Source organism: Macaca fascicularis, chromosome 2 (genome assembly GCF_037993035.2).
Source record: "Macaca fascicularis isolate 582-1 chromosome 2, T2T-MFA8v1.1".
NCBI classification, from domain to species: domain Eukaryota; kingdom Metazoa; phylum Chordata; class Mammalia; order Primates; family Cercopithecidae; genus Macaca; species Macaca fascicularis.
This window is the reverse complement of record NC_088376.1, coordinates 36,512,295-36,656,473: the sequence shown is the minus strand read 5'-3', so window position 1 is coordinate 36,656,473 and position 144,179 is coordinate 36,512,295. Positions and strand designations below refer to the sequence as shown.

Sequence of the window (144,179 nt, the reverse complement as noted above, 5' to 3'; positions counted from 1 at the left end):
ATTCCTACTGTCCCTGCAGCAGGCTCTAGGCAGGGGTCTGGATTCATTTGGAGACCTTGAGGTAGGGATGTGAGATGAGCAGGAAAAGTCAGGGGCAAGGCTAACTGGGAGGCACCTGACAGAGCAGCATGCACACGTACAGCTGATGCGTGGACAGGCCCTGTAGTAAGCTTGCAAGGTCTGCCAGAGAGCAGGAAGTGCAGTTACCAAAGGTTGAGCTCATGCCACAAACTCAGGGAAGCTCAACACAGGGCATGGAAAGAAGATGGTCAGTGATTCTCCTTCCCTGGAGCCCATCTACATTCATAGACTAAGCCCTGCTGAGGCCACTCTTCCAGCCACAGGTCCATAGCCTACCCAGAGCCCCTGAGCAGGGAGCAACTACCTACTGGCCAGGCTGAGTTCTCTCCAGACCAGCCAACTCTATGCCCTGTCCTCAGAGGGATCCTCTGAGTCCAAGCCAAGACAGGTGCTGGGAAGGAAGTACACAACCTCATGGGATATGAAGGAAGCTCAGACAAGACATAGAGAACTGGTGCTCCCACGTCATCTACACGCACCTAGATGGAGAGGCCCAGGGTCTTGGCTCTTGCTCAGGAGGACAACAGCAGAGCCTCGTGTTTGCCATTCCTTGGATGGGGTAGACAGGGGTGAGGCCAGCTTTGGGGTGTACATGTGTGCATGGCCCTAGCTGTATGGGGTGCCTATGCCTGTATATGTCTGTAGGAGCATGTGAAGGTAAGAGTAACATTACAGCGCTCCATGTCCATGACACTTGTACCTGTGCTCTCACTTATATTCTTTAATTCTACACCAGAGATGCTCTGGAGTTGAAATTCACTGTCCCTTTTTATAGCTTAATGATGGCTGAGACTTACTGGGAGCTTCAGTGAGTACTTACCATACCCCTCTGACTTTGGTGCTTTAGCGTCTGCATCTTACAGATGAGACAAGGAAACTGAGGACCAGAGAGGATGATACCTTGTTCAAGGTCAGCTGCAAAGTCAGAATACAAAAGAAGGCAGTCTGATTCCAGAGTGTACGCATCCACCAGGGACACTGCCTCTCCCAGGAAACCAGGACATGCAGGGGCCAAGGAGCTCACCTGGGGTCACACCGAGAGAGGGACAAACATGAGACACCCAGCCTTGCCATTTCTCCAAAGGCACACAGCCCCCAGGGCTTTGCCAGCACAGGGGCTGGTCAGTCTGGGAGAGGTCCGAGTACCAACTGCAGATCCTTAGACATGGACTGGCTTGATTATGCTCAGCTGGAAGAAAATATCATGTTTTTATCCCCTTGTATGTGTCAGGCACTGTCCTGGGGCAAGATCATTGGGGCAGCCCTGCAAGATAAGATCAGTACCTCCTTTTATCAGATGTGGACATTACAGTCAAATGATGGGTCCTCATTCATGGAGCTCTGAGACCTGAACTCACACTTCCTAAATCTTGGCCTTCTCCAGACCACAGCTGCCTTCTTGATATTGACCTTCTCTTTATTTATTTAGTGGGGGAGGAAAGAGAGGGAGGGAGGTGAGAGAGAAAGAGAAAGAGAAAGAGAATGAGAGAGGACATAAAGGAAGCTTACAGTTCTAAACCAACCCAAGCATGAGCCAAATCTTTCACCGCAAACAGGGCAAAACTCTTAAATTTCAATGGCCCTTAAGGAAATAGCTGCACTCGTGTGTACGTGCAGGAAAATTGGAAAAGCTGAACAGCAGGAGGTGGGTAAGAAAGCAGTGGGCCTCTGAACCAATATTTGTTGTTTCCAAATGTTGCCCAGTTGACACAGAAGCAAAGCAAACAAAGAGCCTCTGTTTTGAGCAGTTCCTCCTGTCCCCCACTCAGTGTCCTCCGCCTGACACCAGAGACTTCTCTGAGCCTGGGTCATCCTTGAGAAGCAGCAACCTGGCAGCCTGAGAACTGACATTCACGAAGCCAGTCACCCTGCAAGCCCGATGGGTCAGGCCGTATGACCAGGGGGCTGGGGACTGGGCAGGGTTCTTTTAGGAAAATGCCAGGCATTTTGAAATGCCACATGACACTACTGCTCGCTCACTCTCGCTCTCTCTCTGTCTCTTTCTCTCTCTTCCGCTCTCTCTCTTTATCTCTGTTCTACCTCTCAGAAGTCCTCGGACAATGAAGATTCTCAAGTTTTCCATTCTTTTCACTGGGGAGTCTATAAAAATACCTGTCTCATGAAGAATAGTCCAGGACCAGGTGGAATGAATTCCATCAAACATTTAAGAAGAATTACAGGGTGGGGGTGGTGGCTCATGCCTGTAATCCTAGGGCTTTGGAAGCTTGAGGCAGGAGGATCACTTGAGCTCAGGAGTTCAAGACCAGCCTGGGCAATATAGTGAGAACTCGTCTCTACAAAAAATTTAAATCAGCTGGACACGGTGGCATGCACCTGTATTGCCGGCTACCTGAGAGGCTAAGGTAAGAGGATTACATGAGCCCAGGAGTTCAAGGCTGCAGTGAGCCAAGATCACGACACTGCATTCCAGCCTGGGCAACAAAGTGAGACCCTGTCTCTAAATAAAGTAAAAGGATTATACCAATATATTCCTCCAGGAACAGAAAAGTAGGAACACTCCTTAACTAATGTTTTGAGGACAGTATGTATACTTAGAAAGGAAAAACTAACAAAGACATCATGACAAAGATAAAAAACATAACTTTTATGAACACAGATGCAAAATTTCTACACAAAAGATTAGCAAACAGAATCTAGCAAAATGTAAAAAAGATTAATAAATAATTATCAAATTGGGTTTATTCCAGGAATATAAGCTATCCTTTCAAGTATCAATCACTGTAATATATCATATTAGTGGAATAATAAAGGAAAGTGGTATGACCCTACCACTCAGTATGGGAACATCATTTAATAAAATTCAATATCCCTTCATAACAAAACCTCTTAGCAAACTTATTCTACAAAACTTTCTCAGTCTGATATCAAGTATCTGTGTGCCATAAAAATCTACAGAAATCATACTTAGTGTGGAATGTTGAATAAAGCTTTCTTGTTGAGATCAGTAAGACCAGATGTTTACTATTATCATTTCTAGTCAAACTTTTACTGGAAGAGGTAAGTAAAAGGATTGGAAAGGAAAAAAATAAACTCTCATCTTTATGCATAATAAATTGTATGTGTATAAAATTCTGAAGAAACTAGAGTATACTTTAGAATAAATGAGTTAAAGCTGGGCGTGGTGGCTCATGTCTATAATCACAGAATTTTGGGAGGCTGAAACAGGCAGATCACCTGAGGTCAGGAGTTTGAGACCAGCATGGCCAACATAGCGAAACCCCTTCTCTACTAAAAATACAGAAATTAGCTAGGTGTGGTGGTGCACACCTGAGTCCCAGCTACTCAGGAGGCTGAGGTGGGAGAATCGCTTGAATCCGGGAGGCAGAATTTGCAGTGATCTGAGATTGCGCCAATACACTCCAGCCTGGGTGATAGAGTGAGGCCCCGTCTCAAAAAAAAAAAAAAAAAAAAAAAAAAAAAGAGCTGGATCAAGGTAGGTAAATACACCAAAGTCAATTGTATTTCTATACTCAAATTGGAAAAAAGAAAAGAAAAGAAAAGAAAAAACACGAAAAATACTACCTAAAGTAACATAAGAAAAACAAATGCCTAGGATTAAATCTATCAAAAGACATCTAAAACTTTTATGCACCAGACTTTAAATTAAGAAACTCAAAGCAAATGGAAAACTATATCTTGAACAGGGAGTGGAAGACTTGAGAAATTACAATTCTCCTCAAATTGATGTAGAAATTCAGTGTACTCCCAATTAAATTCCAAATGTTTTTTCATGTAACTTAACAACATAATTCTAAAGTTCGTAAATGAAAATGCAAAAGAGGTGGGCACGGTGGCTCATGCCTGTAATCCCAGCATTTTGGGAGGCCAAGGCAGGAGGATCACTTAAGGTCAGGAGTTCGAGACCAGTTTGGCCAACGTGGTGAAACTCTGTCTCTACTAAAAATACAAAAATTAGCTGGGCATGGTGGCCTGTAGCTGTAGTCCTACCTACTTGGGAGGCTGAGGCACGAGAATTGAGAATCACTTGAACCCAGGAGGCAGAGGTTGCAGTGAGCTGAGATCATGCCACATTAGGTATTTCTCCTAATGCTATCCCTCCCCTAGTCCCCTATCCCCTGAGAGGCCCCAGTGTGTGATGTTCCCCTCCCTGTGTCCATGTGCTCTCATTGTTCAACTCCCACTTATGAGTGAGAACATGTGGTATTTGGTTTTCTGTTCCTGTGTTAGTTTGCTGAGAATGATGGTTTCCACCTTCATCCATGTCCCTGCAAAGGACATGAACTCATCCTTTTATATGGCTGCATAGTATTCCATGGTATATATGTGCTACATGTTCTTTATCCAGTCTATCATTGATGGGTTGATTCCAAGTCTTTGCTATTGTGAATAGGGCTGCAATAAACATATGTGTGCTTGTGTCTTTATAGTAGAATGATTTATAATCCTTTGGGTATATACCCAGTAATGGGATTGCTGGGTCAAATGGTATTTCCGGTTCTAGATCCTTGAGGAATCGCCACACTGTCTTCCACAATGGTTGAACTAATTTACACTCCCACCAACAGTGTAAAAGCATTCCTATTTCTCCACATCCTCTCCGACATCTGTTGTTTCCTGACTTTCTCTTTTTTTTTTTGAGACGGAGTCTCACTCTGTCACCCAGGCTGGAGTGCAGTGGTACGATCTCGGCTCAGTGCAAGCTCCACCTCCTGGGTTCATGCCATTCTCCTGCCTCAGCCTCCTGAGTAGCTGGGACTACAGGCACCTGCCAACACACCTGGCTAATTTTTTGTATTTTTAGTGGAGACGGGGTTTTACTGTGTTAGCCAGGATGGCTTCGATCTCCTGACCTCGTGATCCGCCCATCTCGGCTTCCCAAAGTGCTGGGATTACAGGCATGAGCCACTGTGCCTCGTCATTTCCTGACTTTTTAATGATAGCCATTCTAACTGGCATGAAATGGTATCTCATTGTGCTTTTGATTTGCATTTCTCTAATGACCAGTGATGATGAGCTTTTTTTCCTGATGTTTGTTGGCTGCCTAAATGTCTTCTTTTGTGACATATCCTTTGCCCACTTTTTGATGGTTGTTCAGATCCTTTGCCCACTTTTTCATGGGTTTTTTTTCTTGTAAATTTGTTTATGTTCCCTGTAGATTCTGAATATTAGCCCTTTGTCAGTTGGATGTATTGTAAAAATTTCTTCCCATTCTGTAGGTTGCCTGTTCACTCTGACGATAGCTTCTTTTGCTGTGCAGAAGCTCTTTAATTAGATCCTATTTGTCAATTTTGGCTTTTGTTGCCATTGCTTTTGGTGTTTTAGTCATGAAGTCTTTGTCCATGCCTATGTCCTGAATGGTATTGCCTAGGTTTTCTTCTAGGGTTTTTATGGTTTTAGGTCTTACGTTTAAGTCTTTAATCCATCTTGAGTTAATTTTTGTATACAGTGTAAGGAAGGGTCCAGTTTCATTTTCCTGCATGTGGCTAGCCAGTTTTCCCAGCACCATTTATTAAATAGGGAATCATTTTCCCATTGCTTGTTTTTCTCATGTTTGTCAAAGATCAGATGGTTGTAGATGTGTGGCGTTACTTTTTGAGGCCTCTGTTCTGTTCCATTCGTCTATATATCTGTTTTGATACCAGTACCATGCTGTTTTGGTTATTGTAGCCTTGTAGTATAGTTTGAAGTCAGGTAGCATGATGCCTCCAGCTTTGTTCTTTTGGCTTAAGATTGTCTTGGCTATGTGGGCTCTTTTTGGGTTCCATATGAAATTTAAAGTTGTTTTTTCTAATTCTGTGAAGAAAGTCAATAGTAGCTTGATGGGGATAGCATTGAATTTATAAATTACTTTGGGCAGTATGGCCATTTTAATAATATTGATTCTTCCTATCCATGAGCATGGAATGTTTTTCCATTTGTTTGTGTCCTCTCTTATTTTGTTGAGCAGTGGTTTGTAGTTCTCCTTGAAGAGGTATTCCCATCCCTTGTAAGTTGGATTCCTAGGTATTTTATTCTCTTGGTAGCAATTGTAAATGGGAGTCCACTCATGATTTGGCTCTCTGTTTGTCTATTATTGTTGTATAGGAATGCTTGTGATTTTTGCACATTCTTTTTGTATCCTGAGACTTTACTGAAGTTGCTTATCAGCTTAAGGAGATTTTGGACTGAGATGATGGGGTTTTCCGAATATACAATCATGTCATCTGCAAACAGAGAGAATTTGACTTTCTCCCTTCCTTTTTGAATATCTTTTATTTCTTTCTCTTGCCTGATTGACCTGGCCAGAACTTCCAATACTATGTTGAATAGGAGTGGTGAGAGAGGGCATCCTTGTCTTGTGCCAATTTTCAAAGGGGATGCTTCCAGCTTTTGCCTATTCAGTATGATATTGGCCGTAGGTTTGTCATAAATGGCTCTTATTATTTTGAGATACGTTCCATCAATACCTAGTTTATTGAGAGTTTTTAGCTTGAAGGGCTGTTGAATTTTGTTGAAGGCCTTTTTCTGCATCTATTGAGATAATCATGTGATTTTTGTCATTGGTTCTGTTTATGTGTGATGGATTATGTTTATTGATTTGTGTATGTTGAACCAGCCTTGCATCCCAGGAATGAAGCCAACTTGATTGTGGTAGATAAGCTTTTTGATGTGCTGCTGGATTCAGTTTGCCAGTATTTTATTAAGAATTTTCGCATTGATGTTCATTAGGGATATTGGCCTGAAATTTTATTTTTTTGTTGTGTCTCTGCCAGGTTTTGGTATCAGGATGATGCTGGCCTCATAAAATGAGTTAGAGGGGAGTCCCTCTTTTTCTATTGTTTGGAATAGTTTCAGAAGGAATGGTACCAGCTCCTCTTTGTACCTCTGGTAGAATTCAGGTGTGAATCCTTCTGGTCCTGGGCTATTTTTTATTGGTAGGCTATTAATTACTGCTTCAATTTCAGAGCTTGTTATTGGTCTATTCAAGGATTCAACTTCTTCCTGGCTTAGTCTTGGGAGGGTGTATGTGTCCAGGAATGTATCCATTTCTTCTAAATTTTCTAGTTTATTTGCATAGAGGTGTTTATAGTATTCTCTGACGGTCATTTGTATTTCTGTGGGACCAGTGGTGATATCCCATTTATCATTTTTTATTGCGTCTATTTGATTCTTCTCTATTTTCTTCTTTATTAGTCTGGCTAGCAGTCTATTTCGTTAATCTTTTCAAAAAACCAGCTCCTGGATTCATCGATTCTTTAAGGTTTTTTTTGTGTCTCTATCTTCCACAGCTCTGCTCTGATCTTAGTTATTTCTTGTCTTCTGCTAGCTTTTGAATTTGTTTGCTCTTGCTTCTCTAGTTCTTTTAATTGTGATATGTTAGAGTGTCGATTTTAGATCTTTCCTGCTTTCTCCTGTGGGCATTTAGTGCTATAAATTTCCCTCTAAACCCTCATTTAGCTGTGTCCCAGAGATTCTGGTACCTTGCATCTTTGTTCTCATTGGTTTCAAAGAACTTATTTATTTCTGCCTTAATTTTGTTATTTACCCGGTAGTCATTCAGGAACAGGTTGTTCAGTTTCCATGTAGTTGTGCAGTTTTGAGTGAGTTTTTAAATCCTGAGTTGTAATTTGATTGCACTGTGATCTGAGAGACTGTTATTTCTGTTCTTTTGCATTTGCTGAGGAGTGTTTTACTTTCAATTATGTGTTCAATTTTAGAATAAGGGCGATGTGGTACTGAGAAGAATGTATATTCTATTGATTTGGGGTGGAGAGTTCTGTAGATGTCTATTAGGTCCGCTTGGTCCAGAACTGAGTTCAAGTCCTGAATATCCTTATTAATTTTCTGTCTTGTTAATCGGCCTTATATTGACAGTGAGGTGTTAAAGTCTCCCACTATTATTGTGTGGGAATTTAAGTCTCTTTGTCGGTCTCTAAGAACTTGCTTTATGAATCTGGGTGCTCCTGCACTGGGTGCATATATATTTAGGATAATTAGCTCTTTTTGTTGCATTGATCTTTTTACCATTATGTAATACCCTTCTTTGTCTTTTTTTTTTTTTTTTTTTTGTCTTTGTTGGTTTAAAGTCTGTTTTATCAGAGACTAGGATTTCAACCCCTAATTTTTTTTTTTTTTTTGCTTTCCATTTGCTTGGTAAATCTTCTTCCACCCCTTTATTTTGAGCCTATGTGTGTCTTTGCATGTGAGATGAGTCTCCTGAATACAGCACACTGATGGTCTTGACTCTATCCAATTTGCCAGTCTGTGTCTTTTAACTGGGGGCACTTAGCCTGTTTACATTAAGGTTAATATTGTTATGTGTGAATTTGATCCTGTCATTATGATGCTAGCTGGTTATTTTGCCTGTTAGTTGATGCAGTTTCTTCATAGTGTTGATGGTCTTTACAATTTGTTATGTTTTTGCAGTGACTGGTACCAGTTTTTCCTTTCCATATTTAGTGCTTCCTCCACGAGCTCTTGTAAGGCAGGCCTGGTGGTGACAAAATCTCTCAGCATCTGCTTGTCTGTAAAGGATTTTATTTCTCCTTCACTTACGAAGCTTAGTTTGGCTGGATATGAAATTCTCGGTTGAAAATTCCTTTCTTTAAGAATGTTGAATACTGGCCCCCACTCTCTTCTGGCTTGCAGGATTTCTGCCAAGAGGTCCATTGTTAGTCTGATGGGCTTCCCTTTGTGGGTAACCCAACCTTTCTCTCTGACTGCGTTTAACACTTTTTCTTCATTTCAATCTTGGTGAAGCTGATGATTATGTGTCTTGGGATTTGTCTTCTTGAGGAGTATCTTTGTGGTGTTCTCTGTATTTCCTGAATTTGAATGTTGGCCTGTCTTGCTAGGTTAGGGAAGTTCTCCTGGATAATATCCTGGAGAATGTTTTCCAGCTTGGTTCCATTCTCCCCGTCACTTTCAGGTACACCAATCAAATGTAGGTTTGGTATTTTCACATAGTCCCATATTTCTTGGAGGCTTTGTTTGTTCCTTTTTATTCTTTTTTCTGTAATCTTGTCTTCGTGCTTTATTTCATTAAGTTGATCTTCAGTCTCTGGTATCCTTTCTACTGCCTGATCAATTCGGCTATTGATACTTGTGTATGCTTCACAAAGTTCTCGTGCTGTGTTTTTCAACTCCATCAGCTTATTTATGTTCTTCTCCAAACTGGTTATTCTAGTTAGCAGAACAAAAAGCTAATCTTTTCTCAAGGTTTTTTTAGCTTCCTTGCATTGGGTTAGAACATGCTTCTTTAGCTCGGAGGGGTTTGTTATTACCCACCTTCTGAAGCCTACTTCTGTCAATTTGTCAAACTCATTCTCTGTCCAGTTTTGTTCCCTGGCTGGTGAGGAGTTGTGCTCCTTTGGAGGAGAAGAAGTGTTCTGGTTTTTGGAGTTTTCCACAATTCATTCCTTCCTTCCTTCCTTTCTTTTCTTTTTTTTTTTTTTTTTTTTTTCTTTTTTTTTTGATGGAGTCTTGCTTAGTTGCCTAGGTTGGAGTGCAGTGGTGTGATCTTGGCTCACTGCAACCTCTGCCTGCCAGATTCAAGCAATTCTCTGTCTCAGCCTCTCGAGTCACTAGGATTACAGGCACCTGCCACCACACCTGGCTAATTTTTGTATTTTTAGTAGAGATGGGGTTTCACCATCTTGACTAGGCTGGTCTTGAACTCCTGACCTTGTGATCCACCTGCCTCAGCCTCCCAAAGTGCTGGGACTACAGCACAATTATTTCTTATTATCATCTAATACTCAGTCAATATAGCAATTACCCTTGTTGTCTAAAAAAGTGTTAGGTTGTTCAAACTGGATCCTAAACAAGATCCACATGTTACATTTAACTCTTAAATCTCTTTCACTCCAAACAATCTGCAGCATTTTATGTTGCATACTTGTCAAATAAACTGGATCATTTTATTGATCCTTGGGAATTTCCAACATTCTGGATTTGGTTGGTCTGTGTTCTCATGCCGGGATTTTGTATTTAACAGGTAATTTTTTAAGAGACTTTCTCCATTTGGGTTTTTGTGGCATCACCACATGATTTGACTCAGGTTCTGCGTTTTGGGCAGCAATATCACAGAGGCAATGCTGTTTTCTTAATGATTCATACAATGGATTAGTGCTATATTGATTGCAAAATGACGATTTTCAGATATCATTTCTTCTATGCTTATTAATTAGCATTCTAAGGTAAGGAAGAACTTCCCTTTCTTCATCTGTTTAATTTTTTCTATGACTTGTTTTTATCTGCATGGACTCGTGAGTTCCTGTTTTGTTTGGTGGGTTATGGCAAGTTACTGTCATTATCTAGTTTAGTGCTCAAACTGTTGCACATGTGGCCAATTGGAGGCGCTTCCAGCTGGCTCCTGTGGACCTGTTACAAGCCTCAACATTTTTTAAGCACTTCACTTTCTGCTAGAACAAGACATTCAGGCCTACCTTGTACCTTCTCTGTACCAGCTCTGGAATCTCTATTTCTGGAATCTCCTTCTCTAAGGTGACCTATCCGTTTAGTGGAGAACGGTATTTAGAAAGCAAATTCTGGGTGCCAGGTGTGGTAACTCGTGTTGCAGAATCATTGATACTAGGCTCTCCAGACAGAGCTGGGGTCACACACACACACACATCTATACCTGTCCCACACTCTTACACAACCATGAGTTCACACTGATCCCTCAATTCTGACTGAACAGCACTGCAGATATTCTAGCTGTCTTCCACCCCATATGTGCAGGTCCCTTCTCTCGCCATGAGAAACCGCAGTCCCAGAGTGCTCACTATTTTCAGTTCTTTGCTCATTTCTCTTGTACGTAAACAACCTCCTGATCCTCCCACTGCTTGCTCCACCCCAGTCTCTCAGGAGCCACTGCCCATAGCCACCTCAAGCAAAGGAACGAGAATAGAATAAATCCGTGGTTTTTTGGTTTGTTTGTTTTCTTTTTAAGGAAAGAAAGAAAATGGAAACAAGAGAAAGGTAGGGAAATGAAAGAAGAAAGGGAGCAGACAGCCTTTTAATCATTTCCTCTACAGGACCATGAAGGGCAGCTAGGATTGTGGGCAGAATGGAGGAATAATGGAGCAGAGATATTCAGTACTGTTCAATGTTACAAAGTCAGGGGCTCCTTTTCCTCAACTCACTCCTTCTACAACTGGAGAGACCGGGAGCTGTCTGTCCTCATTTTAAGACAGAGATATACCCTGCTAAGAAACCCCTTTTCTCATCACCGTATTTTCAACTTCACCCATCTCCACTTGAACCCCAGGCTGACGGCTAAAGGGCCACTGACCCTGGAGCCCAGCGCACTCTGGGAACGCTCATGTGTAACGTAACAAAGGTCCCTGATCAAAGGCAGCTGTGCAGGATCGCTGCTAATCTTCCCTGACACACTGTTTACAGGACACCTGGGCAGGCCCGGCAAAGATGGGAAGGAGGTTAGCAGTCAGGGATGGGGACACACGAGTTTTGTGCCCCACAAAGAGATGATGTCAGCCCAATCTGTGAAATAGGCAGCATGTGTCACAGCAGCTGCTTCAGTGCCTTCCTCCAGAGGCCCCTCTCCCAGGTGAGATAGTAGATGCTCGGGAGTGAAGAGGAAGGCTGTCAAATTTTGAGAGCATGGCATAAAGTGGGCTGGGACAACAGCTGTCAACGAATTTGGATTTAAAAACAAAAGAAGAAATTCTGATCGATGAACGTGCTCCCAGAAGTGGGGTTCATTCCCAGATCTGAATTTGGAAATAATCTTCACACTGCAAGGCAGGAACATAGCGTTGGTAGAAGTGGCATACAGGAGAGGATCATAACTGTGCGAATTACGACAAGAGAAGATCCTGGCCCTGGTTCTCCCTGACTGAAGACACGACTAAAGCTACAGTGGCTTGGTCATTCACTTCTATACGCTAAGACTTTCAGGTTGGACACTGAATTAGGCAAGTCACCTAAGCTCTCAGTGCCCCAGTTCCCCACCTAGAAAATGAGGATCATAATGTGTCCGGAATTGATGGGTTCTTGGTTTACGCTGACTTCAAGAATGAAGCCGCAAACCCTCGCGGCAAGTGTTGCAATTCTTAAACATGGTGTGTCCAGAGTTTGTTCCTTCTGATGTTCAGATGTGTCTGGAGTTTCTTTCTTCTGGTGGGTTTATGGTCTTGCTGACATCAACAGGAAAGCTGCAGACCTTTGCCATGAGTGTTTCAGCTCATAAAAGTAGTGCAGACCCAAAGTGTGAGCAGCAGCAAGATTTATGGAGGAGAGAGAAAGAACAAAGCTTCCACAACGTGGAAGAGGACCCAAGCACGTTGCCGCTGCTGGCTCAGTTGGTCAGCTTTTATTCCCTTATTTGGCCCCACCCACATCCTGCTGATTGGTCCATTTTACAGAGAGTTGATTTGTCCATTTTAAAGAGTGTTGATTGGTCCATTTTACAGAGTGCTGATTGGTTCGTTTTGACAGAGTGCTGATTGGTGTGTTTACAAACCTTTAGCTAGACACAGAGCACTGATTGGTGCATTTACAATCCTTTAGTTAGACAGAAAAGTTCTCCAAGTTCCCACCTGACCCAGAAGCCCAGCCAGCTTCACCTCTCAATAATGCCTACTTCATAGAGTTATTCTGAGATCTAAATTAGTAATTACTGTAAATCACCTAGTACGGTATCCAGCACCTTAGCATTTTTCCTCTAATTTTTATTTATATCCTGACCAATATCTTCCCCTTCTAAGTCCCATGTGCACAGCTTCTGAGCCCAGCCCCTCAGGTCCCACTACATCAAGGACCCTGCAAGGATGCTGACCACTAAGTCCTAGGCAATCCATCACAGAGAACAGAGCAGACAGATCCTAGCAGGTCTTTTTCTCTGTATACTAGTTCCCTGTGCCCACTTTCTATTAATAGTCACCTGTCCATTCATCCACTGAGTATTGTCACATGCAATCTGTGCAGTAATAAAATGGGCATGGAATTGGAGTTAAAGACTCTTGGATTTGGATGTTAGACCACTGAGTAGTTGTATCATACCAGACAAGTTACCTAACTACTCTGAGGCTCTGTTTTCTCATTAGTCATAGGAGTACAAATGTCTACCTTGTCATTCTGAAGATTGCTCACATTGCTATTAGATTGCTTGCTCTGTCTGACCAATAGATGGTAATGACACTAATAGATGGTGATGACAACTATCGTTATTACAGAACACTCAGCATAGACTACATACCAAATACACACTCAGTGAACTAATGAAGTTATTCTGTGTGACTGCTTTATGTCTCCCTCCATTGCTACTGGGCCCTTTGGCAAAACACACCCTGAGAGACCATTTAGTATAGAGATCTGATTTTACAGAGACAAAAACAACTCAGCTGGAGGACATAACTGGTAGGCTGTCCAGCAAGATGGAAGGCTAGAACCTAGGGCTATGAACTCAATAGCCTGAGCTGTCCCCACTGCCCTGTGACACACTTTCTTGAAAAGTGTTATTCATAATTTCTTCCAACATTATTTAAGGATGACACTTCCCATTGCTCCTTCACCAAGACAGGTCAAGTCCCAAGACCTTCACATAGGCCCGTGAGAGGTGGCTGTTTAAGCTGAACAGAGTCCAGTGCTCCTAGGGCCAAAGTAAACTGATCACTGATCCTTCTACTGCCCCCAGAGTAAACTCCCTTGTTTAATGTCCTCAGGGTCCATGGAAAAAGAAGATCAAAGTTCACCAGGTTTCTCAGCTGTCCAAAGTAAATCTCTGACCTATACAGATTTGTAAATAATTGGTGTCAACTGTTGGTTTCTACAATGGAATGATTTTACCCTTTTAGTTGTTTCAAATATTCCTCACAAATAGGCCTTTTAAATACATATATGTAACGTGTCTACATGTACAATTTAATAAGACTTACCAACCCCCTACGGTAGCATCTACTTAAAATCAGATCAATAAATCTCCATCCGTACACTTCTACCACTCAGGGAAAGGCAGTGTGAGGTCACAGAAGAATCACTGAACTGAAGCTATGAATGCACAAAAATTGTATGCAAAGGTGTGTGTGTGCATGCTTGTGTGTGTGTTACTAGAATGAGAGTTCCCGGCTTTTATTAATCTTCAAAGGGATTCATTAGTATCCCAAATATATTGAAATGTTAAACATTAATTAATTATTTACTCTGGCTTTCTTTCCAAGTTCTTAGTATTGGGACAAAGCAGAGGTGGGATTCTTGACAGCTCTCCTCCTGTGCCATTGAAAGACCCCTATTGGACCAGGGTCTTCAGGCTCCTGCCTCAGGTCTGTGCCACTTGGGACTGCAAGGTTGACTCTCCTGGTATAGAAAATTGGTGGTAGAACCACAAGCCCGTCATAGCCAGAAGTCTCTGGGCTTTGGATAACAGAGTCTGAAGATTTGTAGCAGGTGAAACTCCAGGGGAGAGTTTTCCAGAAGCCCAGCATAAAGGATAGGCATGCCCATGGCTTCCTGGGGGAAAACTGCATGGAGAGAACATAGGGCTCGATGTGAAAATGCCATTTCCAGAAGGAGTGAGGCCCTGTCCCCAGAAACTCCTGGGTAGGAAGCTTATGAGCCAGGGGTCCTTCCTGTCCTCTGTAGGACTGAGTTCTAGGCTAGAGAGAAGATCTGCTTTCTGCTGGATTCTTCAGCTCTGGCAACTAAATGAGCTGGAAGAGTCAATCTGGTAGCTCACCGGGTAGATGAGGAGCTTGAGATAGGAGCTCATTTCACTAGATATGCTGATATCAATGTAGGGACACAAGAAACATGAAAAAGCAAGAGAATATGACTCCACAATAAATGTCCAGTAAGAGGCCACAAAGAAAGGGGCATTTACAAAACACCTGAAAAGAAATTTAGAAATATTGATCTTAAGGAAGCTCAGTGGGATACAAGAGAACACAGACAAACAATTCAATGAAATCAGGAAAACAATTCATGATCTGAATGAAAAAAATCAACAAAGAGATATCATATAAAAGAACCAAACAGATATTGTGAAGCAAAAAAATTCGATGAATAAAGTAAAATAATACAATTAAGTGCTTCATCAACAGACTAAATCAAGCAGAATAAAGAAGTTCTGAACTTGAAGATAGCTATTTTAAAGTAACCCAGTCAGATAGGAAAAAAAGCGAGAATAAAAAGGAATGAAGAAACCCTATGATACTTATGGGACACCATTCAGTGAACAGATATTCACATGATAGAAATATCAGATGAGAAGAGATGAAGAAAGTCACAGAAAACCAATTTAATGAAATAATAGCTAAAAACTTCTCAAATATAGTAAGAGATATGAACATCCAGATTCAGGAGACCCTAAGGTCTCCAACTAGATTCAACCTGAAAAGATTCTCTCTGAGGAACATTATAATCAAACTGTCAGAAGTCAAAGACGGAGAAAATTCTAAAAGCAACAAGAGAAGAGTATCAAGTCACATATAAGGGAATTTCTATCAGACTATCAATATATTTCTCAGCAGAAACTTTGCAGACTGGAAGAGAATGGTACGACATATTCAAAGTGCTGAAAGGGAAAAAAAAAACTGTCAACCAGGAATATTATGTCCCACAAAGTTATCCCTCAGAAGTGAAGAAGAAATAAAGTCCTTCACAGACAAGCAAAACTTAAGAGAATTCATCACCGCTAAGACCAGCCTTACAAGAAATGTTTAAAGGAGTGCTACAGCAAGAAACAAAAGGATGATAATTACTGTCATTAAAAACACATTAAAATATAAAACCAGTAGAAGTAATTTCATAAATCAAACTAAGAATATTCAGTGATATAATGGTGCTATGTAAAACTGTCAGTCTTCTAGTATGAAGATTTAAAGTCAAATGGTTAAAAAACAACTACAATTAGTGGCTGAGGAACACATCATAGATAAAGAAGTAAATTAGGGCAACAAAAGTATTAACTGTGGGAGTGGAAATGAGTACTTTCATGCAGCCAAAGTTAAGTTGCTATTAGCTTAGAATTATCTGTTATACTTACAAGACTCACATTAGCCCCATGATAACCACAAATAAGTAAATTACAGCAATTACCAAATAAGAAAGAGAAACCACAGAAAACCACCAAACCACAGAAGTAAACAAAAAAAGAGGAATAAAGAAACAAAGAATCTACAAAACTACCAGAAAACAATTAACAAAAATGTCAGGAGTAAGTTGTTATCTATCAATAACAGCCTTTGAATGTAAATGGGTTACATTCTCAAATTAAAAGATATAGTGTGGCTAAGTAAATAAGATTCAACTATGTGCTCTCTACAAGAGACTCACCTCGCCATTAAAGACAAATATAGGCTGAAAATGAAAATATGAAAAAAGATATTCCATGCAAATAGAAACCAGAAGCAAGCAGAAGTAGCCATATTACATCAGATAAAATAGACATTAAGTCAAAAATTGTAAAAAGAGGCCAGGCATGGTGGCTCATGCCTGTAATCCCATTACTTTGGGAGGCCAAGGCAGGGAGATTGCTTGAGCTCAGGAGTTTGAGATCAGCCTGTGCAACATGGTGAAACCCAGTCTCCACAAAAAATACAAAAAAATTAGCTGAGCTTGGTGGCAAGCATCTGTAGTCTCAGCTACTCAGGAAGCTGAGGTGGAAGGATGGCTTGATCCCAGGAGGCAGAGGTTGCAGTGAGCCAAGATCATATCACTGCACTCCAGCATAGGTGACACAGCCAGACCCTGTCTCAAACAACAGCAACAACAACAAAAACAACCTATAAAAAGAGACAAAGAAGGTCATTAAATAATGATGATAATGATGAAGGGATCAGTTCAACAAGAAGATATAACAATTGTAAGTAGATATGCATCCAACAGTGGAACACTCAAATATATAAAGCAAATATTATTACACCTAAATGGAGAGATAGACTGTAATACAGTGATAATAGAGGACTTCAACATTCAACTTCCTGCAATGAACAGATTATTTAGACAAAAAATAAGCAAAAAAAAAAAAAAAAAAAAAAAAAGACTTTAATTGTATCATAGATCAAATGGGCCTAAAAGATATTTACAGAACATTCCATCCAACAGTGCAGAGTATGCATTCTTCTCAACTGCACATGGGACATTCTCCAGGATATATCACATTAGGCTACAAAACAAGTCTTAACAAATTTAAGAAGATAGACATCATACAAAGTATTTTTTCTAACCACAATGGTATACGACTAAAAATCAACAGTAAGAAAAACTTCAGAATCTTTACATATACATTAAACAACATGCTTCTAAACAACTGGTGAGTCAATGAAGAAATTAAAAAGGAAAATTTTAAAATTCCTTAAGACAAATGAAAATGGAAGCACATCATACTAAAACCTATGAGACACAGCAAAAGCAGTTCTAAGAGGGAAATTTTTAGCAATAAATTTCTACATCAAGAAAGAAGAAAGATTTCTAATAAACAACCTAACTGTGCACCTCGAGGAACTAGAAAAACAAGAACAAACTAAATCTGAAATTGGTAGAAGGAAGAAAATAATAAAACTCTGAGCAGAAATAAATGAAATAGAGATTAAAGAAACAATTCAAAAAAATTAACAAAACAAAGATTTGGTTTTTTGAAAAGGTAAACAAAATTGCACATTTCGTCACATTTATATGTCTTTTCGTTTTACAAAAACAATAAATCCTGCATTTATCCCACCCTATTCTCCAGCAATGGGCTTCTCTTCCCCACTCATACAAATGCCTAAAAGAAATCATCCTCACTCACCATCAGCACCCCTTCCCACCACTTTCCCTTCCCACCACTCTCCCTTCCCACCACTCTCCTGGACCCTTGCCTATCCAGCGTCCAGGACTCACTCACGATTAAATGTGCTCCCATCAGGGAGCACAGGGGCCAGTTCTTGGTACATATTTTATTGGACCTCTCAAGTTCATTCTTTCCCCAGTGATTCGAAATGTCACCTTTGTTACAGACCAAATGGCAATATATCCATGAATCTCTCTTGGACCTCAATTCTTTTCCACTTATTTGTCATTCTTGCACTTAAACCGTCCTTAAACCATTATTACATCATTATAATGTGATTTTTGTATCTAGGAAAAAAATTTCCCTTTGTGTACTCAGTTCTTGTTTGGTCCCTCAAGCACTGTTACTTTTTTGAGAACCAACTCCCCCCACCCCGGCCACTTCAATCCATGTGATCACAGTGGAGGCAGCTGTCACCTTACAATGTGACTTCACTGCATGAGTTGTGTGAACAGGAAGCTTTCGCCCAGACTGGGGTGACAATCCCCCTTCCTGAGCACTGGGACGAATACGCTGTGGTCTTTGTTTGACTGCTCCTTTATAACTGATGAGCTGTAACAACATTGGGACTGCTGGTTGCAAACATTTCCCTCCAGGTAGCCTGAGAAACCAAAACCCACCCTGCAGGGAAGAAGAAAATGAGGCAGATGTGCAGAGAAAGACAAACAGACGGGAGAAGCAGGGTGTATCCCCTTATACTAAAAAGTCATGTGTTGCCTATTTGAAATTCTAATTTAACTGGACATCCTGAATTGTAGGTGGCAACCCTACCCTTAAAGCATTTTCGTTGGCCTCCTAGGCTCAGGTATCAGCTCTTTCAAGGAGGAAGCACCCAGAGCACCTGTCAAGACAGTGCCCTTGGTGTAAGCTGCTTCACATGAGGTTTTCTCACTTACAGCCAACGGGGTCCTTGTTCACTTTACAGAATAAAAGAGACATAAAGTGAGGTAAGTAGATAAAATATGTAGTAAGCTAGAGAGTCATAAGTGCTAAAGAAAACATAAAGCAAGAAAGGGGGATATGAAGTATTGGCAATGGTATGTGCAAGCATGTGTTTTTATAGGTTTACAATTACAGAGTGGCCAGGAAAGGCTGCCCTGAGAAATCCTAAATAAAATGAGGAAACTAGCCATGACGATCTGAGGAAGACAAGCACTCCAGATGGGGGTAGAAGCAAGTGCAAAGACCCCGGGGCAGGAGTGTGCCTGAGGTCTTCGAGGGACAGCTGGGATGCCAAGCTGACTGGAACCGAGAGTTCATGGGGAAAGAAGTAGGAGATGAGGCTGCAAAGGCTTCTAGAAGAACCTTATAGATCAAAGAGGCACCTTGACTTTCACTCTGAGTGATACGGGAAATCACTGGTGGGCTTTGAGCAAAGAAGTATTAATATAATGCTTTAAGTGTAACAGAATCACTTTGGCTCATGTGTTGTGGAGGAGAGTGGGACAAGACAGATGCATGGAGACCTGTTAAGGAGCTATGATAAAAATCTGGGGAGAGAGGATGGTGGTTTAGATCAGAATGGTATCAGTGGAGATGGGCAGAGAGATTGATTCTAGATAGCTTGAGAAGGTACAGCTAATATAATTTGGTGATGGACGAGATATGGGGTGTGAGAGAACAAGGGCAGGCATAGAAAGTAGCAAGGTATTGACATTTTTTCCAAAATGAAAAATAGATTGCTCCTAACTGAGATGAGGTGGACTACAGGATGTAGCATTTGGGTGGGAATGTATGGAGTTTCAGGAGCTCAGTTTTGGACATTTAAGTTTGAGTTGGTGATTAGAAATTCAAGTGGAGATAGCCAGTAGGCAGCTGGATCTACAAGTCTGGGGTTTCAGGAAAAAGTCAGAACCAGAATGTAAATTTGGGAATCGTCAGCATACAGAGATAAAACCACCAAGAGGATGGGCAGACAGAGAGAAGAATTCCAAGTACGGAGCCCTGAGTCATGCCAGCATGTAGAGGCTGGGGAAGTGGGCAGAACCAGCAAAAGAGACTGAGGTGCAGTGTCAGGAGGGGGAGGGGAGAATCCAAGAGAGTGTAGCATTCCAGAAGCCAAGGATGAAATCCAAGAGGAGGAAGTGATGGGTGCTGCCAGTGACACTGGTAGATCAAGTAATGCTGGAACAGGAATTAAAAGAAATTAAGGAGTGTGTAAGCTGATTCCTTAAAAATCCTGCAACAACACAAGGACGAAGAACTGGCCTTTTGATTTAGAACAGAGGTCACTGGTGTAGTTTCATCTCCACGTGGTCAGTGGTGTACCAAGGGGGTTGGAGTGGTGGGAGTAGTCTGCCCATACTCTGACAATAAAGAGGTATATTTTCTGTAGATCACTGAAAAACAGTAATAAAACCAACTCCATGTTGGGGGTTTGGGGCCTGAACAGATTCTTAAACTGGGTCCCGGGGAGATTTAAGGGAGAGAAATTTGAGTTAGCAAAGAAATTTGACACTTTCAAGGAATTTTGTTGTAAAAAGAAGGGGAGAAATGGGAGAGGAAAGTGAGGTGGAGAGGTTTTACTTAGTTATTTGTGTGTAAGATGGAAAAAAAAAAACATAGCAGCATGTTTTGTATGCTGATGGAAATGATCTAGTAGAGAAGAAGATTTGATGCTGCTGCAGAAAAAGGGAGAACTGCTAGGGCAACAATCCTAAACAGGTGCAGGACAGGACATAGCAAGGAGAAAGCCAGGTCACCCCAGTAAGAGGAGGGAAGGCAGTATCTATGGCCACAGATGCTGGCATGTGGGTGGATATGGCAGCGGGGTGTTGTAGAATTTATCTTTCGATTTCTTTTCTTAGGAGAAATAGGAAACAAAGGTATGAAAGGTGGGGGAAGAAGTGTTGGAGACCTAAGGAGAGGAGAAAGTATGGAATTGTCTTCTAGGAGAAATGGGGTAGTGGGGGGACTAGAGATACATGGCTCATTTAACAGGGTCCTCATCACTTAAATGGAAGCCAGCCAGCCTGGAAGTGCAGGCACGGTTGATTGTGAAATGTATGCTGGGAAAGGATGGAATAAAAGGCCATGGGGAAAGGTGCAGGATCAATCGATCACAGGTCAGCAGGAGTGAATGGCTAGAGGAGTCAAGATACTTAAAGGGCCAGGTGTGGTGGCTCACACCTGTAATCCCAGCACTTTGGGAAGCCAAGGTGGGCAGATCACCTGAAGTCAGGAGTTTGAGACCAGCCTGGCCAACATGGTGAAAACTCGTCTCTACTAAAAATACAAAAAGTAGCTGGGCGTGGTGGTGGGCACCTGTAATCCCAGCTACTCGGGAGGCTGAGGCAGGGAAACTGCTTCAACCTGGGAGGTGGAGGTTTCAGTGAGTCAAGATCGCACCACCACACTCCTCCAGCCTAGGTGACAGAGCAAGACTCCATCTCAAAAAAAAAAAAAAAAAAAAAAAAAACTCAACGAAGTGAAAAGACAGGTAGGAGATGGGGAGAATTAGAGGTTTGAAGCTAAGACTGCTTTTTATGTGTATAAATAAATATATACATACATATTTCATCCAGGTTTAATATAATAATAGTATATGTTGTTGTGGATCTGTGAAAACATGTAATTTATGCATGGCTTATGAAAAGAAAGAGAGAAAACTTCAGAAAGGGCAGGACAAAGTAGTCTCGTAGTGGAATACCCTGGTGTCTATGAATAAAAGAGAACTTTCTAGAGTCTCATACATTGTTCACATAACTCATTCATATAGCACTGCCCTGCTTCCGCAAAGGTCCAGCACTTCCCACAATACCTAGAGTTAAATCTACGTCCTTAGCCAGGCCAACAGGGCTCTGAGACAGCCAGTGCCTCTCTCTCTGCACCCTCATCCACAGACCTTCTTCTCTGGCCTCCACACAGCATGACTTGCCCTGCCCCCATACCTTTGTGCTTGCTGTTCCTTCATCCTAGGTTGCTCTTCCTCCAGGTTTTCTCAGGCCTGATTCCCACATTATTCTCAGCTCACATGGCCCCTCTGCCTGCTAAGGCCTGCCCTGACCACCTTTTCTAAAATTTCTAAAACTGGTTGCTGCTGCATCACCTCCCTTGGTTCCTCCGTAGCACTTACAGTTGGAAGGTATATCCTGCCCTTTATTTGTGTGCTGTTGTCCTACTTTCCCCAGAAGACTGGGAGCAGGGGAGGGACAGGTATTATGTGTGGCTTTGAGGCAGAGGAGGGACAGGACTTGGTGCCCCCCATGCCCCACCAAGCACCTCACCACAAGCTGGTAGAGGGGAGGCCCCATGGGTGGCAGGGACCCCAAACAGACCCTCCAGACCTTGCAAGATAAACCTTGCTCAAGGAGCCGTACCTGCTGACTGTCGGACCCTGAGGAAGCTAAAAGCAGCAGCTCCCACCATGAATCTTACTATCTCCCGCATGCACGCAAGGCCAGGAGAATGACTGATCCTTAACCTTAGCTTCATTATAATGTTAAAAATCACACCCGGGGGTGGAGATGTAACATGCTTATAAGACACGCGAGCATGAAGAAGCATGTCATCACACTGTGGAGGTGCTAAAAGTTCCCTGCCTCTACATTCCTAGACATCACTCCTTTCTCACCGTGGCCCCTTTACAATGCCCTCTGGGGAGTCAGCCAGAAAATTCTCTCTTGTGTTGCCTCCCATATTCCTGGGCATAAGCTCCAACAAAGCCTTGTCTGGGAAAACTCTCTTGGCTTTATGACAATTTCTATTGCATTGAGAGAGAACCCACGGTTGGTAACAGCTTGACTGCTGTAACAGTTAGAACAATGTCTATTAGGTGCTCAGTAAATATTTCTTGAATGGATGGAGGAGACCAGGAGCATCTATTTTTAAAATATACTCACCAACCAAGTGTAAGAAGTGAGGTGTCTGGTGTCCCTCCTGTGATTTTGAACTAAGGCTCTGGCGGATTCTTGACTTGTCCACAACCACACTGAAGAAAGTGGCAAAAGTAGAACTAGAGTCGTGACTCTGCTACCATCATTCTTGCTTCTCCTCAGGAGCCCCAAGGGGCCCTAAATCATCTGGGTCTGCAGGAGAGTGCCCTAGAGAAGAGCTGGACTTGAGTCATTGGAGCCATTCAAAATTTGCAGTAGTTCTATTTCCTAGATTCTGGCTCCTTCCAAATGCAGCAGCCAGAGGCTGGGATGATGGAAAAAGTTAGTGGACAAGAAATGTACTGGGTTGGTGCAAAGAGAAAGGTGGTGCACAGACACTACTTGCCTGAAAGCCCCATTGGAGCCGTAGTATCTCTCCTGGCTGTTGTGAGCCCACATGTGGGCAGGACTGCACCTGCCACCACACAGAGCACAGAGAGGGGAATCCGGGTTAGACCTAGGGGCACAACTGTGACTGAAGAACTCATCTGCGAGAAAGGACAACCAGAGGTCAGAATCAGCCTTCCCTGCTTGTGTTAGCAAGAAAGCCTCAGATTCTGTCCCAAAAATTGCCTAATAAAGACACATTCAGTTATTTGTAACATGTTATTAAAAGCAAGACTTTATGGAATTAAAAAAAAAAGGTTCCAGCCAGAGCTAAGTAAAGGGGAACTGACTCAAGTTGGACTGAGGGTCTGTGAGCTCACAGAGGTCTACCCCATTGCAGCACAGGGCAGTGGCGTCGAAAGATGGACACAGAGTTTAACAGTGAGGGGCAAAAGAGAAGTCCTGGCAGGCGGAACCCGGAGCACATGTTTTCTGGGCTCTGCTGCCCTTGCCCTTTTTTACAAGGTGTGCCATTACAGCTTCAGGTCCAGAAAGAGTCTAGAGAGGCACAGCTGCCCAGCCCTGTGCTGGGCTCCAGGGCACCACCATAAAGAAATCAGACATAGGCCCTGCCCTCTTGAGAACTTGCGGCCTGTGTGGCGACAGTCAGAACCTAAGTCACCACACGAGTAAATTCATGTTTCCCTCTTTGCTCTGGGAAAAAATTATAGGGTTCCATGAAGCTACAATAAAAGAGCCCCTTGCAGCCCTAGGGGTCAGGGAGAAGCTTTAAGCCAAGACATGAAGAGTGAGTAGGAGTCGCCTAAGTGAAGGGAAGAGGGGAAGAGCCCTCCAGACAGGAGAACCAGCATCTGCACTGGCCTGTGTTGGGATAGGGTGGAGGCATGGCCCAGAGAGCCTCATGGAGGCCATCAGGACTAAACCATCAAGAGAATGGTGGTGAGTGCGGTTGGCGGCAGGTCCAGACCCCATGGGACCTTTTACTGTGGTAGGTTTTGTTCTTTGTCCTTAGAGAGATGAGAAGTCTCTGAAGGGTTTTAGACAATGCTGGGCCAGGGGCAGTAAGCAGGATATGGTCATAGCTGCACTTTGCAAAGATTGGCCTGGCAACAGGATGGATGGAAACCAGAGCGATGTGGAGTTTGGGTGGCAGGTTCCTGGAGAAGTTCAGGGGAAATGAGGGCAGCTGGGACTAGAGGAGCACAAAGGGGAGGGAGATGAGTGGAAGGAGGAGAAATCGGCACCCCTGGAGATGGATGGCTGTGTGGAGGATGACAGTCAGGCTTCCCCCAGGCACAAGGGGATGGACTGTAGAGTCCTCCACCACTCCAGGTAGTTCTGGAAAAGGAGCAGGCTCGGCAGGGATGGTGCATTCGGTTTTGAACAGGATGAGTTTAGTGTGCTCTTGAGATATCCATCCAGAGATGTCAAATAGGCAGTTCAATACACACATGTCTGGAGGCTAAGGAGAGATTTGTGCTGGGGATAAGAACTTGACAATTATCAACACAAAGATAGATAAAAAGCATTTACCTAGTGCTTATCATGTGCCTAGCTTTGTGCGCGTAACACCCTTTGGATGGCCATTGAGGCTGTGGGCATGGATGTGAGTGCTTGGGGATTCCATTGAAATTGGGAAAAACAGTTTCATTTAGCAACTCAAACGTTTCTTAACTACATTGGAAAACGGGGTCCTTGCGAAAGCAGGAGAAAAACCAAGCCAGTGTGTTTCCATAAAAGCCAGGAGATATTATTCTAGGGCAATATGAGGAAACGCTGCTGAGAGGTCATGGGGAAAGGAGCGGAAGCACATCCTTCCAATGAGCAGTATGGAGGCCACTGGTGGCTTGACCAGAATCCTTCCTGTGGAGTGATGCACTGGAGCCAGGCAGCAGGGAGTTGAGGAGTGAGTGGAAGGGGAATGGTTCCAACAACACTTTGATCACTCGGGCCTTAAAGAGGAGGAGGGAAGGAAGGCAGGAGCTGCAGGAGAATATTGGGTGGGTTGAGGGTCAGGGGACTTTTAAAGATGGAAAACACTGGGTGTGTTTACCTGTTGAGAGAAATTGTTGGACACACCAGAAGGAGAAGTAATAACTGAGGGTTGAGACCGTTAAAGAGAACATGGGAGTGACCCGCACCCAAGCACAGGTAGAGGGATTGGCTGGGGAGGGAGGAGGTGGGGAGGTGCAGCCCCCAGGAGGCCCACAGTCTTGGCAGGCAGATGTTAAGGGAAACCTCTCTGATGGTTTCATTGTCTCCTGCAGGTGCAGGTGAAATGGTCTGCTGAGAAAGGTGGTATGTGGTGTTTGTTTGAGGTGTGTGGACAAGTAGGACGTTAGGAGAATCACCGGGAATGTGGCATGTGGAGCAGAGAAGTGGTGGGGGCGCTTGTAAATGTTGGGGGCACACCAAAGACAGTGCCTGAAGCATTCCGGTGACACGAACTGCTCTGCTGCCCTGTGACGCTCTCCAACCGCATTTAGCTGCTCAGGTACAAAAGAGAGCAGGTAATAGGGTTCAGTTAGGACTGGGATTTTCAGAGAGTTGGGGAAAGCAGAGGAGCAGAAGCCTCTTAGGTAGTGGTGTGAGTGTAGCTGAAATGACGAATTCATCTAAGAGAGACGAGGATGAACATGATAAACAGCACTCCAGGACTTACTGGTGGAAGGTTTCCAATTAAGAAGGCAGCCATTTCGGTTTACATGTGAAAACAACACACTCATGCACACCAACGCATCCAGCCCAGTCTTGCTTTGCAAACTCAGGCTTGTTCCCTGAGCCATTTGTGAGACATCAAGAATAGAGCTATTTCCCTGAGATCTGCCCTCTAGGCCAAGGTATTCTTCTCAGAAGCAAAAGGATGAGAAGGAGGAGGACCTGCTCAAGAAGATGTGAGGCTCACCGACAATTTCTGTCAAGCTCTTAAGCCCACCACCCATTATGGCATTTTCTGCCATTCATCAAACTGAATTTCTCCTTTACCCAGGCACAGGCACAGGGAATGAACTGCCACAACACCTCCCAGAACATACTCACCACATTTACAGGACCTGGTGTGATTGTATATTAAGCCCATGGGGATGTTCCAGCTTGCAGAAGTGCCAACTACAGTGTGGCAGGACTTCCTGCCTCGAAGAGAGTTCCAGGTGACATCAGCATCTGATTTCTTAACCACAGCCATGACATAATAGCCTAGAAATTGAAATACCAAGATGCAATTTCTTCTCTTTCAGGGAGAGAAGGGGAAGGAGGAGGAAGAATGGACAATCCAGTGAGATCTGGCCAGCCCTCCTGTACCAGGCCATTAAATGCCATCTCTATATGGTGGCTATGGTGGAGCTGGTATTCTCCATTTCCATCCCATCCCACTTCTGGCTCGAAATGTGGAAACTACACTTCCAATGTTTCCTTGCAGCTGTGTTCTTAGTGTAAATTAGGATGTGTGAAATTTGGAAGGTGGAAGTCACATAGAGGTCTTTGCCTTCCCCTTCACCTCTTTTCTGCTAGGAAATAAAGTCCCGGAGATGTTAGGCTTTTCTATCCAGATCTCTAGTATCCCTTCTCCATCCTAGAGGATTAGAAGCTATTACAGCAAATGCAGCAGCAACAGCCACTGTCAATTCTGGCTTCCTATCCCTTGGTCACAGCTACAGGCTGTGTCTTGAAATCACTGTACTGGTAGAGGTCTTGTGGGTAGTAGGTCTCCTAGGGAGTCAGCTCTGTTTCACTATGGGTGGCAGTCATTCCAGGAACCTAGTGTCCGCTTTTTGTTAACATTTAATTCCCTGTATTAAATCCCTTCCTGCTTAAAACAGTGCTTCATTTCTTTACTGACCCCTCAGTGGTGTACTCTGTCTGTCCTTTCAAGCAGACAGCAAGACCATCTCAGAGAAGACTTCGCTGGCAGCAAGTTGCTCTTTCAGGGGGAAAAAAAACCTATACATTTAAATATATACATATAGTGTTTACTTATATACTATGTATTTATACATATGTACATATAAGTATACATATTGATAAATACATACATTATAGATTATATATATATATGTTTGCACACATATTTACATATATATATTAGTGGAAGGGGTGCCAAGATACTATTCTCATACCTCCAGGGCACTCTGAAAATACATTTTAGAGCTACTGCTGCTAGCCCTTGCCTGTCACTCTCCCTGGGGAGAGGGAATATCTTGAACCCCTCATGTTACTCTAGTAGAGGACCGTCCCAATAGCCGTCATTATTAGGTACTGAGCCAGACTAACACTACTGCTCCCTAGCTATGTCTACATAAATGCACCCGCATATATTTACATACACTGTACTTTTTCAATAGAATCTTGCTATGTATTATTTTCTCTTTTTTTGAGACAGTCTTGCTGCATTATTTTCTGTGAGTTGCTTTAATCCTCCTCAATAATATATTGTGGACACTTGTTTGATTCAGTAGTGATAGATATGGCTACATCATTCTGTAATTTGGCTGAATCTAACTTATATCTTATTATATATGGATGTATCGTATCTATACTGGGAGGTATTTTTATTGTAGCCCATTTTCCCCTATTAAAAACCATTTATTTCTATAAATTTTTGGAATTATGAGTATGCACTTAGTCAAGTTTTTCTGTTGAATATAAGTTCAAAAGAAAGCTTTAATGAGTTATTTTTTAATGTTAAGTCTCTGATTTTCTAAGTTTACAGTAATCTTTCCTAATAATGACAATTTAATCTCTCTTCTCTTTCCCAATATTTAAAAAACCCAACTCTTTTCCTTGTCTTACTGCATTTGCTTCCAATATAACGCTGAATATCTTTGGTGGGAATGGCCATTCTTGCTTTGCTCCTGATTCTAATGAGAATACCACGAATATTTTATTTATTCCAGTCCCAGTATTATATAACTGAATTGTGCTTGATTTGAATCATAAATTCTTAGAATTAGAAGATAATGTGGCTCACCACTCCCCGCTTCCCGCACGTACACACCCTTTCTCCGTGTTGTAGATCAGTTCTCTACAAATTCAAACTTGGAGAAGTTGGGTGTCAACATGGCAGGTGGAAGGTCTGTCTTGTCCTTCCTAAGTGACCTCAGACGTGTCCTTGTCATCTAGGAGCCTACATTTTTCTTCAGTTAAATGGTGGCAGTGGAACCCCTCCTGGAGTGACTGACGGGGGTCAGAGGTGCAGATATGAGCATAGGCACATCAGGAACGGGAAGGGCAGGTTAGGGACGTGGCTTTTCAGCAGTGCTGCTAGTGCAGAAGCAGGACTGGAGGCCCCTCCCAGTGAAGCAGGTTCTCCTGAGGCCATGGCAAGCCCTTGCCTGCCACACTGCAGTCCACGACACCAGTCTGGTAGCCAAATTCTGTCATAGTGGCTTCCTTCAATGCCACAATTTCTGTACCTATGGGATTCATAATTGTCATCCATCTTTCCACGCATGTGTGTGTGACTCTGAGGTTAACTCTCCCCCTCTCTACTCAGATGGCACCTTCTCCATCACAGTCAGCCCCTCTGCCAGTGTCTAAACCATCCTTTAAGCGTGCTTGTTGATCTACATTTGTGTGTCATTGCAGTTCCTGAAAATGTCAACTGCTTTTGAAGCAGTTAGGGTTGTTTCTGATGATAAACGATCAGAATAGAATACATAGCAGATAGAAGGTTGTTTGCTGGACTTTAGGATTGGGGATGAAGACACAATTTAGAGAAGACTTCTTAGCCATGACAGCAGGGAGGGATGAGGTACAGCATATCCCCGGGCTGGGGTCCTGCCACACAGGAAAGGGAGCTGCTGCAGGTGAGCAGGGAAGTGATGCCTCAACTTTGCACTCCAGTGGCCTTTGTGCAGGGTGGGCTGTGCAGGGTCCTATTACCCAGTGCTCAGCAGGGAACAGAGACCACAGCTCCTTGTGCTGTGATGCTCCAAACTCCTCACCTTCCCCAGCTCTGCTGCCTCAGAAGAAACTCTAAACCCAAGTATGCACTTGGCTTTCACCTCAGGATTTCAAGCCATATAATGTGCATTAAATTTGTTAAAACATAGGTTGCTAGCCCCGGCCTCAGAGCTTCTGACTCAGCTCTAGAATGGAGCCCCAGAATTTTCCTTCCCAACAAACTCCCAGTTGATGCTGATGCTACTGGTCCAGAGACCACACCTGAGAACCACTGCTCTATCCATTTTCCAGGAGTAGGTACTAGAGACAGACCTTCTCTGCTTATCTGGAGACACAAAACGAAGGAACTTGCCCCCTAGTGGTGGTCTTCTACTCTAAAGACTGATCAACTCCCCTGCGATCAAGCTCCAGCTGGCTAAAAGCTGAAAGGTGGATTTTATTTTCCTCCTCATCTTCATCAGCAGCATCTGTAAATCTCCTTCTCTCCTGAGGTCTCTACTTAGCCCAGAAATGCCAGGAACGGGCCCGGTGCGGACCTTCACACAGAGAGGGGCAGGCAGCATGTGCTCAGGTGCAGTGTGGTGTCAGGGCGAAGGGCCAGGGGTTTCCAGTCATTCCGCCTCTTCTCAAACCCAGGTGCAGTCGCCTCCTGGCTGTGTGGCCCTGGGCAGGTCGCACTGTCCCTGAGCCCCAGACTCCAGCTCCATAACATGGGACAACAATGCCCACATACTCCAGGGTTGCTGAGAAGAGGGAACGGGAATAGTGCAAACAGGAGTCCTTTGCCAACTATAAAGTACCCTGCAAATAGTATTATTACAGCCCCAGGATAGGTTTGCATCTTAACGATTAACTGTGAATTTTTTTCCACCTCCAGTCATTTTTATTTGTCTTCAAGCTTTCCTCTCCCCAACAATGGGCCTTTACCTTTGAGCCAGTGTTACTGATGCTAACTCACCTTCCATGGGGAAATTCACTCACTTAGACCTAAACTGCTCTGAAAAGAAAAAGAAAAACAATCGAGGTGCATGACATTAAACCCTCACATACTCCATCCAAAGTCAGGAGCTTCTCAATCTCAATAGTCAATAATAAAATGAGCAAGGTATCATTGGAATCAGTGGGTTAAGTTTCTGCAAGCCCATTTTACCCTCTTCTGCTCTTTCCTATTTAAACATAGGTTACATCCCAAAATCTCCCCAGTACTCTGGCAGATGCGGGGAAAGAAAGTGGAGGTGCTCATTGAAGGGGAAGACAGGGAGAGGCCATATCCCTTTGCATTAGCTGTGTAATAAGTCATCCTGATGTCTTTCTTCCCTCCAGAGTCTTAGACTGTAGTAGGCAATCATTATTCTTGCTATATGGGAGGGAAATAACCCAGTCCACGGAGTCAGAAAGATCTGGATTCAGTCTTTATTCTACAATGGAAACATCACTCATCCTTTTTTTTTTTTTTTTGAGATGGAGTTTTGCTGTTGTTGCCCAGGCTGGAGTGCAATGGTGCAATCTTGGCTCACTGCAACCTCTACCTCCCAGTTTCAAGCGATTCTCCTGCCTCAGCCTCCTCAGTAGCTGGGATTACAGGCGCCCGGCTAATTTTTGTATTTTTAGTAGAGACAGGGCTTCGCCACGTTGGCCAGGCTGGTCTTGAACTCCTGACCTCACGTGATCCACCCACCTCGGCCTCCTAAAGTGCTGGGATTACAGGTGTGAGCCACCACGCTTCTGACCCATCACTTATCTTTTCTAAGCCTCAGTGTTTACAGCTATAAAATGGAGATACCACTATTTACCTCACAGAGTTGTTTTGTTTTGAAAGATAATGTAGCAGATGAGGTGTAATCAATGATATTAGGGAAACCCTCTTTTATGCCGGCTTCATTTTTCCATGTGAATGGATCCCCACTAAAGACCATGACCTTGCAGCCCCACCTTCTCAACCACCCAGTGCATCTGGGTGAAGGATCACGAGCACGTGTGGCTCAGCCCCTTCTTTCTTTCTTGAAGACAATGGGGAGAGGATTGCTTAGGTCTTCTTACCTATGACAAAACGTGTTTCCCTTTGCCTTTCGTCATGGCATAAGCCATCAGACCCGTTTTTCTGAACTAGTGGACAAGTGTAAGGTAAGGGTAACTTGCAGCCCCGTGCCAGCTCTACATCACACACTCCAGTATCGCTGTCTCAGAAATAAAGGTGTTATTTTGATCTCTTTCTGCCTAATTCCTTTGTCTGTATCTTAATTGGTTCTGGCTCCAGGAGAGGGTTTTTTTTTTTTTTTCTACTAGCTCCCTACACTCCAACAATAGTTATTATCTCAACACTCAACTAAGTGATTTCCTCATCTTTCTATGCCCACAGTCCAGGGGATCTGTGGACAGAAAAAATGCAGAAGGACACTTCCCTCCACTTACTGTAGTTCTCCGCCAGGACAGGCACCAGCCCATATTTGCCTGCTATGTGGATGAATCCTGCATCCAAGCTCATGGCATCACCTTCTCCTTTCTGAAGTTAAGAAACAAATCATAGTACCAATAGCACAATAGCTGTCTCCTGAGCCTCTGACCCTCAGAGGTTCCCATTTCATTGGCTTCATGTAAACGTCCTTGTGATTAACCAATTGTGGATCACTCAAATCTTCTGCCATGTAAACACAAGGTTTAAAAAACTGGACATGCTCTTGGCCTGTTGACCTGGGAACAAGTTCCAACCCAGGTCATGCCCCCTGGACATCTCTGTCCTCTGATGAGACCCATGCTGAGTCCTGGACATAACCTCACCACTCCTTCTTTGTGACCATAGTCACTCAACTCAATGATTAACATGGCCAGACTCAGGGAATGCATTTAATCTGTGTCTATGGAACACGTTTCTTCCAGATAATGGCGTTCAAATCTGTTCCCATAATCCCACTAGCACTGTACTCAGTGCCCTGGCACAACAAAGATGTTCAATAAATAATTCATTTCTCTAGATAATACACTAATAATTCGCTTATTATTTTAATCAATTAATTTTTCTAATAGAGCAAAAAATGTATACTTATAGATAAGGTCACCAAGATAAAAACATACACATACATGCTCTTTGCTTTTGACCTTTTCACTACCCTTCCAGAAATCTAAAAACAGTGACTACAGCAGCAAAAACTTACCAAGCCTTATTACGTGCCAGGCTCCTTTCTAAACACTTCACAGTGATTACCTCATGTATTCCTCACAAACTTCAATAAGCTAGGTACTAGAATTTCCCCTCTTTTATAAATGAAAACAGAGAGGTTAAGTTTGTCCAATCAACAGCCACTAAGACTTAAACCTAGGCAATTCGATTCCTTGTAACCACTATTGCAGATGGCCTCCAAGTTCTGTCTACCCCAAAGCACGTATTCCTCAATACTATGCTATACACATTTTTTCATCCATAAGTTGGGTAAAAATTATACCCCATAGGTTTATCATGAAGACTAAATGAGTAATACAGGTTAAGACCTTATAAACATGCTTGGCACACAGTAACTCCAGAAAAATTAGTTATCATTAATATTAAAGATACACTCAGAAATATAGGCATTTATAGATACAAAGATTTTTCAATCCCACATTGTCTATAATAGCAAAGGATTTGGAAATAACTCAAATATAAACTCAGAGAAATTGGTTAAATGGAGGCCAACATACTTGGTGGAATATTACACAGCCATTATTTAAATGAGTGTTTCGTTATTTAAGAAAATATACCAACTGTCGGCCAGGCACGGTGGCTCATGCCTGTAATTCCAGCACTTTGGGAGGCCAAGACGGGCGGATCATGAGGTCAGGAGATTGAGACCATCCTGGCTAACGTGGTGAAACCCTGTCTCTACTAAAAATACAAAAAAATTAGCCGGGCATGGTGGCGGGCGCCTGTAGTCTCAGCTACTTGGGAGGCTGAGGCAGGAAAATGGCATGAACCCGGGAGCTTGCAGAGAGCTGAGATCACGCCACTGCCCTCCAGCCTAGGCGACAGAATGAGACTCCATCTCAAAAAAAAAAAAAAAAAACAAAGAAAATATACCAACTGTCCTAGGGATTTTGAATAATAATAACAGCTAACACTTACTTACTGCTTATTATGTGCCAGGCAGTGTTATAAGTACTCAGAGTTACTTAATCCTTACAATTGACACATTTGGGAGACTACATAACCATCAAGATCTTAATCTTATGAATTGGTCCTAGGAAAGTTTACCAAGATGAGGGTCTTCTCAAGTAAAACAAAACAAAACGAAACGGTTGCATAGCCTTCTAAGTTTGTCAAATTTTCATTCTTTTATTTATAAATTTATTTTTTCCTAATCACAAAAGTAGTTCTGCTCCTAAAGTTAGTAACAACACAATTTCATCGCTCAGAGATCATAATAGATAAAATAAATAAAATCATTCACAACTTCATCACTCAGAGATCATCATCACAGATTTTATTTTTACTTATTGATTTTTTGAGAGACAGGGTCTTGCTCTGTCACCCAGGCTAGAGTGCAATGGTGTGACCATGGCTCGCTGCAGCCCTATTTTTATTTATTTATTGTAATATTTTATAATCAGAAGAAATGAACTTACAATTAAAGGATTGAAAAGGCTGATCTGCTTTCACAATTCACAGTAGCCTGACCATAGCCCGGAATGTCACGCTACTTCCTGGGGCTCCTAGGCAAGACACTCCCCTGAGCTTCCTGGACTCCGGAGCTGAGCCCCACAGGAGTCCAGCTCTTGGGCTGGCTCTGAGCTTCTGCCCTGCCCAGAGCTGGAGGGGCCTGTGGGGTAGGTGGGAGGCAGCGCACAACAGGCATCCTTATCCTGGAGACTGAAGAAGAGGCATTAGGGAAGGAGATTTTCAATGCCAGATTTGGCAGAAGTGCTGTGTGTCTGAGTGTCTGAACCCAGCCTTAAGAGCAGGGCCCTCCAACCATGATGGCAGTGTTGTAGTCCTCTGGGGGTCTCCTCCATGGTGCACGCCAAGGCACCACTACTCATAGCACTCTACTCAACACACTGGGCCCTCTCATGGTGGCCCACTGCACACTGCTGCACCCTCGGGCAGTCTTCCACATCTAGGCCGGGTGGAGGGATCCAAAGGAAGACCCAGGTGGGTCTGGGAGGTTAGTGCTGCAAAGTGGCTGTCCAATGAGGCCCTCACTGGCAGCAGCAGAGCTGACATGTCTCATTCCCATGACACTGCTAATTCCTGCTGTCACCCTCCAGGAGAAATGGGGGAACTCAGTTCTCAGAAAAATCAGTGAAGACAGAGCTTCCTCCTGCTCCTAACCTCAGATCCTCAGGCATTACCTCCCCAGGGAGGCCTCTCTGAGCACCAGCCCAGCTCAGGGCCTTCTGGGGTTTTCTCTTGCAAGACTGGGCTCCCCATCCAGGAAGCATGCCCCACATGGCAGTCACGAGTTCTGTTTCGGGTGGGCCTGATTGCGCTCCCCTCACCCATTATCTTTGCTCACCACTATATGCCCACATCTAATACCATAGCTGCCCTTCTGTAGATACAAATACTTACTGGTTGACTAAATGGAGGGCAAAGCTAGAAGAAGGAAGGAAGGAAGAAATAAACCATAGAGATCCAGTGGATGACCAGACCAGAAACCTCTGGATGGTGGTAGTGGCCACATTCCCACTTCAGTTTAGGATGGATTGTTTTTATACTTCATGTCGAATAGACCCGCCCTGGGTGGGATGACCCTGGCTAATACAAAGGAGGCAGGGCCATCATGACTTCAAGTTGTCTAGAATATGAAGACCGCTAAAGCCCTTTTCTAATCACAGAAAACCCCCTCATTAACCCAGTGCAGTTAGTAGCTTCCTTGGGCTTTGCAGGCCAATAAGCTTTAGGTGAGGCTTGCAGGCACCTGGAAAGCCTCCCGTGACGGCCCCACCCCACCCTGCTGCCGAAGCTGGCCAGGTCCCTCCCGGGACCTTACATACCTCTTTTTGGATCCTGAGTCGCAGAAAAATACTCATATCCCAGGTACAGCTTGGCATCCATGTTAGGTGGTGGCTGCTAGCACGTTGTCACCTCTCAGCGGGACCCTTAAAAACCCATGAGCAGCATCAGTAAACAGCAGGTCTGTCTCGAGAGGAGAGCCAAAGAGCTGAAACCCTGATGACTTGTCTTTTCCAAAATGTTCCTGTTCAAAGGACAAAAGAGATGGTGAAGGAGGGAGGATGACATAGAGATAAAGGTAAAACAAACCCCAAAACAGACAAGGGAAACAGAAAGCAAGATATGAGTGCCTGAGGGTGAAGACAGTGGCCAAGGTCCCCAGCATCCCTGGCTCATGGTGAGGGAAAGCTCTCCTCAAATCCCAGCTTGTCTGCCTGAGTGTGGCCTCAGGGGAACTGCCAGGGGCCACCCCCCAGATCCATCCCTCTCCACTATGGGCTGTGGCTCTGTGTTCCCATGGGACAGTCAGCAAAGGCTGCCTTACCCTCAGGCCATCTGATCACCCTAAGCGCCCGTGGTAGTCTCCATCCTGAAGAGCTGGTGATCCAGCACCGTGGGCTGCGATCAGGCTTCCTGAGCTCCTCTTCTCCCCACACCAAGCCTGCCACTGAAGGACCAGCTGTGGAGCATCAAACGGTCCCTTCCCTCCTTTCTGGTCTCCAAAAACCAAAGGGCTCTTTGCCTATGACTCCGGTTGACTGGCCCAGAGCCACTCCTGACATAGCTCACAGCAGCACCTACCCACGTGCTCTTTCAAATGACTGGCTGGTGTTTGCTTTTGCAGCGACTCTACATGAAATGTCACCTGCTGCCCTCCCTGACAACCCCCACCTCCCACCTCCTTAGGGTACACACAGTTACTCCCCAGGGCCCAGGAACTTTCCCAGATACACCCTGCAAATCAGTCCCTTTGTCCTCCACAAAGGACACCATCAATATTCGTGAGGTAGTGCAATTCCATCGGGTAAGAATCCATACTCGTGTGCCTCCCACATTCATCTGTGAATGACTCAAGACAAGTCTTTGCCTAGTTCATCTCTGAATCTCCCAGCGCTAAGGAGAGAGCATTGGCAGAGGTGTCAGGAGGGCAGGATCACATGCCATGGGATGATGAGGAGCACTTTGTGGAGGAAGAGGGGCATGTGAGCTCATCCTGAGGACCCGTTTAGAATGAAAAATAATTAAATGGGACAAAAAGAACTTCTGCAGAGAATCTTTAGTCCACCAGGTTCGTGGTTCCAGACGAGGTTTTATGCCTCTGCTGTCTATAATACATATAGACTGAGCGATTTGTCAGTGAAGAGGATCACGTGTGGCATGGCTCCCACTGTACCCTGAACACACCAGGACTTCCAGAGTGACAAGAAGTCAAGGAAGTTAACCTCTCTCCAAATCCAAGCAGGGAGCACTAAGCCAGAGGGGAGGATGGCAGGTGGAGATACCTGGGCCTGGTTGAGAAGCTCCCAGATCAAGTCCTCCTTGCCACCCACACTTCGGGCCATGACAGCATGAGAAGGGACCCAGACCAAATGGCAGTGCTTGTATCCATCTACCGGCTTCCGGGTGTTGTTCTGGCAAAGCAGCGCATACTGGTCCCTGTCGGCCTTGTTTGCCAGGTTGTCTGGGGAGGGAAAGCCCAGGTGAGCCTAACACTGGAAAGCCATGAGCCGTAGTTAGGATGACCCATGCCCCTCAATGAACCATCAAATATGTGGCCTGAAGAGGACTGAGAGAGAATTTTTTTCCAAAAACATTTTATACAGGTAAGGACTAGAGGCCTCGGGAGTGAAACAGCTGGTTCACAATCTCACTGCAGGTAGACACAGGGCTGGGAGGTGTGCCTGGCCCAGCGCAACTGCCCCACTTCTCTGTGGCTCTGCTGACAGGAATGGTGACAGCAAATGTGTACTCTGCACTCATAGCTCATCAAAGACTTGCCGAAGGCTCTCCAGGCTCTGTTGCATTTAATCCTCACAACAACTTGGAGAGGCCAGTAATATGATTATCCCATTCTACAGATGAGGAAACTGAGACTCAGAGACTTAAGGTAACTAGTCTGGGGCTGATGCATTACCATGCCAGGACAGCCTAGGTCCCCCACTAAAGGGGCCACATTCCCTTTGATACAGAGACTGCTGGGGAAAGGTGAGAGGGTTGAGAGATGGAAGGTCTCGGGGCCCAGTCAGGGTAACCTGCAGGTACAAAGATGAACCAGAAAGACCCTATGAGGAAAACAGGCTCTTTGATTCCATTGTCTAGGTATTGGAAAGTGTTATGGGTTCAATAAATTCGTATATTGAAGTCCGAATCCACATTACCTCAGAATGTGATCTTATTTGGAAATAGGGTCCTTGAAAATGTAATTAGTTAAGATGCGGTCACACTGGGTTAGGGTGGACCCCTAATCCAATATGACTGGTGTCCTTATGAAAAAGGGGAGTTTGTACACAGAAGACATGCACACAGGTCATGTGAATATAAAGGCAGAGATTGGAGTGATGTGTCTGTGAGTCAAGCAACACCAAAGATCAGCAGCAAACCACCAGAAACAAGGAGAGCGGCCTGGAACAGATTCTCCTCACGGCTCTCAGGAGGACCCAACCCTGCCAACATCATGATCTTGGAATTTTAGCCTCCGGAGGTAACGGACAAGACATTTATGTTGCTTAAACCACCTAGTTCATGGTTCTTTGCTACAGCAGTCCTAGAAAACAAATACAGATGTGTTACTGGATGGAAAGTCTTGACTGTGAGTTGTCCAGGTTCTCGGCACATTGAACAAAGAATTGGAGAAAATGCACAAACAAAGCAACAAGAGAATGAAGCAATAGAAGAAGCAATGAAAGCACAGATTAATTGAAGTGAAAGTATACTCCACAGAGCGGGAGCAGGCTCCAGAGCCTTGATTACAGTGTTCTTTAGGGTTTTTATTAAGCAAAAAGAATTTGATAACACCCCAGGTGCCCTTTAGAGGCCTCCAGTTGGTTATACCCTATAAAGGACTGGCCCATGGTCAATCGGAGGCTGAAGTGGAGACTTCGGTCTTGTTATCACAGGAGCGAGGATGTGACCTATGTCTTGCCTAGAACTAACTGACTACGCCTGCTATTGCTTATGCCTTCACCCTTGATTACCCTAATTCCCTATTCTCCTGCATCAGATGGTCTTTGGGGTTGATAAAATCTCAAACTGAAAGAGAAAGAGTGTCATCAGGGCTCCTGTGAGTGGTTACAATTTTAATTCTGTATTTTCTCTAGAAAATATGTTTTACATCTTTACATTCAAAGAAAAATTTCAAAATTATTTAGTAATATTAGTATTAAATTTAGAGAATCAATATGACGTAATGGCTTCAGAAATAAATCAGTTTTCTACCTTGACCACTCAAGGGCCCAGGGTGGCAAGAGCAGCCCAGGGCTCTCCACCCGCACTCATTGTCATCATCTCAGGACATTCTCCTACCAGGTAAGAAGGGGTCTTACAAAATACACAAGTGACTTTGGATAAAGGTAAATCAAGATGGTCTGGGACAATCTGTTGTTTCCATAAAGTGAAGATGCTTTCAAATACTTCAGGGGGAGATAGAAGATGCTGCCACTATCATTAAGTGTGGTAACTTGAGCATCCAAAGGACATAATAATTATTTGGAGCAACTTGATGAGACCCATAGGTGACCCCACTAATTAAAATTGTGGATAATAAGACATACATCAATTGCCAAAATGCTAACAAACCGTGTAATAATGAGTAATAATTGTAGTCAATGCGTAATAATAATAACTTGATGAGACCCATAGGTGACCCCACTAATTAAAATTGTGGATAATAAGACATGCATCAATTGCCAAAATGCTAACAAACCGTGTAATAATGAGTAATAATTGTAGTCAATGTGTAATTATGAGGAAACAGTGAATTGTGAATAACTGAACAAGGGAACAAAGGACACTGAAGTCAATTTCGTGTTAGGGAAAGACATTAGGTTGTAAGGAACTGGGACCTATGTAAAAAGCAAGGACCTAAAATTCTCCTTATATAGCAGACATTTATTATAAAAATGAGCTTAGCACCGTGACTATATACCTGTATTTCAAATGTTTTGAATGTTCTGTATCTGATAGAAATTTAATTTGTTATAAGACCCAGAATCTGGAAACTCAATTTGTCTGAAATATTATTTTGTTTGTTTGTGGTAAACTGTCCAACATTCTGAAAAAGTTTTGTTTTTTTTCCCTAAATGTGAAAAAAAAAAAAAAGACAACGAAGAAGAAGATAAACATTTTTGTCCATGTCAATAATGCTTTTGCAACAGATTTAATTGCAGATGTGCTACTAAGTTCTGAAATATTTACAATAATTTGTGTGTTTTGCTTAAGGTGCCTGAAGCAGTTGAGAGACATTTATGATGAAATGTTCTGAAGAAAGTGATTAAATTTGAAATTTCAATGACTAAGAGAATTGATTATTACAACTTGTTTTATTAGATGGTAAGTATTGTTTAAACGTTCATAAAATTTGTTTAGTAGATTTATAGATGAATCAAACTGAGCACTAAAGAAAAAACAAATACAGCAGTCCCACCTTATTCAAGGGGGATATGTTCTAAGACACACAGTGGATACCAGAAATCACGGATAGTACCAAACCGTAATACGGTATGTTTCTTTTCACATACATACATACTTAACGATAAAGTCTGATTTATAAATTAGGCACAGTAAGAGATTAACAACAATAATTAATAAAAAATGGAACCTTTTTTTTTTTTTTTTGAGACAGCCTGTTGCCCAGGCTGGAGGGCAGAGGCGTGATCATAGCTCGCTGCAGCTTCCAACTCCTGGGCTTAAGTGATTCTCCTGCCTCAGCCTCCCAAAGTGCTGAGATTATACGCATGAGTCACTCTGCCCAGCCAAAATCAAACAATTATAACAATATACTGTAATAAAAGTTAACTGAATATGGCCTCAAAATATATATATATATCTCTCTCTCTCTCAAAATATCTTCTTACACCATATTCACCCTTCTTGTGAAGGCACTGCAACATAAATGGGAAGTGCCAGGAATAAGCAATTCACAAGTGTTACATTGCCTGCTGTTCTGATAGTGTGACAGAATCTGCACTGTCCTGCTCTGTCCCTCAGGATGTGAATCCTCCCTTTGTCAATGCTGTATGCACTCTGTCTACATTATCTGCCTGTTAGTTACTTCGTAGCCTTCTCAGTGATCAGATCCACCACCGTGGTATCAAAGGGCTTGTGTTCCAGTAACTCTTATTTTACTTAGTAATGGCCTCAAGGTGCAAGAGTAGTAATGTAACACTTTTGCACCTTGGTTGGCCACAAGTCCAACTGTGTAAAGTGATACTGTGAATAAGGGGGAATTACTGTAATAGAAATGCTTACATAGAAACTGTCGTGTGGCATTAATGAGCTTTACCGATCTCTAGATAGAAGACAACTTATATCTAGAGATGGGCCAGGTGCAGTGGCTCACGCCTGTAATCCCAGCACTTTGGGAGGCCGGGGTGGGTGGATCATGAGGTCAAGAGATCGAGACCATCCTGAGCAACATGGCAAAACCCTGTCTCTACCAAAATACAAAAATTAGCTTGGTGTGGTGGCATGTGCCTGTAGTCCCAGCTACCCGGGATGCTAAGACAGGAGAATCGCTGGAACCAGGGAGGTGGAGGTTGCAGTGAGCCGAGATCATGCCACTGCACTCCAGCCTAGTGAGGAGTGAGACTCCATTTCAAAAAAAAAAAAAAAAAAAAACACCAGCTTTTCTGGCTAGGGTGGGGTCCACACCACCCTTCACCCTTCAGACACCTGACAGATGAGAGAGCCGCAGTCAGGCACAGGCCTCACTTCTCCCCCATGCAGCCCCTCTGAGGGTCAGCCCGGACTGCTGGCTCACAGGGCTTTGCCCAGAGTTCCTGAGTATTAGTCTGTCCTCACAGAGGCGACAGCTTTGTCTGAAGGGCCTCTGAACCCCACAGCCAAGCCCAGGCCAAAAGCAGCCAGGAGCCCTGGAAGTCACCAAACCAGACAACTCTGAGGAGGCAGGATGGGATAGAAGGACCCGCATTTTCCTCTTAGAAAGCAACCAAAAGCAACAGGTTCAAATTAAAAAAAAAAAAAAAATCTAAAGGCTTAAAGCCTTTCCATGGAGACTAATAACTTTGGATAGCCTTGGAATAGTAGCTATTTCTCTTATGGAGCATGGAGTGTGCAGAGGTGCCTGCAAGGGGGCTGAGAGGGAGATGAGGAGAGACACGTACAAGAAGCAGCTCAGCAGAAAGCTGTGAGCTGGCAGGTCCTGGCCTGTGGCCCTGCCGAAAGCCCAGACCCATGTCTGTAGATCTCAGAGTCCCAGACCTGAGTCTGTCTCCCCAGCATTCCCTTGACCAGGAGGGTAACACGGGCAGACCCCAAGCTCCAGGGAGGCCAGGAGCTCCCACACAGAAGAGCGCTCTGTGGATGGTTAGGAGCAAGGTTTGGCCATGGGAGGCACCTGGGACCCCGGGTTTCTCACTGATGCGCTAGGTGGCCTGGGGTGGGCCCTGTTCGCTCTCTGTGCCTTTGTCTCCCCAACATCAGGCTGAGGAGGAGGAGCAGTGGGGTCTCACTCACTTGAAGGCTCCCACATAGCCGAAGTACGGTTCTTGGGAGGAGCAGGCACACTTGTCTGTCCCTTTCCCTGCACACAGTTGACACAGGCGGGGGAACTTCTTCACGTCCCCACAGGGGAGGCAGCTGCTGGAGAAGAACTTGGCCGCTGCTGCTCAGCACAGAGACATGGACCCCAGGGCACGAGCTGGCTGGGGCCTCCAGGTCATGCATATGCGCGAGAGAGTGGCCCTCGTTGAGAGCCCATGCATGTGCACACACCTCCCAGGACTGGCTGAGGAAGTGGGTGTGCAGGGGCCAGCCAGTGCAGCCTGCTGGAGGTGGCTGGCAATGCCCAAGCCGGAGGGAGTGCATGGCCCAGGGTCCCTGCAGGTGTAGGCATCACACTCATGTGGTGATGGAACCCACAGGAATGTTCTCCAGCTTGTCCACTGCAGGATGTGAGAGCTGCTGACCTACACTGAACCAAGACTTCAGTCCCAGTGGCACGCAGTTCTGCTAACTCACCCACATGGAGGCTCGAAGGGGCCAGACTGAACTCTAAACACAGCAGGAACACTTGCACAGCCAACCGCCAACAGTCCTTCTTTACCTCAGGAAATGCCTCCCCTTCAACCTCCCCTTGTGTATCCAGAGGCTGTGGTAGCTCATGGGATATGCCTTCTGGGAGAGGGCTGGAACAGCTTGTCGAGGACTGGGTAGGAGGTGTGCTACCAGCCACTGCACAGCTGCCCAGATGCATGTCCAGTTGCACCTGACACTGAGGCAAGTGATCACTCCCAGAAAGGGCAAAGCTGGCCAGAACCGCGATCCAGGCTGTAGCCCTTCTCAGGTCCCTGCAGCCGCTTGTCCCTGTCACAGTCAGACATCAACACTGCAGAGGTTGGTCGGACTCAAAAAGATGTACTTTTGCAGAGTTCAAAAAGATCTGGCCATCATCTTTCAAGGGCTGAAAAATCACCCTAGGCTTACTGTGCCTCAACATAACTGAACAGGAAGCCTAGAGAAAACAAAAAACCCTAGCGCCAGCCCAGTCAACCTTTCCTTGCCCATGTCCCAAGCCCTCACCTAAGGCGTGGAGGCCTGAGTCCTGGCAGTGTGGCTAGAAGCCCCATTGAGCCTTTCCGGGAAGCTGGGAGGGAGGTGGCTTTTCTCAGTGGGCCTCAGTGATGTCTCTTGTCAAGCCAAGCGACTGAGGATGAGGAGGAAGGTGGGACTGACACCTTTCCTCAGAGAAGACTCAGCTGCCAGCTCCCAGGAGTTGCTGGTGCACACCCCCAGCCAGTGCATGTTTAAAGCAGGTTACCCTCACTCCATCTTGGAGGCCGTGGACACATACACTTCACAGAGACAGTGTGACTCCAGCACAGCCCATGAGGGTGACCGGTGCAGAAGCCCTGCCTGGGGACACCCAGCCCCAGCTGGCTCATCTGTTTCAAGGGAGCTAGGGGGAAGCAGTGTCCTGACGGGGATGTCCTACCCAGCAGACCAGCCCAGGCCCATGTCGTAGGACTTCTTGCCTTGGAGCTGGCTCAGCTGGAAGTTGGTGCCCTCTTCACCACGGCATTGACATAATAGTGGGTTTGCGGATCTGCAAAGGAGCAGAGAGAAAGAAGGGTCAAAGGAAGATGCCATATTGTCACTGATCTTCTGGAGCATGTACCATGCAGAACTCTGGGATGCTAGGACCTCACCATCCTCTGGCAAGTGGGTAGAAAAAGAAAAAAAAGCCCTTAATTGACAGGAGAGAGAACACCGTCCCTTTTCAAGTCAATAAACACTAGTTCTTTTTTCTGCTAGTCCCTCTAAGCCAGTGGAAACAGGATCCTCGAGGTCACCAGCTATTACAGGGCCTACTGAGTGGAGCGCACTTAGGGATTGTTTCAGCGCCCAGCCATTGTGTTGTTACTGCTTCTCCCTGAGGGCTTTTCTCCTTTTCCCCATTTTCCCCCTTTTCCCCAACAGCGGTTCTCCCTGCAGCTCAAACACAAAGTGGAGGTGTAAGAGGAAGGATGCAGGGGCGTCCCAGGAATATGCCGGGGCCCTTCAAGTGAGTCAGACTGAGGCCGGCTGCGCTCACACACACACTGATGACACTAATGGACAAGTATGGGAAAGAGGCAAAGCCTCATTCTTAGACTCCCCCAAATCTCTCCTTACCCTAGACGGAGGCCCGTGTTCTGTCGCCCAGGCAGGATTAGCACAAGGAGAGGCAGTCAGGTCCTTGGCGTCTCCAGAGAGGGGCCTCCCATGGGTGAGACCCCACTGGGTGAGCAATGGACTCTTGACAGCACTCCCCTCTCAGGCTGGAGATACCCCACGGCCAGCAGCACCAGCGGAGTTTCTATCAAAATGTGCAAAGTTTATAGTCGCCCAGGAAGAGCCAATTTCCCAGCTCTCAGGAGTCAGCATGAGAGACAGCCTCCTTCAATCCAAAGAGCTCCAGCAACCTGGTTCCCTACTAAGTGTAATGCTTACAGGGCCCTTGCCACACCCACCATTGCTGCAGTGTCGGACCAGAGACACCCGTCCCCAGGGAGAACACACCATCTTTTGACCCACAGAATTCTGCCATGATGGGCTTCAGGCTGTAGGGGGCCTGCCTCAAACACTAAACCTCCATCAATGGTCGCAGCATCTGCTTCATTTGCCTGAAAGAGAAGGGAACAGACCATGAATGATGCCCATCACCTCTGAGAAAGACTCCTCTAACCCTCTGCCAGAGACACTTGCTCAATAGACACTTGCATGGCTTCAAGCCTTCTTCACCTCCATCATGTCACTGCTCAAATGTCATCTCCTCAGTGAGGCCTTCCCTGACCACAGTCTTTAAACTACCACCTCGTGTATGCTGGATGCCACTTTGTTTTCCTTCAGAGCCCTTATCAACCATGTGACAAACTCTGTTTATTGTTTGTCCTCCCCTTTGGAATGTAAGCGCCATGAAGGCGGAGGCATGTTTGTGTGTTCTATTCCCTACTGAATCCCAGCACCTAGAGGACCACCTAGCACAGGCAGCTGTTCAATAAACATTTGTTGGGTACGTGAGTGAATGCATTGTAGAATATTTCCATCCATAAGAAGTCAGGTTTTGCACTCTCAGATGTGGATTCCCGTGGCAGGGATCTGTCAGTCAAAAGTTCCTTCCTTCAGGAAGCAAGAAACTGCACAGCCTCTTCTCCACAATGAGGTTGGATGTTGGATCATCTCCTACCTGTCATGGAAATCATTCTTTTTATTCATTTATTAATTGACATTTAAAGCAACTTGAGTTTTTCTGTATTCCTCCCTTTTCCTCCATCCCACTTTTTCTTATAAATATTTTATAATATATATTCATATATATATGTATGTATATTTGTATCTATGTATGTGTGTATAAAGTTAGGACTCTATTAAATGCATGCATCAGAAACTGACACGAATTACCTTAAGAAAAGGAGAGATTTAGTATACAGGTAAAAGGACAAAAGGCCACTGGGCCTTGTGAGCACTATCAAGATGAGAAGCCACGAGAATTGACATGGGTTTCAGTCCATTCCGTGGGCTCCAGCTCATGATTATGGCCTCCGGGTAGTTCTTGCCTTTCTCCACTTTACATACATCTTTCTTTCCTGACTGACTCCTCTGCAAACCCCAATAACAGATGCAAAAAGACAACAGTCTCATAGAGACTGCTTAGCTAGCACCCACAACTGTATAAGGTCAAATTCCTCTAACAAATCTCTCGCTCTCTCTTCCCATAAACACACACACACACACACACACACACACACACACACACGCACACATTACAAAAATAGATGAAAATTTATGCACATCTTTATGACCCTTACTGAATATTTCTAAATTGGTTTCCAGAAATGATATAGAAATGTATACTTTATAATGCCAATAGCAATGCATACCAATTTCACTGCAAACCTACCAGTGAGAAGTGTTACCACTTTAGAAATGTCATTACATTACTAAATACAAACTGCTACTTTTAGAATGCTTTTATTGGCATTTCTTTGTTTATTAAAGGGATGAACATTTTTCCTTTATTGTTAATATTCTCAGTTTTAATGTCTTTTCTGCAAATGGCTTGTTTATAGTTTCTTATTCTTCAGTATTTCTTATAAGTTTAAATGACATCTTTATATAGTTTGTGGTTTTGTTATAGCTGATGTGATTTTTTTTTTTTTCTGCATGCTTAGGGCTTTTAAAAAACATTTTTTTGTCATGGTTTAAATTTTTTTACATTTCCAAATGTGTCTACTTTTGTAATTTCTCTAGTTATGTGTATGTCTTTTAATCAAGTTGAGTCAAGCTGGGAATTTATTTCGGTGAATGGATTAAGAAGCTCACTTGATTACTTTTTCTGAATGACTACCCAGTTGTCCAACTAAAGACCCCTTTCTCAGCCATTTGTTTGCAAGTTTGCCTTATTATACTTATCTAAATCTAGTATACATGTATCAAAACACCACATTTACCCCATAAATATGTGCAATTATTATTTGTCAAATAAAAATTCAATTTAATTTGATTTAAAGAACAAATCTTCATGTATCTTACCTAAATTTATTAAGCCTAGGACCCTCATGCCCTAATGTCTATCACAGTTTGCATCTATATCATATCAAGTAGATAATTAGATAGTTGAATGGATATACAGAAAGCTGACAATGTATCTGAATCTTGTTCTCTTCCGGGTCTTCTATATATGTGCCAGTATCCTGTCCTTTGTAACACTGTTATTTAAATATGGTATAGTTTTAGGTAGGACTCAGCCACTCCCCTGCTACTTTTCTTTTTCATAATACAACTTTAAAATTTCATGCATGTATTTTTTCTCAAGAATGTTATAAATATTTTATTGATGCTTTTAAAAAGACTGTATTTTGATTAAACATATACTAAATTTATGAGTTAACTTTGGGAAGGTACGCAAGTATGTGATATTTAGTCTTTCCATCTGGGAATACAGCATATGTTTTCATTTGTTAATAAATATTATTCACTTGTTACAGACCTTTATATTTTATTTATTTACTATTTTATTTATTTATTTACTATTTTATTTATTTATTTATTTTGAGACAGAGTCTCTCTCCATGGCTCAGGCTGGAGTGTAGTGGTGCAATCTTGGCTCACTGCAACCACTGCCTCCTGGGTTCTCCTGCCTCAGACTCCCAAGTAGCTGGGACTACAGGTGTGTGCCACCACACCGGGCTAATTTTTGTATTTTTCTAAATGACTAGAGATGGGGTTTCACCATGTTGGGGGCCAGGCTGGTCTCGAACGCCTGACCTTAATGATGCACCCATCTTGGCCTCCCAAAGTGCTGGGATTACAGGTGTGAGCCACCACACCCAGCCTATATTATATTTATAAAAGCCTTGCAGATCTCTCATATAATATTTTTCCAGAAATATTTTTCTTTTTATTATTTTAAATGTAAATGAGATAACAATTTTGGGATTTTTTTCACAGCTAACAATTGTTGGTATATGAAAATGACTTTGTGATACATTTATCTTTTGCCAAACTAATGTATTCATTAATAAATAATTATAGCAACATTTCTCTTGATTCTACTGCATTTTCTAGGCATTCCACCATCTGAAAATATTGGTGTTTTTGTTTGTGTCTTCTATCTTATATGCATTTTATATCATATTGCACTACGATAACTTCCAAAAACAATATTTAGTAATAATACTGACACTAGAGCTTCTTGTTTATTTCTGAGCCTTTACAGATTCTCTTTCAATGTAATGCTAGCTTTGCTTGACAGAGGTATTTTACTGAGATTGAATCATTCTCTATTAGTTGTTGAATTATGATTAGGATTACAATTTTTGCTATCAATGAATGTTGAGCAGCTATATTTTTCTCCACCCATAGTCCCTGCATTTTCAGATCTTTGGCTTGTTTCTTTCTGCTCTAAAGCATGGGCTGCTTCCTGTGGGGAGAAAGCAATAAACAAGTGCAGAAAAACAAAACGAAAGTATAGACTTTCTTCCACTCTGTTTTAGTCAGCAGTGACTTACTGCGATGGCCTTAATGTACTCAAGGGAAGAGGTTCTCTTCACGCAAGTGACAAGGGGACCATCTGCTGGAAACACTTTTTAATATTGTCTCAGAAACTGGCACACCTCATGGCCTCATGATCTGATGCGGCACACCATCTTCCAGTTTTCTCAGGAGGGGCAAGGCACAGGCCTAGGAGGGAGAGGCCAGAGGTGTAAGGGACCCACAGCACTCACTCTTCTGTGCTGGGAGAAGAGGTTAAAGACAAGATAAAGGGTCAGCTAAGAGGGCTACACACAAGTTCCATAGGCTGCCTGGCTCACATGAATTCTCTGGGCCCATTTCTTTGATTCTGCCCCACCCCTCAGCTAAAAAAGCCAAAAACCTCTATCAAAAGTTAAACATAGAATTAGCATACAGTACAGCAATTTCACTTTTAGGTATATATCCAAAAGAATTGACAACAGGGACTCAAACACATGCACACGAATGTTCACAGCAGCACTATTTCCAATAGCTAAATGGTGGAAACAGCCCAAATGTGCATCAACAGATGAATGCATGAACAAAATGGGGAATAGCCAGATGATGGAATATTATTCTGTCATGAAAAGAATGAAGTACTGCTACATGCTGCAGGGTAAATGAACCTCGAAAACTCCAACTTGAGTGCAAGTAGCCAGACACAAAAGGCTACCCACGATATGATTCCATTTATATGAATATCTAGACTAGGTACATCTATAGAGACAGGAAGGAAATTAATTGGTGGTTGCCATGTGCCAGGGGGTGAAGAAAATGGGCACTGACCACTTATGGGTATGGAGTTCTCTTTTAGGATGGTGAAAACGTTTTGGAACTAGATAGAGGTAGTGGTTGTACAACATTTCCAATGCCCTAAATACTACTGATTCGTACACTTTTAAATGACTAATTTATGTTATGTGAATCTCACCTTAAAAAAAAAAAAATGCTTCCTACCCCCACAGGTAGGGCCTAGTGATTCACTCAGTATCTCAACACTGGGGACTTGAACCTTACACGGTAGGGTTGCCGGGGTGTTAAAATCAGTGACTTTAGTTTACTGGCATTGTAAGGTGGAATAATTAACGTAGAGAGCACTAGAAAGGCAAAATGCTGTTTACGAATCTGTGGTATTTGGGCAAAACATTATTTAAATGAACTCTAGAAGGTGAGGTTTGCAATAATAACTGCTACCATTTTTGACTGAGCCCCATATGTCAGGCAGTGGGCCAAGCACATTTCTTTCCTCTAATTTTCACAGTTGTGAAATGAGATTTTTAAAAAACTGCCAGGGAATTAAATTACTGCAGTTGAACTTAATATTTGAACCATCCAGGTCTGTTTGACTCCAAAACCTATACTGCTTTTTAACTGTCTATAGGTAGGAAATATTAAAAGAAATAGGACAGAAGATGCCAAATTACCTTACACAGAATCCCATGCCAGTGATGAAAAGGGACAAATAGAGCCCTTCAAATTTACTTGAAAATGTCTTCAGTAGCAGCAAGACAGGGTAAGAAGCCCGAGTGAGGGAGTGGAATTATGCAGGCCATGCGCCTTTGTGTGGAATGTCAAGATAAGGCCTTTTTTAGAAGTCAGTATTTTCAGTCACCATTGTATTTGTGTTAAAAGAAACAAACAACAAAAAAAGGTGGAGAGTAGCTCCATATGGTACTGTGTGTCTACAATCCCAGATGCTTGGGAGGTTGAGGCAGGAGGATTGCTTGAGCCCAAAGAGTTTGAGACCACCCCGGGCAACATAGTGAGACATGTCTCTACAAAAAATAAAAAAATTAGCTAAGTGTGGTGGCATGTGCCTGTAGTTCCAGCTACTCAGGAGGCTGAGGTGGGAGGATCTCTTGAGCCCAAGAGGTTGAGACTGCAGTGAGCCATGATTGCGCCACTGCTCTCCAGCCTGGGCAACAGAACGAGAACCTATTTCCAAAAAAGAAAGAAAGAAAAAGAAAAAGAAAAAAAGGTATGAATGAAAGCCAGGAAGCCTCCCATAATTTGAAAAAAAAATTGGAGAAAAAGTTCAAATAGAAACATCATAAAAGACTATATATGAATATAGGAATAGAAAATAAGAATATGAAAAGATCCTCACATTGTGAGTCCCCAGAGAAATGCAAATTAAAGCCACATGGAGATTGACTTCACTACATACCAATTAGAATGCATACCTATTAGAATGGCTAACTGTGAAAAACTGACACCACCAAGCACTGGCAGGACGTGGAGCAGCTGAAACTCTTAAATGCTGCTGGTGGGAATGTAAAATGGCACAGCTACTCAAAGTTGAGTTGAACATACACTTACCGGTATGACCCAGTAATTCTAGATATTTAACCAAAAGAAATAAAAACATGTCCTCCGAAGACTCGTCCACTAATGTCCATGGCAGCTTTATTCATAATAGCCCCAAACTGGAGACAATCTAAATGTCCATGAACAAGTGAATGGGTGAAAAAGTTGTGGTAAATCCATTCAATAGAGTACTACCCAATAATAAAAAGGAATGAAGCATGCTACACACAAGAACATGGATGAATCTCAAAACAAGTGAGTTAAAAAAAAAAAAAAAGTCAAACAAAGCACAATATACTGTATGATTCCACTTACGTGGAATCCTAGAAAAGACAAAACTTATCTATAGTGGCAGAAAGTAGGAATGACTGCGGGCATCTTGGGGGTGATGAAAATGTCATTTATCTTGGTGACAATTACATGAATAGTTATATTTGCTAAGATTCACTGAACTATATGTATACTTTAAATGAATACATGGTATTATGCTATAGGTAAATCATACTTCAATAAAAATGATTTTAAAGGCCAGGTATGGTGGTTAACACCTGTAATCCCAACACTCTGGGAGGCTGAGGCAGAAGAATCACTTGAGCCCAGGAGTTCAAGACTAGCCTGGGCAAGATGGTGAGACTCCATCTCTACAAATATTTTTAAAAATTAAAAATTAGCTGGGCCAAAAGAAACTATCATCAGAGTGAATAGGAAACCTACAGAATGCGAGAAAATTTTTGCAATCTATCCATCTGACAAAGGGCTAATATCCAGAATCTATAAGGAACTTAAACAAATTTACAAGAAAAAACAACCTCATCAAAAAGTGGGCAAAGGATATGAATAGACACTTTTCAAAAGAAGACATGTGGCCAACAAACATATTTAAAAAAGCTCAACATCACTGATCATTAGAGAAATGCAAATCAAAACCACAGTGAGATACCATCTCATGCCAGTTAGAACAGCAATCATTAAAAAGGAAACAACAGATGCTGGAGAGGATGTGGAAAAATAGGAACGCTTTTACACTGTTGGTGGGAGTGTCAATTAGTTCAACCACTGTGGAAGACAGTGTGGCAATTCTTCAAGGATCTAGAACCAGAAATACCATTTGACCCAGCCATCCATTACTGGGTATATACCCAAAGGATTATAAATCATTCTACTATAAAAACACCTGCACACTTATGTTTATTGCGGCACTGTTCACAATAGCAAAGACTTGGAACCAACTCAAATGCCCATCAATGATAGACTGGATAAAGAATACGTGGCACATATACAACATGGAATACTATGCAGCCATAAAAAAGGATGCATTCATGTCCTTTGCGGGAACATGGATGAAGCTGGAAACCATCATTCTCAGCAAAATAACACAGGAACAGAAAACTAAACACTGTATGTTCTCACTCATAAGTGGGAGCTGAACAATGAGAACATATGGATGGACACAGGGAGGGGAACATCATGCACTGGGGCCTGTTGGGGGGTGGGGGAATGGGGGAGAGATAGTATTGGGAGAAACACCTAATGTAGATGATGGGTTGATGGGTGCAGCAAACCACTATGGCATGTGTATACCTATGTAACAAACCTGCACATTCTGTACATGTATCCGGAACTTAAAGTATAATAAATAAACAAAATAAAATAAAAAATTAGCTTGGCATGGTGATGCACACCTGTAGTCCCAGCTACTCAGGAGGGTGAGATGGGAGGATTGCTTGAGCCTAGGAGTTCGAGGTTGCAGTGAGCTATGATCATACCACTGCTCTCCAGCCTGGGTGACAGAAAGAGACCCTGTCTCTATAAAACAGAAAAAAGAAAGAAATAATTTTTAAAAGAAAATGAAAGTATGCGCAAGCAAGCTAAGTATAGAAAGAGTCAAGTAACCTAGACTAGGTCACTCACCAAAAGCACTGGCCATATGGCAATTTAAAGCAGGGGTAATCAGAGCCCGCTGTGAATATTTCAGACTGATCCTGAAACGGGAAAGCTGCTGATGCCTACCAAACAGAGAAAGTTCTTAAGCAAGGGCAAGAAGCTGAGAAAGGAGGTGGAGGCCAAGGTGGAGGTACTGGCTGTCTGAGCCCTTGGCTCCTGGATCTTGCAGGGCATACCAATAACTGCCCCCTTCCCTTTGCTCTTTTTTATTTAAGCTACTTTGGTTGGATTTTCTGTCATTTGCCACCAGAATTGTTCTTGTTTGACTAGAATACTGAGCTTTGAGGAAAGCATATCCCAGACTCCAGCCTGGTCCAGCAGCCAAGAAGGAGAGAAGGTAAATGCGGAGGCTGAAATGGGCAGCTCTTGCCTCTGGTTTGTAAACACACGGTGAATTGGGAAAATGATCTTTTGGTCAGAGCCTGACATTGCCAGGACAAGAGACAGAAGAAGAACAAACAGCACAAACCCTGTTCAGGAAGAATTTTGGAACCATCTCAGTGGGGATGCACTCTGGGTTTCCTTGTGACTGCAGTTGAGCTACAGCTGTGCTCTACCTTCCAGCCTTCCCTAGCCCCAGCAGAGCTCCCTGTGTGGCCCCACGTGGCAGTGCTGAGCCAGTGAAGGGCCATCACAGCACCCCCTTCCCTTCCTGCCGCCTTCTTGCTCTGCCCTTGCTCTGGTTATTCCTCACCCCACATAAGATACCCTACCCCAGAAATTATTTACCACAGTCTCAGACATGACAGAACCAGGGCTGGACAGAACCAACAGTTGCTGAGTCAGGAAGGGCTCTTCACATGCATGAGTTCATTGACTTTGCATCACTCCCTTCCTCAAATCACCCAGCCAAGAGCCCTGGAGGACCCCACCCTTGCAAAACAGGAAGGGGCCCCTTGCATTTATGTGCAGGATTTTTACCAGTGAAACTCACCTGTGCCTAGAACTCTGCCTGCCACTAGACATAGTATCACATTTTCACAGTAATTGTGTGTTTGTTGTGAAAAGGCAATTACTAGTGAATGAAACCAGCTCAGAGATGTCAAGGGAGAGCTCAGAGTCACACAGCAGCGAGTGACAGGTGGATCTCATTCTACAGTGATTGTTTTTTCTCTATATCCCTCTACCTCTCTGTTGTATGGTAAAAGTAGTGGAAGTGCTCTCCAGTTTGGGTCAAGAAAAATTCCTCTGGTTAGATGTTAGGCACACCTAGCATGTGTCCCACCTGCTCCTCCCCTGCACTTAATAATAACCCTTAAGCCCTGGGGGGGAAAAATCCCTTCTCTCCTCTAACCCCATTTCCTTCACTTTAAAGGAGATCAACAGCCTCTAGGCCAGGGGTCATGAACTTATTTTGTCATGGGCTAAAGAGTAAATAGTTTAGGCTTTGTGTGCCACACAGTCTCTGTGGCAACTACTCAACTCTGACCTTGAAGCCTGTGAAAGTTGATCATACAGAACTGGGTCGTTTTTGTCATATCCAACTAAAACACGGTGAGAAGTCAGGGGCAAAAAAGCACTCGGGGCTCATAGCATTGCTCCACATGTGAAATTCTTCGCAAGCCTGGCTGCTGAAACTGCCTATTGTAACCTGAGACCAGTTTTAGTTAACAGCTACTGGCTAAGTAGCTGCCACTCTAAGGTTAATTTTACCTGTTATAGTCCCTCACCAGTCAGGACTTGTCAGTTCCCCAAAACTTTACTTGTGCCAATGAACTTTCTAGAAGAACATTTCTCCTTTTCTATGAAACCTCCAATCTTCTCTTTGTCCTTTGGACATATAGAAGACGACCCAGTCTGTGTGTATGCCCAGAATTTCAATTCTTGCTTCCCAAATAAAATGTTTTAAACTTGGGGATATTTGACTTGGACAAGTCTGAAAGCTGCCATAGACAATATTTAACTGAATGATCATGATTGCATTCTAACAAAATTTTATTTATGGACACTGAAATTTGAATTTTATATAATTTTCATGTCACATAATATTGCTCTTTAGATTTCCCCTTCAACCTTTTTTTTTTTTTTTTTTTTTAAAGCAGAGTCTCACTCTGTCGCCCAGGCTGGAATGCAGTGGTGTGATCTCGGCTCACTGCAACCTCCATCTCCCGGGTTCAAGAGATTCTCATGCCTCCGCCTCCCGAGTAGCTGGGACTACAGTCGCGCGCCACCCCATCCGGCTAATTTTTGTATTTTTAGTAGAGACGGAGTTTCATCATGTTGGCCAGGCTGGTCTGGAACTCCTGACATCAGGTGATCCATCCACCTCGGCCTCCCCAAATACTGGGATTACAGACCTGAGTCACCGCGTCCGGCCTTTCCCTTTCAACCATTTAAAGATGTGAAAAAGCATTCTCGGCTCATCTAGGTGTATACAACATCAAGCCGCAGACAGGATTTGGCCAGCTAGTCATAGTCTGCAATCCTCTCTCTGGTCAACGGGTTTCTGCGAGGACCAAAGTGTCAGGTGCGCCCGCGTGGAGAAAGCACTTTTAGCGGTGCATCGCAGCCCTGCAGGCCCGCTGGCTGTCCGGTCGTCGCGCAGGGTCCCGCTGTGACCGAGCCGCTGCTGGCACCCAGTGCCTCCACGGAGTACCCTGCAGCGCCGGCCCCCACCTCGACTCCCAGCGCGCACTCACCCAGGACCCCGGCGTATAGCAGGGCGCAGAAGGCGAGCCTCATTCTCCGCGGCTGGCGCGCGTCACCCAACGCGCTCTCGCGCCTCGTCCGGCTTTACCCTGCCGGAGCAAGCAGCGCCTCCTGGCAAAGGTTCGCCCTGGGAAAGTAACCTTCGTTACTCCTCGCACTCCTCCCGTGGGGCAGGCAGCGAGCAGCTTGTGCCTTCAGTGGGACCAGAGGGCTGCAAGATGCGAGCCTCTCTCCCGCCCCCTGCCCAGGGCCGGGGTCTGCGAGGCTGCACCTAGGGCGAAGGGGCAGCACCCCGGAGCCTGAGCAGCTTCGGAGCGCACTAGTCTGGTCGCCTTACAACCCAGAGAGAGATCCGCAGGGGGTCCCAGGTGAGTTGCTAGTTAGCAAGTTTCTGACTCCCCGGACCCTCATCCAGCCCAGCAGCTCCTAAACATCTCAAAAACACAAAATCTTTGGGATTCGGGGGCTGTCCATAGGGTGAAAACTGTGGGCTCTTCCCCCAGGAAAGCACGCGCTCTCGTATACCCAACGTTTTGAACACAATTCTCAAGGATTCTCAGACTCTTCCTCCCAAAGGGTCTCCATTGAGAGAATGGACCACTCCTGGGTCCTCTCGGAAACTCTACCCAAATGACACTGTCCCCAGCAGCCCTCAGCTCTGGGAGGCCAAGGTCAGGTGAAGCGCTGAACCCAGAGAGGGCTGCCTCTCCTCGCACCTGCAGCGCGATCCTGCTCATGTCTGACTTCTGCCTGAGGAAAATCTGAATTTAAATAAAAATTTAAGAACTCTTAATTAAAATATAATAAATATACATACAACGTCACATGTCCTAAATAAATGTACTGCTTAATTATCATCAAATGAACCCATCCACATAACCAGCACCCACATCAAGAAACAAAACGTTAACAGAGCTGGCACAGCCCCCTGCCACAAAGGTACCCATTATCTTGACTTCTAACAGAATAGACTAATTCTGCTGATTTTTGAGCTTTATGCAGATGGGATCATACCATATGTACAATTTTGTGTTTGGCCTCTTTCTCTGGAGATTCTGTGTGTGAGATTCACCTATGTTGTGTATAGTTGCCCTTTATTCATTCTCAGCATTGCACATTTTACACTGTGTATGCAGCACGTTTTATCTTTCCTCCTGATCGTTGCAGTCTTCAGTTTGGACTCCTAAGGATAGTGCTGCTGTGAATATAATTTTAATTTTATTTTCTATCTGCTGCTAGTATCTGAAAAAAACAATTGGGTTTTGTATATTGACCTTGAATCTAGTGATCTTGCTGAATTGTCTTATTAGTTGGAATTCTTTCTTTTCTATGTACATCCTTACATCTTATATGGATAACGTCAGTTTTGGTTTTTCCTTTCAGATCCTTAGGAATCTCTTTCCTCTTGAGTCACTGCACCGGCTAGAACTCACATTACATTCTACTACATGTCTTTTAGTGCACTTACGTATGCATTACTGCAGGGTTTCCCCACATCATGAAGTAGATGTATGTTCAGCTTTAATAGTTACTGCCAAACTATTAATACAATATTGAGTAGAAGTGGTGATAGGGAAAGTTTTCAATAATTCTCCATTATGCAAAATTTTTGCTGGTGTTTTGTTTTGTTTTAAATATTATTAACCATACTAAGGAAATTTCCTTCCTTCCTGGGTTGCCCAAATTTTTTTAAAGTCATGAATAGGTGTTGCATTTTGTCAAGTATTTTTTCTGCACCTAAGATACTTATATGATTCCCTTTTCTTTTTATGTTAATGTGGTAAACTCCTCTAATTGTTTCTCTTTCTTTTCTTTCTTTCTTTCTTTCTTTCTTTCTTTCTTTCTTTCTTTCTTTCTTTCTTTCTTTCTTTCTTTCTTTCTTTCCTTTTTCTGTTTACCTTCCTTCCTTCCATCCTTCCGTTCTTCCTTTCTCTTTCCCCCTCCTCACCCCTCCCCTCTCTTTCTTTCCCTTCCTTTCCCTTCCCTTCCCTTCCCTTCCTTCTTGCTTGGGTCCTGCTCTATTGCCCAGGCTGGAGTGCAGCTGTGGGATCATAGTTCAGTGAAGGCTCCACCTCCTAGGCCCAAGTGATCCTCCCTCCTCAGCCTCCCAAGTAGCTGGGGCTACAGCTGTGCACCACGCTGGACTCCTTTAATTGATTTTTAAATGTTAAACTACTCTTACATTCCTGGAATAACCCCCCCTTGGCTATTATGTTTAACTTTTTTTTTACATATTGCTGAACTTACTTTTCTTTTTTGGATTTTTTGCATTTGTGTTCGTGAGAGAAATCATTCTGCAGTTTTCTTTATCTTAATGTCACTAAAAGTTTGGTTTCAAGGTTATAATGGCTCACAAAATGAACTGGAATATGCTGCTACTTTTCTTATTCTCTGGAAGACACTGTGTAAGAATAGCATTCTTTCTTTCTTAAATGTTTGCAAGGCTTCACCAATGAAGCCACCTGTGTTTAGAGTTTTATTTGTGGAAAAGTTTTTGATAACAGATTGAGTTTCTTAAATAGCTAGAGAAATATCCAGGTTTTATGATCCTTCAAATTTCAATATTGGTAAGTTTTTTTTAAAGAAATTTGTCCATTTTATCTAAATTTTCAAATTTATTGATATAAAATCATTCACGATCTTATCCTTTGACATTTTTAGTATGTGGTATTTAGTATTTTCATTGCTGATATTGGTGATTTATGTTACCACTTTTCCTTGGTTAGTATTGCCAAGATTTTACCTATTTCATTAATCTTTTCAGAGAACCAACCTTGGCTTTGCTGTTTTTCTCTATTGTACATTCATTTATTATTTCATTGATTTCTGCTCTGTTGACTTTCTTTGAGTTTTGGTCTTTCTCTAGCTTCTTTATTCTTTCTTTCTTCTCCTCCTTCTCCTTTTTCTTCTTCTTTTTTTTTTTTTTTTTTTTTTGACAGAGTCTTGCTCTATTGCCCAGGCTGGAGTGAAGTGGCACGATTGCGGCTCACTGCAACCTCCGCCTCCTGGGTTCAAGTGATTCTCCTGCCTCAGCCTCCTGAGTAGCTGGGATTACAGGCATGAGACACAGCACCTGGCTGTTTTTTTTGTTTTTTTTTTGTTTTTAGTGGAGATGGAGTTTCACCATGTTGTTCAGGCTGGTCTCTTAACTCCTGGCCTCAAGTGATCTGCCTGCCTTGGCCTCCCAAAGTGCTGGGATTACAGGTGTGAGCCACCGTGCCTGGCTTCTCTTGCTTTTTTTTTTTTTTTTTTTTAAGGCAGTTAAGGTCATTGATTTTTCAGCCTCTCTTCTCTACTATATGTGATGAAGGCTATGAATTTCCCTATAAGCATTCCTTTTCTTGATATATTATAACTTCATGGTTATTCAGTTCAAAATATATTCTAATTTTATTGTGATTTCTTATTCAACTCATGGTTTATTTAGAAATGTATTGCTTGATTATCCAGGTGAGCCAATATCATCATAAGGCTTCTTTAAATGTAGAAACAGAGCCTCCAGAAAGGAACTCAGCCCTGCTGACATCTTGATTTAAGCCCAGTGAGACCCATTTCCAACTTCCAACCTCCAAAACTGTAAGATATTAAGTTTTGTTACAATAGTAACAGGAAACTCATATACTTGATATATTTATTGGAGCCTCTTCCAGGTGTGGCATTATCTTTTTATCTCCCATTCCATGGAACTTCAAATTGTGCCAAGTATCTTAAGGAGAAAACTGGCCCTTTGTCAAGCTTAGTTCTCTGCTCCTCCTTTCTCACTGGGATCTTGCCTCCACTTCTGTTTTCCCAGCCCTGAGACTGCCATCAGCTCGGCTGGTTTCTCTGTAAGCCAGCAGTGACCCTCTGCTCAGGCAAAGCCAGATTCCCTCTGACTTTGTGCCGAGTGGTTCATCTTCAATTGTCCTGGCTCTCCCTTCACTTATTCAAACATTTGAGAGGAAATAGGGTCTATGAGGGCAGAGATCAATTTTTTTCTTGTCCAACATTCTAATACAAGGTTGGAAAATAGTGTCTGCTATAATATTGGGCTCAAAAAATCAAACAGATCAATAAATGCACACGAATGTCTCAAAAGTGGGTTGAGCAATCTCCTCTGCAGACCTATGGACAAAAACCAAATAAAGTCCAGAGGTGATCATTCCTTCTAAGGTTAATTATCCACCTAAAACTAACACAGCTTAAATCCAATAGCAGCCACTGTGCCCCCGACCCTAGATTAGATCAAACTCTGAAAACTTCATGTGTACTGAGACAAAGTCATATTGCAAAGATAGGACATCCAAAGTGCTAAAGTCATTTCTGTGCTTTGGTGCAGGCTCTCACAAATAGCAAAGCAGAAGGTATGATGCTTGTATGGTGGAAAACAGTTTAAAAACTTCATGGCAAAGATGATCTTTGGAAAACTTGGGATGTATAGATTTATTATTAATTGTGTACTAGGCAGGGTGCTAAGTGCTTCCCAAATGTTAATTGATAGTAACCCCACAAGGTTATTGCCATCCCCTTTTTGTACAGAGAGAAGTGAAGCACAGAGAGGTTAACCAGTGACTTGCCCAAGGTCAGGTAGCTAGTAGGTGTCCAAGCTGGCATTCAAACTAGGCAGTCTGCTTCCATAGTCCGTTCTCTTTCTCATGTGGCCTCTGGCATTTGTCTCTGGAGCAATTTCACACTTTCCCCTTTCCAAGGGATCTTGAAATAATAACGGCATGGGGGCAACGTGTTTGTTTAAACTGTTTCCAAGTTCAGAATTGGTTGGATTGGCACTAACTGCTATAATAGCAAAGTTCCAAAATCTTAATGGTTTAACACAATAGGAGTTGACTTCTTAGTAACATAAAGCCCATCTGGCAGCAATTGTGGTGATTTGTTAGGGTGGGAGTGGGTGAAAGGACACAAAGATAGATGTGTACCCGCCCCCCACCCGCTACACCCTTGTTCTGCTCTCTAATCTTTGCACATACCAGAGATTTCGTAAGTTCTGTGAGTACCTGGTTTTCTGCACATACCAGAGATTTTGTTTTGCACATACCAGAGATTTTGTAAGTTCTGAGGCAAGGTCACAAGACGTGTTTAAGTAAGATAAACTCTTGCTGCCATAAACCTGCTCTCCCGCCTCAAAGTTTGAACCAAAATATCAGAAATGGCGGGAACCAATCATAGTTAGCCAAATCGCCTTGTTCAAACACTAGCCAATCATATATCTGATTTGTATAATAACTCTATGCCCACTTTTCGTAGACTATATAACACTGCTCGGAGCTCAGTGGGGGAGCTCTCCTGCCCGTCTCGTTTCACGAGTGAGGGAGAGTTCCAGGTTCGAACCTGTAATAAAGATCCTTGCTGCTTAGCTTTGACTCTGGACTCTGGTGGTCTTCTTCGGGGAATAAACGGTCTGGGCATAACATGGGGAGTTCACTTTCATAGCTCCATTCAGTCATTCAGAGATCCAGGCTAAGAGAGGTTCTGCTATTTTCAACACGTGGCTTCCAAGATTGCTCCATGTGTTGACATTCAAATGACAGAATAAGGAAGAGCATGGAAGGTAGTGCAAGAAATTTTCCTGGATCAAGCCCGGATGTGACAAACATCACTTCTACCTATATTCTATTGGCCATAACTCAGTCCCATGACCCCACCAATTGTAAAGAGGATGGGAACTGTAGTCCCTGGCTGGGAAACTACTTCTCAGCAACAGCAAAACACTATGAAAGGGGAGCACATGTCTGGGGTCTTTTGTCTTAGTTTGAGCAGCCCCAGAAAATGGACTTTTAGACAAGACTTCTCAGATGTTTTATTTGACAAGAAACACAGGCAAGAAAGTGGAAATGTGGCTGGGCACGGTGGCTCATGCCTGCAATCCCAGCACTTTGGGAGGCCTAGATGGGTGGATCACCTGAGGTCAGGAGTTTGAGACCAGCCTGGCCAATACAGTGAAACCCCATCTCTACTAAAAATACAAACAATTAGTCAGGTGTGGTGGCAGGTACCTGTAATCCCAGTTACTTGGGAGGTCGAGGCAAGAGAATTGCTTGAACCTGGGAGGCAGAGGTTGCAGTGAACTGAGATTGCATCACTGTACTCCACCCTGGATAACAAAGCAAAACTCCGTCTCAGTTTGGGGGCGGGGGAGGGGGGAGAGAAGAAAATAAAATACAGATGCGAGACAGGGAGAAAGGCATCCAAAGAATGTGTTAACAAGTCAATTGCCACTGTGCCACTTGTGGACCCTGGGCCTTAATTCCCCTGAGGAAACTACGAGAGTCCGAGTAGATATCCCATCCATGGGACATGCAAACAAGGGTTTTTGTGCACTAACTCCTGTCAGCCATCATTTGAGGGTTTTCTTTCCTATGGGTCATAAATCCTTTAGCCCTCTGGCCTACTGTGTGGGTGGCAGAGCAGATTCCTGGTGCCAGAGAATGCCTACATGCAACGAACACAGATGCTGGCAGCTGGAAGTTTCCTAATGTGCATGAGTGCTAAGGGTGAGGGGGTATGGGTGAGACACTAAGGGTTTCTACATGGTCTCTGTCAGAATCGGCCAGTAACATACGACTCAAAAGACAATGTTTTTGTCCTTCCCTGCCCAAGCACACATCTGCTACACAGTGGGGAACGGGGAGGCACAAACAAAATAACAACAATAAAACTCCTTTTCAGAAAAGGGAGCAGTGGAGACCCATAGCCATCATTAGTATCAATTTTGAAGTTGGGCAGGCACTAGGAGGCTCTCTATTGGGGGTTCTGTTTAGATCAGATTCTGTTCTGTTACAGGAGCTCCTTTGCTCATTGCTCTTCAAGATCCCTGGTGCCTCCTTCTGGGAGGATCTTCATTTTCTATTACTCTCTCTATCCCTATCTCAGTATTGAGGAGTTTGTGCTCCTTGGGGCTGTATGACTTTTCACCTACTTGTGCTGCGAAAATTTGAGGATTAAATCAAAGTCTGAATACTCCAGGTTTCTGGTTGGGTTCAGAAAGCAATTACCTCAAAATGTTCGTAATCTTCAGATCTATTTGGTTCCAGTCAGTTTCACATGGTAGCTGTTAACCTCACACATATGAAACAAGGTCAAGGGTAGGGCCTGATTCTACCAGTGAATATACTTGAGACAATTTTAGATTTAGATGGTTTATTACTTCCATAGATAGCAACAGAGAAGAATAAGTGAAAGATGTCATCTCCCTGGGTCTGATGATGGCAATGTGAGTTGTAGGATACTCTATTACCAAGGAGCCAAATCTAGATGGTAGCTAGTGCTTTTATATTCTGCAGTCCTATCATGAGGGGAGTGGGGCAGAAAGCCCCATATCTCATCAAAACCTGGGAGGTGATGAGAAACTATGTCATGACGGCCTCTTAGGAGAGACAGAAAGGCGAGTGAGAGATGCCTTTCTAGTAGCTCCTTAGACACCTCCTTTAAGGATGACAAGGTGTTCTGCCAGGGCTCAGAGAAGTTGCAATTCAAGCCTTTGCCTCTATTGATAAGTGTAAGCTTATCAACAGGGGAAGCCATGGCAGAGTTGTTCTTCTACATAAGTAGTCCCCTCCCCAGTTCTTTCCTAGACAAAATTTTCACACCTGATCGCTATCTTTGGCCCCATACCTCTCTCTCAGTTGATGGTGCCTACCTAGCTTGGGTGAGAGGACCATATTCTTTAAGCAGATCTTTTCCACATAGCTGGGTTGTAATGGGCATTTGTTCCTCAAAATCTTTCTTAGGTTTATCTCTTGTTTTTAGGACACAGATGAAGTCAGCTTTTCCAACTTTGCAAAATCTCACATACTTGAATTTTTTTTTTTTTTTTTTTTTGAGTCAGGGTCTTGCTCTGTCACTCAGACTAGAGTGCAATAGTGAGATCATAGCTCACTGTAACCTCAAACTCTTGGGCTCAAGCAATCCTCCCACCTCAGCCTCCCAGTACCTAGGACTACAGGGGTGTGTCCCCCACACTCAGTTAATTAAAAAAACAAAACAAAACACTTTTTTGGAGAGACAAGGTCTGGCTGTGTCACCCAGGCTGGTCTTGAATTCTCGGCCTTGAGCAATTCTCCTGCCTCAGCCTTCCAAAGTGCTAGGATTAAAGGTGTGAGTCACTGCACCTGCCCGGATTTTTAAATTCTCTTTATTTTTGTTTGCAAACAGGCCAATTCCCTGAGATTGTCTTTTGCTTACCTAATTAAATGCAGCCAGTAGCAACCAACATAGAATAGAATATGCTGCTGATCTTCCATTTTACCTCCTCTTCACTAGAGCTCAGCAGACTTAGTAGGCCTATGTTCTATCTTCCAGGTTACTGAAGACCATAGTTTAAACAAATGTTTTGCTAATCAGACTATTTCTGTAGTGATAAATATCATTTACTAATTTCACTTTTAAATTGTACATTCAAGGCCAGGCGTGGTGGCTCGTGCCTGTAATCCCAGCACTTTGGGAGGTCGAGGCGGGCGAATCACAAGGTCAGGAGTTCAAGATCAGCCTGGCCAATATGGTGAAACCCCATCTCTACTAAAAATACAAAAATTAGCCGGGCATGGTGGCACGTGCCAATAGTCCCAGCCACTTGGGAGGCTGGGGCAGAAGAATCACTTGAACCCAGGAGGCAGAGGTTACAGTGAGCTGCGATCATGCTGCTGCACTCCAGCCTGGGTGACAGAGTTAGACTCCAGTTCAAAACAAAAATAAAAACAAACCATACATTCATTTATTTATATATATTCATTTACAGCATTGGAAACAAATGTAAAACTCTATCACTCAAAAAACCTAGTTTTAGTTTGGCTTTAATTTTGAGAAATATTATCTATGTAGTAAAATATAATAAGAAATATTCATATTCCCGCCACCCACATTGTAAAAGTAACTATTTAGTCATATTTGTTTCCTGTGATTTCTTTCCCATTCTTCTTTTTTGAGATGGAGTTTCGCTCTTTTTGCCCGAGCTGGGTGCAATGGTGCGATCTCGGCTCACCGCAACCTTCGCCTCCTGGGTTCAAGTGATTTTCCTATCTCATCCTCCCAAGTACAGGTGCCTACCACCATGCCTGGCTAATTTTTTGTATTTTTGGTAGAGACAGGTTTCTTCATGTTGGTCAGGCTGGTCTCGAACCCCCAACCTCAGATGATCTGCCCACCTCAGCCTCCCAAAGTGCTGGGATTACAGGCATAAGCTACCGCTCCTGGCCTCCTTTCCCATTCTATAAACAGATAAAGTTGCCTGTAATCTCATCCCAAGCAGGGTCTAGAGAGACTGGCTCTAGGTGACAGAAGTGCCAGAGAAAGAGGAAACTGACTCTAAATGCCAGGAAAGTGAGGGGAAAGTTAATTCCCAACCCCAACTACAGTTTTTTCTTTTCTTTTCTTTTCTTTTTTTTTGAAGGGGGGAAGGGGGCAGGGTCTCACTCTGTTACCCAGGCTAGAATGCAGTGGCATGATCATGGCTCACCACAGCCTCAACTTCCTAGGCTCAGGTGATCCTCCCACCTCAGCCTCCCGAGTAGCTGAGACTACAGATGCCCGCCACCACATTCAGCTCATTTTTGTATTTTTTGTAGAGATGAGGTTTTACCGTGTTGCCAGGTTGGTCTCAAAGTCTTGGGCTCAAGCAATCTGCCCACCTTGGCCTTCCAAAGTACTAGGATTACAGATGTGAGCCACAGCACCCGGTCCCCAGCTTCTTTTAAAAAAATTTTTGTAAATATTAGAGATGGGGGTCTTGCTAGGTTGCTTTGGCTGGTCTTAAACTAGCAGCCTCAGGTGATCTTCTAGCCTGGGCCTCCTAAAGTACTAGAATTACAGGCGTGAAACACCATGACCGGCAAATATGGAATGCTTCACAAATTTGCATGTCATCCTTGCACATGGGCAATGTTAATCTCCGTATCATTTTTTTTTTCCAGTAAATATGCTGCCAAAGCAAGCACCAAAACCTCAGCTTCCAAGGTCATATCACAACCTTTCCCCGTTTTCACCAAAGTCTTCAGCGACCACAAACCCATATACAGTTAGTTCCCTGTATCTGTGGGTTCCACATCTGAGGAGGTCAACCAATTGGGAATCGAAAATATTTAGGAAAAAAAATACAATTTTTGTGTAAAATTTGCCATAGTGGAAAAAGAAAAACAATAAAAAATAAAATTTTAAAAAACAGAATAACAACCGTTTACATAGTATTTACATAGCATCAGGTATTATAAGTAACCTAGTGATTATTTAAAGTACATGGGAGTGGCCAGGCACAGTGGCTCACACCTGTAATCCCAGCACTTTGGGAGGCTGAGTCAGGTGGATCACGAGGTCAGGAGTTCAAGACTAGCCTGGCCAATATGGTGAAACCCGTCTCTACTAAAAACACAAAAATTAGCTGGGTGCGGTGGCAGACGCCTGTAATCCCAGTTACTCGGGAGGGTGAGGCAGGAGAATCGCTTGAACCTCAGGGGTGAAGATCGCAGTGAGCCGAGATCGTGCCACTGCACTCCAGCCTGGGCAACAGAGTGAGACTCTGTCTCAGAAAAAAAAAAAAAAGTACATGGGAGTATGTGCATATATATAAGGTACTCGAGCATCTTCAGATTTTGTTATCGGCAGGGGGCCTTGGAATCAATCCTCCGTGCATACTGAGAAATGACTAACCATTTTCACCCTTTCCTGAAGGACTGCTGTTCAAGCAAACTTAAATGTGTATCAAAATCACCTGAAGGGCACAGATTGTTAGCCCTACCCCAAGTGTTCCTGACTTAATAGGTCTGAAGTTGAGCCCAAGAATTTTCATTCCCCCAAAATTCCCAGGAGATGCTGATGCTGCTGGCCCAGAGACTACACATCAGAACCACTGCTCTATCCATTTTCCAGGAGTAGGTACTAGAGACAGATCCTCTCTGCTTGTCTCGAGACACACGATGGGAGAACTTGCCCCTAGTGGTGAACTCTTACTCTAAAGACAGGTCACTCCTCTGCTATCAAGTTCCGGCTGGCTAAAAGCTAAAGGGTGCATTTTCTTCATCTTCATGAGCAGCATCTATGAATCTCCTTCTTGTGTGAGGTCTCTACTTGGGCCAGAAATGCCAGGAATGGGCTCCCTCCCTGGTGTGGACCTTCACACATAGATGGGCAGACAGCACGTACCCAGGAGCAGTGTGGTGTGTCAGGAAAGGCATGGGCAAGTGACACAGTCCCTGAACTTCACTTTCCCCATCTCCATAACATGAGACAATGATACCCATCTATTATAGGGTTGCTGAAAAGAGTAAACGGGAATAGTGTGAGGAGTCCCATGTTAACTGTAAAGTGCCATTTACAGTTAACAGAAATATTAATTATTATTACAGATTCAGGTCAGATTTGCACCTTAACAATTAATGTGGTTTATTTTTTTTTTCCACCTCGAGTGATTTTTGTTTTTAAGGCTTTCTTCACCCTTCCCCCAGCAATAGGTCTTTACCTTTGAGCCCCAGTGTTAATTGATTCTGACTCATTTTTTATAAAAAATAAATAAATAAATAAAAAATGAATGATAGAAATTTATTAAAGCATAGTAAGACAGATTTTATTCAGGACCATCAGGATACGTATAGCAACCATGGCAATGGGATGCCGAATTAGGAGAAAGAGAGTGGGCTCAACTTTAAATACAGCATGGGCAAGTGGGAATTTATAGCCAAGGAACAAAAGTTTGGGGTCACTGGATACAATATTACTAAGAAGGAACTTCAGGAGTAAAGGGGTTTCTTGCTGAAAATAGGTGAAGGTGATCAGACATCACCTAAGGATGGTAGAGGATGAGGAACCTGATCAGATATTGAGCGTGGAGGGTTCTAACTGGATTTTCCAAGGAAATACACAGATAAACCTACGAGAAAGTTGAGGAGTCTGACTAAAGTTTGGCCAAGCAAAGAATCCTTGTCACCTTCCATCGTTGTATTCAAACACTTAAGACTCAAGCTGCTCACTACTATCTTTAGGCTCTAAAGAGAAAAGAAAAACAAAAACGATCAAGGGACATGGCATTATACTTTTACATTAATAAATCCAAAGTCATTTTCTCAATCTCAGCAGTCAAGAATGAAATGATCCGCATTAGTATAGTGGCTAGAAGATTTTATAAAATAAGAAAAAAATATTTTTAAAGAATAAAATGAAAAGAAGCAACAACTAATCAGTTTACCACTAGTTATCACTGAGCTAAGGTTTTGCAGGCCCATTTTACCCCCTCTCCCTTTGCTCTCTGCCATTTGAACCTTAGGTTCAGTGCTAGAATCTCCCCAGTACGAGGCAGATGCAGAGAAAGAGAACCGTGATGTCCACTGAAGGGGAGGAGGAGGGGAGACCATTGACGATCTTGGCAAAGACATTAGCTGTGTAGTAAGTCATCCTTTCTTCCCTTGCCATCTTGTGGCTGTGTTAGGCAGTGATTCTATTCCTGCTGTGTTGGAGGGAAACCACCCAGTCCGTAGTCAGAAGACCTGGATGCAGTATTAATTCTACCACTTACTAGCCGTGTGCCCTTGAACCCATCATTTAACTTCCTCCGTTTTTACATCTGCAAAATGGAACTACCACTATTTGCCTCAAGGAATTGTTTTGGATAATACGTTTTTCCGTGCATACCTGGTATAAGGCAGGTATAAAGTAAGTACATCTATTGAGGACATCCTTTCTTTCCGTGGCTTTTTTAACAGTAAAGGAGTATTCCTGGACTGTGGTCCTACCTCTTGAACGGACGGCGCTGGGCCTACTCTCCGCGGCGAGTAGGCCTGCCCAGCAAAGCCCTAATCCAAGGGATCCGGCCCAAGCTTTCCCTGAATCCCTACCGCCCATGGACCGCTCACCTACACTTTTGACACTTCCGCTCTCCTGCCGCAGCTGCGGATGGCGTCACTTCCACCGGAAAAGGCGAGCGCAGCCGCACGGTTGGCGCGAAAGTCGGTTTCCGTTCTGGTCAATTTCCGGGTTCTCCAGCGTTTGCTTTGGGGTAGGGGCGGCGCCGAGTCGGGGGAGGGGGCTGTGCGCCGGGCTGGCGCCCGACCCCAGCCACCGCCCTGCGGGCAGCGCGTCCCCCGACTCGCCGCCCGGAGACCCCGAGGCCCCAACGAGGTAAGTAAGGCGCGGAGTGGGGACTCAGCTCCTCCCCGGCCCCAACTGGGGTTCGCGATGCCTTCTATGGCCTTCAGGACCCTCTTTTCCTGTCCTAGTAACTGGCCCTGGGACTGGCGGGTGGGCCTTTGACACCTAAAGGACGTGGCTTCCGTGATCCCAGAGCCAGGCCTTTTTCTGGAACTGGGAACTGGAGCATCTGGCCTTATGCAGGGGCAAAGACCATGCTAACTGGCTTCCATGTTTATATTTAAAATCTGTTTACTGAGGGGTGAACGAACCTCGCAGGCCGTGAGTATCCGCAGGGACAGATGCACTCTGTGTATCCATAAAACAAGTGCAATTGAATGTCCATTGGCTTAGAGGGCTTAGAGCCTTCATAGCAGGCCCCTCCTCAGTGTATTCAATTCGGGTTAATTTTGCTCTCTGATTTGCAAGGATTGGTGTTGTCATCTTTTTCTTTGGCTTTGCCAAAGAAAACGGAGGAAGTTAAATGATGGGTTCAAGGGCACATTCCAGGGTTTCTTACAAATGCCTTTGACGAATTCACCGGCAGAGCCAGAATGTATGTCTTTAGGCATTCTTGTCTGCATGGAAAAATAGGTGGGTTAAACATGGAACTTTATACCTAATGTGGTTTTGTTCTTGTTAATGGTTCCTTTATTTTGACAGTTCAGAAATGTCCAGAAATGACAAAGAACCGTTTTTTGTGAAGTTTTTAAAGTCTTCAGACAATTCCAAATGTTTTTTTAAAGCTCTCGAGGTAAGAGTTGAAAACGTCTTAATACCGTGAATTCATTTTCTTGTTTTTAAGTGTTTTTGATTTGTTGGGCTTTATGTCTTAGAAGTAGATATTTCACTTTCATAATTTAATAGTCTACGTTAATACAGATATATCATTATTACATATTTTCGAATTGATCTAAGTACATTATTATGTATTTCGGGGGGCTGGAAGTCTATTATCACGTTGCTGTTTAATGTGACTGACCTGCAGTTTTTGGAAATTAAGTTGCTTTCATTTGCCTCCTAACCAGAGTGGTCCTTTGTGTGCTGTAAAAATTTGAGTCAGTCGTATACTGGTCATACTTGAAAATTTTTTGGTTAATTGTTAAAAATTATGTTTTATTATGTACAGTGTGATAATTGGATGATAGTAGAGGTGATGTAGAGCCTTGCTTCTCACAGATCTCAGCAGTATCAGCATGGCCTGGAAGTTTGTTCAAAATGCAGAATCTTGGCCTCCAATCCAGACTCACCACTTAGAATCTGCATTTTTAACAAGATCGTCAGTGTGCATTAAAGTTTGAGAAGCATTTGTAGCAGATTTTTAAAAATTTCATTCATTCAGCAAGTATTTATTGAAGTGTTCATGATTTGATAGGCACTTCTCTAGTACTTGGGATTTATCAGTGATCAGAACAGGCAAAGATTTCTGTTCTCTCAGAGCTTACATTCTAACAGGAGGACATAGACACTAATCAGACATGATAAATTGGGAAGAGAGAAAAGCAAAACAGGTTAAGGGGTTCCAGAGGATGTTTCTTGGGGGTGGGAAGAAAAGGGGGTTATAATTTTAAATAGCGTGCGATCAGGGTAGGCTTTATGGAGAAAAAGATATTTGAGTAAACGTGAAGGAGGTGAGATGCTTTGCAGATATTTGGAGAAGAATGTTTCAGGCAGAGAGAGCAACCTTATACAGCCCCTGGGAAAGTGTCTGTAGTCTCTATCCAAGTTTAGTGTTCTGTTGTGTAGTAAGTGAGGGATGGGGGAAGAGTGCTAAGGAATGTGTCAGAGAATAATGGCAAAGAGGTCATGTAGGGCCTTGTGGGCCATTTTTCTCTCAGTGGAGAGCCATTGGAGGATTTCAATCAGAAGAGTAAACATGATCTGACTTACAGTTTTAAAGGGATTACTGTATTTAACATAAGGACCTCAAAATTGGTTCAGAACATTTTTGAGTGCTTACTGGGTGTCAGGATATAGTAGCAAACAAGATACATAACGAAACTTCCAGGGGAGAGAGACAAAAACTATATATATATGTATTTTTAAATAAAATAGACTAAAAGGGTAGAGGAAGGGTATTTGAGAAAGCATGGTTAGGATAGGCATCTCTGGGGAGGTGACATTTAAGCAGACCTGATTGAAGTGGGGGATTAAGTCAGGTGAAAACTTGGAAAAAGAGTATTCCCTGCTGCAAGATCAAGAGCAGAGCGTCTAAATGAGGTTATGATTGGCTTGTTCCAGGGCTGGCAAGAAAGTGGGAGTGGCTGGAATAGAGTAAGCAAGGGAGATGAGAAGTAGGAGGTAAAGGTGGGAAGATAGGCAGGAACCAGACTGTGTTGTCTTGAAGGCTATAGTAAGAAATGTGGATTTTATTCTGGGTGCGGTGTGAAGACATTAGGTTTTGAGCAGACAGTGACATGATTTGACTTGTATTTTTAAAAAGATTATTAGCTGCTGTGTAGAGAACAGATTTAGGGCAAGGAAGGGAAAAAGACCATTTGGGAGCCTTCTGCAGAGGTCTAAGTGAGACATGATGGTGACTCTCAATAGGGAAAAGGCTGGATTTGAGATGGAATTTGAATAGGACCTAAATACAGGGGAGTCATTTCAGGTACGTTCTTATTTTATTTTTTCTTTCAGTCCATAAAAGAATTCCAATCAGAAGAATATCTTCAGATTATTACAGAAGAAGAGGCATTGAAGATAAAGGAGAATGATAGATCACTTTATATCTGTGACCCTTTTAGTGGCATTGTCTTTGATCACCTCAAAAAGGTTTGCTGACTTCTAGTGTGTTCCTTTGGTAGTCTGTTTTTTGGTTTATCTTTGCTTCAGCTGACATACATTCTTTGCCGATTATGAAGTGTTATGCAACTTATGAGTACATTGGCATTCTTTTGGTTTGGCAAGACCAGGATTGAAAGGCTAATTATGTTACGGTAGGCTTTTTTTTTTTTTTTTTTTTTTTTTTTTTTTTGAGACAGCATCTTGTTCTGTTGCCCAGGCTTTAGTGCAGTGACACGATCTCAGCCCATTGCAACTTCTGCTTCCTTGGTTCAAGTGATTCTTGTGCCTTAGCCTCCTGAATAGCTGGGATTACAGATGTATACCACCACACCTGGCTAGTTTTTGTATTTTTAGTAGAGACAGGGTTTCTTGATGTTGGCCAGGCTGGTCTTGAACTCCTGGGCTCAAGTGATCCTCCCACCTCAGCCTCCCGAAGTATTGGGCTTATAGGTGTAAGCAGTAAGGCAGTTTTGAGTGAAAGGGGCTCTTGAAGTTTCTTTTCTTTTTCTGATATAGGATCTTACCCTCTGTCGCCCAGGCTGGAGTGCAGTGACGTGATCTCAGCTCACTGCAACCTCTGCCTCCTGGGTTCAAGCAATTCTCCTGCCTCAGCCTCCCTAGAGGCTGGGATTACAGGTGCCCACCACTGCACCCGGCTAATTTTTGTATTTTTAGTAGAGACAGAGTTTCACCGTGGTGGCCGGACTGGTCTGGATCTCCTGACCTCAGGTGATCCACCCCCCTTGGCCTTCTCTGAAGTGTTGGAATTACAGGCGTGAGCCACTGTGCCTCGCCTGAAGTTTATTTCTTTTGATGGTTTGCATTGTTTGATTTGCTTTTGTGTGTGAGTGTTTAATGTATAGTATATCTGAGAAATTATATAGTCGTCTTTATTTTTTTCTTATAACAATTTGCTGATTTTTCCACATTGATCATCAACTTTGGTAAAGAATTGGTGAATGTTACAAAATGTAATTTGGTAAGACTGGTGGTCTTTTCCTTCTTAACTCATGTAAACTTTTCTCTTTTTCGTAGCTTGGCTGCAGAATTGTTGGTCCACAAGTAGTCATATTTTGTATGCACCACCAGCGATGTGTCCCAAGAGCCGAACATCCAGTTTATAATATGGTTATGTCTGATGTAACCGTATCTTGTACAAGTCTGGAAAAAGAAAAAAGGGTAGATATTGACCTCATCATGATTGAACAATTTATGTATCTATTATTCTTAATTTTTCACTGCATAGAAGATAACTTAAAAGACCTTCCATTTATTGTTCGTGACTTTTAACAAAGATCACTATACAACCACAGTGTGTATATATGTATACATATACTTTTTTAAGTAAATTGAATATAGAATTTGTTTTGTTGAAAACTGGCTAATTTAAATTTTTTGTTTTAATTTAAAAGGACACTCATTTTTTAATCACTTAGATTTTTTTCCACTATAGGTGGACAGCCTTTTAAAAAAAGGATTCTAAATTGTTTGAATCGGGGAGGCGGAGGTTGCAGTGAGCCAACATCACGCCACTGCACTCCAGTCTGGGCGACAGAGCAAGACTTCATCTCGGAAACAAAAAACAAAAATCATTCTGAGAGAGAGCTATAGAAATACATATATATATATATATGTATTTGGGACAAGGTTTTACTGTCACCCACGCTGGAGTGCAGTGGCACAATAACAACTCACTACAACCTTGATTTCCTGGGCTCAAGTAATCTTCATGCCTCAGCCTCCTGAGTAGCTGGGACTACAGGCATGCACCACCAAGCCTGGCTAAAACATATATTTATATATTATATAGATACAATTTATGTTGTTAAAAATACACATGTATATTAAAATATATAGAAGCAAAGATTTATACATGCTCTGTATAATAGTTTAATACATTCATGGAGTTGAAAGGGATAAATATAGGAAAATAATCTTTTTAAAATATAATTCATATTTATCTCCCAAAAAATAATTTGGTTAATTGTTTAACTTTATAATGTTATGTAACAGTTATGTATTCAAACTGTCAAAAGCAAAATGTATTTATGAGATCGTGTATAAAAATGGAAGCAATATTGTTTGCTTCAGTATTAATGTGTTCTCTTTTGGGGCTACAGGAAGAAGTTCATAACTATGTACAAATGATGGGCGGACGGGTATACAGAGACCTTAACGTATCAGTAACTCACCTTATTGCGGGGGAAGTTGGTAGCAAAAAATATTTAGTTGCTGCAAACCTGAAGAAACCTATTTTGCTTCCCTCTTGGATAAAAACACTTTGGGAGAAGTCACAAGAGAAGTAAGAAAGACATTTTTATATTTTCTAGATTTGAAAAAATGATGCATTCAGTCATTTTTGGCATGTGATATACTCTTTGGATTTATCATTCAGGGAAAAAAATAGTGTCATTACTGTTTTCTCCAGTGAAAACAGAAGAACAGAATCTACAAGCTCTTATTACCAAGACATAAGTTAACAGGCATAGAATGGGCTAAGGGTTTATCCTTAGCTACAGAGTGATACATGCTTTGGCGATAAAGTTCTCAGCTGTAAATGTTTCTGAAATATTGAGAAAACGAGTTTGGCAATTCTGTAGCTTTTATGTTGCATTATCCTTCAACTCCATTCCCCTGTGTTAAGATAGAGAATAAATTAGTCATTTTGGCAGTTGCATTCCTTCCAAAAGATGGCATATGTAAGGTTGAATATAAACATATATAAGTCATCAGCTGAGATGTGATTATTTAATAAATGTTAACTGAGCCCATTTTACATATCTGACCCGAGCTAGGCTTTAGTTATATTTAGTAAGCAAAACAGATAGTCACTTCCCTCATGGAACTTAGAGCTTATTTCAAGGGGCGCACTTTAGTTCCCCTGCAACTAGATAAACAACCACAAGACCAAATACCACAGAATTCTATTGGCATACGAATTATATCGGCATTTTTCTGGGCTTGTTTTCAACACCATCCGGCATATCCTAAGTATGTCTCCATGTCAGCAACTCTCATTCCCAATGTGATTACTTCATCAGCACATCTGCCTTGCATGGCAACAGAATAATGATATTTTTGTTGGTATTTTGCCAGAAATCATTGCTTTTACTTATATAGAATAATGGGAAGATTAAAAAGTTCGTTTTTCTAATAGGCAACCAAATTACCTTTGGGTTTTTAAGTAGAGATTCAGACTTACAATTTTGGAAAATATACCACTGTGACCAGCAAGGGCTAGAGTTAAGGAAATGTATATTTTTCCCTTAAAATGGTTTTGAGAGACTGTATCTGAAACAATTACTTTGTGTTAGAGACATGTTATTGAACTCGGTGAGTAATTAGTGTAATTCTGTTTGGTGGTTCTCCTTTGTAAAAAAATGATTTTAAATCCTAAAAAATGAGGAAAGCAATAGTGGTATTTGTGTTGTTTTTCATTATTCTTCTGGTAAATTTAATATTTTCTTTTTTAACCATTTCATTCCCACAGAAAAATAACTAGATATACTGATATAAACATGGAAGATTTCAAGTGTCCTATTTTTCTTGGTTGCATAATCTGTGTGACTGGCTTATGTGGCTTAGACAGGAAGGAAGTTCAGCAACTCACAGTTAAGCATGGAGGTCAATACATGGGACAATTGAAAATGAATGAATGTACACACCTCATTGTGCAAGAACCAAAAGGTAAAACTGTGTTTCACAAAGGGACAAATGAAACATTTTCTCTAGTATTTAATATTTTATTTTTATTTATTTATTTACTTTGAGATAGAGTCTTGCTCTGTTGCCCAGGCTGGAGGGCAGTGGCACAATCTCAGCTCACTGCAACTTCTGCCTCCCGGGATCAAGTGATTCTCCCAACTCAGCCTCCCGAGTAGCTGGGATTACAGTCACCTGCCACCACGCCTGGATAATTTTTTATTTTTAATAGAGACGGGCCTTCACCATGTTGGCCAGACTGGCCTCTAACTGACCTCAAGCGATCTGCCCACCTTGACCTCCTAAAGTGCTGGGATTCCAGGCATGAGCCACCATGCCCAGCCACTAGTATTTAATATTTTAAAATCTTTACAGAACAGCTTTTATTTCTGACATGTCATTAATCTAGTTTGATACTGTTTTCTCTAACATCTTGCAAAGGTAGTTTGGGTCACAATCTGTAAACCGATTATATGACTTTTTTTCATATTTATTCAGGTCATTGAGTAAGTATAAAAAAACCAAAAACTTTTAGTGATGTTTTATTTAAGCTTACTTTTGTATCTTTTGATTTTTTAAAAATGTTCCTCACACAATTACCAAATAATGACAAGAAGTTTGGGTAAATAACAGGAAAACTAATAAATATAGCTAATTGGCATTTCTTTCTAATGACTAATTTAAAAAGGCTTAACTTAGTTTTAGTTTGACTGAATGAACTACAAGTTTTAACTGGAAGACACACCTTGCGGAACATGAGGCAGTAAAAAATGAAGAAGACATTACCAACAATAAAAATTCTTTAAAATTGCTGTTAGGTTGCCGGGCGCGGTGGCTCAAGCCTGTAATCCCAGCACTTTGGGAGGCCGAGACGGGCGGATCGCGAGGTCAGGAGATCGAGACTATCCTGGCTAATACGGTGAAACCCCGTCTCTACTAAAAAAATACAAAAAAACTAGCCGGGCGAGGTGGCGGGCGCCTGTAGTCCGAGCTACTGGAGGCTGAGGCAGGAGAATGGCGTGAACCCGGGAGGCGGAGCTTGCAGTGAGCTGAGATCCGGCCACTGCACTCCAGCCTGGGTGACAGAGCGAGACTCCGTCTCAAAAAAAAAAAAAAAAAAAAAAAATTGCTGTTAGGTTTGGTGTTCCATAACATTATTTTGGATGATTTTTTATCAGCACTCTTAAAATATACACAAATTGATAAAAGATGAGTTTTGTTAATGTTTTTATTATTGCCTTTTATATGTGTACCATGTTTTACTAAGCTACCTAGATTGAGAAGAAATTAAGATTAAATGGTAATTGTCCTTAAGTCAGAACTTTGGGTATGGCCAGTTGTGATAGGATCACTGTGAGTAGAGTTGATACTGCTGTTCTTTTTCTGAATCTGAAGACTGTTCATTGTTGATTCTCTCAAGAATGCCAAAAAACGTTTCATGTGACATATTGACCTCAATTCCTCTGTGATACTGCTTCAAAATACATTGTGTTAAAGATTTTTAAGGTAATAAAAAGATACATATTTTTAACGTAATTTATCTATTGGCTTATCTATCCTGGACTTTAAGTAGAAGCCTGTTGACATTGGAATAGTCTGTTCAAAGTTGGGATTTATTATATTGCACACATTTACAATTTTCACATTGTACAAGCTGGTTTAAAGAAAGTAAATGATGGAGCCTATATGCAAACCCAAGTCCAGTATTAATTCAGTTACCCCACAGTTGCTCCTGTCTTCCTGCAGTTTGTGTAAAAGATAAACACTCTCACATGGCATGTGTATTTATGCAACACATAGAAAATATAATTAGGCAGTAAGCTAAAATACTACTTTGTAATAAACTATGTAGCATACTGTTTAAGAGTAAGTACTGGTAACTTTAATTTTGTTGATAGGTTTTTAAAATAACCTGTTACAGCCAGGTGTAGTTGCTCACGCCTGTAATCCCAGCACTTTAGGAGGCCAAGGCGGGCAGATCACCTGAGGTCAGGAGTTTGAGACCTGGCCAACATGGTGAAACCCTGTCTCTACTAAAAATACAAAAAAATTAACCAGACGTGGTGACACGTGTCTGTAATCTTAGCTACTCAGGAGGCTAAGGCAGGAGAATCGCTTGAACCCAGGAGGGAGGTGGAGGTTGCAGTGAGCCAAGATCTCACCACTGCACTCCAGCCTGGGCAACACAGTGAGACCCCATCTCAAAAAAAAAAAAACCTGTTATAATTTGAATATTTCTGCAAAGATAGATTTTAATGGTTTTCATTTCTTGGTTTCTCCTGTTTTCTCTATTTCTTTCTTAACGCTACAGGTCAGAAGTATGAGTGTGCCAAGAGATGGAATGTACACTGTGTGACCACGCAGTGGTTTTTTGACAGTATCGAGAAAGGTTTTTGTCAGGATGAATCCATGTACAAGACAGAACCTAGACCAGAAGCAAAGACTATGCCCAATTCTTCAACTCCTACTGGCCAGATCAACACAATTGATAGTGAGTCTCACTGAGATTAAATATTCTGAAGACAGTCATATTTCTGTGTAATAATCAGTATGTTAATAGAATCACTGAGATAGGGAATTTCTTTTTCTTGTTTGCTATGCTTCTAGGCATAATAGTATAATAGTCAAATTGTGTGAAAAGTTAGTACTGAACTGTTCATAACTTTTTTTTAGAATGAATGAATGCTTTCTTTTATACCCTGATGTAATGCAAAAGATGATCAAAGAAATTAAGAACAATGGTAGATGGAGGCTTAAGATACAAGTATTAATCTTTTAAACATTACTGACATGCATATATTAATCTTTCCTTAATTTACGGTTTTGCTGCAGTTGTTATAGATCGTCTGTATTTGTATAAAAATTAAAACAGTTTCTATTTTGTAGGTGTTGTGTTGGCAAAATGTTTAAAATATTTTTTCAAATGTAAGCCCCTTGGACCTTAAAGTCAGCAACTTCAGATTTTTATGGGAAACAAGACACTATTAGGAAAATGTGTTAAATCTATTTTCATTTAAATAAGATAAGAGGCTTAATTAATTTCATTTTCCCTTTTTATACTTTGTCACTAAGATTTCAGTAAACACCCCTGAATCTTACTTTGGAAGTTGTTTATTGCCCTATATTTGTAAGAAAAGTTAATCCATAGACAATATATAATCACGATTATTTTATCTCCCATAAATTTATACATGTTTTCAAAATATGTAGGTCGTACTCTTTCAGATGTCAGCAATATTTCCAACATAAATGCAAGTTGCATAAGTGAATCAATATGTAATTCACTTAACAGCAAACTGGAGCCTACACTTGAAAATCTAGAAAATCTGGATGTCAGTGCATTTCAAGCACCTGAAGATTTATTAGATGGTTGTCGGGTACGTCTTTATTATATAATACATGCATTAAGTGATGATATGCATTAGCATTTCCTGGCCTGACTTTGAAGACCCTTCAGAGTTGGGCTTGCTTCTTACTACCTATGTAAACTCTCCACTCTAGCTAAGTAGATGTGCTTACTAGACCATGTCCATCCTTTGGCTGCAAGAGTCCCTCTGCCTGTGAGGTATCTTCCTCTGTTACCTTTTAAAAGTTCATTTCAGGTTTTAACTCTTCTCTGAACCCTCCTAACTACATTAATCTTTCCATCTGCTGTATTTTGAGAGCACTTAGTTTCTGAACGACTTATTGGATTTTTTATTTTTATTTTTTTGAGATAGGGTCTCACTCTGTCGCCCAGACTGGAATACAGTGGCACAATCATAGCGTCCTGTAACCTCGAACTCCTGGGCATCAGCCACCCCTTAGTCCGCAAGCAGTTAGGACTACAGGCATGTGCCACTACAACTGGCTAGTTTTTAAAATTTTTTTGTAGAGACAAGGTCTTACTATGTTGCCCAGGTTTGGACTTTTATTTATAACTATCATCTAAGTGTTTACAGTGTATTAGACACTGTACTAATCATTTTATGTATGTTAATATATATATAAAATCTCATTTAATTCCCACAGATAACTCTAAAATGGATATTATCTTGAGGGTAAGACTTAGAGAATTAAAATTCTTGTTCAGAGTCACACAGAGAGACATTAAGTGGCCAGTTATCTACTCCAAAGTCTGTATTCCTTACCATTAGAGCCAATGCTTTGTTTGGTATTTCTTGGGCTATTTAATTTTTTAGTATATGAATAATTGTCTTATGAGTTTGTTGATGGAAACATCATATGCTATACTTTTTCGGCTGTCTTAGATTGGAAAACTTAATGTATTCCTATTTGTAGAATGACTTGGCTGTGCATTAATTTTCACAGAGTAGCAAAAATTTAACCTTACCTTATTGTTAAGAAGGGAAATTGGAGCTGGGCGTGATGGCTCATGCCTGTAATCCCAGCACTTTGGGAGGCCCAAGCAGGCAGATATCTGAGGTCAGGAGTTCAAGACCAGCCTGGCCAACATGGTGAAACCCCATCTCTACTAAAAATACAAAAACATTAGCTAGGTGTTGTGGCAGGCGCCTGTAATCCCAGCTACTTGGGAGACTGAGGTAGGAGAATCGCTTGAACCCAGGAGGCGAAGGTTGCAGTGAGCCGAGATTGTGCCATTGCACTCCAGCCTGGTCAACAAGAGTGAAACTCCATCTCAAAATTTAAAAAAAAAAAAAAAGGAAATTTAGCAAATTACCTTTTTTTTTTTTTTTTTTTTTAACTTACCAACTTACTAGCTAAACAAAAGGTGGGCTTTTGTTTTTGTTTTGAGATGGAGACTTGCTCTGTCGCCTAGACTGGAGTGCAGTGGCGTGATCTCAGTTCACTGCAACATCTTCCTCTTAGGTTCAAGCAATTCTGCCTTAGCCTCCTAAGTAGTTGGGATTACAGGTGTGTGCCACCATGCCTGGCTACTTTTTCTATTTTTTTTTTTTTGTTTTTGAGACGAAGTCTCGCTCTGTCACCCAGGCTGGAGTGCGGTGGCGCGATCTCGGCTCATTGCAAGCTCCACCTCCCGGGTTCATGCCATTCTCCTGCCTCAGCCTCCCAAGTAGCTGGGACTACAGGTGCCCACCACCATGCCCGGCTAGTTTTTTGTATTTTTAGTAGAGACGGGGTTTCACCTTATTGGCCAGGCTGGTCTTGAACTTCTGACCTCAAGCGGTCTGCCGTCTTGGCCTCCCAGAGTGCTGGGATTACAGGCATGAGCCACCACACCTGGCCCAGAGGTGTTTTGTATCATCTTTTATCCTAGACTACCAATTCTAGATATAACTTTTAATTATTTCTTACATATAGAAAGTATATGATTCCAATTATTTGTTAAAATATAGTCTAGTAATGGGGGTGAATTAATTTGGGGTGTAAATACAGTTTGGGATACATCTGTTATACTTAAATTTTTTTTAAGGTCACCTTATGTAAAATAGAGGTAAAATGATTTTTATATTGATTAAATTGATTTAAATGTATACATCCTGGTAGTTAAAAATAAATTACTGCATACATGTTATCCTCAAAGCATTGTGTTCAGTTCTTTGACGTACATGTATTTTTTGTTCAGTCAACTCTGTGAATAAGGTAACATCAATTTATAGGTAAGAAAATTGGTTTAAAGAGTGTAAGTAACTTGCCTATTGTCGTTAATCATTAGCAGCTGGAAAAAAACAACACCCCCCCCCCCACCCCTCGCCCACACACGCACACACACGCACGCGCGCGCGCGCACACACACACAATTTAAGCCCAGGTGTTCTGAATTGAGACAGCTAACTACAGTTTACTTTTATAATTACTTCAAAATTTACAAGTAAGCTTCACAGTTAAAGAAGTTACCTGCATTTTAGAAATTGGTACGCACTAATATTTAGAAGATGTTGGAATCTGGCTTCTATTTTATTTATAGCCTCAAAATACTTATCAAATATCTACTGTGAAAGATAATAATGCTGTATAAGATTGTAAAGAGTGATTAAAAAATCAAAGTTACAGAACGGTTAAAAAATCAAAAGTTTCAGAATATATTCATATATCTTAAATGTACACAAGTTGTCTTATTTATACGCAGTGGATTTAGATATATATTTTTAGTTTTTTTCTATTGAGAGAAAGCATGTTATATACATTAAATATTTTCTTTCTTGCAGATATATCTTTGCGGTTTTAGTGGCAGAAAGCTAGATAAACTGAGAAGACTTATTAACAGTGGAGGTGGAGTTCGTTTTAACCAGCTTAATGAAGATGTAACTCATGTTATTGTGGGAGATTATGATGATGAATTGAAGCAGTTTTGGAATAAATCGGCCCACAGGTTTTTTCAGTTTTTAATTCAAATCAATTTCTACTACATAATTTTTCTTAAAATTGCGTATCCATGCGGTTCTGGAAACTGCATGACAAGTGGGATGATGGTCTTTATAGCTTGCACTAATACATAACTATGTGCTGTTCTTGTAGGCCTCATGTAGTGGGAGCAAAGTGGTTGCTAGAGTGTTTCAGTAAAGGTTATATGCTTTCTGAAGAACCATATATCCATGCTAATTACCAGCCAGTGGAAATTCCAGTTTCAGATCAGCCTGAAAGTAAAGCAGCTCTTTTAAAAAAGAAGAACAGCAGCTTCTCTAAGAAAGACTTTGCTCCTAGTGAAAAGCGTGAGCAAGCTGATGAAGATCTGCTCTCTCAGTATGAAAATGACAGCTCCACAGTAGGTAAGAAATGCTTCATTAGTATTTGTAGTTAGTAAGAAATATTTTAGTAGCCTAATACATACATATGTGATCTCTGCCAAGTTTTCTAGATTTTAAGTTAAATTAACCTTTTTCTTTCCTTAAAGTTTTGCTTATAACTTTTTTTCTGAGCAGGCAAGACGATAGGGTCCTGAACCCTTTAACCCTCTCTCTCTTCAGCTAACTAGCTCTATTTTGATTTGTTACATATACAGGCATTGCTTGATTTGTGTGTGAGTTTCTAATAGCATGAGCCTTTTATTAAAACCTTGGAACAAATGCCTCTTACTGGATTATTGTGGTCTTTCATGCATGAAACACTGTACTGTGGACTTACCACCTCAGTGTGTACACTATGTAGTAAGGTAAATTGCCAGTGAAGCATTATAAACGTCATTACTTCTTTTTTATTAAAAAAAGACTTTATAAAATACCTAATATAGCCAAAATATATAAATTTAAATAAATTTAATGTGTATCATAACTTAAAATCTAAAGTTAATCAGAATTTTAGTCTACTCGAATTAAACAAGAACCTTAGAAAACTCTTTTATTTTTTTGAAGCAGAATTTCGCTCTTGTTGTCCAGGCTGGAGTGCAGTGGCCGTGATCTTGGCTCACTGCAACCTCCACCTCCCGGGTTCAAATGATTCTCCTGCCTCAGCCTCCCAAGTAGCTGGGATTACAGTCATGCGCCACCACCCCTGGCTAATTTTGTATTTTTAGTATAGATGGGGTTTCTCCATGTTGACCAGGCTGGTCTTGAACTCCCGACCTCAGGTGATCTGCCCGCCTCGACCTCCCAGAGTGCTTCGTGAGCCACGAAGCCTGGCCTAGAATATGTTAATGATCACAACCAGCCCTTCTCCCTATCTCCACTGATCAACGTACTCAGCTTATGTGATTTTGTCTAGTATTTTCATTATCTTTTAAAATCTCACAATTAGGCATTATCCTTTTATATAGTCAACATTTGTTTCATTTACTAACACGTGTAACTGTTGTTTTGCTCTCCCCAGTTCTTCTTACATCCGAGACCTCTCTTCTGGAATCATTTTCTTTCTTCCTAAAATAATATCCTTTAGAGACTGGTTTAGTTTCTGTAAGACTCTTCAGCTGGGTATACAGTTCTAGACAGTTTCTTTGTTTAAGCACAGAGATATTGTTTCATTGTCATCTGTTTCCCTGACTGCTGGATAGGAGGTCACATGTCAGTCTGTCTTCCTTTACAGGCAATCTGTCTTTATCCTCTGGCTGTTTTTAAGATAGTCTTCCTTTTGGTTTTTGTGTCCTAGAGCTTTACCGTTTATTTGTCCTGCTTGAGATTCATTGTGCTTTCTGAATCTGAGAATTAGTAGGTTTTCTGCTTTTTGTTAGGTTGATAAATGTTTATTATCTCTTTGAATATTGCCTCTCCCCCATTCTCTATATTTTCTTAACTCCCATTTGCTTTGTATATGGGTCACTTAATTTTCCAGATCACAAATCGTCTCTTCAGTTATTGCCTAATCTGTTTTACCCATCTATTAAATTTTCTGTTTTAATAATTAATTTTTCAATTCCTAGAAGTTTTAGCTTTTTAAATAGTCTGTCATTTATTTTTTTACTTTTAAAAATAGAGATGAGGTGCTACTGTGTTACCCAGGCTGGTCTTGAACTCGTGGGCTCAAGCAGTCCTCCCACCTCAGCCTCCCAAAGTGCTGGAATTACGGGTGTGAGCCACCACACCCAGCCAAGTCTGTCATTTTGTATTTGTATTTTTTGTTCTTTATTTCTTAAAACACATTAAACCTATTAAAACATCTGTGAATTGTTCTGTTGGTTATTGTTTATGGTGCCTGGTTTTCTCGTGTTTTGTGATTTTTATTGTGAACTTGTACTTACTAGGACTCTAGGAATTCTAAGAAACTTGGGGTAGGGATTTGTTACCCCAGAAAAGGTTCATGTTTGGGTCTAGGTGCCTAGGAGTTTACAAACTCAGTACACCTATAAGTTGGTGTATTGGCTGGAGGTTTCTTAGACCATCCAGCTAGTATGAATTTATTCCCAAACCTACTTTGAGGACCAGCCTCTGATGAACAAATTCTCAAGAGATATTTTTTCCGCTTGACCCAAAGCCAGTGTTCTTGACTTTTTCCTTTGCAGGGCAGATTTGTTGTTGGTTGCTTGGTTGGTTGGTTGGTTGGTTTTGGTCTGTTTACTAAAGGTATGTCTCTTCATGGGTTCTGGGTTTGTTCTCTCAGGCGATACTCTGCTTTACCTCTAATTTTTATGAATCCAAAGGACTGGCTCCTGTCTCTTGTGTGATACCTTTACATTCCAAGGGTCTGGGTTACTGCACAAATATTTAATAGATTTTGACTAACCATTAGCTTTAGTAACTACTTAATGTTCTAGATTTAGTAACCACTTTAGTGGTCTGGATTTTAATATTTTATCCTATATTTTGAAGTGTTTTTAGTGAGAGGGTTTCAAAGATCCTAGCCCACCATATTTCTTGAGAGGGAATTCCTAGCATTCCTTTTTTATTTACACTGGTCTGTACTACAAAATTGACTTTTCTCGAACCATTTACTTATGCTTTAGTATTGTATCACATCAGGAGATCATCCAAATTTTCCAGGATGCTCTGGTATAAAGAAGCCACAAATTAACTGAAAGCAATTTTTTTTTTTTTTTGGAGACAGGGTCTCACTCCATCACTGAAGATGGAGTATAGTGTTACAATCTCGGCTCACTGCAACCTCCTCCTCCCGGGTTCAAGCAATTCTTTTCCCTCAGCCTCCTTAGTAGTTGGGAGTACAGGTGTGCACCACCATGCCCAGCTAATTTTTGTATTTTTAGTAGAGATAGGGTTTCACCATGTTGGCCAGGCTGGTCTCAAACTCCTGGCCTCATGTAATCCTCCTGTCTTAGCCTCCCAGAGTGTTGGGATTACAGGCGTGAGCCACCACACCCAGCTAGCGATTTTATATACTATCCTTCAGACAAGGGTACTTGGTGTAGGGCAGGTGATTAGTTTCTTAAACCTTCCTTTCTAAGGCTGCTAGTGGTTTACTGACTTTGTAAGGATTAAGTGATAGTAAATCTCAGTGGATCACCAAGCATCTGAGAAAATCTATAGTAAAATATTTTATAATTAATTCTTAGAATTGCTTTTGATTTAAGGGAGTTTTTTTTTTTTTTTTTTTTTTTTTTTGAGATGGAGTCTCGCTGTGTCACCAGGCTGGAGTGCAGTGGCATGGTCGTGGCTCACTGCAACCTCCACCTCCTGGATTTAAGCGATTCTCCTGCCTCAGCCTCCCAAGTAGCTGGGATTACAAGCACACGCCACCATGCTCAGCTGATTTTTGTATTTTTAGTAGAGATGGGGTTTCACCATGTTTGCCAGGCTGGTCTCAAACTCCTGACCTTGTGATCCTTCTGCCTCGGCCTCCTGAAGTGCTCGGATTACAGGCCTGAGCCACCGCGCCCGGCCCTAGGGGAGCTTTTTGAATAATAGGTTTGTTACGTAGTATCTCTTAGGCTTTTGGATGCGATCTGTTTGAAAAGAGATCCTACTGCTAAAATAAATGGAAAGAACTGCTGTAAAACATGTTAGTTTGTTATGAGTCTCTTAACTTCAGAGTTTTACTGATGGTTTATTAAGAACTTAGTATTTCTACTTTGTTTTTATAGTAGTAGTCTAAAATTCTACGGAATTTCTTCCTCCTTCCCATCTTACCAACAACATGTAGACATCGAACAAAGTTTTTTTTTCCCCTAGATGTGACTGCAAAATAATTGTACTTGCAAAAAATAAAAAGGGTTTCACTTATAAAACAAACTGTTTGCATTTTAACAAAACCGTTAAAAGAACTTTCCGGAATGTTTTATAGTATTGCGTCACCTTTAATTCCATCTAAGCATATTCATTCTCATGAGTATATCTATAAATTGTAAGTATACTATTGTCTTTTATTCCTTGTATTATGAAACCAAGGGTCAAAGAGGCTATAAAACTAGAACCCATCTCTCCTGACTTACTGATCAGTAAACTCTGTAGACAAAACTATGCTTCCTCAGTGTGAATAAGAAGAATTTTAATACTTATGTTTAGTAGGAGTCATAAGTTCCTAATATATATTGCAATGTACTTAATTTACAAGTTCCTAATATATATTACAATTTACTTAAAAATGAAAATGCTAGTGTCTCTTGGAGATGAGGATAGAAGTACGAAGATGGCACTATAACCTGGTGTTATGAACTCTGGAGTCAGACAGACTTTGGTTCGTATCTCATTTCTGCCACTTAACTGTGTGACCTTAGGCAAGTTACATAACCTTTTCAAGCCTGAGACTCCTTTTGGACAGAAGGGATGTGCTGATAGTATCAGCCTCACAGTTAGCATTATGTGAGCATTACATGCATGTAAAGCAGTTAGTCACAGTGCTTATATAAATGATAGAGTGATTCTTGAATAGCTTCCAGCCTTGTTGGAATCACGTGGCAGGGTAAACTTTTTCTCTAAAGGAGTAGACAATAAATATTTTAGGATTTGCCAGCCACTTCCTTATAGTCATTTCCATATTAACATGTTCCATGTTAAGGGCTTGACAGTTACACCATTTAGACTTGTTGATTTTTTTCTTAATGGTATTTTGTTAGTTTTGTGGTGAATCATCTAAACCAGTTTCGGAACTAAGACAGTCCTGTAGGAGCTATATAATTTTAAACGAATTCAAGTGTCTATTATACTAGGCATACCTAGGACTAACATGATTGCTCTTGTCCTTCCTAATGGACTCTTGGTAACCCCGAAGACGGAGTGAATCCATATCCCTTTATTATACACGTAAGCTTTAGTTTTATAAGTATGGTCAAAATTCTCAGATTCCATGTTACATTAAAATCCTTGCTAGAAATGAACTTTATAGGGTAAATTGTTGGTTAGAAAACATGTACTTTTCTCTTTCAGTGGAGGCTAAGACGTCTGAAGCCGAGAAGTCTGAAGTTAGGCCCTTTAATAATTCTACCCGTGCTGAGCCCTTGAATGATTCTACTCACGTTTCTTTGCAAGAAGAAAACCAGTCTTCTGTCAGTCATTGCGTCCCTGATGTTTCTACAATTACTGAAGAAGGCTTATTTAGCCAAAAGAGTTTCCTTGTTTTGGGTTTTAGTAATGAAAATGAATCTAACATTGCAAGCATCATCAAAGAAAATGCTGGGAAAATCATGTCCCTTCTGAGCAGAACTGTTGCCGATTATGCTGTGGTTCCTCTGCTGGGGTGTGAAGTAGAAGCCACTGTGGGAGAAGTTGTTACAAACACGTGGCTGGTAAGACAACACTGTAGTGGTTGCAATAAAGTATTGAAGATTATCTGAGTGCCAAGAAGGTTAATGTTTGTTTCTTAGGCAGTTCAGTTACAGTAAATCGGTGTTTGGATTTGAACACTCTTGATTTTACTTTTAGCAAGGGAAATTCTAAAGTTAAATGTGCAAGTTTCTTGGGCCTAATCCTAATACGGTAGAGGTTACTCTTTCCCAGAGGCCACAGCAGCAACATTCCTTCTTAGGAGGTCACTATAGGGTCATCTCATACTGTTTGTCCTGTTTTCTTACAACCGAAGCATCACGGGTAATTTCACTGTTGATTTTTTTTTTTTAACGTTCCAAGAATTATGAGAAAAATAGTGTAATACATTGGAAGGAATGAAATGTAAAGCAACATTCAATAACTCCAATGATAGATCTTACTGATTGTAATAGCCTAATGTAATCAGTCGATGTATGCATATGTGTGTATGTATATGTATATTTTAACGTTATGATATGAAATGTATTGAGAATGAGCATACACAGGTTTGTATTAAAGTAAAACTTCTTATCAAAACTGAATTATTGCTCATGTGCCTGAATGAGTGTTAACCACTGGCTGCTTATTTCAGGTTGGCTTTACTGTTTCTCTTGTTTTTAAAAGGTTACTTGCATAGACTTTCAGACTTTGTTTGATCCAAAGTCGAATCCTCTCTTCACACCAGTCCCAGTAATGACAGGAATGACTCCTTTAGAGGATTGTGTTATTTCATTTAGCCAGTGTGCTGGAGCAGAAAAAGAGTCTTTAACATTCCTAGCAAACCTCCTTGGAGCAAGGTATGTGATCTTTTTAATGCACCTGTTGTGTTGGTGTATCTTTTTATTTATTTTGACTTCTTGGAGAGCATTCAAATTAGAATTTGGTTGGGTGTCTTTATTATATTTATGAATGTTATATAGTTCCTTCTCCCCTCCCACTGCTTCACTTGACTAGCCTTAAAAAAAAAAGTACCTCCATTGTCCAAAGATGAAGACTTAGGTATCATAAGAGATAATAACTGCAGTGGATCCAAATACATGAAATAGTGTTTAAGTCGTGACTTCATAATGACACCAAATAAACTAAGGTAATTGATGATCTTTGAAAGATGCTAGGGGACCAGTCTATTACTTTGAAAGCTGACAAAAGGAAAGGATCAAGTAATTTAACCTGCATTTCCTGTGCAGTTTGCATCAGGGTAACATGATAGTGGATATGGCAAAGTTTCCATTTTTAAAGATGTTTCAACAAACAAACAAACAAAGAATGATAAGATTGTAACCCCTAATGAATGAAAGAATCTAGGCATTGAACATCAATAGTTAATCACACAATAAAGGGACAAGATATGATGTGCCTTCTTATGAAGAATACACCACCACTTTGAAGTAGTCTTGCCAAAATAATCAAACCTCAATCTGATGATGCTTCTAGATCCAATTCCCAATTTATAGGAAATGCAAACAGCAGAATAACACGTTAAACTACACCACAATGATATAATCAGCAAGACCCAGACTTTGGTACAACTCTATGGCATAAATGATCCAGTGTCTTCAACGAATGTATATTAAGGGCATGGAAAAGAAGGTAGGAACCTATAAGCTAAAAGACATGAAAAAGCAAAAGCCTAAATATAGTCTTTAAAGATGCCATTATTTGATTATAGAAAAGTAAAGAAGTGATTACTGTAAGTGTCCAAATAGACTGAGCACAGTGGCTCATACCTGTAATCCCAGCACTTTGGGAGGCCAAAAGATTGCTTGAGCTCAGGAGTTTAAGACCAGCCTGGACAACATAGTGAGACCTCATCTCTATTTAAAAAATAATTTTAAAAAAATGAGCCAGGCATGGTGGCATGTGCTTATGGTCCCAACTACTCGGGAGGCTAAGGCAGGAGGATTGCTTGAGCCCAGGAGACCAGGGCTGCAGTGAGCTATGATCACACAACTATACTTCAGCCAGGGCAACAAAATGAAACCCCGTCTCCAAAAAAAAAAAGCCCAAATAGTGGCTACTATTAAGAAGGGAGGCAACGGAGGTTGTATGGCATGTTGGAGAGGTTCTGGGGTGGTTAGCGAGATTCTGTCTTCTGACATGGGTGGTGGACTTAAGGGTTTCACCTTATAATAATTCATTGAGCTGTATATTTCCTTTTTTGCTGTTTTCTGTTTGAATTATATGAAACAAAAAAATTCTTTTAAAACCGAAATTGTGGAAGATAATAACATACATGACAACAGACTCCACTGGATGCAACTAAAGCTGCATTCAGCAGGAAAGTCATGCAAATTCTGAAATAGAATAATTGGGACTAGCCCTAACAGTTATTAAAATACATTTTGTGGCCAGGTGTGGTGGCTCATGCCTGTAATCCTAGCACTTTGAGAGGCTGTGGCAGGAGGCCAAGTTCAAGACCAGCCTGGGCAATATACTAAGACTCTGTCTTTAAAAAAAATTTTTAAAATGAGCCAGGCAGTGTAGCATAAATCTGTAGTCTCAGTTATTTGGGAGGCTGAGGTGGGAGTATTGTTTGAGCTTGGGAGGTCAAGACTGCAGTGAGTCACAATGGCGCCACTGTACTCTAGCCTGGAGGACAGAGCAAGACCCTGTCTCAGAAAACAAACAAACATATATTTTGTGAAACTTCACTAAATAACAGTGTAGTTGCGTGTAGCAGAAAGTTTAATTCAGGGACAGCAAGAGTGGCAGGAGACTCAAATACACAAAGGAATTTACGATAAAAGTGACATTTCAAATTATTAAGGAAGACATGGCTTATTCAATAAATAGGATTCATTAAAGCTGGAGCAATATCTCATATCTAAATAAGTACTGAATGGATTAGTGGGTTAAATATAAAAAATGAAGTTATAAAAGTACTAGGATAAACACATAACATAGAAAAAAAGTGTCAGGAAACATGGGAAATTAAAAAATCTGAAAAGTTGGGAACTGGAACGTAAAACCCAGAAGTCATAAAAGAAATCATGGAATTCGGTTCACTCCCAAGTCATAGACTTCTTTTTCTGCCCTGTATTCTCTGTGTGTAATATCCTGTGATCTTGAGGCATTTAATTTCTCTCTATTTTTTCCCATATCGATACTTAAATATTGAGAGGATCAAATGAGATAATATGTAGAAATGCTTTGGAAAGTTGTAGTAGGTTAAAAAATAATAATAATGTGTTATTTATACACTTTGCTCCTGTCACTTCTTCCTTGCCTTCTTTTGGGGGGAAAGGACAAAGTGTGGGGGTGATAACTAATTTAGGAGGTAATTTTGGCTGTGTGAGGTGGTTCACGCCTGTAATCCCAACTTTAGGAGGCTGAAGCAGGAGGATCACTTGAGCTCAGGAGTTTGAGACCAGGCTAGGCAACATGGTGAAACCCCATCTCTACAAAAAATACAAAAATTAGCCAGATGTGGTGGTTAGGAACTACACCTGTAGTCCTAGCTACTGGGGAGGCTGAGGTGGGAGGATAGCTTGAGCCTGGGAAGTGGAGGTTGCAGTGAGCTGTGATTGTGCCACTGCACTCCAGTCTGGACAACATACCAAGACAAGACCCTGTCTCAAAAGGAAGTAATTTTGCTGTCGGTTCTTTGTATGTCTAATTATGCATAATTGTCTAATTGTCTGAAAACATAATACGTCTAATTATGTTTTTATAAAAAATTTGTTACAGCAATACATTTTTACCCTAGAGTAAGCATTTGTAAGGGGATTAGCTTAATTTCAGATAGAATAAACCAACTTTTAATCAGTATTTTTTTTATACTTACATGATCTCTAATCACACTGTTGTGTTGGAAATGTTGTTCTTAAGTGTTGCGGGTGAATTGTATATGTGACCATTTCCACTTCTTTAAATATAAATTTCAGTGTTCAAGAATACTTTGTTCGCAAATCCAATGCAAAGAAAGGCATGTTTGCCAGTACTCATCTTATATTGAAGGAACCTGGTGGCTCTAAATATGAAGCTGCAAAGAAGTGGAATTTACCTGCAGTTACTATAGCTTGGCTGTTGGAGACTGCTAGAACGGGAAAGAGAGCAGACGAAAGCCATTTTCTGATTGAAAATTCGTCTGAAGAAGGTTAATACTTTTATTCTGTTATTTTATATATATTTACAACTGGATGGTTTCTGGGATATAAACGTGCCAATGCTTGTGTTTAGAAAAGGTCATTGATTTTCGCTTTTCACATTGGGTGCAGTGAGGGTCTCAGTGTTTGAAGTCTAAAGATGTAAGCCTGGCTCCTATTTATTGTTGATTCCTTCGATGGCTCACAGTAACATACCATGTAATTAATGTGCTCTCTCTCCTCTTATCTTTGGGCTTCTGCATGTTTCCTGTAGACCACCTCACAGTTGCCAGCTCTTCCTTCTTATCTTTCAGTTCTCAGCTAAGATACCACTTTCACTGGGAAGCCTTTCTTTTTTTTTTCTTTTTTTTTTTTAATTATTATTATACTTTAAGTTCTAGGGTGCTTTTGCACAACATGCGGGTTTGTTACATATATACATGTGCCATGGTGGTTTGCTGCACCCATTAATTCGTCATTTACATTAGGTATTTCTCCTAATGCTATCTCTCCCCCACCCCCGTACCCCACAACAGGCCCCGGTGTGTGACGTTCCCCGCCCTGTGTCCAAGTGTTCTCATTGTTCAATTCCCACCTATGAGTGTGAACACGCGGTGTTTGATTTTCTGTCTTGTGATAGTTTGCTCAGAATGATGGTTTCCAGCTTCATCCATGTCCCTACAAAGGACATGAATTCGTCCTTTTATATGGCTGCATAGTATTCCATGGTGTATATGTGCCACATTTTCTTAATCCAAATCCAATCTATCATTGATGGACATTTGGGTTGGTTCCAAGTCTTTGCTATTGTGAATAGTGCCACAATAAACATACGTGTACATGTGTCTTTATAGTAGCATGATTTATAATCCTTTGGTTATATACCCAGTAATGGGATCACTGAGTCAAATGGTATTTCTAGTTCTAGATCCTTGAGGAATCGCCACACTGTCTTGGGAAGCCTTTCTTGACTCACTAAGTATGGCCTTTTGTCTTGGTGTAATGTTTTGTTTCACCATGACACTCTGTATCATCCCTTTTATCTCTTACCTCGGTGTTATAATGGTGGTTTATTTTGTGTCTCCCTGCTAAATTATAAGTTCCAGAAAGGCAGTGAACATGCATGTCTTGTGAATTCTGTATTTCCCGTGTCTAACACTAGGCCTGGCATGGAGTAGCTATCTAATAAGTTTTTTTGTTAAATGTTGAAAACAGGTGGAAGGCAGAGGTGGAAGAATACAGTACCCTCTCTTGTAAGATAATAGCATTCCTGGGCAAACTTCAGGGGCATATCAGCAGCTTGGGAACACCTCTCAGAGTCATTACTTATTTTGCCAGACAGACTGGTAATTTTATGACTGAGGCTAAGTGATGTTTAGGTCGTATTAAAATTTGATTAAGGGCTTTCCAAAACTTTACTGTAGTTAACTCTGAGTAATTCAGATTTTCTTTGTAGCCTGTCATTGACTAGAAAGACATTCACTGATACAATTTTTGGCAAATAGGCTTATTGAGACATAGCAAGATGAAACAGGAAATCTATTTTTAGTTTTTCAGTTAATGTGCTTGTCTAACTCAACATATATTTAATGCATAATCTGGTTTGTTTCTTGGAAAGTGGGTATATAATTTTGTCATTTAAAGTGTACTAAGAATTGACATGAAAACTAACAGTTAGATTGGGATGACAAGGTAGATGGATCACTTGAGCCCAAGAGTTATGCAAGAAAGAAAGGAAATAAAACAGATGTAAAACATTACTTCTTGTGTACTGGAAAAAAGTGGGCATTAGTGGCTCATATTTGTTTCTTTTCATTTTAAATCTCTAGAACGAAGTTTGGAAACAGAAATAACAAATGGAATCAATCTAAATTCAGATACTGCAGAGCATCCTGGCACACGCCTGCAAACTCACAGAAAAACCGTCATTACACCTTTAGATATGAATCGCTTTCAGAGTAAAGCTTTCCGTGCTGTGGTCTCACAACATGCCAGACAGGTTTCAGCCTCCCCAGCAGTAGGACAACCACTTCAGAAGGAGCCCTCACTACACCTGGATACACCATCAAAATTCCTGTCCAAGGACAAACTCTTCAAGCCTTCCTTTGATGTGAAGGTAAGCTTTATAGGCAATGGTCCCAGAGTTAACAGTTTTACCGTTTATAAAGTTAAAGCACCAAATTCAGCATCACCTCTAAAGTGTAGTAGTAAATTTTCCAGAGACATTGGCAAGTAGATTTTTGTTATTGCGTTTGAATGTTTTGAGTCCCAAAATACATTTAGGGTTAAGGTAAGAGCTATAGATAAATATGGTATGAAATTAGGACATCTGGGTTCAAGTACTAGATCAATCTTGAACTGTATGACTAGGCCGATCATTTAACATACCTGAGCTTCAGTTTGTTTCTTCATACAAAGAAGATAATATTTGCTCTGAAAATTCATAGATTATAAACATCAAATGATGAAATCACTTTATAAACTATAAAATGTAAACACACTGCTACTTTATATGTTGGTTCTCAGAGTACAGCCACGATTTGCCTTCTGAAAATGTGTGTGTATCACCTTACTTGAATTGTTTCCTGTAAAGACATGAGTTAAGTCTGTGTTTTAGTTTGATCTCCTGAGCAGTATAGTATGGCTCCCTTTCTGAAAAATTTGTTTGCAAATCAGGGGCTAATAAAATCTTCCATATGATTTTCTTTTATTTTCCAAAGCTGATTTTCATCACTATTTCTTTAGTAGCTTTTGACGTCTTAAGTGGCTGTTCAAACCGTTGTCTATGATTTCTTTATCTACAAACCTTTGCAGAATTATTTTACTCATTTGTCTGTTGATATTTTTGCTTGTAGGGTATTTAGAAGCAATATTTTAATAATTTTTATTAGTGTGTTTTGGAGCAGACTTACTAAAAAGTTTACAGATTATTCATATTCAGAAAATAAATATTAACTGATATCCAGGACAATTTTCCCCAAGCTAATTTATGTCTTTATTTTTGGTGAGAATTCCAGTGACCCACATGAAAAAAAAAGTCTTTACTATTAAACTCAAAATTCTAAGTTTTCACATGAAATCTCTTCTGAGGTAACATTTTGTACTGTGATTAATACTCAGGTCCATATCCTTTAAGAAATAAAGGAAAATCAGTCTTGGGAACTGTGAGGTGTAGGATCAAGTCTCTTCTTTGTCCCCTACTGCCTTTTAAAAGCAAGTCAACCTCTTTCGGCTTCATTATTCTCATCTGTAAAATCCAGATGATCTCTGAAGTCTCATAACTCACAGACTCTCCGAAGAGCAAATGTAATAATATTAGTAGGCAAGAAAACAGTAGAAATATTTTCAGTCATCGAGACCATTCTTATGTAGATACTTTGCAATAAAAGTTTTGCAGTGGAAAGCTGATAGTTCTGAATAGCGTGAGTACAAAAAACACATTTAAAGATTTTATTGTTTAGAGTCATAATATTGAGCAGTGTTTTTTCTCCTTTTTCTTTCTTTTTTGATGGCACATAAATAATGCTTCATCTTATAATCAGTGGTTCTTCAAACTGATATAATATGGTATATTGAATTATTTACTCAAAACATGAAAGGGCCTATGGAATAATCACAAAATTGACCATCTCTTAGGCCTCACCTTCCCTCCCCACCAAAAAATTCACCTCTTATTTAAAGTTAATTTTTAATTAATATACATCAGAGCAGTCCAGTAAGTATACTGCTAATGAATTATCAGGGTTAATCATTGGGAAGCCACTATACACGTTCAGATAGAGACCATGGTCAGCACTGTAAACACTTCCTTGTGGCTCCATCACTGCTTCCTCCCTAAAGTATACTCCTGACTTCTAACCCTATTGTTTTGTTATGCTTGCTTTTGACTTTTAAATATATGGTATCAGAGTATGTATTTTTTTGAGTCTGCTTTTTTAAAATTGTTCTTTAACCCTTATTTAGATGTGTCTGTTTTGCTACATGCAAATATAGTTCATTTATTTATTCCTTTGTATGGATATACCGAATTTACATTTCCAGTGTACTGTTGATGGGCATTTAGTTGGTTACTGGTTTTTTGCCCTTACAAAATAATTTCACTGTGAGCATTCTTGTGCGTGTCTCTTGGAGTCTATGTGTGTGTATTACTATGTGGTATATACCTAGAAGTGAAATTGTTGGGTTCTATTTCAGCTTCAGTAGAGAACGACAAATTTTTTGCCAAAGTGATTATACGAATTTATGCTTCCACCAGTAGTGTGTTGAGTGTACCCAATGTTCCTCATCTTTGCTGATACTTGCTATTATAAGCTGTTTTATTTCATTTTGTACTTCAAAATAATTTCTAACTTACAAAAAGTTGCAAAATAAAAATGGTACAAGGGGCTGGGTATGGTGGCTCACATCTGTAATCCCAGCACTTTGGGAGGCTGAGGTGGGAGCATCACTTGAGACCAGGAGTTCTGGACGAGCCTGGGCAAAATAGCAAGACCCCCATCTCTAACAATTTTTTTTTTTTTTTTTTTGAGACTGAGTCTGGCTCTGTCGCCCAGGCTGGAGTGCAGTGGCCGGATCTCAGCTCACTGCAAGCTCCGCCTCCCGGGTTTACGCCATTCTCCTGCCTCAGCCTCCTGAGTAGCTGGGACTACAGGCGCCCGCCACCTCGCCTGGCTAGTTTTTTTTTGTATTTTTTAGTAGAGACGGGGTTTCACCGTGTTAGCCAGGATGGTCTCGATCTCCTGACCTAGTGATCCGCCCGTCTCAGCCTCCCAAAGTGCTGGGATTACAGGCTTGAGCCACCATGCCCGGACAATTTTTTTTTTTTAATTAGCTGGGCTTGGTGGAGTGCACCTGTAGTCCTAGGTACTCAGGAGGCTGAGGTGGCAAGATGGCTTGAGCCCAGGAGTTTGAGGCTGTAGTGAGCTATCCTACCACTGTACTCCAGCCTGAATGACAGAGCAAGACCCTGTCTCAAAAAGAAATAAGTACAAGGATGGCTGGACATAGTGGCTCATGCCTGTTATCCCAGCACATTATGAGGCTGATCAGGGGTAGATCACTTGAGGCAGGAGTTGGACACCAGCCTGGGCAACATGGTGAGACCCCACATCTACAAAAAGTTGGAAAAATTAGCTGGGCATGATGATGCATACCTCTTCCTACTTAAATGGTATTCTTTATTATTTGTCAGTTTTCAATTATGTTTTTGGCTCCCACTAATTGCCTGTATAGAAGATTTTATTCTGTTTCCCCCTTTTCTCTCTTCTGTTTTTCATTGCATATTTTTTTACTTTGTCAGGAGGAAAAATATATTTTTTCAACCCACAGACCCCACCCTTGTTTTGGTCTTAACTCTATAATCAAATATATGAAATAGTACTCTTCTTTTTGAAGCTTTCCTGTCAGCTTTGGTATGATGAAGTTCATTTTCTAGTAGGTTCCTCAGGAATCTGTGTGTACACTTGTGTACAGTATTCCTTGAGTTATGCATGTTCATAACTTTTACTATGGCCTTGTTTCTACTACAGATTGTTTGGATGTACTATTCTTAGTTTGCTGGTTTTTTTCTTGAGTTTCCTGAAAACGCTCTTCCACTACTGCCTTGCTTTGTGTGTGTTGTTTTTGAAAAAAATCTGATGCCAATCTAATTAAATTATCTTGTCTTTGTAAGTTATTTCATCTTTTTGCCTGGAGGTCATGTGGATTTTTCTTTTATCTTTTTTTTTTTTTTTTTTTTTTTTTTAAGACACAGTCTCGCTCTGTCACCCAGGCTGGAGTGCAGTGGCACGATCTCGGCTCGCTGCAACCTCTGCTTCCCGGGTTCAAGCGATTCTCCTGCCTCAGCCTCCCGAGTAGCTGGGATTACAGGCATGCGCCACCATGCCTGGTGAGTTTTTGTATTTTTAGTAGAGACGGGGTTTTGCCATGTTGGCCAGACTGACCTTGAACTCCTGATGTCAAGTGATCTGTCCACCTTGGCCTCCCAGAGTGCTGGGATCACAGGCATAAGCCACAACGCCTGGCCTTTCCTTTTATCTTTGAACTCAAATAGTTTTACGAGGATGTCTAGATGTCAAGAATTCTCAATCATTTGAAATCAGTTTTCTACAATACATGGTAGGTTTTAAAATTTGATTCTTTTCAAATTTTTGGTCTGAGAGATGAGAAAAATGGAGTTGCCAATCAACTGAGTTGAACAGAACAGGTTGGGATTGGAGCCTAAAGATGAAGAGTTCACATGTTAGACACATTAAGTTGGAGATGCCTGTTAGATATCCAAGTAGTTGTTAAATAGGCAGTTGCAAATAAAGCTGGAAGTTTGAGGAATGGTTTGGGCTGGAGATAAAAATTTGGGGTTCTGAGTTTGTAGGTAATATGTAAAGCCATGTGAGGACAGATGCCAAGAGAACAGGAGAAGGCGAAGAAAGGAAAGAGGGTTTTTTTGGTTTTGTTTTGTTTTGTTTAAGACAAGGTCTCGCTGTGTCATCCAGGCTGGAGTGTAGTGGCATGATTATAGCCCATTACAGCGTTGGCCTCTGGACTCAAGCAATACTTCTACCTCTGCCTCCAAAGCAACTAGGACTTCAGGTGCATGTCACTATACCTGGCTAATTTTTAATTTTTTTGTAGATACGGGGATCTTACCACACTGCCCAGGCTGGCCTTAAATTCCTGGACTCAAGCAATCCTCCTGCCTTGGCCTCCCAAAGTGTTGGGATTATAGGTGTGAATCAACATGCCCAGCTGAAGAAAAGAGCTCTAAGGAACACCTTGAGGTGCTCACCTTTAGAGGAGGAACCAGCAAAGGAGACTGAGAAGGAGCTATAAGAGAGGAGGAAAGCCTAGAGATTATTTTAGAAGCCAAGTATTTCAAAGAGGGAGGAGGGGTTAACTATGTCCAGTACTGCTCAAAGATCAAGAAAGGTGAGAATAGAAAATTGGCCAGTGGATTTAGCATTATGGAGGTCAATGGTGTCATCATAACATTAAGGGTTTTGGTGGCATGATGGAGATGGAAGTTGGTGTGGGTTCATAAAGAAATGAGAAGAATGGGAGACATTGAATGTAAATAATGATTTTTGAAGGAGTCTTGCCATAAAGGGGAGCCAAGAAAATGGAGTTGTAGTTATGGGGCAAAGTAGGGTCAAAAGAATGTTGTTTTCTTTTTAAGGTAGAAGAAATAGCCAGGCTCAGTGGCGCTTGCCCATAATCCCAGCACTTTGGGAGGCCAAGACGGGAGGATCACGTGAGTCCCAAGAGTTCAAGACAAATCTGGGCAACATGGCAAGACCCTGTCTTTACAAAATACACAAAAATTAGCTGGGCATGGTGGTGCACGTCTGTAGTCCCAGCTAGTTGAGAGGCAGAGGCAGGAGGATTGCTTGAGCCCAGGAGATAGAGGATGCAGTGGGCAGTGATCATGCCGCTGCACTCCCGCCTGGGTGACAAACTGAGATCCTGTCTCAAAAAAAGAAGAAGAAATAACTATATGCCAGTGTAACTGCCAGTAGAGAGCCAATTGATGATGCAGATGAGAGAAGGAAGACTTGCAGGAGGCTTGAGTCTGAGAGGCATTGGGATCTACTTAAGTAGAGGAAAGTACTAGTGGCACGTGTGCTGAAGGCAGATAGAGGTGGTCTGGGAGCTTCTGATTTTTGTATGAGGAATCCTCTAAAATGCTTTGAAGAAATTAAAAAAATTAAAGTTTAGCATATAGAAAGACTATGTTCTTGGCAAAATAGATTTAAGCATCGTCAAGATCTGTAAAGGCATATTAATCTGTTTGCACATTGCTATAAAGAACTACCCCAGACCGAGTAATTTGTTCTTATTTTTATTTTTTTATACTGAGACGGGGTCTTGCTCTGTTGCCCAGGCTGAAGTGTGGTGGCGTGGTCTCGGCTCACTGCAATCTCCGCCTGCTGGGTTCAAGCAATTCTCTTGCCTCAGCCTCCCGAGTAGCTGGAATTACAGGTACCCACCACCACACCCGGCTAATTTTTGTATTTTTAGTAGAGATGGGGTTTCACTGTTGGGCAGGCTGGTCTCAAACTCCCAACCTCAAGTGATCCACCCACCTCAGCCTCCCAAAGTGCTGGGATTACAGGTGTGAGCCACCACGTCCAACTTTATAAAGGAAACAGGTTTAATTGACTCACAGTTCCACAGACTATACAGGAAGCACCACTGGGGAGGCCTCAGGAAACTTACAGTCATGGTCGAAAGTGAAGGGGAAGTGAACACGTCTTTCATGGCTGGAGAAGGAGGAAAAGATAGCGGGGGGAGATGCCACACACTTTTAAACAACCAGATATCAGCCAGGCACAGTGGCTTACACCTGTAATCCCAGCACTTTGGGAGGCCAAGGTGAGTGGATCACCTGAGGTCAGGAGTTCAAGACCAGCCTGGCCAACATGGCAAAACCGCATCTCTACTAAAAATATAAAAATAAGTTGGGTGTGTTGGCACATGCCTGTAATCCCAGCTAATCGAGAGACTGAAGCAGGAGAATCACTTGAACCAGGAGGTGGAGGTTGCATAGAACCAAGATCGCGCCACTGCACTGCAGCCTGGGCAACAGTGAGACTCCATCTCAAAACAAACCAGGTATCATGAGAACTCATTATCACAAGAACAGCAAGGGAGAAATCCACCACCATAATCCAGTCACCTGCCACCAGGCTCCTCCTCCATCACTGGGGATTACAGTTCAACATGAGATTTGGGTGGGCACACAAATCCAAACCATATTGAAAGGTAATGTAGATCCTAGAAAAAAATGCAAGCAGAAACAGTATTTAAAAAATCTGAAAAGAATAATTGCAGGTAGGGAGTAACCCTACCATTTATTAAAACCTCCTGTAAAGTTGCAGTAATTAAAGCAGTGTGTTGTCACCTGAATAATCAAGTTAGTGTATAAGATTATACTCCACAAATAGGGGAATGTATTATGTAATAAAGGTAGTATTCAAATTAGACAACTAGGTAGCCATCTGAGAATACGTTTGTAATTAAAGCTCACACTTTACATCAGAATACTTTTTAGATGATCAACTTTTGGGGTTTTCCTTGAAACAGGATCTCCCTTTATCGCTTGGGCTGGAGTTCAGTGGCATCATCATGGCTCACTGCAGCTTCGACCTCCTGGGCTCAAGCAGTCCTCCCACCTCAGCCTCCTGAGTAACTCAGACTACAGGTACATGACACTGTGCCCAGCTAATTGTATTTTTTGGAGAGGTAGAGTCTCACACTCACCATGTTGCTCAGGCTGGTCTAGAACTCGTGGGCTCAAGCAGTTCTGCCTTGGCCTCCCAAAGTGTTGGAATTACAAGCGTGAACCACCATACCCAGCCTAGATGATCAGATATTTCAACATAAGAAATGAAGCCATAAAAATTCCCAAACATGTCATGAATTTGTTTTTAAAATAATCCTAGTGTGGGGAAGGCCTAACTATAACATACACTCCAAAAGAAATAGAAGATTTGTATGAATTTGACAGCATTAAAAATTCTGTGAGTGTGATGGCACACGCCTATAGTCCCAGCTGACGTGGGAGGATTGCTTGAGCCCCAGAGGCAGAGGTTGCAGTGAGCTAAGATCGAGGATGGAGCCACTGCACTCCATTCTGGGCAAGAGAGCAAGACCCTGTCTCAAAAAACAAAACAAATTCTCCAGTCAGGCACGGTGACTCACACCTGTCATCCCAGCCCTTTGGGAGGCCAAGAAGAGAAGATTGCTTGAACCTAGGAGTTTGAGACCAGCCTGGGAAAGACGGCAAGACCCTGTCTCTATGAAAAATTTTAAAATTACCTGAGCACAGGGTTGTGCATCTGGAGTCCCAGCTACCTGGGAGGCTGAGGTGAGAGGATCCCTTGAACCTAGGAGTTAGAAGCCGTAGTGATGTATAATCATGCCACTGCACTCCAGTTTAGGTGACAAAGCAGGACTCCATCTCTAAAAAACAAAAGGCTCCATGGCAAAAATTTGACAAATGATAAATTGAAAGTAAATACACGGATGTTATATCACAGTTGATACATGCACATATAAATTCATACAAATGAATATAAAAGTATATTCATACAAGCAATTAAAAAAAAAAAAAGACTAACAACCCAGTGGACAAATGGGAAAAGGATAGGAGCAGATAGTTGTCACAAAAAATTAGATATAAATATATATATAGCCAGGCGCGGTGGCTCACACCTGTAATCCCAGCACTTTGGGAGGCAAAGGCAGGCGGATCACAAGGTCAGGAGTTCGAGATCAGCCTGACCAACATGGTGAAACCCTGTCTCTACTAAAAATACGAAAAATTAGCCAGGCATGGTGGCGCATGCCTGTAGTCCCAGCTACTCGGGAGGCTGAGGCAGGAGAATTGCTTGAACCCAGGAGGCAGAGGTTGCAGTGAGCCGAGATCGCGCCATTGTACTCCACCCTGGGCAACAGAGCAAGACTCCGTCTTAAAATATACACACACACACACACACACACACACACACACACACACACACACACAAAGATATTTAACCTCATTCAGTATAAAGGAGTAGAAAATTAAAGCATACAGATAAAATTTTTTAGTCATCAGATTGTCGAAAAGGAAAAATCTGATTACTGTGTTATCAAGCACATTTGGAAAATACACACACTCATACTTTGCTCATGAAAATGTCAACATTGGTAGATACATGTTGGTCTTGTTTTTTTAGGTTTTTTTTGTTTTTGTTTTTTGTTTTAAAGAAATGGGGTCTCACCGTGTTTGCCAGACTGGTCTCAAACTCCTGGCCTTGAGCCATCTTCCTGCTTCAACTTCTCTGGAGTAGCTGAGATTACTGCCAGGAGCTACTGCACTGGGCTGGTAGATACATTTTGCTTAAAAGGTTTCCTTTACTCTTGTATGTGCAAAATGGTTTGTGTACAAGGTTATTCATTGCATCATTATACTAGCAAAAGATTGTTAACCTAAAGCTTATCAGTTGTACACAGGGTAAATACATTCTGATACATACGTGGAATACTGTACACATGCAAAAGAGAATGAGCAAGCCATCCGGACAACAGTAGCTTCCTTTTTGTTGGTGGCTTTAGAACAGGAATGTATTTTGAACTTTTGAAGATTTTTTTTTTTTTTTTGTAATTCTCAGCTCGTTTTGACTTTCTAACCTTCTTTATAATTCATTTCTTGATTATATCCATCGTTGCTTGTTTGCTTCCTTCTGAGTTTATTCGTTTTGTTTTGTTTTTTTGTTTTTTTTCAAATTCTAAGATTCAGGTAAGAGGCAAGCACTGCTGAAAATGTAAGCTTGTTAGTCTCTTTGAACCAATTTGCTGGACAGTATGGAATTTTTGTTCTTCACAGTATATAGATTCGATCAGTTTATTCTTTTTATTGTTATTTGGAGGAAAACTAGAGGAGGTTAAACTGTAACCCATTAATTTTGAGGATTCTCCCCCTTCTCTCTCTTTACCCCTCTCTCCTCCTCTTTATTTTTCCTGTCCTATTAACCCATCTTGCTTCTCTCTCTCTTCGTTTCTCCTTCTCGCTCTCTCCTTCATATGTATAGGATGCACTTGCAGCCTTGGAAACTCCAGGACATCCCAGCCAACAGAAAAGGAAACTGAGTACACCGCTCTCAGAAGTTATTGTCAAAAACTTGCAACTTGCTTTGGCAAATAGCTCTCGAAATGCTGTCGCTCTTTCTGCCAGCCCTCAGCTGAAAGAGGCCCAGTCAGAGAAGGTAGGATTAGTTCTCTTATTGAAAGGAAGTTTTAGATAACATTTCAGACAATAATGACTGATCTGTTTCTTTTATTTTCCATGGACAGGAAGAAGCCCCAAAGCCACTTCACAGAGTAGTGGTATGTGTTAGTAAAAAACTCAGTAAGAAGCAGAGTGAACTAAATGGGATTGCAGCCTCTCTAGGAGCAGATTACAGGTAGTTGGCACATCTTTCTGTTTCATGGTAATATGACTGAAATTTATAAGGAAACCTAAAGCTATTGTGAGCATCTACAAGGAAATGTTTATTTTGTTGTTTCATGTGTCTTTATCTACAAAATCTCTCCAGTTGATTTTTAATTTACCACATCTGTTGAAAATAGCCTCTCACATTTCGGTTCACTCATATATATATATATAAAAAATGTATATTTTTTAGGGTATGCACAACAAACATTGGAGAACCTATTTGGTGCCACTATTCTAGAAACTTGGGATCCATGAATGATCAGTATAGCTTAAAAGAATCCCTGTGTTCAAGGAGTTTAGAGTCTATTAATAGTAATACATCTGGATCTGAGATTAAGTTTATTTTTACTAGTGATTTTTCAGATTAGAGCTCTCTGGGAGTAGTACTAAGTACTCTGGCAGCCCTCCTTTATTAAGATAGTCTTTTTTGAGCATGTTTTAATTATCTTTTTTTTTAAGACTTTGGAGACTTAAATTATCAGATTTTTCTTCAGTCAACCTGACAGCCTAACCTGAAGACAGATTTCTAGCACAAATGGCATCAGTATCCAGAATTGAGAATCTCTTCCCTATTTCAGCCAGTCCTGAGTTGACTGTACTCCCCCACTATCTGTAATGCTTACTTTGTTGATAACTTGTGTTCAGCCATTCATAGATAGCATAAGAATTTGTTTAACAAATGATGAACCATTTCAGGAATATGATTAGTTTCACCTTCCCTTTTGGTAACTCTTATTTCAGTTTGTTTTCTGTTTGATAAAGAAATTAGGACAGGAAAATATAGAAGTAAAATTAATCTGTAATAGATATAAGCATCTTAGTGTTTGGTACATCCATTTGAAATAGTGCAGCTCTTCTACAGTATATTTGTATTACCTATTATGAATTATTATGTAATGTTATCTATTATTATCTAATTACCTATTATGTTACCTATTGCCAGTTGCTGAGTATTATCTCATTTCATTCTCATAGTAGCCCCACAAGGGATGTGTGTATATTTTTTTCCCTCAAAATTGAATGTTTCCTTGTATATTCTGTTTTGATGTAGACATAAGACTTTCAAGGGAACATATAGGATGTATGTTTTTATACGATTTAAAATGCCAGTCCTCTCAGTATAAAAAATATAATTTATTACTGAAATTCCTTAACAGAATTGAACCAGTATATTGCATTAAAGTTTATATTAAATCTTTTCCTGAAATGGATTGGTAATTGGTAATTGATAAAAGGGAAGAGCCTTTTAATATGCAGAAGTTATGATATTTATGTATTCATAGAGTAAGCAGTTTTCAAGTGAAGTTGTTTCAAATGTTCCCTTTCTTGATCTAGGACCAGACTGTCCCAAAGAGATCATCCAATACTGTCTTCTGCCTTCAGACAGTTAAACATGTAGGCCAGATCTTGGCAACACATCAGATACAGCATCTTCATTTTATTACAAATATTTGTGTAACATTCCCTCTATTAAAATGAAATTTATAAATATAACCTACTTACTTTTATAATTTAAAAAAGCGGCAGGCAGTACAGCACTCTGTGATGCATAGGAGAAATAGAAGGTGCATAATATAGAAAAGATACATGTTCAGTTATGTAATGCCTAAGGCTGACTACACTAGAAAACGATGGAGTATTAATACGTTTGTATACCTATGTAAAGTCACCACAAATCCAGCAGTCCCAAGGCTGAGACCAATCTGGGGGCTCAGATATCATGAGTAGCAGTGGTCTTCCATGAGTTTATACAGTAGTCACCTTTTTGGAATATTAGCGTATATTAAAACTGCAAAACAAAAAAAGTGTTTATATTTCAAACAGGTTCTAGGCTCATCTAATTATAAACCACTTTTTTTACATACATGAATTTGTCGGGACATTAGAATATCATGTAAGATATGAGATAATTATATGCATGACTGTTCCCCAGAATGTCCAGCATCCTGTACCTTACCCACTGCGTGCTAGTAGCACCTTCCAACATACAAACACACATTGTAACAACCAAAATCACCCTCACAAATGTCCAGAATAACCCCTGAAGTAACACTTTTGCTGAAACCACTGATGTAGACCAAGGGTGGATGGGCTGGTTCATCTGTTTTTGTAAGTGAAGTTTTATTGGAATACAGCAATGCCTTTTCACTTACAAATTGCCTATGGCTGCTTTCACATACGAGACAAAAGTTGAGCAATTGCAGAAGAGATTGTTTGGTCTGCAAAGTCTAAAATATTTACCATCTGGCCTTTTAAGAACAAGTTTGCCAAACCCTGATGTAAACCATCTACAACCACTGACAGTCTGTTCTTGAATGGACTCTGAAGACTGAAACTCATGGTTTCCATATTGTCATAGTGGAGTTCAATAGTAAACCAAATTGATTCAGGCAGAGATACTCCTGTTTTTATGAATTATCTTGATAATCTAGCACTACAGCAGAAAGGGAGACAGTTATTCGGAGGACTAACAAATTAAGTAAGGTGTATTTTTACTGTTATGTTTGAGGATACATGGTCAGTAGGAAATAGAGATTTTTATAATATAATTTAGGAGGCAATAGTACTTCTTACTTCTTATTCTTTTTTTTTTTTTTTTTTTTTTTTTGAGAGGGAGTTTCGCTCTTGTTGCCCAGGCTGGTGTGCAATGACACAATCTCGACTCACCACAACCTCTATCTCCCGGGTTCAAGTGATTCTCCTGCCTCAGCCTCCCGAGTAGCTGGTATTACAGGCGTGTACCACCACATCTGGTTAATGTTGTATTTTTAGAAGAGATGGGGTTTCTCCATGTTAGTCAGACTGGTCTCAAACTCCCAAACTCAGGTGATCTGCCCGCCTTGGCCTCCCAAAGTGCTGAGATTACAGGCATGAGCCACCGCGCCCAGCTTCTTAGTTCATTTGGCTATTTAAAAAGTTCAGAGATATTCCTTACTTAGAAAATGGAAAACATTAAGTGTCCCTAAGGATAAAATTCTCTTTATTTTGGTGATTGTATTTAGAAATACAATTTTTACTTACCCTTTGGTTTTTACTTGATCTTTCCCAGGTCAAGAGAATATTAAATAGGGGCCAAGTGCGGTGGCTCGTGCCTGTAATCCCAGCACTTTGGGAGGCCAAGGCGGGTGGATCACTTGAAGTTGGGAGTTCGAGACCAGCCTGCCCAACATGGTGAAACCTCGTCTCTACTAAAAATACAAAAATTACCAGGCGGGGTTGCACATGCCTGTAATCCCAGCTGCCTAGGAGGCTAAGACAGGAGAATTGCTTGAACCCACAAGATGGAGATTGCAGCGAGCCGAGATCGTGCCACTGCATTCCAGCCTGGGCGACAGAGCAAGACTCTGTCTCAAAAAAGAAAGAGAGAGAATATTGAATAGGAAGAATTGGGAGATCATACCATAATATAATAGTTAAGAGCATGACTTCTGAAGTCAAACTTATCTCTGTCATTTACTTATTGAATATCCTTCAACAGGGGACTGAACCATGTCCCTTAATTATTTTATCTGTAAGATAAATGTAATAATATCAGTGTTAGGATTGTTGTGAGGAGTGGATGAGATAATGATGTATAAAATATATATAGTCTGTTTTGGTGCATACAATGAATAGTGACTGCCAACAACTGGAGGGCAAGTTGGATGCTTTGCAGTTTATCAATTTGAAATACCTTTATGGTTACTGTAAAAGTGATACTCTTTATAAAAGAAAATTGAAACAATTCAGAAAAGCATAAAGAAGAAAGTAATATTTTAAAGAATATTCTTCTAAACCTCTGTCTGCGTTTATGTACCACAGATATATTCATAAAATTTGTCCAAAACGATAACGCCTATCTTCATTTTTTTAACTGTTTTTTTCTTGAGGTGGGGTCTTGCTGTGTTGCCCGGGCTGAAGTGTAGTGTCTGTTCACAGGTGTGATCATAGCGCACTACAGCCTCAAACTCCTGGCCTCAAGTGATCCTCCTGCCTCAGCCTCCTGAGTAGCTGGGACTATAGGCATGTATCACTTGGCTTGAGCCTGTCATTTTAATGGTCTTGTTCACTCTAGTCTGAAAGTTTTGGGAAGGTCAGGATATTCTGTTCATAGTAAATAAGGATCATCTTCAACTAATGTGGATGTTTCTCTTGGTTATTTGTTTTTTTGTATTGGTTATTTCAGGTGGAGTTTTGATGAAACAGTGACTCATTTCATCTATCAAGGGCGGCCAAATGACACTAATCGGGAGTATAAATCTGTAAAAGAAAGAGGAGTACACATTGTTTCAGAGCACTGGCTTTTAGATGTAAGCAGTGCTTTTTTCCCCTCTTTGTTAATTGAAAATATATACAAACATTATTTCAGAGCACTAACTCAGAGATTTCACTCTCAATGGAACTAGAAGCCAGTTTAATAATCTTGGTAAACTACACATTTCAGTTCTTTGGCATCAAAAACTTAAGATCTTTAGTCCTTAAATACTCAACAAATCTTTAATGGATACTCTTTCTAATTCTCCAATTCCTTTTACTAATTAAAAATGTGATACGAATGGAAAGTTTATAATTATTTGGGGAAAATTTAACGTATCAATAGAGTTTAGATCTGTTTCGTTTTTTTTCTGGGTATTCTCTGGAGGGTAATTGATACCTTTGCAAAAGCACAGGAATGGTTTCAGATTTTATGCTTCAATGGATATGACATTTAAAAAGTGAGGACAATTTTTCATTTGTATGATGCACATTTTTCAGTGTAAACTACTTTTCAAACTAATTTTGTGAACTTTTTGCCATCTGACAGTATAATGTATTATTGCTTGTCCTTATCCTACTTAACATCATCTATTCATTAAGATTTTGTCAGTCCTGTCTTAAAGCACACCATTGTATTGCAGTGTGCCCAAGAGTATAAACATCTTCCTGAATCTCTTTATCCACATACTTACAATCCCAAAATGAGCTTGGATATCAGTGCAGTGCAAGACGGCCGACTCTGTAATAGTCGACTACTCTCAGCTGTGTCTGCAACAAAGGATGACGAGGTAGGAGATATGGATGATACATTTACCCCCTTTTAAGCTAAAGGTATAATCATATATTGCTATGAAACCTTATACAGTGGCTTGGTTTGAGAATTTATAATTTTTCTTTTTCAATAGCCAGATCCTTTGATTTTAGAAGAAAATGATGTAGACAATATGGCCACCAATAATAAAGAATCAGCACCATCAAATGGAAATGGAAAGAATGACTCTAAAGGAGGTAAAATTTTATGTTTTAATTAAAAATTTTTTTTGAGACAGGGTCTCAATTTTTTGTGGAGATGGGTTCTTGTCGTCTTGCCCACACTGGTCTGAAACTCCTGGGCTCAAAGGATCCTCCTGCCTTGTGAGCCACTGTAACCAGCTGTAAAATATGTTTAAATTACTAAATTTCTTTTACAAATGTATGTCTTCCTTTCATACAGAATGCTTCCTTTATATCAGATAGAAAAATAAAATTATTTTCTATGTTGCTAAATACAAGCAAAGCATATATTAGAGGATTGATTTGCAGTCCCATGCTGATCATTAAGTGATAATTTGCAAAGTTTTATGTAGTTTAAGTGTAAAGCTTAGGAAACTTATGAAACTAGAGTTTTATGGAGTTAGTGTGATACAGCCCTAGTCCATTAAAGGTAGGTGAAGTTGGTGATTTTTTAAAAATCTGGTCTTTGGTCCAGTTATTTTGAGTGATTTTCAAAAAGTTTTCTTATATGTACAATATATTTTAACATATCCACATGGTTTTAAAGATATAAAAAGACATATGGAGAGTTTCTTCCACCCTTATTCTCCAGCCCCCCAGTGTTATTAGTTCCTTATGTATCCTTCTAAGCTATTTTATGCATATATAGCGATAAGTATGTTTTTCCCCCATTTAAAAAAAAAACAAAACCGCCACACATAAATGGTGGACTACTATACGTGCTATTTCATACCCTGATCTTTTTGTTACCTTGGGTAGTGTTTTTTTATCAGTAGATAACTAGGAGCTTCTTTAGTCTTTTTATTTATTTCTTTTCTTCCTTCCTTCCCTCGCTTTCCTTCTTGTCCCCCTTCCTCTCCTTTCCCTCTTCCCTTCCTTTCCCTTTCCTTCTTTCTTCCCTTTTCTTTCTTTTTGGGCAACTGTATTGTATTATATTCATCATGAATGGTCCCACTTTGTTTAGGCGTCCGTTCTTAATAGGTATTTGGGTTATTTCTACTTTCTTGCTTTTATAAATAGTACTGCACTGAATAACCTTATATATGGATGTCTTTTTAATAGATTAATATGTTCTATTTTCCTTACTCATTCTAACCTACCAAAGCTTTCCCTATGACTTACCTATTTGGTTAGTCTCACTCTGTTCATTCCAAAAGTATTTAATACTTCAGAGTTTAGGCTTTAAAGAAACCAAAGGTAAATACAGTTGTCTTGTCCCTTGGTATCCGTGTGGTATTGGTTCCGAGGACTTACCTCAGGTACCAAAATCCACAGATGTTTAAGTCCCTTATGTATAAAATGACAGGATTTGAATTTAACCAATACACACCCTCCTGTATACTTTAAATCATCTCTAGATTACTTATAATACCTAATACACTGTAAACGTTTTATAAATAGTTGTTATATTTTATTTTTTTACTGGTACTTTTAATTGTGATATTTTTCATTTTTATGTCTTTAAAGTATTTCTGATCCATACTTGGTTGAATCCATGCATGCAGAACTGGCGGATGTGGAGGGGTGGCTATATTTTGTGGTCTGTGTTTTCAAGAGCCTTTAGGGAGTCTAGGCACAGTGGCTCACACCTGTAATCTCAGATCTTTGGGAGGCCAAGGCAAGAGGATTGCTTGATGCTAGGAATTCCAGACAAGCCTGGGCAACATAGTGAGACCTTGTCTCTACAAAAAATTTAAAAATTAGCCAGGCTTGGTGGTGTACAACTGTAGTGCCAGCTACTCAGGAGGCTGAGGCTGGAGGATCACTTGAGCCCAGGAGTTAGAGGTTATAATGAGCTATAACCATACCACTGCAGTCCAGCCTGGGCCACAGAGCAAGACCCTGTCTCTAGAAAATTAAAAGAATCTTTGGGAAAAATCAGACACATGCACAAATGACTGTAATGCATCTCAGAGTGTAGTATATACCATAAGAGTTAGAAGCAGGCAGGGAGCTTTACAGAGGGATAATCACTACAGGTCTTGATGAAATGTCTTTGAAGGGGGACAGGCACAGTGGCTTACGATGTAATCCTGCACTTTGGGAGGCTGAGGTGGGCAGATCACCTGAGTTCTGGAGTTCAAGACCAGCCTAGCCCATGTGGTGAAACCCCGTCTCTACTAAAAAATAGAAAAATTAGCCAGGCATGGTGGCAGGCACCTGTAATCCCAGCTATTTAAGAGGCTGAGGCAGGGAGAATTGCATGAACCTGGGTGGTGGAGGTTGCAGCGAGCCGAGATCGCGCCACTGTCCAGCCTGGGTGACAGTGCAAGACTGTCACCAAAAAAAAAAAAAAAAAAGGCTTTGAAGGGCTTCCTAGTTACTTCATATACAGTGCTTGTGGTAAGGGCTGCTTTTTATGTTCTACAGTATTCATAGTCTTAGTACATTACTATAGCCTGTAGTTAGTATTCAGTAAATGTTAAGTCAATAAGTTTGTGTTCAACCAGGTCTAAACAAAATAGTTAATGTAAGATATGGTCAGAAAGAGAAACTTACCTTGAATGGTGTATTTGTGTTTGTTTCAAGTTCTGACACAGACCTTAGAGATGAGAGAGAACTTTCAGAAGCAGTTACAGGAGATAATGTCTGCAACATCAATAGTGAAACCCCAAGGGCAGAGGACTTCCCTCTCAAGAAGTGGTTGTAACAGTGCATCTTCAACACCTGACAGCACTCGCTCTGCTCGCAGTGGACGAAGTAGAGTCCTAGAGGCACTGAGGTGTGTACCTGTCACTGATGGCAGAAAAACTAGATGACTTGAGAGAAAGGATTTATGCACCTGCTGCTGACTCAATTCCATGAGCTTGGCCTAATTTAGTTTAGTTTTGTTTTTTTCCCCAATATGCAGTAAAAGCAGAAATGTAAAATATCAAGACTAGTGAAGGGGTTATACGCCTAGGCCTTATTTAGCCCAAACAATAAATATTATATTCCAGTATTATCTATTGCTTTTGGCTCTCTGCTGACTAGATTTTTCGTTCTAGCTTGTCCTTCCGTCCCTTGCTCCCAGCAGTTCTAGACTTCTTACTCGGAGGTGGCAGCAGACATGGAGGTTTGTCTTACAGCAGCACCTGCTTCACAGTGAGGCATGATTGATACTTTTTATTATCTCTGTTGAGAAAGAAATGATTTTCAGATCTAATTTGCCTCAATGGATTCAGTAGGCAGTTCTCTCTGTCTACTAATACACTAATATTGAATAGTATTTGTATTAAACAATAAGTACATATATTTTTTTTCAGTCTTTTTCTAATGCAATATATAAAATTTTAAAGTTATTTTTGTTGGAATTTTGCATGCATTTTGTATTTTGCTTGTAAAATTTATCTTCTAGAAAAGGTGATTACAGTTTTTAGTGTGATGTGACTTAAGCTCAGTTGCATAACTTCATCTTTTTCGTGATAGAAGAAAAAATCTATAATTGTGTGATAAGAATTATGGAACTTGTATTTTCAATTGACTAATTGAATTAAGTATAAGATAAACTAGCATTTATCTTATGCTAACTGTGTATTACATGAGGCAGTTCATTATGTCAGTACTGAGTAAAGTAGCTTTTTAATATGCTTCAGATCAAGTTTTATCATTATAGAGAACCTAAATCATGTACCAAATCAGAGTAAATAAATATACTCTGAGAACAAAAGACTATATTCTTTATTTTTGAAGCAAAGGAAGTCTTTTTTTTTGGCAGGGGGCGGGGGGTTCCTTTGGTAAACTGTTTTATGGGTTTTGGTGGTTTTTTTTTTTTTTGAGACAGAGTTTCACTCTTGTTGCCCAGGCTGGAGTGCAGTGGGGTGATCTCGGCTCGTAGCAACCTCTGCCTCCCGGGTCCTGGTTCAAGCAGTTCTCCTGCCTCAGCCTCCTGAGTAGCTGGGATTACAGGCATGTGCCACCACGCCCGGCTAATTTTTGTAGTTTTAGTAGAGACGGGGTTTCACCATGTTGGCCAGGCTGGTCTCGAACTCCTGACCTCGTGATCCGCCCGCCTCAGCCTCCCAAAGTGCTGGGATTACAGGCGTGAGCCACAGCACCCGGCCTGTTTTGTTTTGTTTTGTTTTGGTTTTTTTGCTTCTCCACAGTATAAGTTTTATGGTAAATTATTTTTACTAAGAATGATTGAGTGAATATAAAGAAAATTACAGGACTTCTATTTACTGTCATGTAGAATCATTACGATTGCACCATAAAATGCACTTCCCTGTAATTCAGCATATTGCTTTTCTACCATAGACTCTGGAAAGTGGTTACCAATAGCCAAAAGGCTCTTCTGATAAGGCAGCCTTTATTGCCAGCCTCCCTCGTAATCATAGTCCTTATAATTTCAAGTAATTAAAAAATACAACTACTGTTAAGTAAAGTAACCATAGTGTTTGAAACATTGTATAATTAAGGAAAATCACATTTTTAAATGTACCAATTACTTTTGTATTTTTAAAAAATTTCTTGACAGTATTGAATTTCTCCTTCGAAGTTTTAGTTCTGTAGACATTGAGTCAAAATATGTGTTCCTAGCGTTTTATACTTTTCTGGAAGAAACCTTAAACCTTTTTTAAAAAAAAAAATGTCCCTAGGGTCATTTATTTAATATTTTTAATGCTTACTGTGTGCTAGATGATGGCATATAAAGGTAAGCCACAACTTTTATGGGCTAACTTATGGATTTAATGAGTTTGGATTTGTTATTGCTGTTTATTTAAAACTGTCACTTTTATTCCTTAGGCAGTCTCGTCAAACAGTACCTGATGTCAACACAGAGCCTTCCCAAAATGAACAGATCATTTGGGATGACCCTACAGCAAGGGAGGAGAGAGCAAGACTTGCCAGCAATTTGCAGTGGCCTAGTTGTCCCACACAATACTCTGAGCTTCAGGTTGACATTCAAAACTTGGAGGATTCTCCTTTTCAAAAGCCTTTGCGTGATTCAGAAATTGCTAAACAGGGTAACAAGAAAGAAATCTTTGCATTTGTTTGTATTAAGTACATGTTGACCTCTTAAAAATAAACAGATGAGCATGTTGTTGTTCTCTGAACTGAATGTGCAAACAAAATAACTTAGTAGATATTTCTAGTTTTGGTTTAAACTTGAGTCAGAAAAATAATTTGTAAATTGAGGTACTTCATCAGTAAATTGAAAAACATTTTCATAAATTTGGAAATTTAGAATTGGGCATTTTTTTGTAGACATAATGTTTACCATTGTTCTTTCATCCTAGGCCTTTTTGAATTTGTGGAGTTAATGCTTGGTTTTTCTCCCTGTCATCTTATTTTCATTTAAGTCTTCTGAATTCTGCCTAGCACATACCTACATTTGTTCTTTGGATTGTATGAGTTTCTTTCTGAATTATTCTATTTTTTTCTTGAGCTTTACCTTGAAAACAAAATTTTCTTATCTCTCATCTTTTTTCTTCCTTTTCTTCTTTTTTACATCGCATGATTACCTCCCTACATTAGATATATAGATTTATCTCTGCTTCTGCTTTTCTCCAAGTGTAGAATTGCTCTCATTTTACAAATTTGGGTTACACTTAACCATGAAAACTTGGTATTTAAGGAAAATGTTGGGAGAAGCCCACAGATAACACACTTGCTCCCTTTAATGCTAATTAATCGCATTTTTTTCTTTATTATTATTATGTTGCCACATGCAGATGGGATGCATTATTTATAAGTTCTGGAGATAGAGTGCTTTTTTGCATGTACTTTTTATATTCCAGAGTTTGTGCTTAACTTCATCTTGGCTAAGACAGATGAGAATATTTCCTAGAATTTGTTTTTAGTCTTATTTGGATCCTGTCACACTGCAGCATTTTATTGTCCTCAGCTGTCTGTGATCCTGGAGACATACATGTGACTGAAGCTCCCAAACACCCGATCTCTGAAGAACTGGAAACTCCCATAAAAGACAGCCACCTGATCCCTACGCCTCAAGCCCCCAGTATTGCCTTTCCGCTTGCCAACCCCCCTGTGGCTCCACACCCTAGAGAAAAGGTTTGTTGATCCTTGATATGGTGATACAGCTTTTGCATATTGCTGTTAGGCTGTATTAGAAATTTGTTGATATCAATATCAAGGCTTCATCAAATGTTGAAAACTATTTTTTGCATTGTATTATTATTTGTATATTTCATAACTTAGAAGACTGAGTAAAATACCACTGTAAAAGAACTGTATATCTGATCATTTTTAATGTTAATTTTTTCTAAAATAAAACTTTCATTCCAGATTATAACGATAGAGGAGACTCATGAAGAATTAAAAAAACAGTACATATTTCAGTTATCATCTCTGAATCCTCAAGAACGTATTGACTATTGTCATCTGATTGAGAAACTAGGTACCAGTATTTTACTTAAATCAAAAATGTCCCGTATAATAACCATATTTGGAAGTCAAATGTAGTCAATATTAATATCATTTGTAAAGTCTAGAAGTAGAGGAAAAGAACATGGGTGACTTGTCTAAGGCTATACATTGAGTCAGCATTAGAACTTTGATTTTAAAAAGCACTAAAGTCAGTAGGTCATGGGATTTAAAATTAAAATGGAATCTAGCAGTTGAGGTTTAAGAATCTTCTGTGCTGTTTGACTATTTGTTCACTAATGAAGCTTCAGAGACTTACTATATAAATAAAACCACATTTTAATGAACTTGAAAGGTTAATGATATCTAGAGAGGAGCTCCCTCTTGTTTTTTTTTTTTTTTTCCAGTTAGAAACAGTGTGGAGGCCGGGTACGGTGGCTCATGCCTGTAATCTCAGCACTTTGGGAGGCTGAGGTGGGCGGATCACCTGGGGTCAGGAGTTCAAGACTAGGCTGGCCAACATGGTGAAACCCCATCTCTACTAAAAATACAAAAAATTAGCCAGACGTAGTGGCACGTGCCTGTGATCCTAGCTACTCAGGAGGTTGAGGCAAGAGAATCGCTTGAACCTGGGAGGCGGAGGTTGCAGTGAGCCGAGATCACACCACTATACTCAAGGCTGGGTGATAAAGCAAGACTCTGTCTCAAAAAAAAAAAAAAGAGAAAGAAATTCAGTGTGGAAAAGAGCTCCTTCTTATGTAATATTACTCTTATTCCACTGGTTGTCAGGCTGTCCACCTGACATCATTCTAGAAGCAGCATAGTAAAAGAGCAATCTCGTATGCTAGAGCAGCACTGTCCAGTAGAAACAGAATGTGAGCCACATGTGTCATTTAAAATTGTCTAGTAGCTGCGTTTTAAAAACTGAAAAGAGGCTGGGTGCATTGACTCACACCTGTAATCCCAGACTTTGGGAGGCTGAGGTAGGAGGATTCCTTGAGCCTAGCAGTTCAAGACCAGCCTGGGCAACATAGACCCCATCTCAAAAATAAAAAGTAAAAAGAAACAAGTGAAATGAACTTTAAACATATATTTATCATTCAATATGTCATCAGATGAAATATCAGTGAATTTTTTTATATAAAGTAAAAATCTAGTATGTATTTTACTTACAGCACATCTCAATTTGGACTAACTTTGCTTCAGGTGTTTGATAACCATGTCTAATGGCTACTCTGTTGAACAAAGCAGCTCTATAGAGTTAAGAAAAGTATAGTAAGAGAAGTTAACCTGGCAGCTCAGCATGGAAAGAGAAGACATTAAGAAATATTGGTGGGTTTTTTTGTTTTTGTTTTTGTTTTTGAGACAGATTCTTGCTCCGTCTCCCAGGCTGGAGTGCCATGGCGCAATCTCAGCTCACTGCAACCTCCTCCTCCCGGGCTCAAGTGATTCTCCTGCCTCAGCCTCCCAAGTAACTGGGATTACAGGTGTGCGCGCCCCCACACCTGACTAATTTTTTGTATTTTTAGTAGAGACAGGGTTTCACAATATTGGCCAGGCTGGTCTCGAACTCTTGACCTCAGGTGATCCACCTACCTTGGCCTCCCAAGGTGCTGGGGTTACAGGCATGAGCCACTGCACCTGGCCAAAGTAATGGTTCTTAATAGTGGCCCTTCATCATTGGGAAAAGATTAAATGTTATTTAATGCTGTCTTTTTAAGAATGTGGAGAACTATGATATGCTTTTTTTTTTTTTTAAACATTTATGTCAAATACAGTTGTATACTTGGAAAAACTTTCTTCTTAGAAACTTTACTCACATAAAACACTTTGTTTCCCAGTTCCCTGATAGCTTAGATGAGGTTATAAGTCAGAATTGCTAAGCTTTACCCAGAACTCATGAAAACGAAAGGCTTCAAGTGTCTGTCTCCTATAGATTTTTCCATCTCTGCAAACTTTGGGCAAGAGTGATAGCAATTAGCAGAGAATTGATGTAGAAGAGAACAGGGAGCAGAGGCGGATGAGTACAGATTATGGTGGAATTTGGAGTCTTGTAACTCTAAAGGTTTTCTGATATTAGAATGCAAACAGACATTATAATGGATATCATGCCCAATCCTTCATTTTATAAATGAAGCAACTGTGGCCAACTAATATATATATAAATCGGTCTATTATGTTGCCTGGGTCACAGAATAAGTTTGTTATATAGAATTGGAAATTGATGTTTATTATATTAATATGGAATTTTACCTTCTTTTTGTCACTTTGTGATTCTGGGTAAGTTACTCTGTACTGGTTTTCATGTGCATAAATGCAGATAATAGTAACCTTCCTTCATATGGTTGTGAGAATTAAATGAGTTAGTAGTGCGGAGCACTTTTAATAGTTCCTGGCATAAAGTAAATGCTCAAAAAGTGTTGCTGCTATTATTATTAGAGTCATCTTAAATCATGAGTTTGAATGTTTTGTTAAAATCTTAGAAGGTCCTTGATATGGCCAGGTGTGGTGGCTCACACCTGTATTCCCAGCACTTTGGGAGGCTAAGGTGGGCGGATCACGAGGTCAGGAGTTCAAGACCAGCCTGGCCAACATTGTGAAACCCGTCTCTACTAAAAATACAAAAATTAGCTGGGTGTGGTGGTAGGCGCCTATAATTCCAGCTACTTGGGAGGCTGAGGCAGAGAATTGCTTGAACCTGGGAGGCGGAGGTTGCAGTGAACAGAGATCGTGCCACTGCACTCCAGCCTGAGTGACAGAGCGAGACTCCGTCTCAAAAAAAAAAAAGGAAAAAAAGTCCTTTTTTTTTTTTTGAGACGGAGTCTCGCTCTGTCACGTAGGCTGGAGTACAGTGGCTGGATCTCAGCTCACTGCAAGCTCCGCCTCCCGGGTTCACACCATTCTCCTGCCTCAGCCTCCCAAGTAGCTGGGACTACAGGCACCCGTCACCTCGCCCGGCTAGTTTTTTGTATTTTTTAGTAGAGAAGGGGTTTCACCGTGTTAGCCAGGATGGTCTCGATCTCCTGACCTCGTGATCCGCCCGTCTCGGCCTCCCAAAGTGCTGGGATTACAGGCTTGAGCCACCGCGCCCGGCCAAAAGTCCTTGATATAACTAACTGCCCAACCAGTAGTCAAGTTAACCTCTAAGCTATAAATCAGCAGCCATGCTTTACATAAGCTTATGTTTACTTATGCCTTCTTCTTTCCTCAAAGTCAGGCTTCATACATTTATATCTGAGAAGAAGTTCAGTTATTGCTTTTTCCCACCTGCTGCTTCATCTCTTATTTATCTGTGTGTGTTTTCTTCCCAAGCTTCTCTGTTGGTCAGCCTACCTTATTTCCACTCACAAAAAATTTCCTCCTGTTTTGAAGTCTGCAGATGCCCCTATTTTACTTCCATCTCTCTGGTTACCCATATTCAGTGCTTGAGAACTGCTTTGGTAATTGAGACTTAAGAGACATAACCAACTACAGTGTGTGGTTCATGTTTATGTTCTGTTTCTTTTTGTATCCTAATTACAACAATCCAAGTGAAGACAAACAGGAAAAATTGAACAAGGATTTACTCCTGAGACAGCAAAGAGTCTTTGTTAATCCTGTTAGATCTGATAATGGCATTATGGCTGTTTAAGAAAATTTCCATATATTCTAGGGATGCATATTGAAATATTTAGGGGTCAGTAACATGGTATCTAGAATTTGTGTTAAAATAGTTAAGCAGGGCCGGGCATGGTCGCTCATGCCTGTAATCCCAGCACTTTGGGAATCTGAGGCAGGTGGATCATTTGAGGTCAGGAGTTCGAGACCAGCCTGGCCAACATGGTGAAACCCTGTCTTTACTAAAAATACAAAAATTAGCCAGGCCGTGGTGGTGTGTGCCTGTAATCCCAGTTACTCGTGAGGCTGAGGCAGGAGAATCGCTTGAGCTGGAGGTTGTGGTAAGCCAGGATCATGCCACCGCACGCCAGTCTGGGTGACAGAGTGAGACCCTGTCTTAAAAAAATAAAAATTAAAACAGAATAAAATAAAGTAGTTAAGCAAAAAAAGGTGGCAAAATTTTGATAATTTTAGAATATAGGTAGCTAGTGTATGCGTGGGGGGTTTATTTACTTTCTATTTTATTTACTTTTGTATTTAAAATGTTCATAATAAATATTTTAATACATATATATGTATATAAAGTAAAGTAATTCTAAGTAAGTCAAGTTTTTTTGGTTTAAATGGTTTGGGGCACTTTATTTATAAATAATTTCTATGCATAGTTGAGATTACGTTTTTCCTAGAAAGAAGTTGGGAATCGATGAAGTACAATGTTTTTTTTCTGCTTAAGGTGGATTGGTGATAGAAAAGCAGTGCTTTGATCCCAGCTGTACACACATTGTTGTGGGACATCCCCTTCGAAATGAGAAGTATTTAGCCTCAGTGGCGGCTGGGAAGTGGGTGCTTCATCGCTCCTACCTTGAAGCATGCAGGACTGCTGGACACTTTGTGCAGGTGTGTATTCAGATTTGTGGAAGTTTATTTTTCTTTAAAAGCAGGTGTCCGTTGGGTGCGGTGGCTCACGCCTGTAATCCTAGCACTTTGCGAGGCCAAGGCGGGTGGATCACCTGAGGTTAGGAGTTCCAGACCTGCCTGGCCAACATGGTGAAACCCTCTCTACTAAAAATACAAAATTTAGCTGGGCATGGTGATGAGCACCTGTAATCCCAGCTACTCGGGAGGCTGAGGCAGGAGAATCACTTGAACCCAGGAGGCAGAGGTTGTAGTGAGCTGAGATCATGCCATTGCACTCCAGCCTGGGGGACAGAGTGAGACTCCATCTCAAAAAAAGTAAGTGTTGGCTGGCAGTGACTCATGCCACTTTTAGCACTTTGGGAGGCCAAGGCAGGAGGATGGCTTGAACCTAGGAGTTCAAGACCAGCCTCGGCAACATAGCAAGACTCCATCTCTACAAAAACTAAAAACAATTAGCTGGGCGTGGTGGTTCCCACTGAGTCCCAGGCTACCTAGGAGGCTGAATTGGGAGGATTGCTTGAGCCCAGGAGGTCAAATCAAGACCGTGTCTCTAAATAAAGAGCAGACAAATAAATTAATTTTATTTATTTAAGAAAGTAAATCTCAGATTTCATCACATTTGCTGACTGCTTATATAATTGAAATAACCAAATATGGCCAGTTAGAGTATACCAGCTTTTTCAATAACAAAGCCAAACAATGAAACTTCACAGAGCCAGATTCACCTTTAATCACTTTTTAAGTGATTTAATTTGAATGTCAGTGTTGTTTTTAATTGAAATAACATTTTCTTACTCAGAAAGTTTCAAGATTATCTCATTGTAAGCTTTCATCTTTACTACTAGCCTGTTAAACAAATTACTTGAAATATTTTGCTTCCTAACTGGTCATCACATGTAGGTTCAAAAATCATGTAGTTTTTGAAGCTTCTTATCAGGGTCCATTAGGGATCTCTTCTATAGACAGATAATCAAGTTGTCAGTACATACCTCCTCTGAGACTGTGTCCTTTTATGAAATTTGTCTTACAGCAGGTGAAGTTTGTCCATGTGAATATTACCAGTTGCCAAGATACAGCTATCCTTTTGTTTCTTAAAAATATATGTGATATTTTTCTGATTTCTAATTAAAAGCCAAATATACTTGACTGTTGTATGAAACTAATCTACATTTCCTCCATGCAAATAAGACAATATTTACTTAGTACTCTCTGTATTAATAACAATTAAATGGATAGCTTTAACAGTCATTAGACTTTGGGCTCCTTGAGGAGCCCTGTGTGTTGCACAGTGGCTCCCCAGATTGTAGCAACTCAGGTTTGTTGGACAAATTCTCTAGGAAGAAGACTATGAATGGGGGAGTAGTTCCATACTTGATGTTTTGACTGGAATCAATGTACAGCAACGAAGACTAGCACTTGCAGCTATGAGATGGAGAAAAAAAATCCAGCAAAGACAAGAATCTGGCATTGTTGAGGTATTAAAATACATAATTATATAGGTAATACGAATAGCATTCAGTATTGTGACTTTTTTTTTTAAAGAGAACATACTTGAGGAAATAATAATTCTACTTATCTTTTTCCCTTGATGTAAGATATATATATATTTTTTTTTGATGGCTCTTTTAAAAATATTTATATATGTAAAATGTGGCCCATATTGCATTTCTTCCAAAGAATCTTTTCAGCATCTAATGTTAGGGGTTCTTGACCTGAGTCCACAGACCCTCTCAAAGGAATTTGTAGATCAAATCTGGGAAGGCCATGTACTTTGCATGGAGAGAAAAATACATCCTTATTTTTACTAACCTCTAATAGAAAATTAGCACTTCCTGTCTTTTTTTTTTTTTTAATTAGCCTACATCATGCTTTGAGAAAACTAGCACTTCCTTTAATTAAAGGTCTAGGCAATAAATCACAACACTATCAACTGTACCTGTAATTTTGCACTAACAGAAATCATGTTTCTGTTTTGCATTATAATTGCAAGCATCTTGAAATACCGTTTGTGTTCACCAATACTTTATATTATTTGTTAGCTGTTGGTTTATCAAGAGAAACTATTACTTAGGCCACATGTTCATGTTTCATAGTTCAGGAACACAAGTCAAAGACAAAATTCTGTGTATTAATGATTCAGTCCAAAGACATTCTTTATATTCCAAAATCACTTTGCATTCTGAAACATAATAGGACTCTTCATCTCAAAATCTTTCATGGAATCATAACTTCTGCAGAAATCTTCATATCCTTTCTGTTTTGGTTCAGCCACAGCAAAAAGAGCTGCAACCCTAGGGATGCAACGAATGCTCCCACAATATGAAATCACAGACACTTGACCAGAAGGCCACATATCTGAGGTTTCATCAAAGCACTGGAAGCCATATTAGTTACTGTCTGCTACTTTAAAACTATAGTAGTTATTAGACCCACCACTAGGTCATATGATTTAATGCATTAATATAAAGCACACCTATAATTATATCACAAATTTGCTTTTAGTATTCTGATAACTGTCAATAAAATCGCTTCCTTTTGTAATCCTTTATATTTTAACATTTTCTAAAAATCACCCATAAGGTTTGGGAATTATATCTCAATACAGCTATTATTTAGAAGAGTCTAATGACCAGACTGCCAAAGGGATCCATGGCTCACAAAAAGGTTAATTGTATTAGTTCGTTCTCACGCTGCTATGAAGAAACACCCAAGACTGGGTCATTTATAAAGGAGAGAGTTTAATTGACTCACAGTTCCACATGGCTACAGAGGCCTCAGGAAACTTACAGTCATGTAAGAAGCAAACACGTCCTTCTTCACATGGTGGCAGGAGAGAGAAGTGCAGAGCAAAGTGGGGAAAAACCCCTTATAAAACCATCAGATCTCCTGAGAACTCACTATCACGAGAACAGCATAGGGGAACCCCGCCCACCATCTGATTACCTCCCACGAGGTCCCTCCCCCAACACTTGGAGATTATAATTTGGATTACAATTCAAGATGAGATTTTGGGTGGGGATACAGCCAAACCATTACCAGAACCCGAGTTAAGTAGCCTTTTATGTTGTATTCTAAGTTCTCTGATATTTCCAAATCCTTATTAGCCATGATTCCCTCTCTTTTAGAGTAATTCTACTGGCTTTTGTTAGTTGTTATTCCCTATCTAAATATTTTGTGTTTCTAATTTGCAAACATTTTTAAGAGAAGTAAAATGCAGGCTTCATCTAACCTAATAAGAAGCTGTGCTTTAAGCTCTTCCCTTGATTAATCATAAGAAAAAAAATACCAGAAAAGACTAAACATAAATCACACTGCTTTGTTTTAATGTTACCTAATCATTAAATGGTTTTTCATTCCTCAAGTATTTCTTGATGGCCTACTATGTGCCAGATACCATGGATTCACGTTTCAGTGTTCTGACCAGAGATAATTATACTGTGGCAAAAGTAAAGTTTATAAGATTTAATGACAAAACTGAGTCTACAGGCAAAATCATGTCTTACCTGTATTATTTTGTTATTTTCCAAATGATTTCACCACTGATTATTTTTTATTTGTAGGGAGCATTTAGTGGGTGGAAGGTTATTTTACATGTGGATCAGTCTCGAGAAGCAGGCTTCAAACGCCTTCTTCAGTCAGGAGGAGCAAAGGTTTGTATCATATTAATTTACTGACCTTTTTACATAAATAATTATCTAACCAAGATTGCTATAATCAGTTCTGCATTTTCTCTACTTTTTGAAATGGTAATCCTTCAGTACATATTACACAGCTGAACTACTTTGGAATACTGGTAGATTGTGATACTACTTGTTTTTTCATTAGGTGCTACCTGGTCATTCTGTACCTTTATTTAAAGAGGCCACACATCTTTTTTCTGACTTGAATAAACTGAAACCAGATGACTCAGGAGTTAATATAACAGAAGCTGCTGCCCAGAACGTGTACTGCTTGAGAACAGAGTACATTGCTGATTATCTCATGCAGGTTTGTGAGAGTCTATCCTTGACCTCATTACTAAAGATATGTTTATATGCATAGATAAGTAACTGCACAACAAAACCTTCAGCTCGTGATTAGTAGAACATTAGTCTCCTGTTATTCTCCTCTATTCAAGCCCTTTCAGTTTTATTCTATTTGTATTTTTTATAATAATGAACACATTATGTAAACATTTAGCTTGGAAGTTAAATATGAGAAGAGTATAAAAATCTAGCTACCTCTAAAGGCTTTAAAAATACCCTTTAAAATGTTGGAATATAAAGAAAGCAGAAATTGATTCCAGGAGTCCAAGAAGAAACATTTACCCAAAGGTCCTTTAGTTTTCTTGTCTGTTTGCTTTCATGTACTTTAAATACCTATGTTAGTTAGACACTGTGGTAAATGTAAGCATTTGCTATATGGTGGGCTTACTACTGTCATATTCAGAATTGGCCTGTGTTGTGTAATTTGAATGGGGTAAGAAAAATCTTCCTGACACCAGAGTGCCTAAAAGGCCATCAGGAATCAGCAGGCCTGACACATAATCATAAGGGTTAGATTTCATAATCATCATCTATGAAGGATTTCAAATGGGATGGTGTAGAAATAAGGGGAGGCCAGAACTCAAAGTCAGCTTTGCGATTTTGCTGCTTGTGTTTGCAGATTGCTCAGGATTTAATAGAATGCCTAAAACAGAAATGTGAAGCCGTTATACAGCAGAGGGCATACTGATTAGTATCCACTATTTTATCTAAGGTTTTCACTGAACGTGATGTTTCTGACATTCATTTTAAGTTTCAGTGTATACCAGTAGTTCATTTCTTTTTATTGCTGAGTAGTATTTCTTTGTCTGAATATACCATAGTTTATTCATTTTCCTGTTGATGGACCCCTGGGCTGTTTGTCATCTTGGTTATCATTAGTAAAGCAACTAAAAATACACAGACTTTATTATGGACATATTTTTTCATTTCTCCTGGGTAAATAGGACAGAATTGCTGTGTAATAGAATAAGTAAATATTTCGTGGTTTTTTGTTTGTTTGTTTGGTTTTTTTTTTGAGACGGAGTCCCACTCTGTGGCCCAAGCTGGAGTGCGGTGGCGAGATCTCCGCTCACTGCAAGCTCCGCCTCCCGGGTTCACACCATTCTCCTGCCTCAGCCTCCCGGGTAGCTGGGACTACCGGTGCCCGCCACCATGCCCGGCTAGTTTTTTGTATTTTTAGTGGAGATGGGGTTTCACTGTATTAGCCAGGATGGTCTCGATCTCCTGACCTCGTGATCCACCTGCCTTGGCCTCCCAAAGTGCTGGGATTACAGGCGTGAGTCACCGTGCCCGGCCTAATGTTTCATTTTTTAAGAAGCTGCCAGGCCTTTTGCAAAAGGGATTTTTACCATTTTATACTTCCCACCAATAATATAGGGATTGAGCATCCCAAATCTGACAGTTAGAAATGGTACAAAATCCTAAACTTTTGAACACTGACGTGATGCTCAACAGAAGTGCTTATTGGAACATTTCTGATTTCTGGATTTCCGACGCTCAACCAGTAAATATAAATATTCCAAAATCTGAAATACTTCTCATTCCAAGCACTTCAGATAAGGGATACTCAATCTGTGTAAGCCTTCCAGTTATTCCATATTTTTGCCAACGTTTAGTGTTGACAATCATTTGATTTTTAGCCATACGGTAGGTTTACAGTGGGAGCACATTGTATCTCCCTGATGACTAAGGACATTGAGCGCTTTTTCTTTCATGGTTTGTGTGTTTGTTTGTTTTTTGGTGTGTGTGTGTATTCTCTAATATGTTTTCTAAAAAGTTATTGTTTTAGCTTTTATGTTTATCTCTATGACCTATTACAAATTAATTTTTCTTTATGCTGTGAGGTATGGACCAGAGTTGGTTTTTTCCCATATAGATATCTAGGTGTTCCAGCACCATTTGTTGAATAGATTTTCCTTTCCCACAAAAGCTTTGGCATCTTGATAAAAAAATCAAATGATCGTGTTTTTGTTCTGTTTCATTATCTACTTGTTGATATGTTTCCTACTGTGTCTTGATTACTGTAGCTGTACAGCAACTTTTGAAGCTAGTATTAAGACTACAATTTTAGTTGTCTTTTTCAAGGTTATTTCGGTATTCCATGTCCTTTGCGTTTCCACGTGGACTTTAGAATCAGCTTGTTAGTTTCTACAAAAAAAAAAAAAAAGAAAAAAAAAAAGGCCTAGAGTGGTTAAGATTAGGATTGCACTGACTCTATAGATTAACTTGGGGACAGTTAACATCTTTACAGTATTGAGCATTCTATTCCATAAACCTAGAATGTCTCCAGTTAGGTCTTCTTTAATTTCTCTCAGCAACATTTTGTGGTTTTTCAGTAAGGGAACTTGCATATCTTTTGTTAAACATATTCCTATTTTGTGATGCTATTGTAAATGAAAATTTTTAGATGTACGTTGATTTTTTTCTACCATTTGCTGCCAATCCATAAGAGTATAAATTTTGTATATTATTATTTATTTATTTTGAGGCAGGGTCTTACTCTGTTGTCCAGGCTGGAGTACAGTGGCGTGATCTTGGCTCACTGCAACCTCTGCCTCCCAGGCCCAAGAGATCCTCCCACCTCAGCCTCCAAAGTAACTAGGACTACAGGCATGTGCCACCATGCCCACCTAATTTTTTTTTGGCAGGGGGAAGGGGTAGAGGCAGGGTTTTGCCAGGTTGACCAGGCTGGTCTCAAGCAATCCACCTGCCTCAGCCTCCCAAAGTGCTGGGATTACAGATGTGAGCCACGGTGCCTGGCCTGTCACTCTTTTATACCCTATGATCTTAATAAAATTCACTTAATACAATTAGTACCTTAGGCTTTCCTACATAAGCAGTCATTTTATCTACAAAGAGATTTGTGGATTGTCCCTTCCTTATGCCTCTTATTTCTTGTCTTACATGGCTAGGACCTCAGTATGCTGCTGAAAAGAAGTGATGAGATTGGCCTCCTTGTCTCCTTGTCCCTAGCCTAGGTGGAAAGTGTTCAATATTTCACCAGTATTTCACCACTTATAGGTTCTTCATAGATTTCTTTTCCAGATTGAGGAAGAGCCCTTTTACTCCTAGTTTACTAAGATTTCTTTTTCATCATTAATTGGGGTTAACTTTTGTTAAATGTCTTTTTCTACTTCTGTTGGAGTTATTGTAAGGTTTTTCTCTTTCATTCTATTACTATGGGAAATTGCATACATTTTCAAATGTTAAGTTTCATGTATCAATCCCATTTGATCATGGCATATTAATCTTTGTATATATTGCCAGATTTATTTGATGAAGAATTTTTAAAATCTGTTTTCAGGGTGGGATATTGGTATGTAATTCTCATTTTTTGTAATGTTTTGTCATATTTTGGTATTAGGGTTTTGCTGGCATCATAAACAAGGTGGGAAGTGCTCCCTTGGTTTTCTCAAAGAATTTGTGTAAGATGCCTATTTCTTCCTTGAATATTTGAAGGTCTGGAGTTTTCTTTTTTATTTTATTTTATGTTTTTGAGACATGTTCTGGCTCTGTTGCCCACACTGGAGTGCAATGGCATGATCTTAGCTCACTGCAACCTCCGCTTCCTGTGCTCAAACAATCCTTCTACCTCAGCCTCCTGGGTAGCTGAGACTACAAGCGCACACTACCACTCTTGGCTAATCTTTGTATTTTTGGTAGAGACGGGGTTTCACCATGCTGGACTGAAGCGATCCCCTCGGCCTCCCAAAGTCCTAGGATTATAGGCATAAGCCACCTGACCTGGAGTTTTCTCATTTTTTTTTTTTTTTTTTAAGATGGAGTCTCGCTCTCTCACCCAGCCTGGAGTGCAGTGGCGCAATATCAGCTCACTGCAACCTCCACCTCCCAGGTTCAAGTGATTCTTCTGCCTCAGCCTCCCAAGTAGCTGGGATTATAGGCATGAGTTGCCATGCCTGGCTGATTTTTGTATTTTTAGTATTAACGGGGTTTTAACCATGTTGGCCAGGCTGGTCTCGAACTCCTGACCTCAGGTGATCTACCTGCGTTGGCCTTCCAAAGTGCTGGGATTACAGTCGTGAACCACTGCACCCAACCTGGAGATTTCTTTATACGTGGTTTTTGGTACCAAATTTTCTTTACTAGATACAGAGCTTTTCCTATTTTCTGTTTCATTATATGTCAGTTTTTAATAACTGGTAATTTTCAAATAATATGTCCATTTCATCTTATCAAATTTGTTGGCATAAAGTTCTTCATAATATTATTATTATCCTTTTAGTGTAATAAGTTTATTCCTGCCTGGGCACGGTGGCACACAGGCCTGTAATCTCAACACTTTGGGAGACTGAGGTGGGCAGATCATTTGAGGTCAGGAGTTTGAGACCAGCCTGGCCAACATAGTGAAACCCCATCTCTACTAAAAATACAAAAAAATTAGCTGGGCCTGGTGGCGTGTGCCTGTAGTCCCAGCTGCTCAGGAGGCTGAGGCAGGAGAATCGCTTGAACCTGGGAGGCAGAGGTTGCAATGAGACGAGGTCATGCCACCGCACTCCAGCCTGGGCGACAGAGCAAGACTCCGTTTCAAAATAAATAAATAAATAAGTTTATTCCTGATATTGGCAACTTGTGTTCATTTATAGCTGACTTATTTAGGAGTCTGTTGTTTAGTTCCTAAATATAAGAGGATTTTTTTTCTATCTTTTTAATTTGTGATTGCTCATTGAATTCCATTGTAATCACAGAACATACTCTCTGATTTTAATTATTTTAAAATTATTGAGACTTGTTTTATCGCCCAGCTTCATCTCTCTTAATGAACGTATCGTGTATGTGAAAGATTTTATATTCTACAGTTGTTGGGTGTTACGTTCTGAAAATATCAAATAGGTCAATGTGGTTGATACTGTTGATCAGATTTCCTGTGTATGTGGGTTTTTTTGGTTGTTTAGTTATATCAATTACTGATACTAAAATCTCCAGCTGATTGTGGAATTTTCTGTTTTTTCTCTTTAATTCTGTCAGCTTTTACCCCATTTATTTCAAACTTTGTTGCTAGCTGTTACCCATGTGTAATTTCTGTGATTTTCACATATTGATCCTTTGTTATAACTTGAATCTCTGGGCTTATTCTGCCTTAATGTGCATTATCTGAGGTTAATATAGCCTTTTCCTATTTAGTCTGTGTCATGATATCTCTTTTCATGGTTTTTAATTTTAAACTTGTCTGTGTCTTATTATTTAAAATGGCTTTCTTGTAGACAGGATATAGTTGTGCCTTGCTTTTTTATTCTTTGGAGTGTTCAGTCTATCAGGTAATTATTGATATGATTGGATTTAGGGATGGGGTTTTTTGCTGTTTGTTTTCTATTTGTTCTTTGTCCTTGTTCTTCTTTTTCTTTCTTGGCTTTTTTTTTATTAGTTTAATATTTTTAGAATTGTATTTTATCCATTGGCCTTCAGGAGGAGTATTTATATGTAGATTATACATTACTTACTGAGGCCGGGCACGGTAGCTCACACTTGTAATCCCAGCATTTTGTGAGGCCGTGGCCGGCAGATCACCTGAGGTCAGGAGTTCGAGACCAGCCTGGCCAATATGGTGAAACCCTGTCTCTACTAAAAATACAAAAATCAGTTGGGTGTGGTGGTGCACACCTGTAATCCCAGCTGTTTGGGAGACTAAGGCAGGAGAAGCACTTGAACGTGGGAGGCGGAGGCTGCAGTGAGCCAAGATCGCACCTCTGCACTCCAGCCTAGGTGACAAGAGTGAAACTCTGCTTCAAAAAAAAAAAAAAAAAGATCTCTTGCATCCAAGTTGGTTCATTTGCTTCCCCTGTCCTTTATACCAGGGGTCACTAAACTGTAGCCCCGTGGCCATATCTGGCCCACTGCCTATTTTATAAATAAAGGTTTGTTGGAATACAGCCATACTTACTCATTTATGTATTCTCTGTGGCTGCTTTTGCACTATAATGGCAGAGTTAATAGTTTCAGCACAAATCATCTATCCCACAAAATCTAAAATATTTCTGAGTTTTTACAGAAGGTATGCTGACCTCTGCTTTATGCAGTAGTTGTCATAGTTTTTACATCTACATCTTATAGCCTCAAATAAGATTTTACTTCAAATAGGTTTTGCTTTTAACACTTCTGTGCATTTTGAGGAAACTAAAATAAAAAATAGTATTTTATAATTACTCTCATGTATACCAGTTTGAGAGTCATTTTTTCCTGAAGATCCGCATTTCCATCTGATTACATTTTCCTTCAGCCTGAAGAACTAACTTTAGTTTGGAGTGCAGGTCGATTGGGGATCAATTCTAGCTTTCTGTTATATGAAATGTCTGTTCTACCTTCATTCTTGAAGGACATTTTTGCAGGATACAGAATTTTAGATTGACGGGTTTTTCTCTTCTATTAAGGACTTCACTGTCTGCTGGCCTCCATTGTTTCTGTTGAGAAATCAGTGATGGTCATTTGAATTGTTCCCTTGTATTCAATGTGTCATTTTTTTCCTGGCTGCTCAATAGTTTCTTCGTCTTTGGTTTTCAACCATTTGATATATCCAGGTGTGGTTTTCTTTGTATTAATCCTGCCTGGTGTCTGCAGAGCTTCTTGAATCTGCAAACTTAACACCTTTCACCAGGTTTGGGAAATTTTGGCCATTATTTCTTCAAATATTTTTTCTGCTCCATTCTTTCCTCACTGTCTGCAAATTCAGTTACTTATGTTAGAACTTTTTATTTGTCCCATGTGTTCCTAAGGCCATGTTCACTTTTTTGCAATCTTTTTTTGTGTTCTTTTGATTGCTGATTCCTATTTATCTGCCTCCAGCTTCACTGATTGTGTTCCTGTTATCATCATCCTGCTCTGAAGCCCATCTAGTGAGACTTTTGATTTTTTTTTTTTTTTTTTTAATAGAGATGGATTCCCATCATGTTGCCCAGGCTGGTCTCAAACTTCTGGGCTCAAGCGTTCCTCCCACCGAGCAGTGTATGAGTGATCGAGTTTCTGTGTCCTCATGAGCATTTAGCGATATCAGTGCTTTTTATTTTTGCCTTTTCAGTAGGTATAGTGATACCTACTACACCTGGCTAATTTTCTTGTTGTCTCTTGGGATTGTTTCCTCCTTAGAATGTCCAGCAGCATTTGTTCAGAAAACTGTCTTTTCTTCACTGAGTTGCTTTTGCACCTTTGTCAAAATTCAGTTGATTTGGCCCGGTGCAGCTCAGTGGATAACTTGAGGTCAGGAGTTCCAGACCAGCCTGGCCAACAGGGCAAAACCCCATCTCTACTAAAAAGACAAAAATTATCTAGGCATGGTGGCGCATGCCTGTAGGCCCAGCTACTCAGGAGGTTGAGGCAGGAGAATTGCTTGAACCCAGGAGGCTGAGGTTGCAGTGAGCTAAGATTGCACCATTGCATTCTAGCCTGGGCAACAAGAGCGAGACTCCATCTCAAAAAAAAAAAAATTCATTTGGTCATATTTGTGTGAGTCTGTTTCTGGGTTCTCTTTTCAATTCCATTGATCCATGTGTGTGTCTGTCCCTCTCTAGTACTGCCCTATCTTGATAACTACATAAACTCCAATATCAGCTGGTGATTCCTTCCACTTTATTCCTCTTTCAAGATTGTTTTAGCTATTGTAGCAGCTTTTTTTTTGCCTGTATCTTTTCATGTAAATTTTAAAATAAGCTTATGTATGTCTATAAAAACCTTGTTGCAATTTTGATAGGAATTTCATTAAACTTACAGATCATTTTGAATCAGCATCTTTACCACATTGAGTCTTCCATGAACATGACATTTCTTTCTATTAATTTAGATGGTCTTTAATTTTTCATAAACATTTTGTAATTTTCAGTATATAGATCCTATATATGTTTTTTTTAAGCTTATGCCTAAGTATTTCTGTTTATTTGAATGATTCATTTTTTCTTAAGAATGGGTCATGTTTTGCTTCTTTACAAAGCAATTGCTTAATTTTGGATATATTCTGGACGTCATGAATAAGTCGTAGAAACTTTAGATTCAAGTCCGGCATGGTGGTACTCCTGTAGTCCTAGCTACTTGGGAGGCTGAGACAGGAGGATTGCTTCAGCTCAGGAGTTTGAGACCAGCCTGTGCAACACAGCAAGACCCCTATCTCCCCACAAAAAAGAAACTCTAGATTCTGTTCTTCTGCTCCTCCAAAGAGTACTGTGTTGTTTAACAGGGAGTTTACTTCATACACTGTGTTTGCGTCCCCAGCCCCACATTTGCTAGGTTTGTTTATTCTCCAGGGTCTGTGGTTGCTTTTAGTATATTTTGGTCAGTGTTTGTAGTTGTTATCCATGGAATAATTGAATCAAAAGGCACTTACTTAGTATTTTGTGGTGATTCATTTTCAGGTTGCCCAGTCTGCCATATTGCTAGAAAATTAAGTTTTATTACACTTATAATAAGGGGGAAAAGATCCATTTCTTCTATGTTGGGAAATGGTTGTGGTTGAAAAATGCAAGGGTTTTGGAGTCAGATCGGTTATGAATTTTGGCTTTACTACCTGCTAGTTATGTGACACTGGTTGTTTTATTTAACCTTTTTTATTTTATCTCTAAAATGGGGATTAAAAACACCAATATGGAATGTTTGTAAGATCTGAGCTAGCCGCACTCTACCTGAGCGATACATGTATTTCTCTGACAACAGCTGGGGCTTTGTCCCACAGGCTTCATTTTGTTTAATTTACTGGAACCTAGGAATGAATATGCATTTTCCTTGACGTTTGTCAGATTCATCCCTGACAGGTTGGAGATTTAAAGAAAAAAATCTATTACTGGATCATGCAAATTTTTGAAATCATTTAAAAAAATCATTTATTTTTCCTTTTATAGGAATCACCTCCTCATGTAGAAAATTACTGTCTACCAGAAGCTATTTCATTTCTTCAGAATAATAAGGAACTTGGGACTGGATTATCACAAAAGAGGAAAGCTCCTACAGAAAAAAATAAAATGAAACGACCTAGAGTACACTAATCGCATCTACTCTTTAGTTACCAAACATTAAATGTTTTTAAAAATTGAAAGCCTGAATGTCACTGTGGCGGATTTGGGTCGTAGTTTAAGGATGAGTGCCTGAAGACTTCTGCCTCAGAGTATAATGATGACCCTTCTTGAGTTTTGAACACCTGAAATTTTAATCACTGCAATATTAACTGTTTCTTAATAAAAAGTTACCTGAAATAACAACAAAGTACAGCTCCTCAGCTAGCTTGCTGTTAAACCACATTGAAGTATGTTAGAAGGTATTTATTTTTCTTGTAAATATCTGAAGCTATAGCTTAGTGGAAATTTTAGCAAGGTGATGGATTTTGCTTTAGAAAGTCTGCCTTACAAATTCATAACAACAAGATTTGTCAATCAGCATTTATTCATGTTTTCCCTGATTTTTATCTTCTCACCATTTTACCTCTTTTAACAGGAGCCTGAGCACAAGGTTTAGTGAAGAAGCTGGGGCTATAAATGTGTGTGTATATATGTATATGTATGTTTGTACAAATCTCCATGATGTTTGCCAAGTTTGGGTGCCAAAACTTGGAAAATGTGATAATAAAGAATAAAAGTAGTGACTCAAATTAGTATTAAGATGTGTTTACATAGATGAATTTTTAAAAAGAGCACCCTGGCATCTATTCTTCTGTTGAAGCAACAAAACATTTATGTAACTTAACTTAAAAAATGAATTGCAGGGGGCTGGGTGCTGGGTGCGGTGGCTCACGCCTGTGATCCCAGCACTTTGGAAGGCTGAGGCAGGCGGATCACCTGAGGTCAGGAGTTTGAAACCAGCCTGACCAACATGGAGAAACCCTGTCTCTACTAAAAATACAAAAAATTAGCCGGGTGTGGTGGCACATACCTGTAATCCCAGCTACTTGGGAGGCTGCGGCAGGAGAATCGCTTGAACCTGGGAGGTGGAGGTTGCGGTGAGCTGAGATCCATTGCACTCCAGCCTAGGCAACAAGAATAAAACTCCATCTCAAAGGAAAAAAAAAAAAAAATTGCAGGCCAGGCACGGTGGCTCATGCCTGTAATCCTACCACTTTGGGAGGCCAAGGTGGGTGGATCGCTTGAACCCGGGAGTTTAAGACCAGCCTGGACAACATGGCGAAACCTCATCTGTACAAAAAATAGCAAAAAATCAGTCGGGCATGGTGTCTGATGCCTGTAGTCCCAGCTACTTGGGGCATGAGAATTACTTGAATTCAGGAGGCAGAGGTTGCAGTGAGCCAAAATCATGCCACTGCAACTCCAGCCTGGGCGCCTGAATGAGACCCTGTCTCAAAAAAATAAATGAATTGCTTGTTAACATTTCTGATGTTTGTTATTTAGAATATTGCCCCATTAGATTAAAACATAATGTTATTGGAACTCTGTATTGCATTAGCCTTTATTATGCTAAACCTAAACACCTAATACTACATGCGTTAACAGAATTCTCTATAAATACACTTAATTTCATTTGAAGGACAAACTAGAATCCGTTAGGAATGTAATTTTGATGTAAACTGTTCAATTCCAAATGACTTTTTGAAAGGCAGATTCAAATAGTGAAGGAGAGCGCTCAACTTGGACACAAAATCCCTTAAATTTTCATCAGATTTTCTTCAAAATGGAGTAGAGGGTATCCCTGTTGCTAGAGGATTGGTCCTTCAGAGTTTTCAGCTTTGAGCTAGTTCACAGCTTAGGACAATACAAATTCTGCACAGAGAAATAGGTAGCATTATGGTGTAAACTGTCTCCCTCCCACCAAACAAAACCACATGGGCGTCTTTATCAGAACTATTTTATTTTAGCTGAATCATTTTGTGGATATATAGTATGTTTCCCTGAATTTTATTACTCAGAATTCTTTGAAATAGGCCAGGTGCAATGGCTCACGCTTGTAATCCCAGTACTTTGGGAGACCAAGTTGGACAGATCACTTGAGGTCAGGAGTTTGAGACCAGCTTGGCCAACATGGCGAAACCCCATCTCTGCTAAAAATACAAAAATTAGCCAGGTGTGCTAGCACATGCCTGTAATCCCAGCTGTGCAGGAGGCGGAGGCAGGAGAATCACTTGAACCAGGAGGTGGAGGTTGCAGTGAGCTGAGATCGCACCACTGCACTCCAGCCTGGGTGACAGAGAGAGAGACTCCATCTCAAAAAAATAAATAAAATAAATTCTTCGAAATAGTTTTTAAGTTACCTAATCTACCACTTTCTTTTCTGCCAAAATTATGGTTTTCCCGTTCAAACTTAGACACAGTTTACCATTTAAGGCTCCAGGTCTCAGTTTCTCCTCCTGACTTTCCAGCATCTGCCTATACCCTGTATAAGCCACTTGAACTCTGGGTTGGCTCTTAATCTGTAAATGTCCTAATGCCAGCAACAATATCCTCTTATATGCAAATAATACCTAATGCCAGCAACAATATCCTCTTACATGCAAATAATACCTAATGCCAGCAACAATATCCTTTTATATGCAAATAATACCAAGCATAGGTAGTCGTCTTGTTCAAAAAGGGAGGGGGCAGAACTTGTCTTAATTAGATTATTCTGCGTTTCTTTTCTGGATTGCTACAGTATTTTAATCTGTGATATTTATCACCTTATATCGCTTCACGAATTTTCATGTGTGTTACTCTGATCTCACTAACATTCGTTAATTCAGCAAGTAGGAATCCTCAACGTGTGCCTAGGATTCAGCAACAAACCACCTGGAACGCATGGTCTCTTAGAACTTAGATAGGAATCCTTACTGTAAATACAGTACTCAATTATACTCAGATGTAGTATTTACAGTGTTATGGACTGAGCTGTGTCCCCCTAAAATTCACAGGTTAAAGCCTAACCCACTATGTGATTGTAGACAGAGCATTTATAAGGGGGTTAAATGAGGTCACAAGAATGAGTCCCTAACCCAACAGGACTAGTGTCCTGGTAAGAAGAGGGAGGTACACCAGGAGTTTGCCTGCACGGAGGAAAAGCCCTGTGAGGACATGGGGAGGGCAGCTATCTGTCTACACACCAGGAAGAAAGGTCTCACCAGATAGCCATGCTGGCCGTCTCCTTGATTTTGGATTTCCAGCCTCCAGAACTGTGAGAAAATAAATTTCTGTTTAAGCCACTCAGCCTGTGGTGTTTTGTGGCAGCCTGAGCAGACCAGTAACAATATTAACAGTGATAAAAAGTTCTTCCTTTGGGGCCTGAGATGCCTGGGAGTGGAACAGGCTGTTTTGTGTATGAGCATTTTTTAGGGTAGAGTTCATCATTCTAGAGTTTGGATCTGTGACTTTCTACCCAAAGGTCACAAACCACTGCTGTAATGCAAACCTATTATTTCACAGTTACACCTCTCACCTAGAAGTGCTTTAATACAGGCCGCTTCGTATCAGGGCTTGGTTTCCTTCTGACCCTTCGAGACATAAAAATCATTATTAGCTTGAGGCCATACAAAAATAAGCAGTGGGCCATCGTTGACTGATCCTTATTCTCTATCCCTAAAAAGATTTTAAAATCTAGATCTGTCAACAAGCAAAGCACCCAGCTCTTTGTTTGTTTGTTTGTTTTTGAGACGGAGTCTTGCTCTGTTGCCCAGGCTGGAGTACAGTGGCATGATATCGGCTCACTGCAACCTCTGCCTCCTGGGTCCAAGCCAGCCTCCTGGGCTCAAGCCATTCTCCTGCCTCAGCCTGCTGAGTAGCTGGGACTACAGACACATGCCACCACCCCCAGCTAATTTTTCTATTTTTGTAGAGATGGGGTTTCACCATGTTGGCCAGGCTGGTCTCAAACTTCTGACCTCAAGTGATCTGCCCGCCTCAGCCTCTCGAAGTGCTGGGATTACAGGTGTGAGCCACCACAGCTCCTTTTCTACCATCCTGAGTAGCAGTCTATGGCAGACATACTTGACAACAATAACTCAGGCATACCCTGGGAAGTGACCCTGTGGTCTAAGAAGAATGTATGTTTGGAGTTCCAAGTTAAGGAATCCAGGAGTGGCCAATCCAGAGGCTCTCCTTATCAGTGAAGGACGTCCATACCCCTGCCCCATTCCTTGGAATGCAGGCTGTATAGGGAATGGTGGCCCTTTGTATTGGGTTAAGTGGAAGTTGCTAGGTAGAGGTTGCTAAGTGAAAATACGTTAAACTGCATGCTTTTTAAAAACAGTAGCAATTTATGAATGGGCACGGTTGCTCACGCCTGTAATCCCAGCACTTTGGGAGGCCAACGTGGGTGGATCATGAGGTCAGGAGATCAAGATCATCCTGGCTAACATGGTGAAACCCCCTCTCTACTAAAGATACAAAAAAAAAAAAAAAAATTAGCCAGGCGTGGCGGTGTGCACCTGTAGTCCCAGCTGCCAAGGAGGCTGAGGCAGGAGAATGGCATGTACCCGGGACGCAGAGCTTGCACTGAGCCGAGATTGCACCACTGCACTCCAGCCTGGGTGACAGAGCAAGATTCCATCTCAAAACAAAAACAAAAACAAAAAACAGTACCAATTTTCCTGTCCAGCCCACTGCTCCTGGACTGCTGTGTAATGTAAGTCCACAATAAACCCTATGTCTCATTCACTGTCTCCACATCTCTTCTTCAGCCTCCCTCACATGGCGCCATCCCCACTGGAGTCAATAGTCTGGCATGACAAGTAGTAGCCATTATTAAGCAGAGCCATCTCATGCTTGTTTAACATTTGGAAATCTGCAATGAAAATTACCAAGTTTTGGCTGGGTGCAGTGGCTCACACCTGTAATCCTAGCACTTTGGAAGGCCGAGGTGGGCAGACCACTTGAGGTCAGCAGTTCGAGACCAGCCTGGCCAACATGGTGAAACCCTGTCTCTACTAATAATACAAGAAAATTAGCTGACTGGTGGCGGGGGCCTGTAATCCTAGCTACTCAGGAGACTGAGGCAGAATTGCTTGAACCCAAGAGGCCGAGTTTGCGGTGAGCCAAGATTGTGCCACTGCACTCCAGCCTGGGCGACAGAGTGAGACTCCATCTTAACAAAACGAAGACAACTGGGCCGGGTGCAGTGGTTCACGCCTGTAATCCCAGCACTTGGGAGGCTGAGGCAGGTGGATTGCTTAAGCCCAGGAGTTTGAGACCAGCCTGGGCAACAGAGATACCCCATCTCTACAAAAAAATTAATACAAACTTTTAAAAAAGACAACCGGATATGTGGCTCTCACGTGATGCACTAGAAGCACAGAACACAATCTGTGAAGTATTCTTGTCCCTACTGCTAATTAGACTCAAATTTGATTAAGCCTCTAGATCTTACTACCCAGAGTCAGGGAACATTGAGTAAAAACCACACTTGAAAAGGGAAACGTTAAAGAATTGTTAATGAGTAGAAGATAACTACTAAACAGGATTTTTCTAAAATATAAAAGTAGCAAGTGCAGAAAGCAACTACTACCCTAACAGTGAAGGGGAAGGAACTCGGACACTTAGAAGAGGACCCCACCCTCTCCTGAGACAGTTAACACCTCAGCAAATGATGTGAAGAAGTGCTGGAGACTACAGGCCTTGGCTGACCTAGAATCTTGCCACTAGGTGGCAGGAAAACTTACCAGGGGGCCAGGGTAGCAGCTGACCACGGGACGCAGTGTTGCAGTGGGGAGAAGCTTGCAGGAGGAGGGTGTGAGGTGCTGCTGAAACATGAGGGCTGCCACATGAACACTTACAGGCTCTACCACATGCTCACCCACTGGCCACTGGAAAACAGCACACCAGGAAGGAGAGTCCCTTCTTCCTGCCCTAGCCTTCCGGTGTCTCCACAGTGCCCTCTATTGACAACATAGTCTGTCGATAATGGAGCCAGTTAATGCTGCCCTAGACCTCCGCTACTCTGCGATCCCACCACCCTCACTGAAGTCAGGGTGCCCATTTCAACGGCACAGTTGTGCATGGCCTACAAAGGAGAGCAACCACAGAGATTTCAAGCAGGCAGGTGCTCCCTTCACTAACGTATTTCTCAAAGTCTTAATTAAGAGAGTGTCTTCTGGACCATCTCAAGATGTGGTTTGGGAGAGTGCACCCCAGCATTCCTATCTCCCTAAGCCGAATCCTTCCACCATATCATGCTGTGGAAGCTCCGGCACCCCCAGTTCATTAAACATAGGCCACCTCCAAGTCCACGTTTCAGTCAACCAAGCAAGTAAGCCCTTAGAGACTTAATGGGCTAATATTTAAATCCAGAATCTTTAACGTGCATCCCTGTGAATGAATTCAGCTCAATCTAGCATTATAGCTGGGATACTACCTGTTTATAGGAAACATAGAAAAGCAATCAGTTAAATATAGAATGGAAAACAAGCCAAGTGACCAGGCTTCCTCAATAATTGGCAAAAAATTAAAAATAAGGTGAAGAAATTAAGGCTTAGAAAACTAAATGCAATGGGGCAGCCTTGTCCAGATTTTTTTTTTTTTTGAGATGGAGTTTCACTCTTGTTGCCCAGGCTAGAGTGCAATGGCGCAATCTCAGCTCACTGCAACCTCCGTCTCCCAGGTTCAAGAGATTCTCCTGCCTCAGCCTCCCAAATAGCTGGGATTACAGGCATGTGCCACCACACCCGGCTAATTTTTTTGTATTTTTAGTAGAGACGGGGTTTCTCCATGTTGGTCAGGCTGGTCTCGAACTCCCAACCTCAGGCGATCCGCCCGCCTCGGCCTCTTAACGTGCTGGGATTACAGGCATGAGCCACCACGCCTGGCCTCAGATTTTTTTTTTTTTTTTTTAAATAAATCAACTATAAAGTGGCCATGTGAAATCAGAAGCTTTAACACACAGGATATCTGATATTATAGAAATGCTTTTTAGGTGTGATAATGGTATTTTGATTGTTAAAAGAGCCTTTATCTGTTGGTGAAATGTTTATGGAAGGAGTAGGTCTCAGATTAGATTTAAAATAACCCAGAAAATGTAGAGCATATTCACAGGTAAAATAAGAGACCACAAAGCGATAATTGTTGAAGCTGGGCCAGGGGTTGACAGACATTTACTGTGCTATTTTTTATTGTAAATGAAAATTCTCCTTGTAAAACATTCTTAAACAATAAAAATAAAATAAAATTCCAACCTCAGCAACTGAAAAAAAGGATAGTACGACTCACCTCAACATGAAGAACTTTCTTGGCCAGGCATGGTGGCTCACGCCTGTAATCCCAGCACTTCGGGAGGCCGAGGCGGGTGGATCACCTGAGGTCAGGAGTTCGAGACCAGCCTGGTCAACATGGTGAAACCCCGTCTCTACTAAAATACAAAAATTAGCTGGGAGTGGTGGCAGGCGCCTGTAGCCCCAGCTACTCGGGAGGCTGAGACAGGAGAAGTGCTTGAACCCGGGAGGTGGAGGTTGCAGTGAGCCGAGATTTTGCCACTGCACTCCAGCCTGGGCGACAGAGGGAGACTCCGTCTCAGGGAGAAAAAGAAAAAAAAAAGAACTTTCTGCTGCTTTGAGGGGAGACTGAAGAAGTCAGGCTCTGATGCATCCCTGCTGACCTTGGGATGGGAACAGGGCAAAGAGCGTTTTCAAATCATTTTGAAGGAGCATTTGGTTCCCATGTTCCTTCTCTACCCTTACTTAAATCTAAGGAGAAGAGTGGAAGCAAAGCCTCATGGTTAAAAACATGCTGGAGCCGAAACACCTGGGTTGGAGTCCTGGCTCCTTCATTACTAGCTGTGACTCCAGGCAAGCTATTTAACCTTTCAGAACCTATTTTCCCCTATTTAAGGGGCTTTCAGGGTTAAACGAGTCAACATGTGTTACCTGTTTAGAACAATGCCTGGCTCAAGGTTAAAAACTATACAATTTTTTAAAATTCCAGTAAGTGATTTAACACTCTTGCCAGCTGGAGCTAAGGTTTTAAAAAAAGAAGAGGGGCCGGGCGCGGTGGCTCAAGCCTGTAATCCCAGCACTTTGGGAGGCCGAGACGGGCGGATCACGAGGTCAGGAGATCGAGACCACCCTGGCTAACCCGGTGAAACCCCGTCTTTACTAAAAAATACAAAAAACTAGCCGGGCGAGGTGGCGGGCGCCTGTAGTCCCAGCTACTGGGGAGGCTGAGGCGGGAGAATGGCGTGAACCCGGGAGGCGGAGCTTGCAGTGAGCTGAGATCTGGCCACTGCACTCCAGCCTGGGCGACAGAGCGAGACTCTGTCTCAAAAAAATAAAAATAAAAATAAAAATAAAAATAATAAAAAAAAATTAAAAAAGAAGAGGATGTCAGGGCAGAACAAAAGAATATAATGGGAGCTTGCAACCTCCTCTTCACCCCCATTACCATGGTGCCACTGAGGTTGGGAGTCCCTGACTTCCTTGTTTAATTCAGGTTCTAATTAAAGACATACATTTGAACTGTAAAATCAGAGAACTCCAGTAAGGAAGCCATAGTAGTCCCAGCAAGTTATAATAAAACCAAAGACAAACCTAAGAGATTCGAATCTGTGCCCACACCTCATTGTGAAAAGATGCTTAAGTGTAACCCATATGACCTTTAAAAGGCAGGAACTGGTAAGGTGAGCCACAGACCCAGAGTGTGTAGGTGGCACAAGCTACACTTGGCCTGAGGTTCTGATTCCTAAATAGATGAGCTATAAGATTCCGCGGCTGAAAAAGCTTATCTCTGGTAAGGTTAATTAATGATGGTTGAATTCATAGTCACCCGGGAGAATAGCAGAAATCACTCTTAAAACCCAGAGGTGCTATAACTGAGCAACATAATGAAAGGGCAAATTTAAAGTGGCTGGGGTAGTGTAAGGCAGATTAACATTTACAGTGAGTAAACTCAGGAGTGGTCAGATCTGCTGTCAAGAGACAAGTCAAACAGCATGGAAGTATGTTGGAGAAGGATAACGAGTAGCTACAGAAGTTACATAGATGATGCAGTTATCTAAGAAATGACAGATATTAAAAATGGTCTTTATGTATTAATAACGACTGAACTACACAAATGTGTAGTTTTGTAAAAAATCAAAAACATTTAGTATTTCAGTTGACAAGTCTTTCCCTCCAACTTCAGTATCCACTTTCCCTCATTTAACAGTATCCAAAAATGCATTTAGGAATATGATAATCCTTTCTGGTCTAAGAATGGGATTTCCTACTTGAGCTAGCCCTATGGTTGTCTTCCAACTGCCTATTAGGGAAATAATTTATCATTTTTTTGACATAACCCAGTGGTTCCCAGATTTTGCTGCACATTAGAACTGTGGGACTTGAAAAACATTGCTCTGCTCAGGTCACACTCCATACCAATTAATTCAGAATGTCTGGATGTAGGAGTTGGGCATCAGTTTTGTTTTGTTTTGTTTTTGAGATGGAGTCTTGATCTGTAGCCCAGGCTGGAGTGCAATGGCACCATCTCATCTCACTGCAAGCTCCGCCTCCCAGGTTCAAGTGATTCTCCTGCCTCAGCCTCCCGAGTAGCTGGGACTACAGTGCCCACCACCACGCCCAGCTAATTTTTTTTTTTTTTTTTTTTTTTTTTTTTTTTTTTTTTTTTTTTTGAGGCAGAGTTTTGCTCTTGTTGCCCAGGCTGGAGTGCAATGGCGTCATCTCAGCTTACCACAACCTCCACCTCCCAGGTTCAACCAGCTCTCCTGCCTCAGCCTCCTGAGTAGCTGGGATTACAGTCATGTGTCATCACGTCTGGCTAATTTTTTGTATTTTTAGTAGAGATGGGGTTTCTCCATGTTGGTTAGGATGGTCTCGAACTCCTGACCTCAGGTGATCCGCCCACCTCGGCCTCCCAAAGTGCTGGGATTACAGGCATGAGCCACCATGCCCAGTGGGATTTTTTTTTGTTTTTTGGTTTTTTTTAAGGATTCCCAGATTATTCCAAAATGCAGCAGTTTGAGAACCATGGACATAATCTTATAGAGTTGCCCCACTTCTTATGATGAAAATTGCGAAAGCTGGGTGCTACTCTCCATCATATTTGGAGATGAACCATTTTACAGAAGTTACTTGCGTGATTTGACTGGATCCCTGAATGGTTTGGTTGAGGGATTAAAAAGACTTTTAAAGTCGATGACTTAAATCCTACCCACCATCTGTATTACTATATCCAATTATTTAGAATTCCAGTTCCCACTTGGGCTGCAAATTCAAAAGGATTGAACTGCCTTAATGATTACTTTTACATATATCCTAAATTCCTGATGTGAACATAATTCCTATTTTAGATAATATAAATATGATTATTTAAAGCAATTATTTCTAAGGCCAGGCGTGATGGCTCACGCCTGTAATCCCAGCACTTTGAGAGGCCAAGGCAGGCAGATTACTTGAGGTTAGGAGTTCGAGACCAGCCTGGACAACATGATGAAACCCTGTCTCCACTAATACATACGTACATCCACATACATAAAATAGCTGGGCGTGGTGGCATGTGCCTGTAATCCCAGCTACGGGGGAGGCTAAGGCATGAGAATTCCTTGAACCTGGGAGACACAGGTTGTGGTGAGCTGGGATCGCACCACTGTACTCCAGCCTGGGCGAAAGAGTGAAACTGTGTCAAAAAGATAAAATAAGCAATTATTTCTTACTCAATATATCATTCATAATATTCATTATCTTTATTTCAAGTCCAAGAGAAGCAATTCATAACTTGCCTGCATTCTGCAGGCCCCATTAGTACCTAGTTGTAGTAACTGGTGGATTAAAACTATTACAAACCTGCAGTTTCAGGATGCTAGTTATTAGAACAACTGTCCATATGATTTTCTAACTTCTTGGCTCTCCTTCCAATCTGACTACCTCCATTAATTTGTTTCCACTCCCTAACTTGAGATCGTGACCTAATTTGTTCCTTTGTCAGTCTATACACCCATAGCATGACCTGTCCTAAATTCCTACCCCACACTCTCAACCTCCTGACATCTCCACCTATGTGTACCTACCCCAAAACACTTTCACATTATAACAGAGAGAGATAAAAACCAAAATGTGTAGTGTGCTAAATAAAGAGTAAGAACTACAGGCCAGGCATGGTGGTTCATACCTGTAATCCCAGCACCTTGCGAGGCTGAGGTAGGAGGATCACCTGAGTTCAGGAGTTCAAGATTAGCTTGGGCAACATAGCAAGACCTCATCTCTACTAAAAATAAAAAAAGTTAGCTGGGTGTGGTGGCATGCACTTTAGTCCAAGCTACTTGAGAGGGGACCTCCCCAGCCTCAGTGGGGAGGATCCTTTGAGCCCAGGCCAAGGCTGCGGTGAACTACGATCACGCTACTGCACTCCAGCCTGGGTGATGCTGTCTCAAAAACAACAACACAAAATCCCCCCAAAACTATAAGAGTCTAAACAAATGGTGCTGAACAACTGGATATTCAAATGCTGAAGAATGGAGCTGGAACTCTAAGTCACAATAAAAAAAATTAAAATAGACCAAAGACCTAAATGAAAGAGCTAAAAACATAAAACTCTTAGAAGAAAATAGGCATAAATCTTTATGACTTGGGTTAGGCAATGTTTTCTTAGATATAACACCCAAAGCACAAGCAACTAAAGAATAGGTACGGTGAACTTAATCAAAATTGAAAATTTTGTGCTCCGAAAGACACTTTGAAGAAAGGGAAAAACGGTAGGAGAAAATATTTACAATTTATGTATCTGACAAAGTAGTAGTACCTGAAATTTAAAACACTTGCAACTCAATAATAAAGTTTTAAGTAAACCAATTTAGAAATTGGCAGAGGATTTGAATACACATTTTTCCAAAGACATACAGATGACCAATAAGCACATTTAAAGATGCTCAACACCACTAGTCATTACAGGAATGCAAAATAAAACCATAATGAGATACTTCACAGCCACTTGGAAGGCTAGAACCAATCTGAAACAAGTGATCACAAGGATATTGGAGAAATTGGAATCCTCTGACACTGCTGGTGGGAAAAATAATATATAATATGGTAAAGCTACTTTAGAAGAGTTTGGCAGTTCCTCAGTGATATAAGACCCAGCGTTTCATCCCTAAGTATATACCCAAGAGAACTGGAAATGTTGATACAAAAACTTGTACATGAAAGTTCATAGCAACATCATTCATAATAATGAAACAACCCAAATGTCCAACAGATGAACGTACAATTTAAACGTGGTATATCCATACAATTACCTAGGCTGTTTAGCAATAAAAACGAAGCACTGATACAAGCTAAGCCTCAAAAACATGCTCAAAAACAAGTTGTAGAAGCCAGTTGCTGAAAAACAAATTGTATAACCCTGTTTATATGAAATGACCAGAATGAGAAAGTCTGGGCCAGGTACGGTGGCTCACGCAGCTCTAATCCCAGCACTTTGGGAGGCCAAAGCGGGTGTATCACCTGAGGTCAGGAGTTTGAGACCAGCCTAGCCAGCATGGTGAAACCCCATCTCTACTAAAAATACAAGATTAGCCAGGCGTGGTGGTGGGCGCCTGTAATCCCAGCTACTCGGGGAGGCTGAGGCAGGAGCATCACTGGAACCCGGGAGGCGGAGGTTGCATTGAGCCAAGATTGCGCCACTGCACTCCAGCCTGGGTGACACGGCAAGACTCTGTCTCAAAAAAAAAAAAAAAAAAAAAAAAAAAAAAAAAAAATCCAGAAAAAAGAAACTAGAGACAATACAATAGTGGCTGCCTAGGACTAAGGAATTTGAGAGAAAGGAAGAAAATGACTAATAACAATAGAATTTCTTTTTGGGGTGATGAAAATGTTCAAGAACTTTAAAAGAGTGGTGATGGATGCATAACTTTGAGAATATAAGAAAGTCTTAAATTGTATACTTCAAAAGGTGACTTTTGGCCAGGTGTGGTGGCTCCCAAAGTGGCTGTAAAACATTCCAGCACTTTGGGATGCTGAGGAGGATTGCTTGAGACCAGGAAGCTTGAGACCAGCCTGGGCAA

General features: G+C 41.1%; 1 protein-coding gene, 2 long non-coding RNA genes and 1 other non-coding gene across 10 annotated transcripts; 1 reads left to right on the top strand and 3 right to left on the bottom strand.

The window, feature by feature from the left end:
- Positions 1-64,337: 64,337 nt before the first annotated feature.
- Positions 64,338-64,443, bottom strand: LOC123572029 (U6 spliceosomal RNA). The gene has a single exon (XR_006696375.2). It is a non-coding gene; the product is annotated as a U6 spliceosomal RNA (small nuclear RNA).
- Positions 64,444-66,039: 1,596 nt separating this feature from the next.
- Positions 66,040-67,374, bottom strand: LOC123571900 (uncharacterized). 2 transcript variants are annotated; one of them, XR_010584939.1, is made up of 2 exons: positions 67,127-67,374; positions 66,040-66,483 (listed from the first exon to the last, which is right to left on the bottom strand). It is a non-coding gene; the product is annotated as an uncharacterized lncRNA (long non-coding RNA). The 2 variants fall into 2 exon arrangements; XR_006696204.2 differs by having other exon boundaries at positions 67,228-67,374.
- Positions 67,375-67,443: 69 nt separating this feature from the next.
- TOPBP1 (DNA topoisomerase II binding protein 1) lies at positions 67,444-131,871 on the top strand. 4 transcript variants are annotated; one of them, XM_045386973.3, is made up of 29 exons: positions 67,444-67,612; positions 68,285-68,375; positions 70,262-70,396; positions 71,444-71,587; positions 72,529-72,710; positions 73,899-74,095; positions 76,422-76,601; positions 77,336-77,487; positions 80,242-80,405; positions 80,552-80,802; positions 85,780-86,138; positions 86,782-86,954; positions 90,042-90,253; positions 92,072-92,358; positions 101,813-101,986; positions 102,075-102,184; positions 106,382-106,505; positions 107,094-107,240; positions 107,358-107,460; positions 109,975-110,167; positions 110,433-110,534; positions 112,171-112,391; positions 113,273-113,439; positions 113,674-113,785; positions 118,082-118,245; positions 119,604-119,741; positions 121,827-121,916; positions 122,092-122,253; positions 131,129-131,871. In XM_045386973.3, the coding sequence occupies exons 2-29, from the start codon at positions 68,292-68,294 to the stop codon at positions 131,270-131,272; spliced, it is 4,671 nt and encodes a 1,556-aa protein (XP_045242908.2). In that variant the 5' UTR covers positions 67,444-67,612; positions 68,285-68,291; the 3' UTR covers positions 131,273-131,871. The 4 variants fall into 4 exon arrangements, with proteins under 4 accessions (XP_045242908.2, XP_045242907.2, XP_015300582.3 ...); XM_045386972.3 differs by having other exon boundaries at positions 77,321-77,487; XM_015445096.4 differs by lacking the exon at positions 110,433-110,534.
- LOC135969627 (uncharacterized) lies at positions 98,064-101,817 on the bottom strand. Of its 3 annotated transcripts, XR_012430705.1 has the most exons (5): positions 101,003-101,817; positions 100,056-100,199; positions 98,914-99,011; positions 98,454-98,497; positions 98,064-98,204 (listed from the first exon to the last, which is right to left on the bottom strand). It is a non-coding gene; the product is annotated as an uncharacterized lncRNA (long non-coding RNA). The 3 variants fall into 3 exon arrangements; XR_010584943.2 differs by lacking the exon at positions 98,064-98,204 and having other exon boundaries at positions 98,361-98,497; XR_012430706.1 differs by lacking the exons at positions 98,064-98,204; positions 101,003-101,817 and adding an exon at positions 99,498-99,594 and having other exon boundaries at positions 98,361-98,497; positions 100,056-100,193.
- Positions 131,872-144,179: the final 12,308 nt, after the last annotated feature.

What these genes read in the sequence shown, in the direction of transcription:
- TOPBP1 (XM_045386972.3), top strand. Translation starts at nt 68,292, where the DNA reads ATGTCCAGAAATGACAAAGAACCGTTTTTTGTGAAGTTTTTAAAGTCT. An exon ending in TCATCTGATTGAGAAACTAG is followed by an intron (nt 113,786 to 118,081) that starts GTACCAGTATTT and finishes TTTCTGCTTAAG; the next exon opens with GTGGATTGGTGATAGAAAAG. An exon ending in CTGCTGGACACTTTGTGCAG is followed by an intron (nt 118,246 to 119,603) that starts GTGTGTATTCAG and finishes CAAATTCTCTAG; the next exon opens with GAAGAAGACTATGAATGGGG.